The sequence below is a fragment of the Zootoca vivipara genome, chromosome 14 (genome assembly GCF_963506605.1).
Source record: "Zootoca vivipara chromosome 14, rZooViv1.1, whole genome shotgun sequence".
Classification (NCBI taxonomy): domain Eukaryota; kingdom Metazoa; phylum Chordata; class Lepidosauria; order Squamata; family Lacertidae; genus Zootoca; species Zootoca vivipara.
The window spans coordinates 41912405-42056583 of NC_083289.1; the positions used below are offsets into that span (position 1 = coordinate 41912405).

The 144179-nt window shown below is 44.9% G+C and overlaps 1 protein-coding gene across 2 annotated transcripts; it reads left to right on the plus strand.

Moving 5' to 3' along the window:
• Nucleotides 1-838: 838 nt before the first annotated feature.
• On the plus strand, nucleotides 839-72416 carry PDGFA (platelet derived growth factor subunit A; the record flags this gene model as incomplete). 2 transcript variants are annotated; one of them, XM_060282839.1, is given in 6 exon segments in its annotated part: nucleotides 839-935; nucleotides 40924-41028; nucleotides 44478-44665; nucleotides 64836-64962; nucleotides 68223-68299; nucleotides 71023-72416. In XM_060282839.1, coding segments are annotated over 5 exon segments (573 nt in total), but the record flags the coding sequence as incomplete, so codon positions are not given.
• Nucleotides 72417-144179: the final 71763 nt, after the last annotated feature.

Here is a 144179-nt window from a genome sequence, read left to right on the forward strand (position 1 = left end):
GAGGAGGAGGAAAGTCCTTCCTGGTCTGATCCAATGCATGTTTGCAAAGCCCTGTCTGAGTTCAAGAGGACTTACTCCCCAGGGAGAGCTCATAGCTGGGTTACTGAACTCTGCTGCCTTTAAACTTGATCTATCTCATGCTGTGGGTTTTTTTTTTTAACGATGGTGCCCAGCGACACCCTCCTACCCGCCCCAACAGCCCAATCCTAAACAGGGTTACTCAGGAATCTGTTCTATTCATTTTGCAGGGGACTTAACTCCCAAGTAAGTGTGCGTGAAATGGCAGCTGAGCAGCCTATTACCTGTATACGGTTACTAAATCCCGCTGAATTCAATAGGATTTACTTCCAATGAAGCGTGCTTGGGATGTGATTCAAAAACCAACCAACCAGTGTGTGTGTCCGTCCGTCCCCCATTTTTTTTGCCTTTCAAACTTGCTGGGCTTCCTCCGAAATCAAGGAAACAAATTTCCCTGGGTGAGAAACACAGTCTTTCTGACACCCCTCCTCACAATCAGGTGGGGCTCCAAAACAATTTCCCAACCTCCTGGCGAATGCAGGCAAAATGTAGGCACCTGCCAGGTAGCAGCAGAGTTTCATCGCAAGGATTTGTACTGCTTGGTGCAATGCTGGATGCGGCTTCAAAATGATGGTGATTATTAATTAAATTGCCCTTTAGCAGTTTGAGGAAGGGGGGGGGGGAGTAGATTAGAAGCGAAGAGGCTTCCTCTGTGGCCACAAGATTCAACCCTACAGGCTGTACTCAGAAAGTGTTTATGGAGTGAGAGAAGAGAGAGCGATCAGCCTGTGTCTGTCTGTCTTTTCTCTTTTTTTTTAAGGAAGCAGAAATCCCTCAAGAGGTGATCGAAAGGCTGGCTCACAGCGAGATCCACAGCATCCGTGACCTGCAGCGCCTCCTGGAGATTGACTCCGTAGGTAAATTATTTCCATGCTTTCCCCCCCTTACTTTCTGCTTTTTTGAGACGATAAACGAATTGCAAATTATATATCCATGTCACCTTATGAAACGGTCAAAAAAGAGAGAGATACTGCTTTGGGGAGTGATGCGCTTTCCTTAAAAAAAAAAAAACCTCTGTGGGGAGTTCACCGGCGGCTCTGTACATGGGACCAATGCTGTCCAGATGTCTTCTGTCCACTCTTAAATTCGCTCCTGCTTTGGGCAGGCAGATGGAACCCAAAGGTCAGCTTTCAGGGATGCAGGCTGAGTCAGGCATTTTTCCCGAGCTGCGGGAACATTTCGGCCTCGGGACAGAGAGTCACTGCTTCCAGCCCGGCCCAGCGTTGTATTTTGAGTTCTTGCATGTCTGTGTGTATAGGGGATGCATCTTTTTTAAAAAAACATGGCCACCTTGCTAGATTGAAGAAAGAAGTGGTCTGGCTTGCTTTATTGTCTCTTCCTGGGTGCTTCTACAAGCAGGGTTTGAAGCAATCGCCTTTCCCGGAAGGTTGCCCCCTAGGCAACCTGAATTCTGCAGTACAGAGCCTTTGGAGCTTGCCCCCCCCCCTGTTTTGCCATTATGGCTAGCGGTGCTTGCGTGTCTGGCCAGATCAATTGTGCTCATGCTTTTGAATTGTTGGTTGTGTGGCTGTGATTGTGTTCGACATCCATTGACGGAACTCCTGCTTTCAGTGGTCTACATGAGCAGGGAACTTCTGCGTCTGCTGCTGTTTTTTATTTTTTGACATTTATGCCTTTCCTTTCTGCAAAGCATGAATTGCGAAATTCTGCTATGACTTTTCATTTATATGGCACAAAATGTGGAAAATATACATTATATAGTTCATTGGGTTCACGTGTGTAATCTTAGTTTGTGTTGTGCGAGTTTTTTTTTGTTTTGTTAATATTCCAGCGAACTGAGGATGACAGCTAAGGCCTAACTAAGTTGGACTTTGAACTCACAGGGGTTGCACCCAATGTTTGTCCTACTCAGAGTAGACCTGTTAAAATGAATGAACACAGTCCTCGTTGGCCCACTGATTTCAGTGGTGCAACTCAGAGGAGGACTTAGTTGGATGCAAGCATTCTGCCCGTCTATAAATTCAAAATGTTCCCCTACTTTTTTGACTGGACAGATTTAGCGTTGGTTCACCCATGCTATTACCATCACGTGGTTTTCCTCTATTCAGCTGGCAATCCTTTCATGGGAGCAAGCCCCATTGCACTCGGGGAGGCTTACCTGTGAGTAGGCAACCTAAGCGCTGCATGTGTGAAGTTCCACCCAAAAGTATTGTGTTTGGATTGAGTCAATACAGAAATTCTGTCTGCAGTGTTAGCTGGTGTGGCAGTCATCAAGCGATGAATGTCTCTGGGTGAACCATGGAATTTCAGGTGCCAAACTTTGATAGGGGATCCTGTGCACATGGTGGATCTTTCCTAATGTAAAAAATTGGATATTTATTTGTCTGTAGGGTTCCTAACTGGCCTTCTCTTGCAAGATATTATACCTGTGTGTCAGAACTCTACACTTTGCACGATCAGCAATGCAGCTTCAATATAGCCTCATAATTTAAACCTCCCCACAACCCAGCAGTGTTCTAGGTGGCTGTGACTTTTATATGTTCAAGATAATTTCTCTAGCCAGGAAGAACTCCCATCACATTGCTTCTAATTCATGCCACTGTGTTGTTATCTTCAAGATCTATTGCCTTGGGTTCATTTATAAAAAAAATATATTCCAAGTCGTGTTTATGAATGAAGTCATGTCTCTACAAGATGGTGGTGGCTGCTTTTTTTCTTCTTCTCCAATGAAAGGAAAAATAAACTCCTTCCTTTTGACTTTAAACAGAAAGCCTGCTCCATTGAGCTTCCAAACAATCAGCATTCACATTTTTTATTTTTTTATTAAATAGCCCAAGGTTATTTTCTGCATCATTAGATCGACAAATGCTTCGAAGGGCAAACGTGCAATTTGCTAATATTTCTGTACTGCAACAGACCCATCCTACTATTAAATCTGATCTCTCACAGTTGTCATTGTCGAGTCCAAGCAGATTTCACGATTATGTAGTATGCCAGGAGTGATTGCTTTGTTTATTTTGCAAAAATAAAATAAAAGGGGAGGGGGGGAAATGCATATTTATTTATTTATTCTTTTAAAGGCAAGGGAAGTCTCTACCAATCTTGTATCCTGAGTCAGGAATCTGGCATGTCGCTGCTTGTGTTGTTAATAGTGGAGCTGTTCCATTTAAACAAAGACTGCATAGTTGCTATGCTTTTTTTTCTTCCAAAATAAAATAAAATTGCAGGGGCCCTTTGAAAGTTCCTCCTGAGTTACTACTGCACAGATACATTCCCCGCCCCCCCTCAGGAGGAGCGCTCTAATTTCAGTGGGCCTACTCTAGGGGACATAGCATCAAAAGGCAGGATCTACTGGGAAAGTTTTATTTGGCAAGTCTTACTTCCATAGAGCTGCAGAAGTTGCAACCAAAATGACCGTGTCTTTCCCTGCAAGAGCAGTTCAGGGCATTTGGGGGAGTGTGTGTGTGGGGGGAGACCACTAACAGCACAGACCTGTTGCAATATCTGCTCTGAGGTCAGCCCTGCTGAGTTCAATGGGAGTTTGTCCCAGGTAAGTGTGAAGCCCAGCAAAAGAGTATGATAGAGCGGGCCCACCTGTGGTCTTCAGGATGTTGTTGGATTGCAGCTCCCATCAGCCAAAGTCAGCATGGCCAGTTGTCAAGGATGATGGGAGATGTAGTCCCGGCAACATAAAGGGGGTTTCCTTCCTTGCTGTAATACCTGCTCCACGCTGGTTGTGATAGGGAAAACTTAATCTGATTGTTAGGAAGTTTGGGACAGGTAAAGCAAAGCAAGTCTTCACCCAACATCTAATGAACATAGCTGCCAAGTTATCCCTTATTTTAAGGGAAATTCCCTTATGCTTAATAGGCTTCCTCCTGAGAAAAGGGAAAACTTGGCAGCTATGCTAATGAATGTATCTAAACCACCATCTTCAGGTCTTTAACAGGAGATCAGACAAATTGGGGGGGGGGGAAGGTCTGTGGCTAGGGTTGCCAGACTCAATAGAGGACAGGACTTCTGTGCCTTTAATTGCCCTGCTCTCTTTTGAGTCTGGAAACCTTAAAGAGAAACCAGCAGACCCTTTGCTTGGAAATTGAACAAAGGGTCTGCTGGTTTCTCTTTAAGGTTTCCAGACTCAAAAGAGAGCAGGGCAATTAAAGGCACAGAAGTCCTGTCCTCTATTGAGTCTGGCAACCCTATGACTGGCTGCTAGCCATGATAACTGCATAGCAGATGTAGGGAACCTTTGGGGTCTCTAGATGTAGCTGAACTACAATTCCCATCAACCTCGGCAAGCGTGGTTGTTTTGTTGGCCGAGGATGATGGGAGTTGTAGTTCCACGACACTTGGAAGGGCTAAAAGTCCCCCAGATATAGGGTTGTATTCCAATGTTAGTCATACTCAAGAGTAGACCCATTGAAATGAATGGGCCCAAGCAAGTTAAGGTCATTAATTTTAATGGGTCTGCTTGGAGCGTGACTAACGTTGGATCTAATCCAAGGAACGGTAATAGCTACATAGAACCTCCATGTTCAAGGGCAGTATACCACCGGGAAGTGAGAGATGGGCAACAGTCTTCATTGCCTTCATAGCCTCCTCTGGATTTCCTAGACGTGCCTGGTTAGGAAGCAGGATTAGGTGGGCCTTTAGAATCCTACGCTAAGACCCTCAGAGATCCTTCTATCCCACCAACCTGCTTCTTAGAATTGTCATAAGAATTTAATAACAGAAGAAGCGCCTGGCTGGCTCACTCCAGAGGTCATCTTGTCCAGTGATCCTGTTCTTAAAGTGACCAGTCAGATGCTGATGTGGGCAGTCTGCAAGCAAGGCGTGAACACTGTTCCCACTCGGGTTCCTGATGATTCTATGGTTTTGAGAGACATATTCTACCTGGTAGTGAAGGTAGGGCAATCTGTTGTTAATACCAGGAGCTGAGACCCAGAGCAGGTGAAGCTGACGCTAAGCCAATGTGCAAAGTTCCCTCCCCACACCCTTAAGTAACGGCAGCATTTCCTCACTTCAGTTAGGATTAAGGAGCAGGTGTAACATAGCGGCTGAAGGAACTGAGCAGAGAGCATCTCTGCTTGAACACCACAGTGTTATGTATGTTGGTGTGTTGTCCTTGTCTGCTCATGTTCCCAAGCATCTGATATTAGGGACTTACTGTCTCTGATCCTGAAGGTATTGTCTGAAGGAACATGAAGCCACCACCTTGCCGAAGCTAAGCAGGTCTGGGTCTGGTCAGTGTCTGGATGGGTGACAGCCTAAGAACTACATGTACACCGCTTTGGGTTGGTATGTAGGATGCAAATGTAAGAACAAAATACAAATACAAAGAACAAAACCCCTCTTGGGCTTGCTAATCAGATGGTTGGTGGTTCGAATCTGTGTGACGGGGTGAGCTCCTGTTGCTCCATCCCAGCTTCTGCCAACCTAGCAGTTCAAAAGCACACTAGTGTGAGTAGATAAATAGCTACCACAGCAGTGGGAAGGTAAACGGCATTTCCGTGTGCTCTGGTTTCCATCATGGTGTTCCATTGCGCCAGAAGCGGTTTAGTCATGGTGGCCACATGACTTGGAAAAGCTGTCTGTGGACAAACGCTGGTTCCCTTTGCCTGAAAATGCCGCAACCCCGTGGCCACCTTTGACTAGACTTCACCGTCCAGAGGTCCTTTAACTTTTTCCTTTGTGGTTAGAGTGATGGATTAGGACCTGGGAGGCCAGGATTCAAATCTCCACTCAGCCATGAGGCAAACTGAGTGATCTCCACTCGCTTCATGCATATTTTTATCTGCCCCCATCATGTCCCAAATAGCTCCGTTACAGCTGATAAGACCAAGGTTGCAGGTTTAAGACAGCTGCACGTTCCTGCATTGCAGGGGGTTGGACTAGATGACCCTCAGGGTCCCTTCCAGCTCTATGATTCCATGATTCTATGTCCTCTCCTATTTGCCTGTTTTATTTTGTAATTAACCAAGAAGCCCGAAATGTTGCAAACTTTCCTCATGGGGGGGCTGGCCTCAGCCGCTTGACCACTGCATCTGACAAAATATTTTCAGAAGTCTACAAGCAGAGTGTGACGGTAACAGCCCTCTACTTTTGCATGCATAAGAACATAAAGAGAACTTGCTGGATCTGGCCAGTGGCCCATCAAGTCCAGCATCCTGTTCTCACAGTGGCCAACCAGATGTCTGCGGGAAACCCGCAAGCGGGTCCTGAGCACAAGAGCACTCTCCCCTCCTGTAGTTTTCAGCAACTGGCATTTGAGAGCATTGCTGCCTGCAGCTGGAAGCAGAACATAGCCTTTGTGACTAGTAGCCATTGATATTCTTCTCCACAAATTTGCCCAATACTGTTTTAAGCCATCCAAGTTGATAGCCATCACTCCTTCCCATGGGAGCGAGTTCCATAGTACACCGTGCTCTGTGCGAAGGAAGTATTTTCGTTCACCTGCTTCCATACGTACTCAAGTCGAGTCGTTCACGTCTTTGTCGAGCCTTCCTGATCTGACAAGGCTGTGATATCATCATGCTTGTGGAGCCTTAGCCTGACAATGCTATCCTGTGACACCATCCTACTGTCAGGATTGGTAGGAGTTGGCTCTGAAAATATTGTTGTGGGCTGCTTTGAAGGAATTCTTGTGTAGGTTCCGCGTGTTTATGGAAGGCATAAGGCATTCCTTGGACTGGGGTGGTACTTTGGAACAAAGGAAGGTTTGCAAGCGGACAGCTTTGATTCATAATTTGTGAGAAGCCAGGAGTATTTTATTGTGCAGCTGTAGATCAGCACGAGAAGGTTGCCAAGATCTCTTTCTGCCCCCTGTGACATTTCTGTAGTTTTTGCTTGCAATCTGAGGAGCAAGCTCAGAAGCTTGGGAATATCCAGAGAGTTTTTACTTCTCCCTTTTAAAACAGCACATCACAAATTATCCACGCAGACTCAAGTGCGTGTACATTTTTTTTAAAAAAAACCCACCCCCCACTTAAATGGCAAAGAACCCAGTCTTGTCAATTATGTTTTGTTCTGTTGGGTTTGGGCTACTTAACCTAGTGGTAGTCTCAGATTCTATAGGCTCCAGACCCTGATGTGCCAGCCAAGTTGGGATGAATGACCATCCCCACCACAATTTCCTTCATTGAATTTCCAGCATGACTAGACTCTTGCCAACGGAATGGTCTCTTTCATTTATTGGAGGTACTCATGCGAGGAAACATTGGTTTCTTGAGGAAGGATTTCATATTGTGTTTTAATTGTTGTTACCCGCCCCTGGGACCCTAGCAGGAAGGATGGGTAATAAAGGGTGGTGGTGGTGGTCCTGAATGGGGTAACTCTGCCCCTGAAAAACCAGGTGCGCAGCCTGGGAGTCATTTTGGACTCACAGCTGTGCAAAATGCAGGTCAATTCTATGTCCAGGGCAGCTGTCTACCAGCACCATCTGGTACGCAGCTGAGACCCTACCTGCCCGCAGACTGTCTCGCCAGAGTGGTGCATGCTCTAGTTATCTCCTGCAATGCGCTCTACGTGGGGCTACCTTTGAAGATGACCTGGAAACTGCAACTAATCCAAAATGCGACAGCTAGATTGGTGACTGGGAGTGGCTGCTGAGACCACATAACACCGGTCCTGAAAGACCTACATTGGCTCCCAGTACGTTTCCAAACACAATTGTGCTGACCTTTAAAGCCCTAAACAGCCTCGGCCCAGTATACCTGAAGGTGCGTCTCCACCCCCACCATTCAGCCCAGACACTGAGGTCCAGCTCCGAGGGCCTTCTGACGGTTCCCTCCCTGTGAGAACTGAAGCTACAGGGAACCAGGCAGAGGGCCTTCTTGGTAGTGGCGCCTGCCCTGTGGAACGCCCTCCCATTAGATGTCAAGGAAATAAACAACTATCTGACTTTTAGAAGACATCTGAAGGCAGCCCTGTATAGGAAATTTTTAATGTTTGACATTTTATTCTGTTTTTAGTCCTCTGTTGGGAGCTGCCCAGAGTGGCTGGGGAAACCCAGCCAGATGGGCAGGGTATAAATAATAAAATTATTATTATTATTATTATTGATTTGTTGGTGCCCTCTCACTCCCCGAACGTCCCAAGGAGTCTCCTGCTCTTCAAAGTGTCTTTCTAAAAGGAATTCAGGAGGGAGAATTATGATTAAAAACAGCCCTTTTCTCTTTTGGGTTTCGTTGGGTGAAAGAGTTTTCTCTTGCTTTGCAACACATTCTGATGCTGCATTTTAGTGGATGAACGGCTGATACTGCCTTCTCATAAAATTAGAAACCGCACCCCCAGATCATCTGCCATCATGTTAGGAATAATCAGCATTCAGCAACACAGCGCTTTAATCAATCTCTCTGACTTTTTTAATTGCAAAAAGGCCAGACTGTTCTTTTACGGTCTGGTCTTATAAAACAATGGAAACTCTCGCTGGAGTTTTAACAGGAAGATTTGGCTTTTGGGCGTACATCATCAGGGCAGACCCGGGCGGTGAGTTAGCTACTGTCTGATCCAGCAGAACATTATGTGAATAGTGTTCTGTTTGCTTAGAATGATTATTGTATACTTGCAATCATTTTTTCAGGGTTCTGTTCATTGCCGTAGCTTCTGGTTGGCCGCTGTGCGAAGCAGGATCCTGGATTTCTTGGGCATATAGCCTGATTCAGCAGTTTTTTCCTGAAATCCCATCATGTTTAGGGAATTAAGAGTTCAAATTCAACAAGTGTTCTTCCCAACTTCCAAGCACGCCACTGCCCAACGCTGGGTTGCCTTTCACCACCTCCTTTCTGTGACATAAGAGCAGCTAAGCCAATGGCACCTGCCCAGGCTCACTGTGACATAAGAGCTGATTAGCCAGTCACATCATCAAGAGAGGCAGGACGATAAGAGAACTAAGAGGTCAAGGAGGAGTTTGGCAGAGTGAAGAGGTGAGAAGTGGAGGTGGGGAGGGGGTAGCTGGAGAAAGTAAATATATCTCTTTACAGGAAGCTGTTTCATATGGTGACCGCAACCTGGGCATTCACAATAGCAATGGCCAGAGGAAGAGAAGGGAAGAGGCAAGAAAGTTGTACAGAAAGTAGCATTACAGAATCACTGCTTGATGGGTTATACTAGCTTTCCAAAGTGCTGGTGGATAAGAAAAACTTGTTGCGCAGGATTCACCTGCATTTCAGGGGTGGGCAAACCCTTCAGCTCTGATGGCCACTATGAATCCTTGCCAACTCTCCTTACTCATTCAAACTATTCAGCCTTTCATGTGTGACCATTGCAAGGCTGCATACAGAGATTGCATTACAGCTCCCTTGCAGGATAGCAAGTAGAATCAAATAAGTAGCAAGAAATTAATGCAACAGCTCTACCAGTGTGGTGTAGTGGTTAAGAGCGGTGGACTCGTAATCTGGTGAACCGGGTTCGCTTCCCCTCTCCTCCGCATGCAGCTGCTGGGTGACCTTGGGCTAGTCACACTTCTTTGAAGTCTCTCAGCCCCACTCACCTCCCAGAGTGTTTGTTGTGGGGGAGGAAGGGAAAGGAGATTGTTAGCCACTTTGAGACTCCTTAGGGTAGTGATAAAGTGGGATATCAAATCCAAACTCTTCTTCTTCTATGCATCTGGGACTCTTGTTGCCAGACAGCAACCAGTGGACCTACTGCATTGATCACTGTGGTGCACAAAGTTATGTACAGATTATGGACTTGTTTACGTCCATTGTGTGAGCCAATTCTTCAGAGAAATCATTGAGAATGAATTCAAAAGAAGAATATGAAAATGCCATGAATTCATAGCTGTCAACTTTCGGATTTGAAAATAAGGGATCAGCAGCCTCACCTGTCGCGGGGACAGTCTACGGCAGGCATAGGCAGCCTTGGCTCTCCAGATGTTTTGGAACTGCAACTTCCATGATCCCTGACCACTGGCCCTGTTAGCTAGGGATCATGGGAGCTGTAGTTCCAAAACATCTGGAGAGCCAAGGTTGCCTATGCCTGGTCTACGGTATATCTAACAATCCAGGATAGCAGTGGGAAACGGCGCTGGAATAAGTGAATTTCCAGCAAAAAAAGGGAAGGTTGACAGCTGTGGCTTGGAATAAGGGAGTTTCCCGCAAAAAAGGGAGGGTTGACAGCTATGCATGAATTGGACAGTCTTTCTTGCCGCCTCCTTGTTTTTCACTTTTTGCATTTCCTGCATTGCAGAGGGTTGGACTAGAGCAGGCACCACCAAACTTGGGCCCTCCAGATGTTTTGGACTACAGTTCCCATCTTCCCCGACCACTGGTCCTGTTAGCTAGGGATCATGGGAGCTGTAGGCCAAAACATCTGGAGGGCCGCAGTTTGGGGATGCCTGGACTAGAGGGTCCCTTCCCTCAGATATTTCTCTGTTGTCACCTGAAGGCCACCAGCCTTGTGTGAAGGGATATTTGCACGATAAAGGCAGAGCTGTTGCACTGCAAATGTTCCCTGGGTACTTGCAGGCATGTGTGGTGGTTCTGTATGGCCTACTTTTCATGTGGGCAGTTAATAACAAACACACCTCTCGCCCACCAAAACGGAAGATCGCTTGCCATTACTATGAGCACTTTTAATCTTCAAAAACAGTGTGCCTACTGCTCAGAGGATAGCGGACAGTATTCCCAAGCTTCCCTCAGCCGGGCACAATCCTGATCTGACCCTGAAGCTACAGCAGCACCCTCCCCTTGGGTGGAGTAGTTTCTGCTGTTTCTGCTAGCCTTGTTTATTTATTTAATTAAAAGAAAGGGAAGAGAAAAGATTTGTCAAGGTGACTTATGGAGGCAGTCCAGAATTCCATCCTCCTGGCTGTTTGCCGCCGCAGGAGATGTAAAAGCACAATTAATCAGTTTGCTTGGCATTCTCAGTAGTTCCCTATTTTCTGGGGAAATAATAATAAAAAATAATAATAAAATTTTATTCATACCCCACCCTCCCCAGTGAGAACGGGGCTCAGGGCGGCTGACATCAATAAAACATAAAAGAAAGAAAAACAATGGATTAAAATGCGGATTAAAATACAATTTTGATTTAATTTTTTAAAAAAATGCAGCCTCATTTTAAAATGGCCCAAATCAAAACCATAAGGGAGGAAAAAACATAGTGGTCAGACTAAGTCCAGCCCAAAGGCCAGGCGGAACAGCTCCGTCTTGCAGGCCCTGCGGAAAGATGTCAAATCCCTCTCCTGTGGGAGAGCGTTCCACCAAGTTGGGGCCAATACTGAAAAAAGAAACAGTTGTTTTAAAAATAATGACAACTTGATTGTACTCCCAATAGTGGAGGCTTAACCCTCCAATGAAAACAGAAACCCAACAATTTTGGCTGCTTTCCTAGGGGGCACTCTGTACATGGCTTGTGGAAATAATAATAATAGGTTTTTGGAAAGAAAAGTTTGCAATTCTAATTTGGAACCTGGCTTTCTTGGACCCCAGCTGCTTCATTATTTCTCTCACAAGAGAATTTCATGAGCAGCATGTGTGCATGTTGTTAAGAGGGAGCCCCCCCCCCCCGAGAGGTTTGAAACATTTTGTGTTCTGCCCTCTGTCTTAAACTTGTTCATTCTTCATTGCCACTCTTGGGCATCTTGCTCACCCACAAAAATCAAAAGAGTGTGCCTAGTATTTTGGAAATCTAATCCATTGTAGCCCTTTGCTGATTTAAACCTGGGTAGAGGGGTAGTAGATTGGATAATTCCTCAAAGAGGTAATGTGTAAGAACGGTATGATAGCATCTTCTCGTGAGCCACCTGGAAACTCAAGTTTTTAGAGCAAACCTCTGTATTTTTACTCCCCGCCTCCAGGCATAATTAGGAATGCTTACATGCTATCATGGTATTCTTTCTGGTTAAGTCATAACACTCGATAGATGCGGCGTACTTTTGCTATTGTGATGATATTATCATTATTATTGATTAGATTATAGATTCAATGTAGTGGATCACTGAGTTAGGGGTGAGTTGGGTGCATTTCTTTAAAAATCTACAACACCAACTCAAGAGTGATGTTTGGATAAAACAGACTCCTCTTAGCCAAGGCTTTGTTGAGGGTATTCGTGGGAAATCCACTGGGCTCTGTTTGGAAGGCAAAAGTCAAGAATTTCATAACATGAGCATGACATCAAAGACTCTTGAGGCTTTGTTTTTGCACACAAGCCCTCTCTACCTTGCAAGCCTTCCAGTTGTTTGCTTTGAGTAGGTACAGCAGCTATTGTCTCTTGTCTGCTGAATTTCTGCCTAAATAATGAAGCTTCCTTGGCAGTTGGGTTGATTCCAGATGTTAGCAGCACCCCTTTTGCTGTTCGGCTTCAAGCAGCATGGGTGAAGTGGGATTGTTTGGAAACTGTAGTTCTGGGAGGGAAATAAAGGTAAAGGTAAAGGGACCCCTGACCATTAGGTCCAGTCGTGACCAACTCATAGAATCACAAGGGCCATCCAGTCCAACCCCATGCCAAGCAGGAAACACCATCAAAGCATTCTTGACATATGCCTGTCAAGCCTCTGCTTAAAGACCTCCAAAGAAGGAGACTCCACCACACTCCTTGGCAGCAAATTCCACTGCCGAACAGCTCTTACTGTCAGGAAGTTCTTCCTAATGTTTAGGTGGAATCTTCTTTCTTGAAGTTTGAATCCATTGCTCCGTGTCCGCTTCTCTGGAGCAGCGGAAAACAACCTTTCACCCTCTTCTATATGACATCCTTTTATATATTTGAACACGGCTATCATATCACCCCTTAACCTTCTCTTCTCCAGGCTAAACATACCCAGTTCCCTAAGCCGTTCCTCATAAGGCATCGTTTCCAGGCCTTTGACCATTTTGGTTGCCCTCTTCTGGACACGTTCCAGACTCTGGGGTTGCGGCGCTCATCTCGTGTTATTGGCCGAGGGAGCCGGCATACAGCTTCCAGGTCATGTGGCCAGCATGACAAAGCCGCTTCTGGCGAACCAGAGCAGCACACGGGAATGCCGTTTACCTTCCCACTTGGAGCGGCTCCTATTTATCTACTTGCACTTTGATGTGCTTTCAAACTGCTAGGTTGGCAGTAGGGGAATAGGGGTCTGCTAACAACTGTCAGCTCCCTAAAACAACAGCTCCCAGAATTCTTTGGGGGAAGCTGAAAGTGGTACCATTGTGCATGCATTAAGGATTTGTTGACCAAGAAATTGATGAGTGACTGAACTAGTTGGATAGTTTCTGGCCTTTGTGTTTGGGGCTATGCCCACTGCCCCTGTTGTAAGCCTAGTTATAAAGGCTAGGCCTAAGTACAGATCTCAAGTACTGTTATTATTCTTACTAATAAATTTGTTACCTGCCTTTAACCAATCCAACATGGCAAAAATGACAATCACGGAAATGTATAATCAGTACAAAAACAAAACTAAGCCGTGGTAAATCCCAAAATTGGGAAATTTAAATCCATTATATTTCTTTGAGTAATCATTAGTTGAGTTTTAGTATTATTCACCTTATCAATACCTCGTTTCAGGGATTTTTCACGGCTTAGTTTTGTTTTTGTTTTTGTACTGATTATACCTGCCTTTAACCAGCAGGTCCTGGGGTATTCAAAAAGTTAAAACAAATTACAGGCTCGGGAATAGGCTGGGTTCTCAAAACACACATGTCATATGTCAAAGAACCAGGATAAAGAGGTGTGTTTTCAGTATTCGCCACGAATTTGTATCGTGAAGGTGCCAGATGCAGAATCAAGAGAATTAGGTGCAGGTGAGGTGCCCGGATCACGGCTGCGGGCATCACTTGGCAATATTTTGCCACGGGTTAAGACCCTAGCTGCCTGGCAGTGCCCATTACTGCTGCCTGCCCTACAGCCCCTCCTAAACTTTTTTTAAAAAAAATCAATGACAGGAGACTAGGTCTAGCTGCCATTATAATTTCCCATAGCAGCACTTCATTATGGCATCTTCCTAATGGGAGTTTCTCTGAACCACTTTTGTATCTGAGGAGTGAAGAGACAGTTCCGTTGCCCATGAAAATATACACACCCGTGACATCTTGAGTGTAAACGTTTATTTAGTGTCTGTTTTGAACGCTGCACTTAAAACGTTTTTTGGATTAGTCATCAGCCTTCGCGGAAGTGGATGACCTGCTTAGCTTTGGAGAATAATATGAAGGAGCTGTCTTGCAGTGAGACGTAGGAATCTGGGGTATATCGAAAGCCGTTGATCTGTCCAGCTCAGTAAAACTGGCAGTAGCATACCCTCCAACATTTCTCCAATGAAAATAGGGATGCCCTATGCAATAATAATAATAATAATAATGATGATGATGATGATGATGATAATAATAATAATACCCCACCCATCTGACTTTATTGCCACAGTCACTCTGAGCAGTTTCATAATAAAACATGAATTATTATTATTTTTAACTACCCTGTACAGGGCTGTCTTCAGATGTCTTCTAAAGGTTTTATCTCCTTGGCCCAGGGGTCATCCAAGCTTGCCAGGATTTTGGGCGGCTGCCTTTCCCAGCCCTGCCTAGAGATGCTGGGGCTCAAACATGAGATGTTCTGCGTTCGAAGCATTACAATTGAGCTACCACCCTCTCTTCCCCTCCCTGAGCCAAACCATTGGTCTATATGGTCCAATACAGTTGACTCTGAAGCTGCGAAAGTGTATGATGATGCGTTTGGCTTGTTCTGTTTAAAAAAAGCTGCAGGCAGAGATTTTCCCCATTACTGTTTATAGGAGATCCTGCAGGAGGTTCTAATACAAAACTCAGTGAATACTGTAGAATCTGTCCATGCAGCTGCTAGAGAAGGATTTTGGGGATCAATAGAAGAATAACCTGCTCTGCAGTTGCCCCCCCCCCATTTGTGGAACTGGGGTTTAGCTGTGTTGTGTCTGAACCTGGCAGATGATGAAAGCCATAGGTGGGGGAACAGTTGCCCTCCATAGATTATTTGACTCTCAAACTCCTACTAGTAGAAGAAGAAGAGTTTGGATTTGATATCCCGCTTTATCACTACCCGAGGGAGTCTCAAAGCAGCTAACATTCTCCTTTCCCTTCCTCTCCCACAACAAACACTCTGTGAGGTGTGTGAGGCTGAGAGACTTCAGAGAAGTGTGACTAGCCCAAGGTCACCCAGCAGCTGCATGTGGAGGAGCGGAGACTCGAACCCGGTTCCCCAGATTACGAGTCTACCACTCTTAACCACTACAGCACACTGGCTAGCAAGGCCAGCAGTCAAGGGCGATGGGAATTGTAGTCCGACAGTGTTTGTAGAGCCACAGCTTCCCCATCCTTGCATTAATTAGATGGCCCCTGTCCTCCTTGCTATCTGGCCACCCTAGAGAGAGAAGGGGAAGGTTGGTACAAAATAACGGGGGCCTGTTTTTCCTGGTTGGAGTTAACAGTGGGTCTTTTGTCTGCCTTTTGTGGCCCTTAGCCCTGTGCATTGTCATAATTCAAATGCCTCTTGCTCACTTGTCATACAGCCAGTCCGTCTCATTTTCCTGTGTCAAATTGCCGGAGAGAGAGAGAAATAGAGAGGTAATGATGGCGCACTGACGCAAATTGACCTGTTTATTCAACGCGAGGCCTGCTCCCTGGGCCCTTTCCATTAGACCGAGGAGCAATTTCTCATTGGCACTGTATCCGAGAAAGCCTCTTCATCTATTTATGTATTAGCGAGTCAATGACATGATGGAGGAGCAGCAACAACAACAGCAGCGGCCCCAGCCTGGCAGAAGAAGAAAGCAAAACGGAAAACAAATTTAGCTACATTAATGGACAAAGTAGGACAAATTGCTTGAGATCTTTCATAACAAAAATGTCAGTAAAGCAAAGCCTAAGAGATGAAAAAGAAAACTTGTTTTGTTAGCTAGCTGTTGGGGAAAATCCATTAAAAAAAAGAAAAGAAAAGAAAGGCAATTTATTATTTATATGTTATATCTGTGAGCCACCTTGTAAAATAAATTCTCTAGGCATTGTACTATATCTATCTATCTATCTATCTATCTATCTATCTATCTATCTATCTATCTATCTAATCTATCTATCTAAAACTACATTATAGTGAAGCCACAATAAGATTAACAGGCTACCAACATAAAACTCCAAATACAAAACCATCACATTGAAAATATTATTTGCAGCCCAGAACTAAAACAGCCATAAAATACAAGCTTTTAAAAACACAGGGACTTAAAACCAGATCTTAAAAGGCCATGGAGAACTTAAAAGTCTCAACCTGGTGCCCCAAAAGGCAGCAGTTTGGGTACCAGGTGGGCTTCTCTGAGAAAAGCATCCCATAGCCAGGAGGTCCCACTTCTCTGCTTCCTCCCAGGATGTACCAGGTGGTCCACTTTAGGAAGATAGGGAGCTGCCTTCCAGCACAGTATTGTCTACACTGACTGGCAGCAGCTCTCCTATATGTGTTCTATTCACAAGTAAGTTCAATAGGATTTACCTCCCTGATAAGTGTGTTTAGGATTGGCAGCTGTTGAAAAGTGGTTGATTTACTTTAGAAGAAATAGTAAAGAAAGGAAAGCCACGTGCTTTGTCAGGTAGCAGTGGATTAGGAAACTCATAATTTTTTTAATGCAAATATTTATTTTAAAAAAATGGCAGATGGAAAGCATCATATTGGAAGAAGCATTCCCTTTTAAGACAGAATTTCTCCTTAAAGGGATTTGCTGCTCATCTGCAGAGGGCTAGCCTTCAAGTACAAGCGACTCTCCCTTTGCTGTGCATGGGGCTTACGTTCTGAGGCACTGCACATTTAAGTGAAACCACGTATATTGGGAACACCATGGAAAAAAACCTCCAAACATCTCAATACAGTGGTACCTCGCAAGACGAATGCCCCGCAAGACGAATGCCCCGCAAGACGAATGCGTCTTGTGATCTGATGGTGACTTGCAAGACGCATTCGTTTTGCGAAATATTCGTCTTGCGAATCGCGGTTTCCCGTAGGAATGCATTAAAATTTAATTAATGCGTTCCCATGGGCAAAAAAAGAAATTTCAATGCATTCCTATGGGAAACCGCGATTCGCAAGACGGATTTTTCGCAAAACGAATTGACTCGCAGAACGAATTAAATTCGTCTTGCGAGGCACCACTGTAACTCCCTCCAAACTTCTTCGCTCAAACTCCAACTCTCTACAAGCCTCAAAGGTTAGTGCAAGGGCTCCTGGGATTGCACTTGTGGAACTGCTAGATGCTGTTTATGTGCCATTTTTGCCGTTCACAAGTTCTTTTAGGGTTGTTTCCCCCCCCCTTCTCATGCCACTTCCGGGTTGGTGGCAGCATGTCCGTGCGCAGTTGCACATGCCCAGAATGTGTGTAAATGAGGAGTTGCCTGTATTTGATACATGCTTCTAAGAACCCGAATTCCCGCTTGCAAGATTCTTTTTTCGAAGTATTTCTCTCATTCTAAATCTAGTTCCTACTATATTAAACGTTCCTTGCTTGGAATTGCCCGACTGAAAATCTGACTCGCTAGACACCTCTCCTGCTTATTCCTCCCAAAACTGAAACTCTCCACCCCACCCGTGTCCCTTTCATAGCTTTGATAAGAACAGTGTACGCATGGGCTATTTGTTGGTTGGGCGCGATGATGCGGGCGATGACTTTGCTTAGATGCTGCAAGGGGTATTTTGCATCAGAAAGGAATGATGTGTGAGTAACAGAGCCTGAACCAGGGGTCAGCAAACTTTTTCAGCAGGGGGCCAGTCCGTTGTCCCTCAGACCTTGTGGGGGGCCGGACTATGTTTTGGGGAAAAAAAAGAATGAATTCCTATGCCCCACAAATAACCCAGAGATGCATTTTAAATAAAAGCACACATTCTACTCATGTAAAAACATGCTGATTCCCGGACCATCCGAGGGCTGGGTTTAGAAGGTGATTGGGCCGCATCTGGCCCCCAGGCCTTAGTTTGGGGACCCCTGGCCTGAACCTTCCCCACAGGTCTGACCTGTGGGGTGGGGAAAGGTATATGTGTGTGAGAGAAATTTTGTTTTGATGTGGGAATAATTCAGCAGCCCAGCAAATAAGTTGACACGTCGCTAATCCACAAACATGTTTATTTAATGCAGGCGGAGCGTCAAGTGATCACAGGAACATAGAAATTCGCTTTATAGTGATAGAGACCCTTGTTCCCTCTAGCTCTCAGCCAGTGTTCAAAACTCCCATTTCATTAGGGCAAGCAGTTTCTGAGCTCTGGGAGCAACACTGTGCCTAAGATTTCAGATTAAACTGCAGATTTGAATACTACTATTCAGCTACTATTTGAATACTAGAGAAGAGATCCTCTTAAGAATATTAGTGAGAGAAGTGAGGTTACAGGGAACCAGACAGAGGACCTTCTCGGTAGTGGCACCCGCCCTGTGGAACGCCCTCTCAGCAGATGTCAAGGCAATAAGCAACTATTTTACATTTAGAAGACAACTGAAGGCGGCCCTGTTTAGGGAAGTTTTTAATGTTTGATGCTGTACTGTATTTAATATTCGGTTGGAAGCCACCCAGAGTGGCTGGGGAAACCCAGCCAGATGGGTGGGGTATAAATAATAAATTATTCTTATTCTTATTATATTGGGGGGTGGTTGTTTGGTCAGGGGAAGGACTAGACCAGGCATCCCCAAACTTCGGCCATCCAGGTGTTTTGGACTACAATTCCCATCTTTCCCGACCACTGGTCCTGTTAGCTAGGGATCATGGGAGTTGTAGGCCAAAACATCTGGAGGGCCGCAGTTTGGGGATGCCTGGACTAGACCATGTGAAAAACGGACATGGTATTTCATCTGCAGTTCATTCATTTTCAGCTTTGTATTCTTGTTATTAAAAAAGCGCACCTAGACAGTCCGTTGTTGCGCCCGTAACCTAGGTATAAGGTGCCGTTTAGCTCCTAGCTTTCAGATCTCAGTTTCTAACACTGCTCTCAGCATTATCTTGATGGGCAGTGGCTCTCTAGGAATTTAGGCAGGTCTCTTAGTCATACCTAGAGGGGCCTGGGAATGAATGCAGGCGTTCTGGGTACAAGATATGCTACCCTTCCCCAAACGTGGGGATCACTTAATCCTCACATTAAAGATTTCTTGCCCTGGGAAAGTTAGTGCATATGGGAAGAACGATTTCTCCCTGCTTTGTTGCCAACTTCCTATGTGTGGGGTTGTTTTTTTTTCAAAGTGGGGGGTGTAATGTGATTTTCCCCCTTCTGAAGTGTCACAGCAATCCCAGAAAAGAGGAAGCAGCACAATGTTGTCTTGAAAGGGAGGAAGAAAGAAAGAGATACAGTGGTACTTTGGTTCTCAAATGCCTTGGTACTCAAACAACTTGGAACCCAAACACTGCAAACGCAGAAGCAAGTGTTCCAGTTTGCAAACCTTTTTCGGAAGCCAAACCTGTTCCGTTTTGAGTGTTACGCTTCCGATTTGAGTGTTACGCTGAGGTCTGTCTGTTTTTGTGTTTTTGTTTTTGCGGCTCTGTTTTTGTTTTTGTGACTGTGTGGAACCCAATTCAGCTACTGATTGGTTGATTGCCTTCAGTTTATGGATCAGTGGTCTCGTTAGATAGTAAAATTCATGTTAACTTGCTGTTTTAGGGGTTGTTTTTAAAAGTCTGGAACAACCATTTTGCATTACTCTCTATGGGAAAGTGCACCTTGGTTTTGGAACGCTGTGTGTGGTTTTGGAACAGTCTTCCGGAACGGATTAAGTTTGAGAACCAAGGTGCCACTTTACTTGCTCAGATCCCCCTGTTACAATGGAGATGGGGCGAAGAACCTCTGACCCAGAGGACAAATGTGCCACTCCTGGAACCGGCTTGTTGTTGTTGTTTTGCTTTCCCTGACTGCAATGTGCCATAGAATTGTAGAGTTGGAAAGGACCATGAGAATCATTTAGTCCAACCCCCTGCAATGCAGGAATATGCAACTGTCCCATGCAGGGATCGAACCTGCAACCTTGGCGTTATCACCATCTCATGCTAACCAACTGAGTTATCCAATTTTTGCATAACTCAAATCAACGCAATAAACAAGGGTTTCGTCACCTACCATCTCGGATTTTGATGAAACTTAACCAACCTTATGGTTGAAAGAAGCCCCCTTAAATTTCCCCCCGCTATCTCAAACGTTTTAAATTTTATACCACTTCAAAGTTTTGTGAACTCTGCGTTCCTGTCCCTCTTGAGATCCTCTGCCTTGTGTACATTTTATCCCCCCCCCTCCATAACCAATGATCAGATCTCGTTGAAATTTTACACATAGCTCAATAACATAATGAAGAATTCAGGGGGAAAATACACCAGCACTCAAAAAAATGAAAAACTTACAGGTGATGCTGAGGCTATGGTTCTCGAGAAAAAAAATGTCCGTCTCCCCCTGCGATAAGAGGCTGGATCAGTTTTGCCTCTTGTGCGTTTGCTCCCCTTGAGGCAGTTGCTAGTCACCCCAGGGAATCATATGTCGAGGAGGTTAGTTGTTTGTCCAGAGACCACATTCGATTTGTGCCGTGTTTAGAAACCATGGCTGTGTGCTGAGGATGGACAAACGTCAGCACTTTTTCAATTGCGCCCGGATTAAGTTGTGGAACCGGCTTGCAAGGGATGGAACGATGGCGTTAAAAAGGGATTATTCGGCTTTCTAATTCATGGAGGATGTTCATGGATCGGTCTGTCAAGGGTTGCTAATCATGACATTTGAATGGAACTTCCCCATACAGAGGCAGCATATCTTTCAGTTCCAGGTGCTGGGCATAAGCAGTAGAGGTGCCCTATTTTTGTGTGTGTCTGGGGATAATTGGGCAGCTGCTTTGGAGACTAGATTGCAGGTGGGAATGAACCCTTGTCTGGTTTAGCAAGGCAGTTCTTACATTCTTAATACTGGGGATCATGACCTGTGTTTAGACGTAACAGTAAGCCAAGAACCGTGGTTCAAGCAGGTAAACAAACTAGTTTAATATGACATCCAAACGGGAATGACATGAGATTTGTTCCCCTGACATGCCAGGATTGCTACCCAGATTCAAATCAAGGTTTGTTACTGGATTTTGGATTCTGACTTTCTGGATTTGGATGCCATGCTTGGTGATGTGAAGGCCTAGGGGAAAAAACTCCATCCCACCCCACTTCAAATTTTCTTGGGGGTTTTTCCCTATGAGAGATTGACTGTCAAAGATTGACTCTGGGAATTGTAGCTCTGAGAGGGTCTTTTAAGAACTCTCAGCACCCTTGGCAAACTACAGTTGCCAGGATTCCTTGGGCGAAGCCTTGGCTGTTGAAAGCTGCACGATACTGCTTTAAATGTGTGGTGTCGATGGGGCCAGAGTTGAACTCTTAAAAGCTCATATTGTCAACCTTCTGATGGTGTAGGAAATCATGTACTATAGCATCCTGTAGAAGTAGCAACCCAGCCTCAGGTTAAATTCTCTTAATGTGGGAGATTCCACCAGCTTCAGTCTTTCCTACTGTTGAACAGCTGTTGCTGTTGAGAAGATCTCACTAATATTAGATCAAAATCCTCCCTGTTGTAGTTTGAACTCATTTTGTTTGGGTCCCACAGAAAGCAAATCTGCTGAATCTGTGAGAGCCCTTCAAATACCATTTTTGTTTGAACTGTTAAAGGTCAAAAATGTAAATCTTTTAGTGTTTATTCCGGAATGTAAAGTTGGTTGCAAACTGGGTGGCACAACACAGCTCTCATGTTTGCAGACCTGACTCCAGAAAGATTATTCATGATTTTATGGTTGTAATCTCAGGAGCACAGTATAAACCTTTATTGATTTTAGCCAGACTCAATCCAGGCTTCAGCTGCTTAAAGGAATAAAACAACCGTCAAAGGCGATTGCTGTCTGCATCCATGCGTTTCTGCACATATAGATGACATCTCTGTTTTCATTGTTCTTATGAACAGCATCAACAAAAGATTGAGAGCATATTGGAGTTTTGGTGGAATTTCATTCGCTACGGCAAAGTTGAAGACACCCTGGTCTACTGCCGAGTGAAATGTTTCTTTTGTCAAGGCGGCAGTAGTTGGGACCTTTCTCTAGTGCAACGGGCAGGCGTCTCTGTGACTCCCCCCCCCGGTGTTGTACTCCATCAGCTGCAGCCAATATGGCCGGTGGTCAGGGTGATGATGAGAGTTGTTGTGCAACAACATCTGCAGAGCATAGCTTCTTGCTGTGGAGTAGCGACGGTGCCTTGCCCATGGGCTTCCTTGGAGGCATCTGACAGGCCATTGTGGGGGAACAGGATGCTGAAATAGGTGGACCTCTGGTCTTCGGTCTTCGGTATTAAGTCTGCGACGTTGATGTCAGCAGTTGATGTTGGAGTGATAAAGAACTACTGTATTTTTTCGCTCCATAAGACACACTTTTTCCCTCCCAAAAAGGAAGGGGGAAAGTCTGTGCGTCCTATGGAGCGAATGCGAGAGGCAGAGCCCTGCCAAAAGCCAGAGCCAGAACCTGCGCAAAAGCCAGAGCCAGAGCCGAAAGCAATTTTTTTCTTGTTTTCCTCCTCTAAAATCTAGGTGTGTCCTATGGCCAGGTGCGTCCTATGGAGCAAAAACTATGGTATATACACTTCATAGAGCGTAAGCCTGAAAGCCAGATGAGCGCCACAACCCCATAGTCGCCTTTGACTGGAAAATTCAGTTGTCGAGTCGTTCGTAAGTCGAGGTACCACTGTACACCCATTGACATAAATGGGACTTTAAAAGGTAAAGGTAAAGGGACCCCTGACCATTAGGTCCAGTCGTGACCGACTCTGGGGTTGCGCGCTCATCTCGCATTATTGGCCGAGGGAGCCGGCGTATAGCTTCCAGGTCATGTGGCCAGCATGACAAAGCCGCTTCTGGCAAACCAGAGCAGCACATGGAAACACCGTTTACCTTCCCGCTGTAGCGGTTCCTATTTATCTACTTGCATTTTGACGTGCTTTCGAACTGCTAGGTTGGCAGGAAAATGGGACTTTAAGTAAGACTAAATTGAAACCAGTCCTGCCCCATTCTTTGTTTACTATCCAACCTGATTAAGAGTTTCCCCCTCTCCAAATACCTTGATTCAGATGTTCAAAAAACGCAAATAACAAATAAAGCAAAATACAGATAACAGACAAAGCAGGTGTTAGCAGTGGTACCTTCCAATTTTAGATACGTGCATCATGGAGTCTACAGTTTTCAACCCAGCGAAGTCTTGTCGTCATGAACTGTGGGCTGCTGGGGCTGCTGTTGGAACAGCCTGCCTTACTAGCAGAAGATGTGAAGCAAAAACCAGTCCAGTCCAAAGCCTCCATCTCACAAAATATCTGGGCGATGTACCACAATATGTATGCATTTAAACATAAAACACTGTTAAAAACAGCACAAGGTAATCATTAAGATGGCTGGCTAGTTAACAAAAATGTTCTTCCAAGAGATTCTTGGAAAGTGAGGGTGCCTGCCGCATCTATGCGGGAAGAGCATTTGACAGCATGGAGTCAGTGACGCGAGATGCCTGACTTCCGGTGGAGGTTGGCTGGACCTCTAGTAGGACTCAATCTGCATAATCTTGGGGATTGAGCTGGGATTTTAGGATTGGGATATTGTATGTAGGAAACATTTAGAACAGGCATCCCCAAACTGCAGCCCTCCAGATGTTTTGGCCTACAACTCCCATGATCCCTAGATAAGAGGACCAGTGGTCAGGGATAATGGGAATTGTAGTCCCCAAACATCTGGAGGGCCGAAGTTTGGGGATGCCTGATTTAGAACCTATGGATGATACACATTTTGACCATTATTTGTTCCAGTTTAAAATACGAAGGTTGTTAAAATACAATGAGATTCAAGAATCAAGTGGTTCGTGTGGGTTTTCTTTTTTTTAAAAAAAACCAGATTGTTTTAAAGTTTATTTTTAAAACCCCAAGTAAGAAAGTTTCATGAGCTGAGCTAGGATCTTATGTGAGAAAAATCAATGCATCTTTCTTTGGAGAATGATTGAGTACGCTGAGGGCAAAGAAAGTAGCCACAAGTCCGGAGGAGAAAAACCCCCCATGTTGCAGTGGATCATTAAAGGCTATTTAAGATCAAAACCACTTTCTAGCCCCATTTACTTCAAAGGAGACTCCAGAACTGTAATTTAAAAACCACTGGGCTAGATTCCCAACTGAACATTAGTCGCTGGATCAGGCCCAAAGGCCCATCTTGCTCTGAGTTCTGGGGTTTGGGGAGAAAGAAAGAGTGAGTGCCAAGTGAGGATTGCACCGTATATTACTTTTGAAACTTAAAAAAAAATTAATTCTGCATATGAAACACATGCAGATGATATAGTTAACAGTGTGTGGATATCTGTTAATTAGGGCTGTGAGCGTTAATCACTAGACAAGTTCATTAAAGCTCTAGTTAGTTAACTGATAGGACCCAGTTGTAATTGGTGGGGCTGACGATATGGGCATGTGATTCTTTTTGAGGCTTGCTTGATATGGATTGTAAGCTCATTGGGGCAGCGTCTGTGTTTTTGGTTTTGTTTTGGCTGTTCTTCTCCATTCTGCCATACCTTATTGAAGTTACTATGTAGTAATACCACAGCTGGAATACTGTGTCCAGTTCTGGGCACCACAATTTAAGAAGGAGGGCAACCAAGATGATCAAGAGTCTGGAAACCAAACGGTTGAGGGAATTGGGGATGTTCAGCCTAGAGAAGAGAGGACGGAGAGGAGATATGATAGCTATCTTGAAATATCTCAATGGCTGTCACAGGGAAGACAGAACAAGCTTGTTTTCACCTGCTCTAGAGAATAGGACTTGAACCAATGGATTCAAGTTAAAAGACAGGAGATTGTGGCCAAACATCAGGAAGAACTTTCTCCCTGTAAGAGCTGTTTGACTGTGGAATGGTCTCCCTCAGAAGGTGGTAGACTCCCCTTCCTTGGAGGTTTTAAAGCAGAGGTTTGATGGACACCTGTCATGTACAATCTAGTTGAGATTCTTGCATTGCAGGGAGTTGGAGTAGATCAGGCATAGGCAACCTTGGATCTCCGGATGTTTTGGAACTACAACTCCCATGATTCCTAGCTAACAGGGCCAGTGGTCAGGGATCATGGGAGTTGTAGTTCCAAAACATCTGGAGAGCCAAGGTTGCCTATGCCTGGACTAAGGTAAAGGGGGCCCTGACCATCAGGTCCAGTCGTGCCCGACTCTGGGGTTGCGGCGCTCATCTCGCTCTATAGGCCGAGGGTGCCGGCGTTTGTCCACAGACAGATTCCAGGTCATGAGGCCAGCATGACAAAGCTGCTTCTGGCGAACCAGAGCAGCACACGGAAATGCCGTTTACCTTCCCGCCAGAGCGGTACCTATTTATCTACCGTGTTTCTCATATTATAAGACACGTCTTATATTTATTTTTCCCTCAAAAAAACACACTATGGCTTATTTTCAAGGGATGTCTTATTTTTTTCCTCCTCCTCCTGCCGCGGCCAGTATTGCTGCTGCGCCTATCACTATGTCTTATTTTCGGGGTATGGCTTATATTCCTTGAATGCTTAAAAATCCTGCTATGGATTATTTTATGAGTATGTCTTAAAATATGAGAAACAGGGTACTTGCACTTTGATGTGCTTTGGAACTGCTAGGTGGGCAGGAGCTGGGACTGAGCAACGGGAGCTCACCCCGTTGCAGGGATTTGAACCGCCAACCTTCTGATCAGCAAGCCCTAGACTCTATGGTTTAACCCACAGCGCCACCTGGGTCCCTATGCCTGGACTAGATGAGCTACAATTTTATGCTTCTGTGGAATGTTAAAAATGTCCCTCTGAGAAGGTGTTTATTATTAAGCTGTATGTTTAAGTCATGTTTCCTTTAGCATCTCAAAAAAGGCATTTATTTATATTGACTTAGTTTAAAACCAGTAACCCTTTTTTATAAATCTAACTGTTGTTTTAAATTGCTCCTGTAAGATGTTGTAAATTCAAATCCACATGGTGCTAGCTTTTGAAGTATTTTAACTTTTATTGTTTTGATAGTGCTTGCAACTACCACCACCACCGATTCAAGGTTTTTTTTTGTTCCTTTCCTGGTCAAGTCCACTCCAAACCACAGATGTGATGGCACATATTTTCCCCCTTCCATCTTTCAGATCCTACCTTGGAGTCCAGTTCAAAGTCCAGCTCCCTCAGCCCCAGTTAGCAATGATAAGAGACGCTGTCCAAAAGATCTGCATTTTTTAGTATAAAAAAAGTGTTCATCAAGTTTTGTACAGTCTAAATCTTACAATAGAGTACATTAACAATAACAGCAAAACAAATACAGATCTTTTGCTACAGAAACGAGCAAAAGAAACAAAGATGGCATCACCTTAGTTTATCGAATTGCTCCGGAAATCTACCTGTATGGCTACAGGTGAGGAATTAATAAATGTGAGAAATGGAAACCATGCATTTGTAAACACATCAGGTTTATGGGAGCTACATGAGGTCAGTGCTATCACGCTGGTGTTTTTTTTTAAATGTTTAAATGCAGATGAGCAGTCAACTAAAAAGCAAACATTCAATTAGGTAAAGTCTTAAAATAATGACTTGCTCAGAAAAAAGTGTATAAAGTCATGGCTTACTAAGGACTGGAGGGGCAGTTAGCTTTGCCTGCATGTTGACAGCAAAACCACAACTTGTTTTGAAACGAGGACGACAACACGATGCCTTCCACCCCAGGAGAGTCACGTGGTTCGTTTTTAAAGGTACTGGAGGCACCTGGCTTGCGTCTATTCATCTTACTGTACACCTGAGGCATGAAATGATTTCATGACCGCAGGCTTTGGTTGGGTGTGATTCCTCGAGAAAGTAAAAGGAAAGGGGTTGGTTTGTTTACCGAGCTGTTGGGTGTGAGCTTTGCTGTTAACATAAGTCAGACGCCCAACAGGGCATGACCTAATACAAAAGGCCTTGTGAAATCTGTTGCATGCGGATGGGTTGAAAGTAAGAAGGGCTGGAGGGGCAAAGTTTTAGGAGGCACAAAAGGTGCAGAAACAGGGAGATCATTGCATGCTCTCTCTCTCTCTCTCTCTCTCTCTCTCTCTCTCTCTCTCTCTCTCTCTCTCTGCTTTCAAACATTACATATCATATAAACGCAAACAGAAAAAAGAGATTTAAATAAAACAGATACAAATCATATACAGTGGTACCTCTACTTACAAAATTAATGCATTCCGAGCACACATTTGTAAGTCGAAAAAAAATTGTAAGTCGAATCCCATAGGAATGCATTGGGAGAAAAATTTCGTAAGTAGAAGCAACCCTATCTAAAAATTCGTAAGTAGAAAAAATCCTATCTAAACCGCATCCAAGATGGCGGACGGAGCTCCATTCGTAAGTAGAAATATTCGTAAGTAGAGGTACCACTGTAAATGCTAACAAAAGAGATAAGGATAAACAAAACAAAACATAATAACAATTTTTCAATTATAATTGCAATAACTATTCACACACACAAAAAGAAAATAAAGAAAAAAGAATATATATATATATATATATATATATATATGAAATAAAATCTCCTCTGATAGCATCAGATCATATATTTCCAATATCCCACCACCCTTCCCTCCACCCACCCTGAGTGATTTGGTACTTCCAGCCATATTTTGTGCTGCGCCTCTCATTCTCTATCATACATCTGTATACCTGATTTCCTATTTTTGATCAAATAACCTTTTATTTCCGAGTCCTCATATGCCTTCTGCAAGTGAGGGATTTCCCACCATTTGCAGAAGCTCTAAAATGGGTCAGCAAACCTTTTCAGCAGGGGGCCGGTCCACTGTCCCTCAGACCTTGTGGGGGGGACAGACTATATTTTGGGGAAAAAATGAATGAATTCCTACAGGTATGCCCCACAAATTACCCAGAGATGCATTTTAAATAAAAGGACATTCTACTCATGTAAAAACACACTGATTCCCGGACTGTCCGTGGGCCAGATTGAGAAGGAGATTGGGCCGGATCTGGCCCCTGGGCCTTGCCTACTACCCATGCTCTAAAAGAATGGGAATGTAGGGTAGCTGCAGCCGACTCTCCTATCTGTTCATCACGAATAAAAATAAGGCAGGCAAACGTCCATCCACCTACTCAGATGGGCAGGGCAGGAAGCCGTGGGTTTTTGTCTATCGGGAGACGGGTGGAGGCTAAACACTGGGAGGAACTTGGTGATTGTAAGAGCAGTTCAACAATGAAAGATGCCGCTTTAGCAGGTGTGGCACAAGTCTACCCCTCTTTTAAAAGAGCTGCATTGGTTGTTCTAGGCCCAGTTCAAGATGCTCACATTAGTGTTTAAAGCCCCAGATATTGGAAACAACACTTCCTTCCCTACAGACCCTCTTGGGTGTTAAGATCAGCAAAGGGGACTCTCTTGGTATTTCCAGTGCCCTCAGAAATTTGCGTGTTGGCGGCCGAGATGCCATTCTCTCAGTCATGAAATTCCCTCAGTACAGAGTTGGGTCTGGCAACTTCACAGTACAGTTTTCGGTGAATGTTGTTTATTTTGGCCTCTGATACCTGAATTGTATACAGTGGTTCCTCGCAAGACGAATGCCCCGCAAGACGAATTTTTCGCAAGGTGAATGCATCTTGCGATCTGATGGTGACTCATAAGACGAATTCGTTTTGCGAAAAATTTGTCTTGCGAATCGTGGTTTCCCATAGGAGTGCATTGAAATTTAATTAATGCGTTCCTATGGGCAAAAAAAATAATAATTTCAATGCATTCCTATGGGAAACCGCGATCCGCAAGACGAATTTTTCGCAAAACAAATTGACTCGCGGAATGAATTAAATTCATCTTGCGAGGCACCGCTGTATTTTTAGGACCCGCCCTTCTTCTGTGACCCATTCCTTTTCATCTGTTTTCAACGTTGAGTTTTACATTGTTGTCACCTGCCCTGGGGCCTCAGGGTGGACGATAAATTAAATGACTAATAACGGCAATACCCCCATGGGCATCACAGTTGCCCTGCTTTAACTGAAACCTGATCTTCAGATGTCATGAAATGAGGTGGTAGAATCCTGAGGTATTCAAACTGAATTCATTTTTTTAATTAAAAAAAATGCTACTTCACATTATCATTTTTTTTTTAAAAAAATCCCTTCAAGAAGCCAGCTAGGGAGAGATTTTCAATTTTAGTCTCAAATATCAACTGGTGTTCCAGATATGATTCTGAACTATCACAGCACATTCTGCTACCTGGTTCCCATCAAATTCTGCTGCACATGGCTTGAGCATAATAGCCTAGAGGATTTGGCGTGCTGGCATGCAGCTGTGGTAAAGATCGGTTAGTTGTGGGTCTTTCAGGGAAGCTTATCTCCCCTGTTAAGTCGGAGGTCATAGCTCTGTGGTAGAATAAACTGTTTTTCATTCTGTAAGTCTCAATCCCCAGCTTCTCCAAACTGGGGAAGAAACTGGCTGAAATTTTGGAGAGCTCCTGCCTGTTAGTGTAGACCAGGGGTCAGCAAACTTTTTCAGCAGGTGGGCCAGTCCACTGTCCCTCAGACCTTGTGGGGGGCGGACGGCGGACTATATTTTGAAGAAGAAAAAATGAACGAATTCCTATGCCCCACAAATAACCCAGAGATGCATTTTTAAATAAAAGGACATATTCTACTCATGTAAAAAACATGCTGATTCCTGGACTGTCCGCGGGCCGGATTGAAAACATGATTGGGCCGCATCCGCCCCCCGGGCCTTTGTTTGGGAACCCCTGGTGTAGACAGTAGTGAGATGAACCTAAGGGTCTTACTCGGTGTAAGGCACCGTCCTAGCCTATGTGTGTTACTAACGGGTGGATTTAGATTTCAGAAGTGGGGCCTATTTGCCCCTGTTATCTGCATTCGTCCCAGCAGTTCTAGGACAGGCTTAGGTGCAGTCTGAAACCTGCTTAGTGGCACCTAATAAAAATAGATCTGTCTCCCCACCCTGTTCCCATCTTAGTAAGACTGTGACTCTGTGGCTACAGCACCCAGCCTGTCTTTTTCTCCCCTTCCGTTCAGCTTTGTTCAGCATCTGGCCTGGTGAGGAATTCTGGAGAACTTTAAAGCCTTTGGGTTGCTCCTAAAAGGTGTTGGCTGCCTGTGGATTTTTGGATGGCGCTGTGGGTTAAACCACAGAGCCTAGGGCTTGCCGATCAGAAGGTTGGCGGTTCAAATCCCGTTGCTCGCTCCCAGCTCCTGCCAACCTAGCAGTTCGAAAGCACGTCAAAATGCAAGTAGATAAATAGGAACCGCTACAGCGGGAAGGTAAACGGTGTTTCCATGTGCTGCTCTGGTTTGCCAGAAGCGGCTTTGTCATGCTGGCCACATGACCTGGAAGCTATAGGCCGGCTCCCTCGGCCAATAACGCGAGATGAGCGCCGCAACCCCAGAGTCAGTCACGACTGGACCTAATGGTCAGGGGTCCCTTTACCTTGACCTTGACCCAGCATGGCTTCTTTTGTGTTTTTGCTCTAGTTATTGTGTCTCTTTTCGTAGACTTGTAGAGCCGGAAGGGACCCTTTTAATATTGCTTTTCATGCAGAACACTCCCAATTCTGCTGTCTCCAGATGGGGAATAGTTCAGGTAGCAGGTTTGGAGAAAGACCGTGGAGAACTACTGTCAGAATAAACTAAACCTAAACCGACAGTATCAGGAAGCAATTCTGCCCTCTGCAATTCTAATTACGTGCAAGTGATTTGTTGAGAGCTGGCGGTGTATAGTGGTTAGCTTGTTAGATTAGGACCTGGGAGGCAAGCAGGGGTTGGGGAAGGAAATATAGATGGGGCGGCGGCGAATTTAATTCACTTTGCATTTAGAATCATAGAGTTGGAAGAGACCACAAGGGCCATCCAGTCCAACCCCCTGCCAAGCAGGAAACACCATCAAAACATTCCTGACAGATGGGTGTTAAGCCTCCGCTTAAAGACCTCCAAAGAAGGAGACTCCACCACACTCCTTGGCAGCAAATTCCACTGTCGAACAGCTCTTACTGCCAGGAAGTTCTTCCTAATGTTTAGGTGGAATCTTCTTTCTTGTAGCTTGAATCCATTGCTCCATGTCCGCTTCTCTGCAGTAGCAGAAAACAACCTTCCACCCTCTTCTATATGACATCCTTTTATATATTTGAACATGGCTATCCTATTACCCCTTAACCTTCTCTTCTCCAGCAGGCTAAACATACCCAGCTCCCTAAGCCTTTCCTCATAAGGCATCGTTTCCTGGCCTTTGACCATTTTGGTTGCCCTCCCCTGGACACGTTCCAGCTCGTCAGTATCCTTCTTGAACTGTGGTGCCCAGAACTGGACATAGTACTCCAGGTGATGTCTGACCAGAGCAGAATACTATTACTTCCCTTGATCTCTAGATGCTATACTCCTATTGATGCAGCCCAGAATTGCATTGGCTTTTTTAGCTGCTGCATCACACTGTTGACTCAGGTCAAGTTTGTGGTCTACCAAGACTCCTAGATTGGGCTTGAGTCCTCACTTGGCCATGAAACTCATTGAGTGACCTTGGCCTCGTCACTGCCTCTCAGTCTAACCTACCTCACAGTAAGAAAATTCCTTCAGTAGCACCTTAAAGACCAACTAAGTTTATATTTTCAGATCGTATCTGAAGAAGTGTGCATGCACACGAAAGCTCATACCAAAATATAAACTTAGTTGGTCTTTAAGGTGCTACTGAAGGAATTTTCTTATTTTGCTTCGACTCAGACCAACACGGCTACCTACCTGTAACTAGAACTACCTCACAGTGTTGTTGTTGAGATTAAATTAGGAGGGAGGGGAAGCGATCAGGTCAATGTTTTTTGTTTTAATGTCCGTCTGTATTTATTTGTTTAAAATACTATAATGGCAGGCCGCGTTGAGGTGCCGTTGCAAAAAAAGGAACCATATAAGTAAATTATGCAGCTAGTAGCTTCATGGTTGAGCAGAGATTCGAACACAAGCTTATTCCAGCCCTAATCTTACTCTCTAACCACATACCAGCTTTCTCAATTGTTCAATAGTCCATCCAGATTCACACCCTTTGATCCTTTTAAATTATGCTTCAGTGCAACTGTGCTTTAATCCATACTATTTTTAGCTGCGTTTTAATGATTTTTAGAAGGCTTTTTTTTTGCTGTTGATGCTGTTTTACGTGGATATTCGTATCAGCATTATTGCCTTATTCTGTTTCATAATAAATTGCTCTTCCTTTTTTTTTTTTTTTGGTGAAATGCCCAGAGGATATTTGTGGTTAATGGCCAGCATGCAAATGACAATAGTAATTTTTTTGGTCTCTCCACTGGCTCCTGCTTCACTTCTCAATATATATATATATATATATATATATATATATATATATATATATATATATATATATATATTGCTGCATCATGCATGCTTTTTATTCTGGCTGCTTTATTGCACCAGATATAAATGATCCCGTTATCATGTTATAAACATATCGCATGATGAGTCAGCCTTCCACCCACTTGAGGGTGATCAGGTGTTGAATCAGGTGAATCAGCTCCCCAAAATCACAAGATACGTTTGAGAAATCACAAGGGTTTGGTTCCCCCCCCCACAAGATATATACATTCAGGCTTCTTGTTAGTTTCTCATTTTACTTATGAACTGCTACCAAGTTGTCTCAACTTTCCCTATGAACCTTCTGTGCATCAAGATAATCGGATTTGAGCCCACAGCCAGCTGCATTGCCTGCCTGAGCATTGTTATATTGAAATTCCCCATTTTGTTGCAAATGGCATTTTTGCAAACCGCAACATTGATAATAAGAGCTCTTAATGCGCTGGCAACTTGCTAATTTCACTCCCATCTGTTCCCCGCATTTTAGCTTTCGGTTGCCTGCCCAATCTCCTCAACTGTTTCATTGTCTTCCGATAAGCAAAATGCCAAGTTTTCTATCTTTACTTTTTCTCATGGCCCTTGAACCATGTGGTTGGATTATTTAAGGAACAGGACATGTCTGGATGCCGTCCCAGAGTCTGCAGTTGTTTCAGATTGCCACTCTGAAAGGTTAAGGCTCTCTGTAAAAGATTCGTTCTGCAACAGAGAGGCTGAAAAAGAAAAGTCATCGAGTTGCTTCTTGTCCTCAAATTATTTGAGTGTTTTTTTTAATTAAAAAAAAGTCAGAAGAGTTTATAGTTTATAGAGGCAGCATTGTTAGTGTGCAGAGGGGGAGCTGCAATCATCAAATTTATGCTAGGTGCTGTGCAATGATAATTAAACATCCCAAGGCACTGCCCTCCAGGCTTTCGTTCTCAAAATCTGCCAGATTTTACTTAAAAGTCCATCTTCTTATATTTCTCACATTTATATCCCTTTCCCCCCTTCTTCTTCCAAGGATCTGAAGGCCATGTAAATAGTTATTCCTCCTCCCAAGAATTCTCTGAGGTGGATTAGGCTGAGAGATCATAGTGGGACCGTGGTACTCCAATGAGTTTTATGAGGATTTGAAACCGGATCTCACCTGTTCATTATACCATACTGGCTTTTGTCCTGTTCGACAACTGAGGTCCTGTTTACTCCACTCCACCCACGATTGTATGCAATCCCCCCCCCTCCAAAAAATTGCTTTTCAGGGCTGTGATCTTGCACAGTGCCCCAAATGCATATTCTAATGCATTTCTAAAGATAGTTTTCTATTTACGTTACGTTATAGTCCAAAGGCTATTCATCATGAAAAAAGGATTGTTTTAAGTTTTTCGTGTGTGCTAAAATTCAGTTTTTTTTAATAAAAAAATTGTTTAACCACATCAGTTAACAAACATGGATACACACATGCTATAATGTTGTTTTAGTTAAACAAATTGTTTGAATTGTTATTAAGGAAATGATTATTTTTATCCTTCCATTAAAGTTCAGCAGTAAAGTTTTCCAAATATAAACAGTTAACTTACTAAACCTCACAATAATTTCATAATTATCAGTCTATGTATTTCTAGTAGTATAACCAAATCAGTAATTTTTGATATAACGTAAAAACTACTCTGAAAATGTATAATTGAATGAGTCTTTCTGTAAAAAAATGATTTAAATCAAATCTTACTGACTAGTGATTTTTAAAAATAGTTTTAAAGTGGTTTAGAAATGCAAATATATAAATAAATTTCAATTTATAATAAGCAAATCTATTAAAACAGTGTAACGGTTTAAATAGCAATTAAAACCAGAAGTTTGGGTCAGGACATGATTGCCCATACTGTTGTGTCTTCAGGGGCCAGTGGAATGCCAATACTGATGGGCCCTCTTGTGTTTCAGTAGGAAGCACATTCCACAGTACTGGGGCCACCAGTGAAAAAAACCAGCCTCTGCGTTACCACAAGCTGCTGTGTAAAAAATTGTGCCCCCTCCCACTAACATCCATTGAAATGCTACGCCATGCCATAGTATTGTTCCATTGCATTATGGGTAGTTATATATGGCGGCCAGAAGTACAGTGAAGTGGGGTGGAGTGCTGATGAGTTTAGCCAACTTGATCACTATTTTGTGGAAAGTCAGGATCCAAATTTAACAAATAAGCAATAAATAAATTGCACCCCTAAAATGCAAAACAACAGTCCTGCCTGCCAAAGATCAGGCCAAACGTTCAAATATCTAAAAGTTGAGCCCAGCATATACATGAAAGAACGCCTAGTGCCAACATACTTAAGCGCATTCTGTAAGGGAAGATGGCTACATTTCCTTGTGGGGTCTACATATAAGGAACAATTTTCATTCATTGTGTACTGAATATAATGAAACTATCCAGTTTTAAGCAAACATAGTTCAGTAAAAGGACTATGGAATGGTTGTTGTTGTTTAGTCGTTTAGTCGTGTCCGACTCTTCGTGACCCCATGGACCAGAGCACGCCAGGCACTCCTGTCTTGCACTGCCTCCCGCAGTTTGGTCAAACTTATGTTCGTAGCTTCGAGAACACTGTCCAACCATCTCGTCCTCTGTCGTCCCCTTCTCCTAGTGCCCTCCATCTTTCCCAACATCAAGGTCTTTTCCAGGGAGTCTTCTCTTCTCATGAGGTGGCCGAAGTATTGGAGCCTCAGCTTCAGGATCTGTCCTTCCAGTGAGTACTCAGGGTTGATTTCCTTCAGAATGAATAGGTTTGATCTTCTTGCAGTCCATGGGACTCTCAAGAGTCTCCTCCAGCACCATAATTCAAAAGCATCCATTCTTTGGCAATCAGCCTTCTTTATGGTCCAGCTCTCACTTCCATACTTCACTACTGGGAAAACCATAGCTTTAACTATACGGACCTTTGTCGGCAAGGTGTTGTCTCTGACTAGAATGGTACAGGACCATTTTTTTAAAACAACAACAACATGATTTATAGAAGACAACCTTCGCAGATCTATACTACTGTACAGCAAGGATCCTTTTATTGCAAATATCCTCTTCTATGCTTAACTGAATTGTGCTAAAAGTGTCTGCTGTCTTCCAGTCCTTCATTGTATTCTTCTGAGCCTAGAAGGCTTAACAATTTGCTCAATATTGGAGGCTGAAATGTGGGACAACCTGGATGGTTCTACGGAACCATTTTTATTAAGCACAGCCTGTCAAAGACCAGCATTGCAGTATCAAACACTGAGGCGTGCCTGGATTTCAGTTCAGTGATATGGACCAGTGGAAAGATGCATGGCTACTGAGACTTTTATCTGTTTGAACTGGGTTCGATGAGCTTTGGTGGGGATCCGAACTGCCCTCTATGATTGCTAAATATACTTTTGTGCCTCTTGGAACTAATGAACACCACTCGTTAGGGTGGTAGGACAAATGTGGGTGCGATGTTATTCATGGGAGTGAAGAAAGTCATCATCTTATGGGGATCAAATACATTGCCCACTTTCAAGGATATACAGTGGAACCTCGGTTTATGAACACCTCGGTTTACGAATTTTCGGTTTACGAATGCCGCGGACCCATCTGGAACGGATTAATTCACTTTCCATTACTTTCAATGGGAAAGTTCGCTTCAGTTTATCAACGCTTCAGTTTATGAACAGACTTCCGGAACCAATTACACCCATGCTTCGGGTTAAGTACGCTTCAGGTTGAGTACTCCACAGACCCGTCTGGAACGGATTAATCCACTTTCCATTACTTTCAATGGGAAAGTTCGCTTCAGTTTATGAACGCTTCAGTTTAAGTACTCTGTGGACCGCCTGGAACAGATTAATCCACTTTCCATTACTTTCAATGGGAAAGTTCGCTTCAGTTTAGGAACACTTCAGTTTATGAACAGACTTCCGGAACCAATTGTGTTCATAAACCGAGGTACCACTGTATTGCAAGCAAACACACCAGTGGATTTTGGTGATTGTGTTTCATGTATCATAAAAACTAAGGCAATGTTGTTAACACAAAGCAACTATTTCTCTCTCTCTCTCTCTCTCTCTCTCTCTCTCTCTCTCTCTCACACACACTCTCTCTCTCTCTCTCTCTCTCTCTCTCTCTCTCTCTCTCTCTCACACACACACACACACACACACACACAGTGTATGTCTTTAGGTTACACACCTCAGAACCCATTTAATTGTATATAAGAAATCCTGGATGTGTAGAGAGAGTGAGTTGGCCACGAATATTTTAGCTCCTGAAACAAGAAGGTCTGCCCCACTCGTTCCTAAAAGGGTGTTTCTGCCTATGGAGTCTGCCTCGAGTGACCCCGGATGTGTGTTGATAAGAGTTTGTTTGTTCAACACTCTCCTTGATAACTGTACATTGGATAAATGCACACTTCTGCACTGCTTTTAACTGTTTGTTTTGGAGAGGGCCCATAACTCAGAGGTAGAACACATGCTGTGCATGTAGAAGGTCCATAGTTTAATCCCCAACCCCTCCAGTTAAAAAAAAAATTCTCACTGGCTGGAAAAGCAGGAACTTTCAAATGCATACACACCATCTCCTTAACAAACTACATTGCCCAGAATTCTTGGTGGTGGGGATGTGCTTTCAAGGTATAGTGTCCCATCTTCATATATTTATGCACTTCCAGGAGTAGCATTGCAGGGTTAAGTTGTCTTTTGGATGAGAAGGACTTAAAGTGGCCTTGGGGACAGATGTAGGGCAGATGAAAGGAAGCATTTCTTTGCGGAACACATAGTTCAGCTATGGAATTTGCTCCCGCCGGTCACTGCCTTGGATGACTTTAAAAGCGGGTGAGTCATGAAAGCACACCAGTGCCAAGTAGATAACTAGGTACTGCTGCGGCGGGAAGGTAAACGGCGTTTCATTGCGCTCTGGTTTCCGTCACGGTGCCCTGTTGCGCCAGAAGCGGTTTAGTCATGCTGGCAACAGAAAGCTGTCTGTGGACAAACGCCGGCTCCCTCGGCCTGAAAATGAGATGAGCACTGCAACCCCAGAGTCGCCTTTGACTGGACATAACTGTCCAGGGGTCCTTTACCTTTTTACCTTTACCAGTGGCCATTAGTCATTAAAGTTACTAAACATGATGGCTTGTGTATTATTTCCCCAGGGTACCAGTCGCTGGGGGGCACTGCTTCACGGGCTTCCCATGGGCCTCTGGTTAGCCTCTGTGAGAACAGAATGTCAGGCTAGATATAGACGAGCCTTCCCTATAAGAAAGACAGTCTTACACATCCAATCTACATTAAAGATACGATAAAAAAGTTCACACACTTGTGTTTAAAGCAGTATTTCTGATTTGCCCTTCCAAAAGGGAGACCAAAGTGGTTTGTGCCGCTCACAGAACAATAAAACAATACGAATCCCATGTAAAACAGCGTAACATGCTGTAATTGTGCCACTAAGTTCCATAAAACCCAGCTTTTATGGAGAGTTGTATGCAAATACCTGTCTAAACAAGTAGATTTTTAAACAAGTAAATTTGCAGGATGGCATCTCTTGGGAGGGATTGCCACGAACACCCTGTTCTTCCGTGGAGTTTACCTTATGCTGCTGGTGGAAGCAGGAACAAGGCCAAATCTGTAGGCTTTCATGGGCTCTGTGTGCTTTCATGTGGAAGCTGGCCTTTCCTACGTTATGGGCAGGTTGCGTAAGAGCCTTGCAAATAAGCCTGCAAAAGTTAGCTGCCCATAGAAATGTTTACTAGCCCAGCCTGTCTTAGCATATCTCTGTGGCACACCTGTGACCTGGTAGTCCAAAACATCTCCTTCAGAGGAGGTTTTTAAGCAGAGGTTGGATGGTCAACTGTTACAGATGCTTTAGCTGAGATTCCTGAATTGCAGGGCGTTGGTTGTCTGCCTTAAACCTAAATTTATTGCGACATAAATAAATGGGGTATCTTCAGGAGCGTAAAGTATTCTGATCAGTTGACTGGTGTAAATGATCACAAGTGTGCATAGGGGTGGGAGAGTAAATTGTGCAGGCAAAAGGCCATACAATAACAGATAGACAAGCTTTTTCACACATTCCCGTTCAGAGGGCCTTTTCGGTAGTGGCACCTGCCCTATAGAACGCCCTCCCATCAGATGTCAAGGAAATAAACAACTATCTGACTTTTAGAAGACATCTGAAGGCAACCCTGTTTAGGGAAGTTTTTAATGTTTTTAAAGTTTTGTTTTTAATATTCTGTTGGGAGCTGTCCAGAGTGGCTGGGGAAACCCAGCCAGATGGGCGGGGTCTAAATAATAATAATAATAATATTCTTATTCTTATTTGTATGATTGCGACTGTGTGGAGAGGGAGAAGAAGTTGTGCTTCCTGGCCTCACCTTCTTTGTCCGTATATTCGGGGAAGTGTCTATATAAATTAGACCCTGTTGCATGTTCATAGGCTCATTCTATGATTTTCTCTTTTTTCTCCAGGGGTGGGAATGTTGTGGATAGCAGGAGAGGATATATTGATTAAGTTTTATCCTTCCTCACTCAACGCCAGTGAGCTTGTAGCAGAGTACATTCCCTTGTATATTGCAGGAAGCTAGTTGGTAGATTCGTTTGAATCTCTTGAGTTAAGGAATCCAGACTAGCTTGTCCAGACTGGATTTGTTCCTGGTAAATTCCCCTTAAAAAGAATAAAGAAACAACAGTCTTCTCTTAAAAGTAATGAGAAGTTTACTTACATTCAGTTCACAGTAGGTTTCCTGAAGGCAGGCTTTAGTTTGTAGCTACAGAAGAAAGTGTGGGTTAATCCCATGTGGAGATTGAGCCCATGTGCTGCTGGCTGAGAGCCAGCAGACAGCAAAAGCAGCAAGAGAGGAAGATGACTGTGTGACCAGCCTTTTTATGGGGCTTCACAGGGTTACACCCATCTACCTGGTCACACAGACGGGGAGGATACTCCGGACCAGTGTCACAGGAAGTCCTCCTGGCTGGAGTAACATCTCCCTGTGTGTCCACTTTTTGACTGCTTTCTGTGATGTTGCATCCTACAAGATAAAGGAAAATGTTTAGAGCAGGGGTCTGCAAACTACAGTCTGCAGGCCAGATACGGCCCAAGGGGGTCGTTAAACCGCCCCCCTTGCCGCCCACTCAGTCAGTCCCTGCGTGGAGTGCCAGTTTAGCTCTGCGCGGGGTAATTGGCAAGGCAAGGCAAGGAGTGATGTTCTGCTATGGTGAGACAGTGCGCAGGTTCCTGGAGAGCACTTTGCAAATGCTTTGCTCCTCGCTGGTCCGCTAAGACAAGGTTTGGCATTGCATGCTGTAGGAATCCAGGCCTGTGGTTTAGGTCTCTCTCCAGACTAACCGCAAGCTGGAAAACAGGAAATAGATAGGCACGGCAGCAAAGAAGACCTGGGGAGGATCAAAGCAGCTGCAAGCACATTTCTGGGAGCTCACACATTTCCGCTAAGGCCATGGCTTGTCTTAGTGTGACATATGGCCCAGGCCTTTCCTCCCGTTGCTAGTGGAATGGTCACCCCGGGGAGCCTTGCCTGGTGCCTTCCTTATACACCTTTAGGTGCCAGGTGAAAACGGTCCTCTTCAACCAGGCCTTTGGCTGATTAATATCCTATTTTATTCAAAATGTGATTTTGGGAAGGAGGGATATTGTTTTGTTTTTGTTTTTATTCTGCATTTTGTGTTTTTATATTGTATTTTTTCTGCTGTGGACCTCCCTGAGATCTGGGGGTGAAGGGCGGTATGCAAATTTAATGAATAATAGTAAGAATTAATAATAATAATAATAATAATAATAATAATAATAATAATAAATGCTTCTTTCCATTGTAGCACCTTTTCAGTGGTAGCATCCCAGCTAGCCGGTTAAGATATGACTGTTTCAGAGGGTACTTGAGCCCCCCCCCCCCAAATTGCTTGCCCTGTGGTCTTGTTTATGTTTCCATGCTGTCATGTTTGACTTTCATGTTTTAATTTTTATTGTTTTTAATGAAACTTAGCATACTACAGGTGAGTATGAATCCTTCTCGTAGCAAAACAGATACAGCGCCCAATATCCAACCATTCTAGAAAGAAAAAAAAGATGATTCTGATTGGAGCTTGAGAGTTTATTCATTATGGAAATTGCCTCTGGCCTCCGGGCCTGAATTGCATCCTGACGTTTTGTGGTTAGAGCAGTTAATTTTGCTTTCCTTAGTTTGGAATTAAACTCCCAAGTACTTTGCAAATAATCTGTTTCTTGCCTGTAGACATTTCTTGGTAAGGTATGTGTTAGATTTTTTTATTTTTTTAAAAAAAATATACATAATGGAGTTTATTGCTGCTAAGCCACTTCCCGAATAGTAGAGCTGGAAGGGAGAGGTATAAATGATTTATATAAAACAAATAATTTCAAGGATGATTTCCTAGGAAAGTGGTTCTTGTTTCTGGCATAGAATGACTCTTTTAAAGTGTGTGTGTGTAAAAGACTTAATGAAGGCTTTAATCTAATGTTGGTTCATGTATTGCTCCTTTGTAATTGGGAAAAAATATATTCAGATGAAGTAGGTTCTTTTAAATAAATCAATAATAACCAAATAAACAATAACAAACAGGGCTGACTGTATTGTTGTCTCGTTTTTAGGATATGATGATCCGTCAGAGACAAACTTGATATCGCATAGCATCCACTCTGTCAAACACGGGCAAGAAAATCGTCCCAGACCTATTCGCAGGAAAAGAAGCGTTGGTAAGGAATGGGGAAACAAAACATATTTTTTTTAAAAAAAAATGCCATGAGGCAGGGATGGAAGGACTGGTCCTGAAAAATGAGTCTTTTTTAAGGGCAGAAAGAAAAAAGACCTTATAAACCAGGCATTGGCAAACTCGGCCCTCCACATGTTTTGAAACTACAATTCCAATCATCCCTGACCACTGGTCCTCTTAGCTAGGGATTGTGGGAGTTGTAGGCCAAAACATCTGGAGGGCTAAGTTTGCCTATGCCTGTTATAAACCCAAGAAGGACACTCCCCCATACACCTTTTTTAAATTATTATTTTCTGCTCTTTTGCACAAGTCAGTTAACTTCTAGTGGGGTAGCTCATCCAGAAAATTCATTCTTTTGCTGCAGCATGCTCACGTGGAAATGTGAGTTAGGAAATGCAGTGCAGTGTCTATTCCCTTCAGTCGTTTTCAGATGAGGCGCTGGCCACAGACCGGTACAACCCTGAGATCACGTTGGGAAGAGCTAATTAAATAACGGAAAGCCTACGGGAGCCCAGATCACCCTTCCAGAGAAGAGTCTGCTTGCTGGATCTCTGTGTGACCCACTTCTGGCTTCATTCTCAACCATCAGCCTCTGAGGGGGAAAAGGAGGCTGGACCGGCATCTCTGTGTTGGGTGTGATAGGTCTTTTTACAAAGCAAATAACATACCAAGCAGCTCAACCTTAGAGGAGTCTGCCCGTTGCATCGCTGCACGAGTTGCTGTTCTGAGAATGCCGGTACAGTGGTACCTCTACTTACAAATTTAATGCGTTCCGAATGCACATTCGTAAGTCGAAAAAATCCCATAGGAATGCATTGGGAGAAAAAATTTGTAAGTCAAAGCAACCCTATCTAAAAATTCGTAAGTAGAAAAAATCCTATCTAAACGGCATTCAAGATGGCAGACGGAGCTCCATTCGTAAGTAGAAACATTCGTAAGTAGAGTTATTCGTAAGTAGAGGTATCACTGTAGTAGGAATAGTTGTTAGGCTGGAGTCACGGGCGGGCTGAGCGCCAGATGTCACTCCCATCAGTGAGGGTACCTGGGGCGGTTTGCCCTCACCACGCCCCCCTCCTGCCCCCCTGATTGCTGCAAGGGTACTAGTGTCAGGGAGAGAACAGTAGTTGTGTAATATGGAACCCAGTGCAACAGTTATATTTGTGGATGTTTGTGCAACGGCAAGTATTGGGGCTACAGCAAATTGTTGCACATCCATCCATAGGAACCTTCTCTTGCACAAGACATCCCGCTACCGTAGCTAATACACCACTAAGGAACCCTCACTTAGGCTGTTTCGCATTACAGTTTATTCCATATTTGCAACGGTTCCCTAATTATTAATATCAATGTTGCATTTGAGCCACTTCCAGAACCATAGTGGAACGTACTGGGACTATAGTGAAAGCGTACTTCAAGTTTAGCACTCATTTCCGTATTATCTGCAAATGTGTGTTGTTGTTTTTTTAAGTAAATAACACAGAAATGAGCGCTAAACTTCCACCATATTCCACTATCATTTCAGAAGTGGCGTTTGGGTTGTGTAAAAAGCTCAAACAGAATGCAAAAGCATGTGAATGGCGCTGTAGCACTATATTGAATTCCTCTCAGCGTTTATAAAGGTATGGGGCTGTTTTGGAGGGATAAAACCATTGCCCCAAAAATACCATTTGCTTTCCACAGTCAGGCACCAGACAGAAGTACCGAAAACAGTTCAGTGAGTTTGCAGCAAAAGTCATCTCTGAATATCCTTGATTGGCTAGTTTCCTAGTTATCATCAAATACCTCCCCCTAATTCCTGAAACACGGCTGCAACTGTTTTTTAAAACGTTTCCTTTCAGAAAAAAAGAACGAAAAGAAGATAATGGGTTATTATTTAAACTGATATATGGGACTAAATGCATTCAAAAAGACAAACCGTTTACCCAGCACATTCAACTTCACGAACTGTGCCTTATATCATACAAACTGCGGAGCTGGGAGGAAGTCGCTGCAATTTATTTTAAAATATTACATCAATATTCACCCTAATAAACAGTACTGTTAACAGCAGCGTTCTGGCAGAAGCAAGGGTGTTTAGAATTAAATGGCTACTAATTGACCTTAAACAGCGGTGTTTTATGAACGTGCATTGTTACAACTGGTTCAGCAACCTGCTTGCTCAGAAGATACTCTCTGCCAGATCAAATATGAAATCTGAACTATCAGAACAGAAGGCTGCTTTTAAAACAGAGCAGAATTGCTGTTGTCTAGAGCCTGTTTTGCTATCAGGTAGACCTAGATTGTGAGGGATCCAGGTGGCGCTGTGGGTTAAACCACAGAGTCTAGGGCTTGCTGATCAGAAGGTCGGTGGTTCGAATCCCTGCAATGGGGTGAGCTCCCGTTGCTCGGTCCCAGCTCCTGCCCACCTAGCAGTTCGAAAGCACATCAAAGTGCAAGTAGATAAATAGGGACCGCTCCGGCAGGAAGGTAAATGGCGTTTCCGTGCGCTGCTCTGGTTCGCCAGAAGTGGCTTAGTCATGCTGGCCACATGACCCGGAAGCTGTCTGCGGACAAACGCTGGCTCCCTCGGCCTATGGAGCGAGATGAGCGCCGCAACCCCAGAGTCGGACACGACTGGACCTGATGGTCAGGGGCCCCTTTACCCTTTACCTTTTTTTAGACCTAGATTGCTACCTAGGAAAGCCCTCTGAAAGCTGCACTGCTTTTGCTCCTGGTGCATTTATTGTTCCTGAGTCATTGTGGACTCTGTGCTGCTTATTTATTTTTTTAAAAAAATCACATTTTTTCCATATATTTTTTAGAAAAGCCAAAACGCAGAGCTTCATCACAGCTAGGTTGGTCTGTTATTTCAGGTGTGATCAGAAGGCACAAATATGGTGGCAATTGTTTATCTCTCACACAGGACAGGAAGAATAGACTCCCCTACAGTAGCCCCATGGTGGACTTGGGAGAGATCTCCTTGGTTATAGGATATTCTTGCATGCTATCTGCACAGTGTGACAATATATCATTTCGTCCATGATGTCCTGAATGCCCTTATGGGTGAATAATGCAAGGACAGCCCAATACGCTCGCAACAGTTCTTGTTTATTATACAGTGGTACCTCGACTTACGAAGGCGATCCCTTCCGCGGCGCTCTTCGTAAGTCGAAGCGTCCATTTTGCGCATACACAAAGTGCGATTTTGCGCTTTGTGCATGCGCAGACCGTGCGTGCGGCGAAAATACTTCCGGGTTTGCCGACTTCGGAAGTCGAAACCTTCGGAAGTTGAGGCATTCGTAAGTCGAGATACCACTGTATATTGCAAGAACAGGGATGGGCCTTCCCCCTAGCAATGCCACACGCAGACTGGGGGTCCGGCACACAGCTGGCGGACTTTATTTTGAAGCAGAGGCCATCGCTTATCTGGGTACACCATTTCTCCCTCTGCAGAGGAAGCCATTCCTGCCGTCTGCAAAACGCGAACCGTTATATACGAGATACCTCGGAGTCAGATCGACCCGACGTCTGCTAACTTTCTGATATGGCCGCCGTGCGTGGAGGTGAAGCGTTGCACGGGCTGTTGCAACACCAGCAGTGTGAAATGCCAGCCGTCGCGGATACACCACAGAAGCGTCAAGGTGAGGAGAAATGGAACTCAGGTGCAGCGGGGTGGGTGGGTGGGTTTTGAGCAAAGAGGTAGTTCAGCATTTTGTTCGCATATCGTTCACCTTGGCAGCCAAGGGAGGTTATTCAGTTGTTTCTGTTTTGATTTTGGTTATGTATTCTGTGTTTTTATATTGTGATTTTCTCCCGTGGAACCCCCCCCCCCCCCGCCCCCGAGACCTGCCGGTATAGGGCAGTATACACATTTATTTATTTTATTTTATTTTAAAAAATCCTCCTCCTCCTCCTCATCCCTCAGTGTGAATTCCTATTGGTTCTCACTTGGTTACACCTTTGCCCAGCCTTTTTCTCAACCTGGGTACAGTCATACCTTGGTTCTTGAACGTAATCTGTTCCGGAAGTCCATTCAACTTCTGAAAACATTCGAAAACCAAGGCATGGCTTCCGATTGACCGCAGGAGCTTTCTGCACTCAATCGGAAGTCATGTCGGACGTTCAGCTTCCAAAAAACGTTCACAAACCAGAACACACACTTCCGGGTTTGCGGTGCTCGTGATCCAAAATGTTCGAGTATCAAGGTGATCGAGAACCAAGGTACGACTGTACTTGCAGCTGATTTCAGACTACAAGTCTCATCACCCAGTTGGTATTGCCAGTGATGGTAAGTAAGTAAGTAATACCTTTATTGGCATCAAACAAACTCACAGACAAAATAATAACAGATTAAAACTGTCACTGTGGCAAACGCTGTGTTAAGAGAGAGAAGGGAATAATCCGCTATCCGCTTTCACGACAATGGGGCTTCTAATAATTCAGACGACTGCAGAGTACAACGACGAGAAAATAGCAAATTAAGATATTGAGCCACCATCTTGGTGAGGACCTGGTCCTTCCCCAGCAAAAGGAATTGTAAAATTTCCCGCTCTGGTCTCCTTCTGGGGATGCCGAGCCGGTCCAGGAATTGTTGACGAAGGTCGACGTAAAGATTACAATGAAAAACCATATGTAGAAGGCTTTCCACCTGAGGGTCATGACACAGACAGAACCTCTTGTCCTTCGCCCTGCCCGAGAATGATTTACCTATCATTCTAACTGGAGACTTTAATGCTCACCTGGGCCAAGGGTGGGAAGTGTACACAAAAGCCTGGGAGCTCCTGGATATTTCTGCCCTCCCAGATTTCTGTCTTTGGGAACGCAGATCCCTGGATCCAGTAATAAACCAGGCGGGTCTGCATCTCGCCAGTGATGGTACAAAATGGCTGAATGACACCTAAGTTGGGGAAAGCTGCCTTTTAGTTAAACTTTTCTTCTTCTTCTGGAAGTGCACCACAAGAAGCAGTGCTGATGGTAAACACTTTAAAGAATAGCTAAGCGAATTAGCTGTTGTGCACATAAATGAGGGCTCTCCCACACTTCCACTAGACATTTGCCCCGATTCAGTGTTAAAAGAGTGGAATTTCCAGACTAAAGTGATGGAGCGAATGGAAAACCACTTAGAAACTTGCCTAGAAAGTACGGAAACGAGGAGGTAACCCCTCGAGCCCATGCTTCCTAGGCGGGGGACAAACAAAGTGTGACGTTCAGTGTGCAGTGTTTTTTGTTTCTCTCCTGTTATAAGCAAGGGCAAACTGGCCCATTTAGCTGTTTAGCACCTAGGATGCTGCTTTATGTTGAGGGCTCATCTGCATTTGAGTTGGGATAGCTCAGTCAGTAGAGCATCAGAATCTTACCGTAATCTGGATGGCCCTCGCGGTCCCTTCCAACTCTATAATTCTGTGTTTGTCCTGCCATTTGCCCCCAGGAAAATACACTGCTTACCGCTGAATCGGAGCAAACATCTATTGGTTTTTCTGTCTGATGGACATTGGTTCCAGTTCATGGCCAACGGCGGGGTTTTTTTTCAGAGAAAGCGGTGGGAGAAACAAAACCAAAAAACCCTTTCGGACCCAGCTTTCTAGACACGGGACTTGTTGTTGTTTAGTCGTTTAGTCGTGTCCGACTCTTCGTGACCCCATGGACCATAGCACGCCAGGCACTCCTGTCTTCCACTGCCTCCCGCAGTTTGGTCAAACTCATGTTCGTAGCTTCGAGAACACTGTCCAACCATCTTGTCCTCTGTCGTCCCCTTCTCCTAGTGCCCTCAATCTTTCCCAACATCAGGGTCTTTTCCAGGGAGTCTTCTCTTCTCATGAGGTGGCCAAAGTATTGGAGCCTCAGCTTCACGATCTGTCCTTCCAGTGAGCACTCGGGGCTGATTTCCTTCAGAATGGATAGGTTTGCAGTCCATGGGACTCTCAAGAGTCCTCCAGCACCATAATTCAAAAGCATCAGTTCTTTGGCGATCAGCCTTCTTTATGGCCTTCTCACTTCCATACATCACTACGGACCTTTGTAGGCAAGGTGATGTCTCTGCTTTTTAAGATGCTGTCTAGGTTTGTCATTGCTTTTCTCCCAAGAAGCAGGCGTCTTTTAATTTCGTGACTGCTGTCACCATCTGCAGTGATCAAGGAGCCCAAGAAAGTAAAATCTCTCTCACTGCCTCCATTTCATCTCCTTCTATTTGCCAGGAGGTGATGGGACCAGTGGCCATGATCTTGGTTTTTTTGATGTTGAACTTCAGACACGGGACAAGTTATCAGGCCATTTGTCTTTCTGGCTTAGTGGTTCTCCACGTTTTCAGACAAAGGTCTCCCAGCTCTTACTGAGGACATTGTTCTACCCGAAGTTACTACCTTTTAGAGAAACCCTGGAAATTAAAAACATCCATGCTCACACACACTGGTAGTGTGGCCTGGAACACACTAAACAATCCCCCCCTTTTGCAGGAAAGTATGTAAAGAATGAAGTGGCACAAATTAGGGGTGATGTTTTGTTTAAGAAATAAAATAATTTTTGGTTTTGTTTTACCCCCCCTCTGGGGTCAGTTATGACCCCAAATGTGTAGGAATGCTAAACAGCATTAACAAGCAAACAAGCCTGATTATGCTTTTCCCACAAACTCCCACAGCCTTGTTCTTGATTTTAAAATGATAAAATGACTCAGGGGACATTTTGAATGTAAAAACCCTTGTACAGTCATGTTTCCTTAATTAAATATTATGTAGGCTAAATTGGGCTTTTATTTGTGGAAATACAGTGCTTTTGATCTGCTGGTGGGAGGGAAATGTGTTTCATATATTCTCGTCTCCTGGGATTTGAGATTCCTTATGGCTCGATTCCACATTTACTCATTAGGCAAAATCCATTTTTTCTGCTTGCCACAATCTATCAAACAGACATTTTGGAAAATGCATGGTATTTGTTCATTAGGTTCGGCTTGGTCCCCCGGTTAACTGTATGCTGGTTCAAATCAGCAGCACCCATTTGCCAATGCATCTGCGACGTATCCCTTCCAACTCTACAATTCTATGATTCTATGAAAAGTAAAAAACGTAAACAACAAATTCAGGAGACTCCTCCCAAGACCTGGTCAAATAGATAAAAGCTATGAAAAGAAAGTATTCATTCAAATATATTTTGAATACCGATGTTGCTTTGTATGAAAGAGAATAGGAAGAGGTTTGTATCAACTTTAATTAATTTAATCTGCACATTTTAAGTATCAGCACATGTATACTTAGTGCACCTCATTGAGTCACCAACAAGGCTCGGGTCTTTGGGTTTATGAATGAGGAAAACTGGTCATTGATGGGAGCTATTATGTACATGTTTTGTGCAGACGTATAGCTGAAGAAGCGAATAATGCGAAATAGATAAGTAGCGGAAATCTGTATTATATATCAGAGAAGCAAATGTTGTATAATAGTAAGTTTCTGTGAAAGACTTTTATCAGTGGGGAAGGAAGTTTTTTAACACGAAAAGCTCCTGTAAAAATATCAAGATGAGATTTCATTGGAGCAAATGTTATTGTAGTAATTGATAAGATATTGCCTGCCTGGGTTGTATTCTTTTTTTGCTGTGCAAATAGGTAGGTAGACTTTCAGCTGGCACTGATAACTCCTTTATTTAAAATTGGTGCCAAGATTTCCATTTGATGGAATTGCACCTCCGCACAATAACGTTCCCTGCACATTGAAAGCCATTATGTCAGGAAGGAGACCACCAGTTTGCTGTGTTTTCTCATTGGAAGTGTGAACTGCCTTGTACAGAGTCACACCACTGGCCCATCTACACGAGCATCTAAACCTCTGGCTAGCAGCAGCTGTCCATGGTCCTGGGCACTTGCTCCCCGAGATCATTTTTTTTTTAGCTGGAGATGCCTGTGATTGCCCTGGTTAATAACTCATAAAATATGGCTATCTCACCTGCCCACATGTACTTGTGCTTCCTTTCCTAACATCCTGGAGATCGCTATCATCTGATTACTTTCTTTTATCTTCTACTTGCTTTTCTTACATTTGTATAAGTTCTTTGGGCGATTTCCATTAAAAAAATAACTACCCAAATACAAATTGTGATAACAACACCAAAACAAAGCAAATACAGTGGTGCCTCGCAAGACGAATTTAATTCTTTCTGTGAGTCAATTTGTTTTGCGAAAAAATCGTCTTGCGAATCCCATAGGAATGCATTGAATTTTTTTATTTTTTATTTGCCCATAGGAACACATTAATTGAATTTCAATGCATTCCTATGGGAAACAGCAATTTGCTAGATGAATTTTTCACAAAATGAATTCATCTTGTGAGGCAACCTCCGATCGCAAAACCCATTCGTCTAGCGAAAAATTCATCTAGCAGGGCATTCGTCTAGCGAGGTACCACTGTAAATCTATTAAAACCATAACATTCAAATTAAAATTCTGGACGAAGCAAGCAATCAGTTAAACATTAAGAAGTAACAATCCGAATTTGTTGTTAAGTCATCATATAAATACTGCAGGGGTTCTCTTAATAACCCTGTCCTAAATCTTCACTAAAAGGGACGCGGGGGGCGCTGTGGGTTAAACCGCAGAGCCTAGGGCTTGCTGATCAGATGGTCGGTGGTTCAAATCCCTGCGACGGGGTGAGCTCCCGTTGCTCGGTCCCTGCTCCTGCCAACCTAGCAGTTCAAAAGCACGTCAAAGTGCAAGTAGATAAATAGGTACCACTACAGCGGGAAGGTAAACGGCGTTTCCGTGTGCTGCTCTGGTTCGCTAGAAGCAGCTTAGTTATGCTGGCCACATGACCTGGAAGCTGTACGCCGGCTCCGTCGGCCAATAACGCGAGATGAGCGCCGCAACTCCAGAGTCGGTCACGACTGGACCTAATGGTCAGGGGTCCCTTTACCTTTACCTTTAAATCTTCACTTCTCTCTGAAAGTCTAGGTGAAAAGATATGTATTTACTTGCCTTTGCTGAAGAGGCCATATACATCTCCTGCAGGACGAAATTCCATAGGCCGGGGAGGGTGTTGTACTCAGGAGACCCTATCCTGCCCTGCCCTGTAACTTGTGTTGATAAGCAACATTGGCAGTTAAGTAAGTGGAAGAACCTATAGAAGGGTTTCTGGAGAAGATCCGAAATACCTGGGCAGGTGTGTCTGGGAGAAACCAATGCTACTTTGCAACTAAGGCATCACAGCACCCCACTGATCCAACTCCAATTCTGCAATTCTCACCCACTTGTGTTCACCTTAAATTGAAAACAATCCACTTTGGGATAGGGCGCAGTACAGTTTTGATATTCAGATGTTGTTGCCACACACAAGCTTCATCAGGCTTCCCGGAACCAATTCTATTTTCAAGTGAGTCCTTAAATACACACACATATATATAGCTCCTCAATACGCTTGGCAAACATTAATTTTAAAAGCAAAGGAGGACCGGAGACAATCTAATTAACCTGCAGCCTCAAGAACAAACACAGCTGTTTAGCTGCCTGCTGCTGCAGTATTTAGAGTGGATGGAGATTGCGTTGCTCCTTTTGATGGAGAGAGATGATTGGGGTCCTCAAAGGTAACTGCACTTCAGATAAGCCTGTAAGCAGTTTTGACTTGCCAGAGTTGGCTGGTTAGCTCTGAGCATCATTTAACTTGGGCCTCCTTGAGGCATTTGGGGGCAGTTGCTCGGGGTGGCGGAGGCCGGAGGCTGAAGTTGCGGTGTGCTTAGAGCAGGGGTCGCCAGCTAGGAGTCAGCGGGCGCCATGATGCTTGGGAGAGCTTCACTGATGCCCTGGACTCTGAGCGTTCTTTCTTTCTTTCTTTCTTTCTTTCTTTCTTTCTTTCTTTCTTTCTTTCTTTCTTTCTTTCTTTCTTTCTTTCTTTCTTTCTTCTTAAAAAGTAAGCCTCTAGCTGTCCTAGAAAGAAAGTTATGGGGTGAATTGTGGTGGTGCCTTCAAAGCAATTTCTGTGAAAGGAGAGTGTGTTGCAGCCACCTTGTATATTTTTCCAGGTACAGTCCTACCTCGTTTTAAGTATGCCTCGGTTTGAGTATTTTCAGTTTAAGTACTCCGCGGACCCATCTGGAACGGATTAATCCACTTTCCATTACTTTCAATGGGAAAGTTCACTGCAGGTTAAGTATGCTTCAGGTTAAGTACAGACTTCCAGAACCTATTACACTCATACTTTGGGTTAAGTACGCTTCAGGTTGAGTACTCCGTGGGCCCATCTGGAACGGATTAATCCACTTTCCATTACTTTCAATGGAAAGTTCGTTTCAGGTTAAGTATGCTTCAGGTTAAGTACAGACTTCCGGAACCAATTGTGTACTTAAACCAAGGTACCACTGTACTGAGGAATGCTCCCTGTTGCTATTAGACAGCAACTTTCTCTCTCTCTCTCTCTCTCTCTGTGTGTGTGTGTGTGTGTAGGTGTCAGTGCCGAATTTACGTACTGTACAAGCTAAACAAGCTGTAGCTAAGGGCCCCACTCTCTTGGGGGCCCCCAAAAATTAAAAGGAAAAAAACCCAGGTACATTTCCAAAATATAAGATAAAAACAAATAAAATAAAACCTACAAACAGCAACAGTATTCTGTGTTGTGTAGGCTCCTATGGTGTAATTAGGTCCATAAATTACCATATAGCATATATTCAACACAAAAAAACTGCGACAATTTGTTGTTGGCATAGGACAGCTGGACATATAAAGGGCCCCATTACCTTCAGTAGCTTAGGGCCTCATCAAACCTAAATCCGGCCCTGGTGTGTGTGTGTGTGTGTGTGTGTGTGTGTAAGTGTAATCAATAAAGTGTGGTCTCCACAATCAGGACCAGCAGGGCAAACCTGATTTCCCATGGTAAGGTTTGTGTTCTGCCACACCCATCTGTTTTTTGCAGCTTATTTTTAGACTGGCACCTCCAACACACTCTCAAAAATTGAAATGTGCCCATTGGGCCATAAAGGTTGGTGACCCCTGGGCTTGAGAACGGAAACGCAGGCACTTGGAACCAGATCACTCGAGTGCTATAGCCAATAATTTCCTGGGCCCTGGGAAATCATGTGGTTCTGGGAAGCAATAGCAGCTTTGCTTCGAAGCATCTTCCCAGTTAGTCATAGGTGAGCATTTGTTACATGACGCATGGGTGAGCATCAATGCACAACTTGATGGGCACAACATGAGTTTCCCCAACAGTAGAAAAAGGGCAGGGGAACATGCAAAAAGCTGGTCCTAAAAGGTCTACATTGGCTCTTGGCAGATCAGATCAAATTTATTGCAGCTATAAGCTCATACAGCTCTTGGCACAATTCAAAGTGTTGGTGCTGTCCTTTAAAACCCTAAATGGCTTCAGCCCTCTGTAGCTGAAGGAGTGTCTGGAAACCCCATGTCCCCGTGTCTGGAAAGGTCCAACTCTGGAAACGCTCCTTGGAAAAACCCTTTCAAAAACCACCAGCACTTACCAGACTCCCTCCAAACTCCAACTCTCCACAGGCCTCAAAGGTTGGTGGGATTGCAATGGAAAAGGCTCATGGGGTTGCTTGAATCTGTTTTCATACTGTTTACGGGCCACTTCGGGGGTTTGATTTATTTTGTGGCAATGCGCATGTGCGTGGTCGCCCATGACTTGGAACACACGCGCATGGCGAGTTGCCTGTAAAATCTTAAAGCCCCCTTTTGTTTGTACGGTTCTCTTTGGAGTGGGGTCATCGCTGCTCTTGAGAAGCTGGATAATTCTTATCTGCTGGTGTTAGCCGCTTAGATTAACAAGTGACATCACGTTGTGACCCATGCCCACTGTTTTTTTAAATGTTGTGCTCCAGAGGTCTTGAGAAAATCCTCCCCCATCAAAACGTTAATTAAAAACGAGGAGTCACTTCGTAGCAGTGTGTTCTTTGTAGAGAGGGGCTGCCTGACCCCCCCCCCCACCACTAATAGTCTCCAAACGAGAAAATCCATATTTATTTCCTCCTGCGTCAGATGTACTCCCTTTTTCTCTCTTTGATATAATTAATTGTTTCTCAAGCTCTTGGGAATTCCCATGTCGCGGAGATGAATGGCTTGAGTGTATCATAATCCAGAAGATCCTCTTTTGGGGTCACATGGAAGGTGGCGAGGGCTGGAGGATGGGATCTGTTTTGCTTATTCCCAGAAGGGAGTTGAGAGGCTCCCTTGTTCTGTTTCGATGATGTCAGGGCCCCCTTTTGGGGCTGACACTGGAAAAGACCTCCATTTCTCACCCGTGCTTTATTGACAAGATGGTGAGATCATCGCGCCTTCCTTAATAAGCCCCCTCTGACTGCAAGTTTACCCAGTTAGTGGAGAGGTCACTGTGTAGGATGCAAGGACAGCAAAGGCCAAGAGACTGACGAGAGCAAGTGCACTGCCTGTCTTGAGCCACGGACGGACGCGGTGCCATAAAGCTAGCCTCTCCTCCCTAGAATGCTGGCAAATGAGCAGGATCAACTGCCCTAGAAAGCTGGATTGTGTTGCTTCAGTACCATAATGTTCATCTCAGATGGTACATGCATGGTGAATGGGCCAGGCCATGCAGCTGGAGCTAGTGGAGCACAGTTCAAAGTGTTGGTGCTGACCTTTAAAGCCCTAAATGGCCTTGGTCCAGTATACCTGAAGGAGCGTCTCCACCCCCATCGTTCTGCCCGGACACTGAGGTCCAGTGCCGAGGGCCTTCTGGCGGTTCCCTCTTTGCGAGAAGCCAAGTTGCAGGGAACCAGGCGGAGGGCCTTCTCGGTGGTGGTGCCCGCTCTGTGGAACGCCCTCCCATCAGATGTCAAAGAGAAAAACAGCTACCAGATTTTTAGAAGACATCTGAAGGCAGCTTTATTTTTCTGTTGGAAGCCGCCCAGAGTGGCTGGGGAAACCCAGCCAGATGGGTGGGGGTATAAGCAATAACAATAACAATATTTTTTTAAATTATTATTATTTACATTCCTTACTTAATACCCCATTTGTGAACGTTGCATCATCACCATCGCCATTATTATTATTATTATTATTATTATTATTATTATTATTATTGGTGTCATGGTGGCCCCATGTTGATGTCACAGCGTTCCACTGATGGTGATGTTCTGATTGGCCTTTTCTGTGTAGCAGTCAAAAATCGCAGCTGTCCATTCCATACCTTGCTTTGTTCCAGTCCTTTCTCAATGTTAGCATCAACAAAGTTGTTTTTTTTAAAGAGCGCCTGTACCCCGCTTTTCACAAGACACACCCGCTGCCTACAGGCTTACAGTCTTCAGAAGAAGAAAAGGGAAAGCATGGCACGCAAGGAAAGAGGGACGGGGAGGGAAGAGGAAAATCAAACAGTTGTTTCTATAAAGACCAGCTGGCACACTTTCAGGGGCAGACGGGGCCTGTTGGAGCTGGGTTTCCAGCAAAGCTGGCGAAATGAGCCCTGCTTTCTGTCTCTCCCACTGAGGCAGCCTGATGCTCTCACAGCACAGTCGATAGAGTGAGTGGTAATAATTAGACATTTCTTTTTAAATCAACTATTCTTAAGGTTCATCATGCCACGTCAGGAAGCGCAATTAGCTTTAGCCAAATCTATATTGATTTCCTGGTTCCTTATATAGTCTGCCTGGGTGATTGCCTGTTCTGGAGTGTTACCTTTTCTGGAGTGTTAATCTGGCTTCGCGCCGTTGTACTCGTCGTTGCATTTTTTTTAAAAAAAATAATATTTGAAACAAAACAGTATAGCCTAATCCTAAAAAGTCAGTCACATTGATTCCCACCTTGACTTCCCATATTTCAGAATGATTCTAATGTCACGGAATTCTACTCAATATTGATCCAGTGCAGAACTCCAGTGTAGAGTTAGCAGAGTAAAAGCTTAAACACGTTGCAGGATCCCCCCCCAAAAAAAAATAGACCAGAGGCAATTGTATTTCATCCTGCAGAGCTTTATTGCTACTGAAGGCAAATAAGCATAATGGTCACAAATCCAATACAGTCAGGATTGACACGTTCCATAAGAAATCCAGTTGCAGCAGACTTAACCTAAACTTACAATAAGTAAGTTTGAGCATGTCTCTGAACAAAAAAAGAGAGATTCATTCAGAGGAACATTCAGTTTGCTTCCTGGACTTATGCCACACCAAGGAATCGCCAAACTGAAACATCTAAAACATGTACTTACAATTTGCACCTTTACTCATACATTCCAGCAATCTTCCCCTTTCCCCCCTTATTCGTATGGAGTCCAGTAGCCTTTAAATCGGGCAACCCCAAACTTCGGCCCTCCAGATGTTTTGGGCTACAATTCCCATCTTCCCCGACCACTGGTCCTGTTAGCTAGGGATCATGGGAGTTGTAGGCCAAAACATCTGGAGGGCCGCAGTTTGGGGATGCCTGCTTTAAATGTTAACTTCTACTGAATTAAGGGCATGGTGTAGCTGTTGTGTGAAGTGCAGTAGCATTAAACCCATCTTGGCAACAGGCTGCTGGTGACTAAACTAATGAATGCCTTCCATTTACCAAATTGCCCTTTCGTAATTTGATCTCCACATATCTTCTCTGTCCACCCGGACAGCCTTTCTCCCTTGTCATGTAGTTAAGAAGATGCTGTCTTCTGTTCCGCGTTTCCAGTAGGATGGATGAATGTTGTAAATCCACTTTGCCTTCCAAAAAAGCCTCATCCATTAATTCCTTTCCCCCGAAGCATAATCCAGCTATCGCTTCTTGAGCCACTTTGTGCAAACATTCTTGGTCTCTCAGCTGTCACTTTTCTGTCCTGCTGGCTTTTGTGTTGTCTATTTAAACCCCAGCAGAATGCCAGACCTGTATCCCAGCGCTCTAGCCTGACCCTTGCGGCCCTTTGGGGATATGGACCACTTCCATCGGCCGTCATTCCATCGCACTGTTGCTAATCCACTTGAGAGCTGCGGCAAATAAACGTCCTTTGAGAAACATGACTCCCTTTCCAAAAGGCATTCCATCATGTGGGAGCTCTTCAAGAATCTTTTTTTCTTTTCAATGACTAGTGAAAAGTTTATGCAGAAAGTTCTCCCCTCAATTAATTTTTGCATTATTAAACAAGATCTGCCAATATACAACATGGATTCTTTTTGACGGATTTGAAATGTTAAAAAAAAAATATGTCTAGAGATAAAAATAGAAAAGTCTTTGTGCAGAAAATAATAATAGGGGATCAACAGCATTTGAAATTTGCCAGGTGCAAATTTGGTCATTTGTAGGGATACGGGTGGCGCTGTGGGTTAAACCACAGAGCCTAGGGCTTGCCAATTAGAAGGTTGGTGGTTCGAATCCCCGTGACGGGGTGAGCGACCGTTGCTCGGTCCCAGCTCCTGCCCACCTAGCAGTTCGAAAGCATGTCAAAGTGCAAGTAGATAAATAGGTACCACTCCGGGAAGGTAAACAGCGTTTCCATGTGCTGCTCTGGTTCGCCAGAAGCAGATTTGTCATGCTGGCCATATGACCTGGAAGCTGTACGCCGGCTCCCTCGGCCAATAACGCGAGATGAACGCCGCAACCCTAGAGTCGGTCACAACTGGACCTAATGGTCAGGGTTCCCTTTAACTTTATTGGTCACTTGTAACCAAGGGAAGATGCCCGGGCGCCAGGATGGCGTCTGACGTCTCCACCATCTGGAGGTGCATGCCTGGGGATCCGTAGATCTTTTTACGCATTAGCAGCGAACCCTGTAGAATTGTATCCACGATTTTTTAAAAATCTGTGCAACCAGAACAAATTTCAGAAACCGAAAATTCGTATTGAAAAATACAATTTTTAAGCTGCTTGGCCCCCAAATGGCTACTGGATGTTCCGTTTTGGCAACTGTAACGCCGGTTGAAGGAGCCATTAGGCCCCCTAGCTTATATATCTGACTTTCTAACATCTATTGCAATCAGTGCAGGCTGCCCACCTTGTGGCTTGCAGCTAAGGAACATCTTAGGCTGCCACCTTGAGTGGAATACCTGAAAGCCGGGCATGTGTGTGTCGCTCAGTGTCAGAGCATCTGCTTTGCATGCAGAAGGTCCCCGGGTTCAACCCCTGTTATCTCCAGGTGGGGCTGGGAGAGATTCCTTGCATGAAATCCTGGAAAGCTGCTGCCAGCCAGTGTAGACAGTACTGAACTAGGTGGAAGAATGGACTGACTGCATGCAAGACAACTGTGTTCCTGTGCCCCTTTTTTGTTTGCTTTTAAAGTAATTTTTATTGAAGGTTTTCTTAGTTTACAAAAGCACATGCATTGTCTCCTTTTTCAGGTTGCGTTTTCTACAGATCAGTTACATTTGTGTTGAGACATTACTTGGGTCAGACATTTATAGAGTTGACTGTACCTGCTAATTGACTTAGTACTATAATTACGGAATCCCCAAACACTTGGTTATCATACGTGTATAGTATGCTTATCTTAAGGAGTATGTGCGCTCTTGGAAATATATATATATATTTTTTGATTACAGTTTATTTCTGACACATGTAATTTTCCCCATTGCTGATTCATTCCGAAGTCTGAAATAAGTGCAGCCAATATGAAAGTTGTTCCATTATTGCTGGCGTTCTTGTCTGTATCTTTGATTACAAAGGGTCTTAATCTGTGTTTTGTTGTTGTGAATGCGGCCGGCTTAGTCATCCTTTTGATGCCGGGTGACTCAGATTTGCCATACCGTTTTCCTTCAAACTTCGCACTTGGTTAGAATTTAGACCATGCTAGAGGAGGCTCGGAGCGTATTGCTTCAACCCATGGGTGACCTTTCGAGCAAAGCATTCTTACGAGTCGTAGCCTGCTGTAGATCTATCTTGGTGAGAAACTGTAAGCCTTGGAAAATGTTGCAAATGCGAACGTTTCAGACATGACGTCTGCCGACCAAAAAACGGTGGCCAGTGCTACGGTAACCCTAGAAAGTTCGGTGAATATCTCCTTCACCTCCCAAAGCATCTGCGATAACTTGCTTGAACCTCTAAGAAATAAGTTTAGGGAGCTTTCCTCCCTGTCCTTCAGATGCCTTGACATGGTAACTCTTACGTACTAATGAAAAAAAGTATTTTGGGTACTATAATAATAATAATAATAATAATAATAATAATAATAATAATAATAATTTTATTTATACCCCGCCCTTCCCAGTCAAGACCGGGCTCAGGGCGGCTAACAACAAGAATATCAAAGCAAGCATAAAAGAAACAATTCAATTAAAATGCAGATTAAATACAATGTAAAAATTCAATTTTAAAATTAGGAATCTACAAGTGCAACCTCATTTAAATATCTGTAGGATAAAGCCTTAAAGGGGGGGGGGGGTAACACCGGGGTCAGACTAAGTCAGTCCAAAGGCCAAGTGGAACAGCTCTGTCTTGCAGGCCCTACGAAAAGATGACAACTCCCGCTGGGCCCTAGTCTCCTGAGAGAGAGCGTTCCACCAGGTCGGGGCTAGTACTGAGAAGGCCCTGGTCCTGGTCGAGGCCAGTCTAACCACCCTGTGACTCGGGATCTCCAGTATGTTATTATTCGTGGACCTTAATGTCCTCTGCGGGGCATACCGGGAGAGGCGGCCCCGTAGGTACAAGGGTCCTAAGCTGCATAAGGCTTTGAAGCTCAAAACCAGCACCTTAAACCTGACCCTGTACTCCACCGGGAGCCAGTGCAGCTGGTAGAGCACTGGATGTATGTGATCTCGCAGTGAGGACCCCCGTAAGGAGTCTTGCCGCGGCATCCCATAGAGATTTTGGATTAGTGGAAATATCATGCTTTGGTACAGGAAGTAGAAGGGCTCTGAAGGGCTCATGCCTTGCATGTAGAACAGGGATATGGGATTTATGGCTTTCCAGATGCTGTTGGGCTTCAACACCAGTTAGACTCAGCCAACATTACCAATGGTTGGGGATGAGGGCAGTCGTAGTCCAGGAACACCTGCAGAGCCACAGGTTAACCACCCTTTACCCCAGGTTTAATCCCAACCACCCCCAGAGCACCAAAGGATTTCTGGTAGCCATGTGCTTCTCAGCTTGGATGAATAACATGTTCCAGCTGTTGAGCATGCGTGCAGCTGCACACTTCGTCAGACCCTTGCTCTTCCGGGTGCTCTGACAACCCCCTCCTTAAAAGACGGTCCTGTTTTCTGTTCCTTGGAAGAGTTTTCTGCCGTGTCAGTGCACCAAAATATAAACATAACATTCTGAATATTCAGAGCATAAATCACTTCCGCAACCTGCTTATTTACCTGTGGTTCGCTTTAAAATATGGAACAAATGGACTTCAAAAAAACCACCGATTGTAAGGTTGCACAGTTAATCCATGTAACCGAAGTCTCTTGACAGCCAAAGGACTTGATTTGGGTTGACGTTGCCCTCAGTCCTTGGGGCAAACATGAGAGTGCCTGAACGACCTACGAATTGTCTTGTGACTGTCTGATTACAAATCTTGATGGCTACGATGGATGGCAGCAGCGTGCCTCTTGAGTAGCAGTCGCTGGGGAAAAACAGCAGAGGAGTTCTGCCCTTGGGCTTCCCAGAGGTATCCGATTATCCACTGTGGGAAACAGGATGTTGGACTAGATAAAGTTTTGGTCTGATCCAGCAGGACTCTTGTTCTTCTTTTTGGTGCCTTGTAGTCCACAGATGACGCCAGGAATTAGCTTGATAGGCTCATAACTCACCCTGGGACTTTCTTGCCTTCCACTCTCAATGCACATCCCTTCTCCAAGCTCAGTTGGGAAGGGACTTTCTGGATGCTGACTGACTGAATGATATGTTTGAGGATCACACGGTTTACGATGGTTTTGTTGTTTTTATATTTTCCTCAGATGTGTGCCGCATAGCTTGTTTCCTTGAGTAATCTGATCATTTCTGCCTCTGCTTTGGATATGCCAGATTGGTTGATCTGTGGGCAGCTGCTGGCTTACAGGTTTGTGGGCGAGATGGCCTTTAAGGTCCTTCCAGTGTGGTGTAGTGGTTAAGAGTGGTAGACTCGTAATCTGGGGAACCGGGTTCACGTCTCCGCTCCTCCACATGCAGCTGCTGGGTGACCTTGGGCTAGTCACACTTCTCTGAAGTCTCTCAGCCCCGCTCACCTCACAGAGTGTTTGTTGTGGGAGAGGAAGGGAAAGGAGAACGTTAGCCGCTTTGAGACTCCTTTGGGTAGTGATAAAGCAAGATATCAAATCCAAACTACTACTCTTCTTCTTCTTCTTCTTCTTCTTCTTCTTCTTCTTCTTCTTCCTCTTCCTCTTCCTCTTCCTCTTCCTCTTCCTCTTCCTCTTCCTCTTCCTCTTCTTTTCTCCCAGCTCTTGTGGGGAAGCCCTGTTAACATGGCAGGCTGTATTTTCGTCCTTTCGTAAAATGTTCTTTGCTGGTTTCTCTTCGCCCCACTTCTTTGGGTGCTGCTGGATACTCTTGAGGCCACAGCGAGGCTTTGCAGGCAAAAGCAATGCCACTTTGTGCCATTGGTTTGCCTGCTCTGATGTCACAGCAAGCCTAGGATTAGATAGTCCAGTGCTAAGTGGAGAGAATTTGAATCCAGAGGCGTAGAGGCAACGTTTTTTTTAAATTAACCGCCCTCTCTGCCAGTTATCAGAGGGTTGCAGGACTGCAGGGAGACACACACTGGCCTCTGCCATCAGTCAGGGTGCCAAGACTGCACCCCAGAGCAAAATATCATGAGAAAGGGGAGGCCAACTTGGCCATGAAGGAGCAGGTGTGCTAGTGTTGGCTGTCTTCTCTCCCCACCCCCATTCCTTTTCCATTGCATCTGTTTAGTGATCCTGCGGGCTGTCTTTTCTTTTAATACCACAGTGCTTTAAAAAAATAACTAAATCAGGTGCTTTATCAGTGTTAAATATTAATAATTGTGGTAGTAGCTTCAGTCGATGATGACAATGTAATAATAATAATAATAATGATAGCTGCCCGAGACACAGAGATCTTTCAAACCGAAACGGTTTTTTTGGAGACATTTGTTGCTTTGTAATACGGGCTGGCAGAAATGATCAAAGCGGGTTTGCATACCAGCAGGGCTTTTGTTGGCAAAGGAAGGGGAACAAGCCAGAGGGGAAGGGCTCTCGAGCTCTAATAGCTAGAGGAGGAGCCCCTGCCTGCGTGAGAGCAATAGACTCCGGCTTCCCTCCTGCCAAGGGAGTAGGTGAAATTCTTCTCGAAAAGAAAAGCAGCATCTTTCAGCAGCCGGAAGTTATCCAAGATAGTCGGACAAGCATTTATAATATGAGTGGCTCCTGGCCAAATACTACTCAAGAGCTGGGTTCCCAGCATAGCATGGCTTCCCTTGTGGGCTTGCTTGTTTTAAAATGTCCTGCTTTTGCATCGGGGGGGGGGGTATTTTGGCAGGCGTGCCTGCTTGATTGTGTTTTATACTTTTTTTTGGAAAACAAACGAAGAAGGCACCACACCGGTCCTTATAACGAAAGGTCCCAAAATGTAGACTCGCTTGAAACTTGGTAGATGGGAAGCCAGCAATATTTTATTCTTACCTCTTGGAAAAGATAGCAGAAATGTAAACCACTGAGGGCCAGAGAATAAGACCTCTAGCAATTCTTTCTTTTCTTTTTTAACCTTAAGCAATAAAATAGGAATGTAAATACTGTTGGGTGTTTACGATCTGATTACTGTGAATGAGACTATTGCCATGGTTTCATCTGAACCGTTCAATGCTCTTGAGACCCTTCAGGATGAAAGATGGTCTAAACGTGCAAAATAAATCAATGAATAAAGTGACTCTGGATTGGAGTCTGGGATGTTGGGGGGGAGGACAGGAACGCCCACTCCTTAATATTTATTCAATATCTGTGGATGTTTCCTGACTGCGGAGGAGCCATCTCAAGGCCTTTTTGCTGCCTGAGACAAAGGCCCCACCTGCACTATGCTTTTAAAGCACTGTGGTGCCACTTTAAAGAGCAATGGCTTCCCCCAAAGAATCCTGGGAAATGGAGTTTGTTAAGGATGCTGAGAGTTGCTAGGATACCCCTATTCCCCTCGAAATTTTCAGAGCTGTGTAACAATCAACTCCTTTCCCCGTGGAATTCTGGGAACTGTACCTCTGTGAGGGAAATTCCTAGCAACTCTCAGCACCCTTAACAAACTCCATTTCCCAGGATTCTTTGGGGGAAGCCATTGCTCTTTAAAGTGGTATCATAGTGCTTTGATAGTGCAGATGGGGCCAGAGATGGGGACCCCCACTTCCATGTTCAGTGGTACCTTGGTTCTCAAACTTAATCCGTTCCAGAGGTCCGTTCCAAAATCCAAAGCGCGCTTTCCCATAGAAAGTAATGCAAAATGGATTAATCTGTTCCAGACTTTTAAAAACAACCCCTAAAACAGCAATTTAACATGAATTTTACTACCCAATGAGGCTATTGATCCATAAAATAAAAGCAATAAACAATGTACTGCAGAACTTTACACAATCATTCAATCAATCAATCAGTAGCTGAACAGGGTTCCACACGGTCACAGAAACAAAACAAAAAAAGTCGCAAAAACACAAACACAAAATAAATAGCAAAAGCAGACAGACCTCAGCGTAACACTCAAAACGGAAGTGTGGCACTCAAATCAGAAGCGCAACACTCAAAACGGAGCACGTTCAGCTTCCGCAAAGGGTTTGCAAACTGGAGCACTTGGTTCTGGGTTTGCAGTGTTTGGGTTCCAAGTTGTTTGAGTACCAAGGCGTTTGAGAACCAAGGTATCACTGTACAGAAGTTAACTGGCCTGGAAGTCAAACCTTACTTTATGCCTGGCTACAGGGAAGGAGCTTCTACTGTAGGACGCTAAACTAGGGCAAAGGGTGCAGGATAGGCCCCACATGGCACAAAACGCAGCATCCCAACCCATCACCTCTCTTTGCTGCCCCAAATGGTGTAGCCACCCCCCAATCTTCCTGATGATGATGCTGGGTCTGTTTAAATGGACAGTTCACCTGTAGGAATGGCACAGGCAGACAGATTTGGATTTGAGGAACAGCAGCTTTTAGGAGACAAAATCAGAAGGTTTCCAGCTGGAGTTGCCGGTGAGAGGTGCCCAGTAACCTCTTGGGGCCCTTACGCTCCTTGCAGTAGGAAAGTCTGTCTGTCTGTACTCATGCTTGGCTTGTATATACAGCCATATCTCAGCTTAAGTACGCCTCGGTTTGAGTATTTTCAGTTTAATTACTCTGTGGACCTGTATGGAATGGATTAATCCACTTTCCATTACTTTCAATGGAAAAGTTCGCTTCAGGTTAAGTACGCTTCAGGTTAAGTACAGACTTCCGGAACCAATTACACTCATACCTTGGGTTAAGTATGCTTCAGTTTAATTACTCTGTGGACCTGTCTGGAACGGATTAATCCACTTTACATTACTTTCAATGGGAAAGTTCGCTTCAGGTTAAGTACGGACTTCCAGAACCAATTACACTCATACTTTGGGTTAAGTACGCTTCAGTTTAAGTACTCCGTGGACCGTCTGGAACGGATTAATCCACTTTCCATTACTTTCAATGGGAAAGTTTGCTTCAGGTTAAGTACGCTTCAGGTTAAGTACAAACTTCCGGAACCAATTGTGTTTGTAAACCGAGGTACCACTGTATTTGTAAAGAAAGTAGCTATTACAAGACCCCCATAAGCTTTTGGCCCCTTTTCAAAGGAAGCGAAACCCATTTGGCAGCACTACACCTCAAACTTCTCACCTCTTGGAAGCAACAATGCTTTTCTGCTGCAGAACGGGATACACAAAAACACCCACAAGCCTCAGTCCAGCTGCGTACACACCCTGTCAGAAAATAGGCCGCAGTGCCAATTTGGCAGGGAGAGCCGAGTGACGATGGGGCCCGGATCCGGTTCCTGAACAGCTCTCCTGTACCTTTGCCAATTTTATTTAATAAATTTACATCCGGCCTGCCTTCTATAATTTGAGCCCAAGGCAGTATTTGTAGGGTTCCCAGGTGGTCGCTTTAGCAGGCAACGATCGCATCCGGACTTCCTGAGCTTCAGGAAGGTTGCTGAGCCATGTGCCTTTAAGCCAGGTGTGTGCAGACGCCAGGCTTGCAAGATCTTCATGGGTTTGCGCTAGAACACCCAAGGCTCACCAGCAGGAGCCAGAGGCAAAACAGTGGTTCAAGGAGCCAGATCTAACATGCTGGCTTATGGGGAAGAGCCAGTTGCCTCTCCCAGGCACAGAACTTGCTTGCCCATGCAAACCTACATCTGAGATGCTGCAGAACAGAGATTCTAATAGCCCAATATTTTTCTTGGTGTGTCTGTGGGGAGAGGTATTTTAGTTGCCACTAATTGTTTAAAAGTTAGCTAGAAATCCTTACTGGTCTTCTACAAACCCTCTAGCAAACCAATATACCCCGATTTGCATTTTGCTTGCGCCTGCTTTTTTAAACCTTACCCTGGAAGCTCTGCAATAGCTCTCAACTCGAGCAGAGGAGTCACTGCTGTTGAAGTTTGTGCTATTCGTCATCCATAGGGTTGCCAGACTCAATAGAGGACAGGACTTCTGTGCCTTTAATTGCCCTGCTCTCTTTTGAGTCTGGAAACCTTAAAGAGAAACCAGCAGACCCTTTGCTTGGAAATTAAACAAAGGGTCTGCTGGTTTCTCTTTAAGGTTTCCAGACGCAGGGCAGTTAAAGGCACAGAGGTCCTGTCCTCTATTGAGTCTGGCAACCCTACTCATCCAGCTAAAAGGATGTCTATACAAGACACTTGCTTCTGTGTGTGTGTGCATGCAAATGACCCCCTCCTCTAGCAGGATTGGAACGGTCTTGCGTAACTGGACACTTGAAACTTTGTTCTTTGCTGACCCTAATGCATTAACAAGCCTTTAACGCCTGTATGTTTCCAATGCAGGTGGCAAAAGTGGAATATGTTAGAAAAAAGCCAAAATTAAAAGAAGTCCTGGTGAAGCTAGAAGAGCACATGGAATGCACCTGTACGTCGTCAAATTCTAATTCAGATTTTCGAGAAGAGGAAACGGGTATGTTGACATTCGGTTGGGGATGGGCTTTAATTTAAGCTGAAGCGACTGGGTACGAAGTTCTCTGGGGAGAGGGGAGGGGTCTCAAGCACTTAAAACCAGGAGGAGGAGAACAGGTGGTGGCGAGAAGTTCCAATCACAGCATTTGGACCTGTGCTTTACTCGTTTACTTAAATATTCTTATATCGCTCCTTTCTGATAAAATGTTCAAAGCGGCTTGCAACACAGTATTGGGATACAATACAGTAAAACCCAAATTCAGCGATAAAAAGCAGCAATAGGTGGCAGATTGTGGGTTGTGGCCAATTAAATCTTACTTAGAGTAGACCCACTGAAATCAATGGATTTAAATTAATCTCCATTGACTTTAAGGCTGCAACGCTGTAACTTAAAACCGAGGATTCACATGCTAGGAGAGCTAAAATTATCATCTAGGCAGACCAAATGGCTAAGCTCCTCGTAAAGTGACGAAAGAGGGAGTGTGGCGAGTCTCTTAGTTAACTTTGAAGTCCTCCCCTTCCTCTAGGCAACTCAGAGCAGCGCATAAGGGATTCCCCTGGTGGCATCTCAGCCAGGTGTAATGGCCAGGAATCCATGCCTTGCTGGCTTTATATCAGGAGATTGAGTCAGTCGGATTTGCATTGTTTATAGCTAATGGCCACTACAATTTAATTCACAAAACACCTGGAGGAAGGTAACACACAAGTGTTCAGAAATGTGGGTTGTTAGGTTTTTTTTGTTTTTGTTTTTTTACCTTGTTGAGTTCCTCTTATCAATTAAACAAATTAAAAATTCCCTGGGCAGTCAGTGCTGTTTCAGACCAAAAGGGAAATCTGTAGATTTCTCACTGCTGGCACATGGAAAGCTACCCTATTACAGGTAACAAACTTGTTGACATCGGCCAACGACAATCTATTTTTTAAATAGCTCCCTTGTAGGATTTTAAAGGTTTTTTCAGGGAAGGGATAAGTCACTAGGTGAGTTGTACTGTATAAAGGGCAAAACAGAGTACTGTCGTACCTCAGAATTTGAACACGCCGTGAGACAAACGTTTTGGCTCCCAAATGCCACAAACCTGGAAGTGATTGTTCCGGTTTGTGAATGTTTTTTGGAACCCGAACGTCTGAGAAGGCTTCCAATTGGCTGCAGGAGCTTCCTGCAGCCAATCAGAAGCTGCGCCTTGGTTTCCGAACGTTTTGGAAGTCGAACAGACTTGCGGAACGGATTCCGTTCGACTTCCGAGATACGACTGTATAGCATAAGCAGAGGTGAAAGGGCAACAGGCAGATGATGAAAGAACTCTAAAAATCAAGCACTGTTTCAGATTTGGCTCACGCTTGTTGCTGTTGTTTTGCTGTCAAATTTGTGTAATGGTAAGGGACGCGGGTGGCGCTGTGGGTTAAACCACAGAGCCTAGGGCAGGGGTCCCCAGACTTACCGGCGTTTGGGCCGGTTCCCACGGCGACGATTGCGCGGCGGGCCGGCGGGCGGGGGAGTGCGCGCCCGTGCGCATGCGCACGGCCGCTTACTGGCGCGGCGGCGCGCTTCCAGGGTGGGAAAAGCGCCGAAAATCCGTTGTGCGCATGCGCGTGGGCCTCCCCCGACCCGGAAGTGCAGCAGAAAGGACTTCTTCCGGGTCGGGAGAGGCCCATACGCATGCGCAGAAAGGAATTTCGGCGCTTTTTTCCCAACCCGGAAGAGCGCTGCCGCGCCGTAACAGCGGGCGGTGGCGGGCGGCGGGGGTCGTCGCGGGCCGGATTGGCAGGCTAACTGGGCCGCATCCGGCCCCCGGGCCGTAGTCTGGGGACCCCTGGCCTAGGGCTTGCCGATCAGAAGGTCGGCGGTTCGACTCCCGTTGCTCGGTCCCTGCTCCTGCCTACCTAGCAGTTCGAAAGCACGTCAAAGTGCAAGTAGATAAATAGGGACCGCTCCGGCGGGAAGGTAAACGGCGTTTCCGTGCGCTGCTCTGCTTCACCAGAAGCGGCTCAGTCATGCTGGCCACATGACCCGGAAGCTGTACGCCGGCTCCCTCAGCCAGTAAAGCGAGGTGAGCGCCGCAACCCCAGAGTCATCCGCGACTGGACCTAACGGTCAGGGGTCCCTTTACCTTTAAGGATTAATGGGAAAGGGCCATTTGTTCAGTCATGGAGCACATGCATCCTTTTCATTCCATTCCCAGCATCTCCAGGTAGGTTTGGGAATCACCCCCTTCCAGATACCATGAAGAGCACCTGCCTGTCAATGTAGACAGCTATTGAACTAAACAGACCCAGTGGCCTGACTCATACAATTTAAGGTAGCTTCCAGTGTTCCTTTAGCCATTCAGTTATAATTCTGAACACACTTAGAGAGGAGGGAGTGGGGCTGTGGTATGTGCCCTACTCTCCTGAGCAAGATAAGCATAGAGCTTGAAAGAACCTGTACCCCTAGGATACCCAGTTGTGGTTGCAGAGCCTGTACCCCAGGGTAACCCATGTTGTGTCCAGTTATGGTACCTTCTCCCCCCCCACCAGGTTCGTACATAAATGTTATGGGGGCAAAACTTTTTACATAAGTTTCATGTGATAACTCGAATGGTCCTGTCCCAAATGCTATGCAATTTCTGCACCCGGCACATGCCGAGACCACATAACACCGGTCTTGAAAGATCTACATTGGCTCCCAGTACGTTTCCGAGCACAATTCCAAGTGTTGGTGCTGACCTTTAAAGCCCTAAATGGCCTCGGTCCAGTATACCTGAAGGAGCGTCTCCACCTCCATCATTCTGCCCGGACACTGAGGTCCAGCACCGAGGGCCTTCGGGCGGTTCCCTCCTTGCGAGAAGCCAAGTTGCAGGGAACTAGGCAGAGGACCTTCTCGGTGGTGGCGCCTGCCCTGTGGAACGCCCTCCCAAGAAATGTCAAAAAGGAAAACAACTACCAGACTTTTAGAAGACATCTGAAGGCAGCCCTGTTCGGGGAGGCTTTTAATGTTTAATAGATTGTTGTGTTTTATTCTTCTGTTGGAAGCCGCCCAGAATGGCTGGGGAGACCCGGCCAGATGGGCGGGGTATAAATAATAAATTATTATTATTATTATTATCTTGGAGAGGTATAACTAAACACCTTAAGCAGGTGGAGCAAATTGCTGTTCTTTTATTTATTTTTTGGAGAAGGACCAATGGAAACGATTGAAAAAAAATTTAAATCAATAAATGCATTGCCTTTGGGTGTTTGCTTCTTCTTCTTCTTTTTACACCATGCCTGCCCTTGTGTCAACAGGAAGGCCTGGGGGGAAAGGTAAAAAACGGAAAAGAAAAAAGTTAAAACCCTCATAAAAAAATACTGCCGATGACCAGGTAGGACCTGCCTGCTGAAACTACCCTTAATACCACAAGCAACTGAAAATATAATCAGCTCTTCTCACTCCACCTAATCACTGTTCAGAAATCTTTACACGTGGCTCTTTTGCAGCAGCCAAGAAATCAGAAATGATTGGCTCAGATAATTCCTTTCACGAGTTTCTTTTCCCCTTGACAGCTATGCTTGTTGCTGCAAGCACCCCACACCCCTTCTTTCCTTTCCTTTCCATAATTTAATTTTGGAGGGATTAATATGAAACTCTTGCAATCTGCAGCTCCCTGCTATTTTTGAATTGCTGTTGATTTCCAAGGGTGGCTCAGGTGTTCTGTGATAATACTGAAATGCTATTGAACAAGGAATAATATTTGCTTGATGTTTGTTGCATTTATATACCACCCTTCTGTCCGAGGAGCTTGAGGGGGTGGGGACACAGTTCTCCCTCTCCTCACTTAATCCCCACAACAACCCTGTGAGGTAGGTTAGGCTGAGAGGCAATGAATGGCCCAAGGTGGGGATTTGAACCCTGGTCTCCCAGGTTGAAGTCTGGCACTCTAATCACCACACCACGCTGGCCCTCAAACATGCACCATCAATAAAATATGGCCTGCCACTTCTATTCCTATTCCAGCAGGCTTGTACCAGATTTGAATGTGGCCTTAGTCTTCAGGGATATATTAGGAGCCAAGGGTGTAGAGTTTTGCTGTAAGAAGATCTGCTTCATCAGGCACGCCCCATAGAAGAAATCTCCCTTAGCGTAGTAGAGATGAAGGGAAAGGTTCCTGAGTGTTGCACTGAAAAAGCTGAATTATTTAACAGCACTGTGCAAATGATATGTGTAAAGGAACTTAATGTATTTTCTGTCAACTGGATAGTCTTTATGAACTACTGGGGGGGGGGAGAGAACTGTTAAGGATAGTACTCTGGTCTGTTGCAAGTCCTGTCTTCCAGGTGAGCCCAGAACTTATGGGAACTGTATTATACAGGTGAAACTCGGAAAATTAGAATATCGTCGAAAAGTGCATTTATTTCAGTAATGCAACTTTTTATTTTTTTTATTTTAATTTTTACAAATGCTTTCTTTTGGAAATTCCGCAGTAATAAAACAAACAGTTACAATAAAAAAAATAAACATCACTATTACATTTCATTAATTACATTCCATTTATAATTGACCCGCCTAACAGCAAATAATTACAATTACAACAAATAAAGGCTCGACATAACTTGCTTTGCATGTCATGCATCTATCTCATATATTGGTTTCACCTTTTAAGTTGCGTTACTGAAATAAATGCACTTTTCGACGATATTCTAATTTTCCAAGTTTCACCTGTGTAAGCAAAGGTTTTGGCAGGTTAAATCTAAGCATGCAACACAGTCAAAAGATAACGACAATGAGTAGTTTATTGGCTGCCATTAGGAACCCTGCACATTTTGTGTTTTTATCCTGTATTTTTATGTTGTGAACAGCCCTGAGATCCTCGGATGAAGGGCAGTATATAAACCTGATGATGATGATGAAGATGATCATCATCACCCAGAAGGGGTGTGGGCACCACTTTTTATGTGATCACTGGACAGCTCAGTTGGTTAGAGTGTGGTGCTGGTACAGTCAAGGTTACGGGACTCCATGATTCTACGTAAATATAATTCATCTCATGGCACTGCCGAGATGTTGAAAGGTTCAGCTCCATTTGTGATGGGGCCAGTCCCATGAGTCCTTCCCGTATCCATTCAGGGAATGGAGTGTGGAAAACTCATGCGGTGCTAGCACTCTAATGCCTAATTTTTTTAAAAAAGCAACGGTGGTAAGTTGCTTCCTCCTGCCCCCTGCTCCCCCCAGTTTGCCTCCATCTTGCACCACTGGCCATGCTGGCTTGCGGTTGGAGGCTGACCACCTCTGTAAGGTAGAGTTATCTCTCACTTGGACTACTGCAGTGCGCTCTACATGAGGCTACCTTTGAAGGTGACCCGGAAACTATAATTAATCCAGAATGCGGCAGCTAGACTGGTGACTGGGAGCAGCTGCTGAGACCTGAGACCACATAACACCAGTCTTGAAAGACCTGCATTGGCTCCCAGTACGTTTCCGGGCACAATTCAAAGTGTTGGTGCTGACCTTTAAAGCCCTAAACGGCCTCGGTCCAGTATACCTGAAGGAGCGTCTCCACCTCCATCACTCTGCCCGGACACTGAGGTCCAGTGCCGAGGGCCTTCTGGCAGTTCCCTCGCTGCGAGAAGCCAAGTTACAGGGAACCAGGCAGAGGGCCTTCTGGGTAGTGGCACCCGCCCTGTGGAACGCCCTCCCACCAGATGTCAAAAAGAAAAATAACTACCAGACTTTTAGAGGACATCTGAAGGCAGCCCTGTTTAGGGAAGCTTTTAATCTTTAAGAAATTAGTGTATTTTAATATTTCTGTTGGAAGCCGCCCAGAGTGGCTGGGGAAACCCATCCAGATGGGCGGGGTATAAATTTATTATTATTATTATTATTATTATTATTATTATTATTATTATTATTAGGCCGCAGGTTAGCAACCCCTGAACTAAAGTGTGAGAAAGCCACTCCCAGTACCCCTGTTATATCATGTAAAGGCCACGTAAGTAACTCTTCAGTCAGGAATGAGGAGGGGGGGCCCCCAAAAATGATCTTAAGAGGGAAGTTCAATCTTCTAATTGCCTTGTGCCCCCCCATCCCTTTTCTCTTTCTCTTTTGCAGATGTAAGGTGAAAATAAGCTAGAAAACATTTCTCTCTGGGACATGGATGTACATTGTTTGTTACATTCCTGAACCTACTGTGTATGGTGCTTTAATGACTGTATACTTCATTCATTCTCCTGCGTTGGGGAGGGAAATTGTCTTAGAGAAAGAGAGAGAGAAAGAGAGAGAGAGAGAGAGACTTCACAAGAACAAGAGAGACAATGTACATTTGTTTAATACGACATCAAAGCAAGTATTGTAGCACTCTACGAAACAATGCGAAGTTTCCCTGTCCAAAACAACAACAACAAACAACCCAAGAAAGACAACTTGAGAAAAAATAATAATGGCATTGGTAGAGGAATACCAAGAGTACCCTGGCAACACGACAAAAGACAATGCTAAATTAAGTGAAGAACAGATTTCCTCTGAGAAGCACGGTCAGTGGTGCTTTCTCTTCCGTTTGTTTTTGTCGAGAAATGTGCCTACATTCTTGATGAAGATGGATGGACATGGATGGATGGACACTGATGGAGTTTAGGCACACATACAAAAATAATAAAAAAAGGAGGAATGTATCAAACGCCACAGCAGACACTTATAGAAGCAGTGCGATTTTGCTTGACGGTATTTTAACGTCTATACAAAAAAAAAAAATCCTTCTGGGGCGCCTTAAGTGGATGTTTTGGTTTTGTTTTTTGTTTTTTTTACACCATAAAGTTATTATTAAGCTTTCTTTTTACTCTTTGCCTAGCTTTTTATTATCCTTTTTGGACTACATTTACCAATAACCCATATAGAAGACTGCTGTAGCGATGGCGGAATGGGACACACAGACAAGTATGGAATTTCTCCTAGCGGGATGCAAACTAATGAGATGTATTAAAATAAAAATGGTATACCTATGCATAATTTTCTAAATGTTTCTTGGTTTATGTCCCATTTCCTCTCTCCTCCCCGCCCCCCACCTCTCCCATTCCCACACACATTATTTAAAACAGTGGCTTTTCAAAAGTCTTGCCAGGGTTTGTTTGGTTTTTTGTCGGCGAAAAGGATTGTAATAATGGAAGGTTGGGTGCCGCTGATCTTCCTCTGCCAAGTACAGCCACAGAGCAGAGATCAGGTGGAGGTGGGGTGGATTCGTCAAGGCATTTTTGTTAACGAGGCAACAGCAAGGCCCAGTAGTATTGGCCCTTGTGTGTGTTAAAGGATGCCCGAGAATATACCCAGAATCCTCGGCAACGTGCAAGAGTTTTGTGGCTGATGCCCAAGAGTTTCCTCGACAAGACAGGTCAACAGATCTTCCTGAGGGGAAGAAGTTTGAAAGTCACTGCTTTATTTTTTAGAGACAAAAAAAAAAAACCCCAGCGCCACAACTCCCTGATGTGCATAAGCAACCTTTGGCTATATGCGAGCAGTTTGTGTGTGTGTGTGTGTGTTGGGGTGTGGGGAGACACCAGTTGCTGATCAGTGATGTTGTGGTAGCAACTGCCATGCCTCTCCGTAGACAAATCCCTTCTACTATTTCACATGTTTAATCTATGTGAGATGTACAAACTCTTCTTGTTGTCCGTATTGTATGATGTCACTGTGGCACGGGGGTGACCCTGCCGAAAAGCCTAAATTTCTTTATTTTTGGTATTAAAAAAAAGTTATGCTTTAAGTGTATTTAACAAAATAAGTGGTTTATTTTGTAAAGGTGAAGTTTGTATTTTTTAAAATCTAAAATTAATGGTTTTACATACCCGAGAAAGCCTGCTATGTTTTCTTGAAGAAGGGGAAAAGGGGGTGGGGGTGGGGGGTGGGGGGTCAGGGAATGCATATTATGGGAGTGTTTTTCTAGCCGCCATTAATAGCCCATATAATTTAAAATATTATTTTCATTGTAGCAGGGTATGTGAAAAGACTTAGGCCTTGCCCCTTGCAGCATCCACCCCCAACCTGGCATATCCTCTGGACCTTGTGGGACTTCCAACTCCCATCAGCCACAACCAGCATGGCCAATAGTCAGGGATGATGGGAGTTGTAGTCCAACAACATCTGGAGGGCACCAGACTCTGGGTCGTGCTGCTGTCCTGTATGCTCAAAGGACAACATTTTATGTTCAACATTCTCTCAATAATTCCATAGGCACTGTGCAATTCCAGAGGGCACTTCAAGCTTGTAAAATCTAATTTATCTCCCCGCTCTGAACCCCAACGTCCACCAAGTGAAAAACTGTGTTTTAGAAGAGTGAGCATACATTTACAATCAAGGCGTGGTTAAGTGTACGCCCAGGATTTTGCTTTTGGTACTAGATCTGAGCTTTTAGTCTAATAGTACAAAAATCAGTTCCTGGTCTCCCCCTGCTCCCCCGCGAGCTTTCTTCTTTCCATCATCCTGCTTCTGGAAAAAATGACAACTCAGGGTCAGAAATCTACTCCAAATCCCCCAGAGATCCACTGGTAATCTGATCTATTCTCTACCCACCCTCGCCATAGGACACAGGCAATAACTGCTGCCCTTCCATGCACTCATTTCTGTGAGATGCACAGAGTTCCTTCCCGTCTTTGATGGGAACAGGATTGGCCCATGTCTAGGTACTTCCAGAACTGGACCACCTTCAATGTTGCCTCAGACCACCTGATTTGACCCTTTGAGAATATAGGACTATGCAAGCTGTTTTATGGTAGCCCAGTTGGCCAACTTGCCTTACTAAGTTCCCTTTCATGCCTTAGCTTATGGTACGGCACCTTCTCTTCCCCAGGCCGTTCAAGTTCAAGTGTTTGTTGTCAGGTCAGACTGTGTCCAAGTGCTTCTTACACTGACTCGGTTGAGGACCCAGAGGTCCCTTTCACACATTATGAATTTATATCAAAGGAGTAATCCTACACACTGGTCCTCACCTTGTCTTCAAAGGCTGTGAACCATCAGTTTGGATCAGACTATGTTGGCTGTGCAAGAGCAAACAGCTCAATGTCCACATAGATCATTCTTTCCAAGCACTGGTCACGGGGACCCTCGATACATAAGGGGCTCCCGATTATGGATTTGGTCACTGTGAGGTGTGTCGGAATTTAAACTGAAAGCACATTGTATTCACTCTTCCCCTGTTATGTTTCCAGGCAACTAGTGTTTTGTGCACATTCAACCCAAAATGCAAATTCTGGACCAGGATCACCCATACACCGGGACAGACCACATTCTGAAATGGGAATAAAACCTTGCTTCTTTTAGAAACCATATTCTTGTTTGACATCATTTTTAGTCTGTTCCTGCTGAATGTAGAGGAACAGCACTTGCTATGCCAAACACTTAGTCCTATACCCTGAATGCAAGAAGCCCTTGCTTAACTTGTCCGTTTTTCTGGTCGTCTCCCCGTAAGAATTGCAAACTTGCTTCGAAGAAGAAGAGTTTAGGTTTTTTTCATTTGGCAGCATGTGTGCCAAGACCCCAAGCTCTGTAGCTTCACACTTGCAGAATACTCGTAGCCTTACACAAGAGCACTTGGGAGTACATAAATTGTGGCAAGTGGACTACATAAATTGATGATGTGGTTAGTGGTCCACAGTGAATCTGGGTAACAAGGAGCTTGGGAGAAGTACAGTTCTCCCCGAAATGATTATTTCCCTCCCTCCTGCGCCCCACTTTGTTATACTGATCGTGTAAAATAAAACTGGAATTATTTACAAAACAAGTCTCCAAAGAAATAGCCTTTTCCTCACATAGGTACGGACCATGAGGTACGGCGAAGATAATGTTATTGTCTTTAATCTGCATTCAAATGTGGATGTGCTTTTGTGTGCGCAGTGTTGACTGATCTGTCTCATTTTCAGAAGTAAAAACTACATCTAAGAAAAGGGAAAGGAAGGACTTTTCTCGTTGATGTCAATAGGGGTGATTTGTTGTGTGGCGATGACCCTCCTTCCCATGAAATAAGACACAAGACACACTGTATAGATTTTAATTGGGCGAAAAGGCCACAACTTTATTGGTTACGGATGTTGAGCAGTATTGGCTTAGGCATTGGAACCTAACCACTAAATCTGACTGCAACCCGTGTGTTGCAGTCTGTGAGACGTTAACCACTAGCAAGGTGCCCAGTGATGTACATCTACCGGAACCGCCTTCTGTGGCTGCCGTTGGGGCATGCATTATGGCCCTGACCTCCGCAGGCTCAGGACAAGCTCTGCCCCCAATACCTTATCAGAATATTTCACTACTGTCTGGGCAGATGATGACATCATTTATGCTAATTTCCAATGCCTAACCGCCACTGAACAGCTGAGGGGGAAGCGGGCAAAGAGGCAGAGTTCCCGCCTCTGCTCTGTTTAAAGGGGGGGGTGAGGCCCCGCCCCCTAGCCGACCTTATTGGTCAGCCCGGGCGTGACGTAGGCGGGAACTCCCTGCATGCGAGGGCCTGGGCCCCATCGCGAGAGTGCAGAAGGGTCCTGCCCACAACACCACCTCCGTTGGGATGCGGAAGTGGTTCTCTTGATTTCATTGTAGCCAGAATCTGCTTATGGTTCCTGCTTTGCTTTCCGGCAGTTATTTGGTTTTCCTCCTTTTGCTCCATCCCTCTCGTGCAACATGACCGAAGCCAAGGCATTTGAATGAAAAAAAAATATGGAAGAGGTATTCCTGGCTTTGGGGTGTTCAGACTTTAAAGCCACAGTCCTTTTGGCTGAAAAGCATCCACCCCAGTGGTGTGGATAGGAAGAATTGTACTTTAAAGTGTCCATGCTTGTCTACCACTGAGTGTAACAGTCTCACAGTGTTATGCACATGAATGTGTCTACATGAAAAAAGAAAAAATATGTAGAAAGTGTAATTTATTTTATATATTTAAGTCTGAGTAGGATGTGGCAGTAATGTTGCTTCAATCTTGATTCCCTTCACCACCCCCCAACTAAAAAAGAAAATACAGTGGTACCTCGGTTTTCAAACATCTCGGAGGTCAAACGTTTCAGTTTTCGAACGCTGAAAACCCGGAAGTAAATGCTGCTGTTTCCGAACGCGCCTCGGAAGTCAAACAGCTTCTGCTGAGTGTTTCTCGGTTAAATTTTTAGGCCACCCTTTGTGCCTCGGGTTTCAAATGTTTCAGAAGTCAAACAGTCTTCCAGAACGGATTACATTTGAAAACCGAGGCACCACTATATTTTATATTTCATATACTGTATATTTCATATACTGGTGACAGTTGTAGATTTCGCTGGTTTGGAGAGATCCCATTGCCGCTTGTGGGCTTGCAGATTTCTGAGATTGTCCGCGATTCTGTTGCATTATGTGGGCAAGATAGAAACCCAACCGGAAAGGAAGACACCTTTCTTTTAACCAGGCAGAGTGAAAACTGCTGGTGTTTGTCAGCACTGTTAATCACTGGGAAAACCAGCGTTAACTGGACCACCCCATACACCTTGATTTTGGGGAGATAAACTGTGTGGTAACAGAACTCAACAGCAGATAGCAGAAGTATCTGGAATTCCTGTCGGAGTTCGGTAGGATATATTCCAGTGGAAGAAGTTCCCAAAATGTGTCCCCAGTCACTGAGAGCTGTGGATGCTAGCCGATTTGCAGCACACTCCCATACATGCCTACTCAAAAGTAAATCCCATTGAGTTCAGTAGGACTTACCCCCAAGAAATTGGATGTCGGAACGCAGCTTTACGCAGAAGGAGCTTCCCCTCCCTTCCCAGCACACACAAGCAAGTAGAGACATGCATATTATCAGCACTAGTCCAAATTTTTGCCTTCAAAGGATGGGAAATTGAAGACTGGATGAAGAGCTTTTCAGTAATTATGCGTCTGAGACTTGCAGCCTGGAGGCAATTTCAGTACCAGTATATCTTAAAGAGAAGCCTAAAGCCCTCTGGAGAGCTTGGAAGTCCACAGCAAAGCTTCCAGCAGGTTCCTTTCAAGTCAACCACTGGTTTGCCGATAAGCAAAGCAATTGTCTCAACCCAGAAATATTGCAGGCTGGTCATCCATGGAGCTGTGTGGCGGCCCATAATGTGGCCCCTTGACATTGAGGGCAATTGTTGTGCCTGAGCAACATCCCAGAATGGCCTAATTTGCCCTTTTGAGGCCACCATCAAAAGTCTTGGCAGAGCTCTCTACTTGCATTCCATGGTTTGTATACAGAGTTGCATTAAATCTGTTGTTCTGTTAGCGCAAGGGTGAACCCTCGCGAGACAAAGCTTTCCTTCCCCTCTGCATGTCCCCTAAATCTGTTCTCAGGGTCCCCCACAACCCTCCAGAGCAGATTGGAGGAGGCTGCAGGGAGAGTTCTGTTGCACAAGCGTAGCTCCTTATGCTAATAGAACCATACCTGCCAAGTTCCTCTCTGAAAAATAAGGGACCGGACCGAAAGTAGCATACCGGAAGTAGCGTGGCGGCCATTTTGGAACTGGGCGGAGCATGCTGAGAAGTGACTTTTGATGCTGCTGTGCCCAGTTCCAAAATGGCTGCCACACCAGAAGTTGTGCTGCAGCCATTTTGGAACTGGGCAGAGCAGCATCAAAAGTCGCTTCTGAGCATGCTCCGCCCAGTTCCAAAATGGCCGCCGCGCCAGAATAAACCAGGAAAAAACAAATCCATTTTTTCGGCTGGGGACAGCTGAAAAAACGGGGGTTTCCCGGGGAAAACGGGAGACTTGGCAGCTATGAATAGAACGAGGGTGTTGGGTGCCACCTTAAAGCTTTTAAATAGGAAGCATGGCTGCGGAAGGGTAGAAAAATGGGACTGTTAATAAGTACTAGTCTTACCCATGCAATAGAATGAGGTGTTACAAGCATCTTCTTCCCAGTGTTCGGGTAGGGCTGAGGTTGCTCATGGATCCAAAATCGCGCCATCAGCGCACAAGAGCTGGGATTCCTGCCTGCTTTTGTAGGGAGTTGGACTAGGTGGCACTTGGGATCCTTTCCAAGTCTGTGATTCTGTGTTATGTATGCTTGGAGGAACTCTTGAGGTCTGTAGAAGTAGGGAAATGATCTTTTGGGGGAGGGAACCCCCCCCAAAACCCAGCCCAGTGAGGCTTGAGCATCATCCGTGGCTGCCAAATGCTGGCTGACAGGTGCTGAAGAAAGAGAAATGACAATGACTGGAAGGGGAGGAATGGAATGGAGTAAGCTGGGGGAGGGCGTGGCTGGTGGACTGGAGCACTGCAGAGGAGTGCCGTGCAGCAGTTAGGGTTGTATCCAAATGCTACTCCAACTCTTGAGTATACTCATCGGAATTGGTGGAAGTGACTTCCTTAGGTCCATTCATTCCAACGAGTCTACTCTTGAACAGCACTTAATTGGATACAACCCTTTGATGCAGGTCCCTCTTGTGTTTTCTGTTTCTGGCGCATTCGTATTATATGAGAGTTAGTCTTTGATATAAAACGTTTCCTACGTTACAAGCTTAAGAGTTTGCACGCGATATTCTGAAGGTGGACTCTTTGTATACTAGGGAATGGAAATGTGGTTTCCCTCTCAGCAGACCTACTGAAATTAGTGGACCTATCTTAGCTGTGTGCCTTAATTCCAGTGGTTCTGTTCTTAGTAAGACTTATTTGAATAGCACCCAAAACTGGTGTGGGGAAACCTTTGGCCCTCCAGATGTTGCTGAATTACAATTCCCATCAGCCCCAGAAAGCATGGCCAAAGGCCAGGGACCTGTAGTTCAGCAATATCCAGGGGGTTATAGAATTGTAGCCTTGGAAGGGACACTGAGGTTCATCTAGTCCAACCCCCTGCAATGCAGGAATCTTAGCACCTGACCCAAAGGGTCTACTATTCCTACTCCGTTTGTATTTTCAGAGTTGGTAGAATGGATAGCACCACTTTAAATGAAGGCTGCTCAGCAGCAAAGCTTGCAACCATTCGAGCTGGACCCTTGCTCCCTGTGCTGCTCGTTTTCTATGACTGGTGGTTTTGTTTGTGTTTTAGATATTTGGGACCATTCAGCAGCAGCAGCACCACCCCACCCCCGTTGTAGTTTGAAGTGACCCGGTCCGTTCTACTGCGACATCCTACTGCCTGTGTGGAGCCAACCAAATTCCAGGGGCTTGGGGGTGCATCAATGACTGCAGTCCAGAGTGCTTTATGTTGGAAGGAAACTTAGCAACAGCTGTGGCTTCTAACCCTGCAGCACCAACTGGAAAAAGCACAACTTTGATGCACCTCTTCAAAAACTGTGAAACCCTTTGGGTGCCTCTGTGAAGAGAGGCTGGCTTGGAGATGGGGACTGCTCAGATTTGTAGGTAGAATGTCAGTGAATCCCAGCTATTTGGGGGAAGTCAACAGGGAAGGGCTATTTCCTTCATGCCTCAAACGTGTGAGCTTCGTGGAGGCATGCAGTTGGGCCATTGCAGGGCACAGCATGCTAGACCTCATCTCTTCCTCCTCCCCTGATCCTGCAAGCTTTCCTCTCTTGCTCTGATTCTGCAAATCACCTGCTACTGATTATTATTATTTTCTTTATGAATCACTTCCTGTAGGGCTTCTAGAAGTGATGTTTTTACAGTGGTACCTTGGTTCTCAATCCGTTCCAGAAGTCCGTTCCAAAACCAAAGTGTTTGGAAACCAAGGTGCGCTTTCCCATAGAAAGTAACGCAAAATGGATTAATCCGTTCCAGACTTTTAAAAACAACCCCTAAAACAGCAATTTAACATGAATTTTACTATCTAGCGAGACCATTGATCTGTAAAATGAAAGCAATAAACAATGTACTGCAGTCACACAGTCAGTCAATCAGGAGCTGAACTGGGTTTCACACAGTCATAAAAACAAAACAAAAAAAAGAGCCAAAAAAACCAAAACGCAAAATAAATAACAAAACCAAGACAGACCTCAGCGTAACACTCAAATCGGAAGCGTAACACTCAAAACAGAGCATGTTCGGCTTCTGTAAAAAGTTCACAAACAGGAACACTTCTGGGTTTGCAGTGTTTGTTCCAAGTTGTTTGAGTTCCAAGGCATTTGAGAACCAAGGTACCACTGTATTGGATTTATTAGTTGCTTCCCGCCCGCCCCCCCTTTTTTTTTTACCAAATGTAACTCAAATAGACTTACGAAGCAGTACAAAGTTTAAAACCAGTTTAAAGCTAAACCAGAAAAGTAACCCCTCCATAGCCACGTATGAAAGGCAGGTCTAACACATCCCTCTTCTGCAAAGAGGCCATAAATATTGAAGCACTCCCAAAACCTGTTAAAAAGAAACATTTTTGCCTGGTGCCTAAATGTAGAAATATGTGCACTGGACTTAGCAGATATAAAAACAGGTATCTTTCCAGATATTTAAAACAATTTTGCATAGATTGAAACAATAAACTGCCACAGGACATGCATAAAACCAGCGTATCCCCACCACAGAAACCAGCTGGTATCTTAACATTCCTACGAATCACCCTGATGGTGAAAATGCAGAGTTTGCCCCATTTCTCAAATAAATAGCGCCGGGGAGAAACAGGTCTGTGATGCTATCATCAGATAGTCATTTCCTGCACATCAAAATACCCAGTCTCCCGTGACTCCCATGGCAGTGGAGTTTGCAAAGGCAGCACCGATTCAGCAGATTCAGACTCGCGCTTCTCTTGGAAATTGCCAGCAACTCATCAGAGACAGTATTGAACACACTGAGAGAGCCACACACACGGCCCCTGAGCGATTCTTCATTGCCTCCTGTCAACTTCATGCTTGAGAAACAGAACGCAAAGATAGTGGTGATATTTGGATTAGCAAGAAATTAATCTCTGCATGGTTCATCCAAACGGGTGTCCCTTGCAAAGAGCCCATCACTGGGTGCATTATGCCAACCTTCCTCAAACTGATGCATACCTTGGTCTTTTGAACTATAACTCCCACGAGCCCCGGTCAGCGAAGCCACAAGGAGCAGTGTGGCGTAGTGGTACTATGAATCTTATCTATATAACTGTTTTGATTCTTTGTGTTGTAGGGAGATGTGATGTATTGACATACACAGTTTATTTATTATGTTCCGTGTTGTCAATCCGTCATGGGCCCAATGAAGACGAAGCAGCAAAGTCAAATTAGGCACAATATAATCTCAGCAATAAACTACTGAATGCCTGTAAAACAGAGTCTCGTAGGCCACAGTCACAACACACATTGAAAGCACTATGATACCACTGTATCTGTTTGGATACCAAAATTCTGTTTGGATTTGCAGAAATCAGTTTCCTTAAGAAATAGGAGTGTCAAACGATATGTAAAACAGAGATAGCATGGATTGAATATACACTCGGCGACAAAAAGAGGAGAGTATGCGGATGGAGATAACAGGAAGTCCAGAGATAAAATTTATTTTCCTTTTTTCCTTCCCCCCCCCTCCTTTTCCTTTTTTTCTCTGGGAAAGGAGGATTAGAAATACGATACGAAAAATTGTAACAAACAAACATAAATGTATATGTATATGTATGTATATGTATACAAGCATGAAGAACAATGTTCAGGTTTGGTGATGGGAAAAAATGAATAAATATCATTCAAAAAAAAAAATGAAAGCACTATGATACCACTGTATATCGACTGCCTTCTCTTTGAAGGTGTTGTCTGTTAGAAGGGATGTGAAGACATAAGAAAAAGCCTGCTGGATTAGGCCCATGGCCCATCTTGTCCAGCACCCCGTTCTCACAGTGGCCACCCAGACGATTGTGGAAAAAAACAACCCCTAAGAATTCTGGGAGCTGTAGTTTGTTAAGGGTAATGAGAAGTTGCTAGGAGACCCGCCATTCCCTTCCCAGAGCTACAGTTTTCAGAATTCCCCTTGAAGAGAAATGGATTGTTGAACAATTCTGTAAATTGTAGGCCTGTGAGGGGATCCTAACAACTCTCTTCTCACAACTAATTTAATTGTTTTTTTATGTTCCAAAGCTGACCTGATCTGTACCACTGGAAGCCGGTGTGAGAAACGGCTTAAAAAGCAACTTTGCTTTTTTTATGTAGTGCAGGATTAGGGAAACTGTGGCTCTCTGGATATTTGCTGAACTGCATCTCCCATTGGCCATGCTGACCAGGACTGATGGAGTTCAACAACATCTAGAAAACACCAGGTTGACTACCCCAGATGTGCAGAACATTGTTCAGGTCCCTGCTTTCCCATGTAGTCTACTTGCTGGCCTTGGGCCATTTATTATCACTCACCCTAACCAGCTTCACAGGGTTGTTGTGAGAAGAAAATGGGATATCCCCATGTATATATACCTCCCTGATCTTTTTACAGGAAGGATAGAATGCAAATATCACATTTCTTTAGGAATGCAGTCTGCACTATAAAACCTCAAGCCTTTAATTCTTTTTTCGGCATCTGCTTAAAAACAATCCCCTCTTTTTATTATTGTGATATTATTAGTGCTATAAAAATAGATTTATTTCCTGGACCCGTTCAAACAGCAATGCGTAATTCTTCCAAAAAGACAGCTTCCCACAAAGGCTTTCTTGAAACTGAATTGCCCTGGTAAATATAATGGCATGAGACCAACATGGAGGGGGAAATTGTGGCTTTTTTACTCAACGAATAAACAAACAAACATGAAAAGCTCATCCACTTTGGGTCAGGACGTATTTTGCTTTGTAAAAGATGTTAAGTATTTCTTATCAGACATTTGTCCCAATTAGCGAGTAGAATAACTCGTGAAAATTGGTTTGTTTTGCTTCCAAGGGCAGAATGAATATAAATACATTCCGCGTATCCCGTGTGAAATAAGAAATTATTTCCACAGAGACAGGCTCAAGTTACAGGGCTCCCTGTTACGTCCCCTCAATATTCAGGCTGGCCAGCTGAATTCTCCTTCACAGCCCCAATCATCCACTGAGGAACTACAGATTCACGCACAACCTCCCACATATCACAGATGAAAGCGGGAACGTGCTTTTAACTCTCACATTTCCCACACCAAGGATTGCTCCCCACGATCTACGTTGCTTGCTATATGTTGCGTTCAACTGCCCTCTCCTCTGTGGGTTTAAAAGCCAACTTTATTTGGTTAAAGATAACGTATGGAAAAGCAACAGCCATGTAACTGTGCTGCAGTCTGCTGTCAACAGAACAAAATACGCATTGCCTCACCAGCAGCTCCACTTGTAGCGAAGGGCTGTAGCTGAGAACATCTGCCTCGCATGTAGAAGGGCCCCGGTTCAATCCCAGGAATCTCCCGGGAGGGCTGGGAGACCCTCCCTGTCTGAGAGCCTGGAGAGCCAAACGGTGTAGATAAATGGTGGACCAACTGAATCAGTATAAGGCAGCTTCCAGGGTCCCTCCGTTTGCTGCCTTCAGTGGCATAGTGCCTTGGCACCTGTGTGGAACTGTCACCCACAGGAGGCAGTGATTTCCACCAACCTATTTGGCTTGAAAGAGCCAGTGTGGTGTAGTGGTGAAGAGCGGTGGGCTCGTAATCTGGTGAACCGGGTTCGCTTCCCCGCTCCTACACATGTAGCTGCTGGGTGACCTTGGGATAGTCCAGGCACCCCCAAACTTTGGTCCTCCAGATGTTTTTGGACTACAATTCCCATCTTCTCCAATCACTGGTCCTGTTAGCTAGGGTTCATGGGAGTTGTAGGCCAAAACATCTGGAGGGCCGCAGTTTGGGGATGCCTGGGCTAGTCACACTTCTCTGAAGTCTCTCAGCCCCATTCACCTCACAGAGTGTTTGTTGTGGGGGAGAAAGGGAAAGGAGAATGTTAGCCGCTTTGAGACTCCTTAGGGTAGTGATAAAGCGGGATATCAAATCCAAACTCCTCCTCCTCTTCCTCCTCCTCTTCTGGATGATGGTTGTCGATGGCTATTGGCCATGATGTCTCTGCTCTGCTTCAAAGTTGGAGGCAGCAATACTTCTGAAAACCAGTTGCTGGGAATAATAATAAAGTAAAATAAAAACAGGAGAGGAGAGGGCTCTTACGCTCTGGTCCTGCTTGTGGGTTTTTCCACAGACACCTGGTTGGCCAATGTGAGGACAGGCTGATGGGCTTGAGGGGCCATTGGCCTGATCCAACAGGCTCTTTTCATGTCCTCTGTTTGAAGGAGTCCTCTGTCCAAAGGGCTGCCCAACCCATGTACAGTTTAAAGATAAAGAAGCCTAAGGAGAGAGAGCAGGCACCTTGGAAATTGTCCCTCAGCCATTAGGACCTGGGCAGTAGAGTGATGAAGGCAGACAGCACAGCAGGTCACCCTACTATGTTGAGATGCATCTCTACTGAAATGATCTTAATTCTTTCTAAATTTGCACAGGTGATTTTTCTGTCTTCTTTTTGGGCGATGAGTAGGGATGGGGGAAGAGTTCTGATTCAGTTCACATTTAAGGCTGAAACTATCCAACGCACACTTTCAAAACCAAAACATAGTCACCCTTCAAAATCTGCATTTACTTCAAATTTGGCAGTTCTCCAGCCCAGGTTTACCTAAATGCCTATATCAGGGGAAATTGTGCAGAAAAATGAATATATTGGGGAAAATAATATAAAAGAGTATTACTTTACGAGAAGTTGCTTGCAAAAACGTGTACGTTAGCCAAAACTGCACATACATGTGTATATTAGAAGACATTCGCACTAAAATGCTGAAGAATTTTTATGATGGATTTATTTTATTTTTAAATCACAAGTTGCTGCAGAAATGTGGAGAATTTAAGATTGGAACATTGAGAAACAGAGTTGCAAAATTGACAGATTCATCCATCCCTACTGATGAGGAAGAGGCTACCCTACAGAGCACTGAAGCTGCCCCCTTCTACCTGGTACTGGAAATCAGGTAATTTGAGTCCACCTCCTGAATCTTAAGCACTAGAAATTTGCCTAGAAACAAACTCAGGCTTTTGCACTAAGCCGCTGAATTTTGTGCCCAGTACCCATTGAATATCCATGCAGCGCACAGCTCAGATGGATGTATAGTTGTCCAAAAGGAAGATGGTTGCAAGCAGCAGTCTAAGAGAAGTTTGCTCAGATCCTGGCCAGTTGCCTTCAGCAGAGCTCATTAACACCAGCCACCAGCGAGCGGTTTCTCTGTGTGACAGTGGCTCCCCTGAAGTATCAGCAGATGTTAATGAGGTAGCAAGGAGTTCGCCTGCAGCTCAGAAAGCTTCGCCTCGTGCACCTTCCGCGTGCAAAGAGGCATGCCTTTCGAGCAATGCTAGTTAACCACCATCGCCAGCCTAAAAAAAACAAGCAAACCAGAAAACCCACAAGAGTGCAAGGACATAATATAGTTTTGAACCTCTGGGAGAAACTGTAGAAGAGTGATTTGAAGTTCACAGCTTGCTATTCTTTGAAGGAGAACCACCTGAAAATGATTTGCAGATGGTATTGAACTCCGAGTAGACTGCTAAAATGTAGAAGTCTGAATCAGATATGTGTTGGAGATGTAAAGAGGTTGAGGGTACGTTTTATCCTATGTGGTGGAATTGTAAAAGGGTAAAAGAGTATTGTTGTTGTTTAGTCGTGTCCAACTCTTCGTGACCCCATGGACCAGAGCACACCAGGCACTCCTGTCTTCCACTGCCTCCCGCAGTTTGGTCAGACTCAGGTTCGTAGCTTTGAGAACACTGTCTAACCATCTCGTCCTCTGATGTCCCCTTCTCCTAGTGCCCTCCATCTTTCCCAACATCAGGGTCTTTTCCAAGGATTCTTCTCTTCTCATGAGGTGGCCAAAGTATTGGAGCCTCAGCTTCACGATCTGTCCTTCCAGGGAGCACTCAGGGCTGATTTCCTTAAGAATGGATAGGTTTGATCTTGCAGTCCATGGGACTCTCAAGAGTCTCCTCCAGCACCATAATTCAAAAGCATCGATTCTTCGGCGATCAGCCTTCTTTATGGTCCAGCTCTCACTTCCATACATCACTACTGGGAAAACCATAGCTTTAACTATACGGACCTTTGTTGGCAAGGTGATGTCTCTACTTTTTAAGATACTGTCTAGGTTTGTCATCACTTTTCTCCCAAGAAGCAGGCGTCTTTTAATTTCATGACTGCTGTCACCATCTGCAGTGATCATGGAACCCAAGAAAGTAAAATCTCTCACTGCCTCCATTTCTCCCCCTTCTATTTGCCAGGAGGTGATGGGACCAGTGGCCATGATCTTACGTTTTTTTTTATGTTGAGCTTCAAACCATATTTTGCGCTCTCCTCTTTCACCCTCATTAAAAGGTTCTTTAATTCCTCCTCACTTTCTGTCATCAAGGTTGTGTCATCAGCATATCTGAGGTTGTTGATATTTATTGGGATGTGATATATAATGAATTGGGGAAAAATGTTTAAAAGTACATTTCCAAAAAACCAGAGTCCTTTTCGTTGGGGATAGTTCAGAGGGAAAATCCCAGGTGTCAAAAAAGGCTATTTATGTATACTACTAACACAGCCCATGTTTTATTAGCCCAAAAATGCAAAACGAGTGAGGTCCCAACTAAAGAAGAATGGCAACTGATGGAACTGAAGGAATACACGCAGTTTGCAGACTTATAGAATAAGAAAACAAGAAGAATGCGCGTTTAAAGAAGACTGGAAAATGTTTACTGAATATATCGGTGAAAATTGTGTTTATTTAAAAAACGCTGGTAGCATTAAGATAAATTCAACAGTGTAAATACCTGTATTTTTCTGTCTACCGTGTTTCTCCAAAAATAAGACACCGTCTTATATTTATTTTTCCTCAAAAAAACACACAGTGGCTTATTTTCAGGGGATGTCTATGTCTTATTTTTGGGGTATGGCTTATTTTTGGGGTATAGCTTATTTTCGGGGAAACACAGTATAAGACACCCCCATGTATAAGACGCCCCTATTTTTTTTTCAGAATTCTGATTTATTAAAATGGGGGAGATGGCCCACAGTTTTTGAGCTTTTGATGGGGGGACTGCCAAAAACCACTCAACCACTTCCAAAATAATTATGGGAACTGTAGCTTGTTAAGGGTGCTCAGAGTCCTCCGAAAGCCCTTACTACCTTTGCAGAGCTACAGTTCTGAGAGTTCCCTGTGAAGAGGGATTGATTGTTAAACCACTCTGAAAATTGTAGCTAATGTATACATTTTAGTAGACACAGTGGGGAGGAAGAACCACATTGCAAAATTCGTAAAAGTGTAAATTTCAAAGGTTGACTGTGTTTTTCGGCTCTCGTATTGGAAAGTGAGAATTTGAAAGATTCGGCTTCAAATATGAACTGAATTGAATTTCTCTGCCTTCCCTAAACACAGGGAAGCTGTGACCAATTGGGTAGCACAAGGGAAGCACAGAGGTGGGGAACACATAGCTCCTTGCCAGTGACTCAGGCTGCATAGTCACTGGCCAGGGATAATGGGAGTTGTAGTCCAACAATATCTGGAAAGCTGGAGAAATCCACCAGGGATTGTCAGATCCGCTAGTCTACTAATTAGTTACACATTACTTCCTACTTCTTCCAGTGTAGGAAAAGCATAGTGTGTGAAGCCGCCCCAAGAGGATTGCAATGATCATTGACTTCTCGTAGAAGAAAAAATCTGAAGGTCCCAGAGAGGGAGAGGCTTGCCGTAACTTGTTACCGTGTCACCATTGCTGCGATTGCCATTTGCTTTCAGGGCTACAATGTGAAGACTACCCACTTGGTGTAATTTCATATCTCATAGAAGCATTTTACACTTGTGAACTTTTCCTGACCTTTGCCTAATAACTTTTTTTTTGGGGGGGGGAGAGAATGCCCCTTGCAGGATACCTCTGATTCCTGTTTCCTCCAGTATTTGTTTGCCTTTCATGGAACAATCTATCTAAATGTGGCGTTAAGCGTTTGCTGGTGCTACGGGCAAAATTCACAGGGTCATAGCAGACACTTGCAAACTTTGCAAGGTGGAGCTCGCTTAATTGAGCAGCAGCATTACACAATATTGGCATCAACCGTGAGCGTGTATCTTGGTTTTTATGGCATGTTAAAGGGACCCTGAGGGATGCGGGTGGCGCTGTGGTCTAAACCACAGAGCCTAGGGCTTGTCAATCAGAAGGTCGGCGGTTCGAATTCCCACTACGGGGTGAGCACCCGTTGCTCGGTCCCTGCTCCTGACAACTTAGCAGTTCAAAAGCACGTCAAAGAGCAAGTAGATAAATAGGTACCGCTCCGGCGGGAAGGTAAACGGCATTTCTGTGCGCTGGCTTTGCCAGAAATGTCTCAGTCATGGTGGCCACATGACCTGGAAAAACTGTCTGCGGACAAATGCCGGCTCTCTCAGCCAGTAAAGCAAGATGAGTGCCGCAACCCCAGAGTCGTTCATGACAGGACTTAACTGCCAGGGGTCCTTTACCTTTACCTTAAAGGACCCTGAGATGCTAACTAATCCAGAGCAATTTCCACTTTACCCCAAGATTCTTTGTAGTAAGTTGTATGCTTTAAATATAAGGTGTATACTTTGTGATAATGACTACGATCCCTTAGAAGATGGTGTGGGTGTGGGTGGGGGAGGGGAGGGATCAAGAATTGTGGAACTGATGTGACATTTGCGGAGCAAGGAGGGATTGCTGGGTTGCCCCTTCCACTTTCCAATTTCCAAGCTGTCAGGCTTCTCTCTGTCCTCGTTACTCATGTCTTTATTTGTCCACATGACAAATGGGAAACTCTCCTCAAGCTGATTGCCAAAACTCCCTTGTGGAAAACAGAGAGAGAAAGCGGCTGAGCAAATTGGCCGCCTGAGACCTTTGACAGCCACAGACAGAATGGCCTTTTCATCCTTTCCTCAAATTAATAGTTTTGGGATTATAGCACACTTAAAGCACATTCACAGTTTATCCCTCACCCTCCGAGAATTCTGGGCATTGTAGTTTGTTAAGAGTTGCTGGGGCCTTAAGGGTAAACTACAGGGTCAATATTCTTTGAGGGAAAGAATGTGCGTTGAAGGTATTTTGTGAAAGGGGTTGTGTTCATCCTTACTTCAGGCAACATTTTATTTCATTTCTCTCCGTTTCCTTCTGAATAGATAAGTAAATTGAAGTTTCTACACACATTCACACAGCCTTCTCTAGCCTTCATCTAGGCAAGCAAGATGCATTGTCAGAGTTCAAGGACACATTCCAGCTAGGCAAAACATTCTGGATACTTGAGGAAAAGCTATGTGACTGGATAGATAAGTAAACAAAAAAATACTATTAGGCAGAAAGAGGCAGCTGCCCCAGATTTTATGAATGGACAGCAAATGATTTGCTCTTTCTTCCTATATAAATAAAAATGTAAGGCTGTCATCTTGCAGTTCCTACAACCACCTATAGGTGGCCACACCAACTCCAGCATAACGAGAGAATGGCAGGCAAGTGAGCAAGCCAAAGCTCCCAGTTTCAATCTCCAGTATCCCTGGGTAGGACCAGGAATGTTCCTTGCCTGGAATCCTAGACAACAGCTGCCAGTCAGTGCAGACAACACTGAGCCAGAGGAATCAAAGTTCTGACTTAGTATAAGCAGGTTCCCGTGTTGCAAAGCTAGCCTATGGCAAGGTATCCAGCACTTATGAAAACTGAGTTAATTTCCTCCAAGTTATTCTTCTATGACAGTTTTTTCTTTTGTCTAATGCGACTTGCCAAATTATTGTTGTGCTTGCTGCCAATAAAAGAAATTATATTCTTTTGCACACAGAGACAACATGAAAGCAAATGAGGAGGAGGAAATCCCCATAAAGGCCTGTTTTATCAGAACATGCAGCTGTCTGCTCTTTATGTAATAAGAATTTCATGCCTTTGGTGTTGACTATGTTCCATTAGTATGCTAAGGTTTTGTCTCTGGAAACAAAACAAAAAAATCCCTTGGGAAATAAAAGTGTGCATTGCTTCCTTTTTCCCCAGTCACCATTCTGAATGTGCACAGAAGCCAGAGGTCTCAACAAAAGAGCCAAGTGCTTTGCTACATCAAACCTCCGTGTTTGGAGCAGCCAGCAGTAATTTTTATTTCTGTAAAAGCAGCTTTGGACAGTCCTGATTGGGGCGGATCTGGGCCACAGTATAGATAAAAGAGGTCAAGGACCCCTGGACGGTTAAGTCCAGTCAAAGGCAACTATGGGGTTGCGGAGCTCACAGGGCCGTCTTAAGCATACCGGGCGCCCTGGCACCATGGTGCGATGATCGCTCCGGCGGCCCCCGCCCTGTTTCTCACTGTGGCGGGCGGGCGCAGCCGTGCGGCTCCCCCCTGACGGCTCGGCACCCGGGCTTGCCTTAGAGCCGGCCCTGGGTGCTCATCTCGCTTTCAGGCCGAGGGAGCCGACGTTTGTTCACAGACAGTTTTCTGGGTCCTGTGGCCAGCATGACTAAACCGCTTCTGGTGCAACAGAACACCGTGGCATGCCAGAGCACACAGAAACACTGTTTACCTTCCCGTTTACGGTACCTATTTATCTACTTGCACTGGTGTGCTTTTGAACTGCTAGGTTGGCAGGAGCTGGGACAGAGCAATGGGAGCTCACTCCGTCGCTGGGATTCGAGTCACGGACCTTCTGATCGGCAATCCCAAGGGGCTCAGTGGTTTAGACCACAGCACCACCCGTGTCACCCACAGTATGGGGGAAGGTTGAATGGAGTTTTGTTCGCCTTGCACCACCACCCAATCCAGATCACACAGCAGAATGGCAATTATTTTATTTGTTTATTAATGACATTTATATACCACCCTTTTTGCCAAAGGAGCTCAAGCTGGTGTTCGTGGTTCACCTCTCCCTATTTTATCTTCCCAACAACCATGTGAGGTAGGTTCAGCTGAGATACAGTGACTGGCTCAAGGTCACCCAGTAAGCTTTGTGAGCACGTGGGGATTCGAACCCCAGTCTCCCAGGTCATAGTCCAGCACTTTGACCCTTATACCACATGGGTGTCATAAACTGGTAGGATGACAGGGAGTAGGAAGAGGATCCTGGTGAGGGGTGTGGCTGGAACTGGGACACACTGAGGCAAGCAGAGGTTGGGGAAGGAAATATAGATGTAGCAGCGGCGGCGAATTTAATTCACTTTGCATTTAGAATCATAGAATCATAGAGTTGGAAGAGACCACAAGGGCCATCCAGTCCAACCCCATGCCAAGCACGAAACACCATCAAAGCATTCTTGACATATGCCTGTCAAGCCTCTGCTTAAAGACCTCCAAAGAAGGAGACTCCGCCACACTCCTTGACAGCAAATTCCACTGCCAAACAGCTCTTACTGTCAGGAAGTTCTTCCTAATGTTTAGGTGGAATCTTCTTTCTTGTAGTTTGAATCCATTGCTCCGTGTCCGCTTTTCTGGAGCAGCAGAAAACAACCTTTCTCCCTCCTCTATATGACATCCTTTTATATATTTGAACATGGCTATCATATCACCCCTTAACCTTCTCCAGGCTAAACATACCCAGATCCCTAAGCCGTTCCTCATAAGGCATCATTTCCATGCCTTTGACCATTTTGGTTGCCCTCTTCTGGACACGTTCCAGCTTATCAGTATCCTTCTTGAACTGTGGTGCCCAGAACTGGACACAGTACTCCAAGTGAGGTCTGACCAGAGCAGAATACAGTGGTACAATTACTTCCCTTGATCTAGATGCTATACTCCTATTGGTGCAGCCCAGAATTGCATTGGCTTTTTTAGCTGCTGCATCACACTGTTGACTCATGTCAAGTTTGTGGTCTACCAAGACTCCTAGACCCTTTTCACATGTACTGCTCTCAAGGCAGGTGTCACCCATCCTGTATTTGTGCCTTTCATTTTTTTTTTTTGCCCAAGTGTAGTACTTTACATTTCTCCCTGTTAAAATTCATCTTGTTTGCTTTGGCCCAGTTGTCTAATCTGTTAAGGTCATTTTGAAGTGTGATCCTGTCCTCTGGGGTATTAGCCACCCCTCCCAATTTGGTGTCGTATGCAAACTTGCTCAGGATGCCCTCAAGCCCATCATCCAAGTAATTGATAAAGATGTTGAATAAGACTGGGCCCAAGACAGAACCCTGTGGCACCCCACTAGTCACTTCTCTCCAGGATGAGGAGGAACCTACCCAATTCTCACTTTCTTAAACAATGCATGAACCAAAACACAGCTATCCTTTAAAATTCACAGTCATTTAAATTTTGCAATGCCATTCTCCAGCCAAGTAACATGTACAACAAGGTTGTACGATAAGAATGCAGATATTGGTGAAAATAGCCTACCAAAATGTATTATTTGAGGGGAAATTGCTTTGCACAATGTTTAGGCAAAATTGCATTATGAAATATGCATGTTAGGATAAATTCACACTAAAATGTTGGTGAAATCTCATGAGTTTTTTCTCCTTTTAATTGCAAACTTAACGTGGAGAACTGCAGACTGGGAAAATGAAAAAGACTGGGAAACGTGGAGAACTGAAGACTGGGGAAATGAAATAAAAACTGACAGTTTCACCCATCCGTAGCAGTGACAGGAACTTACCCTTCTGCACTTGTTTTGATTTTTCAAAAAGTTTAATAAAGTGTTGTTGTTTTAAAAAAGAAATTATTATGGGATCTATTTCCAAGTGTTTTAAGATGGGAAACCTTAGAATCAGATGTTAATACATAAATCAGGCATCCCCAAACTGCGGCCCTCCAGATGTTTTGGCCTACAACTCCCATGATCCCTAGCTAACAGGACCAGTGGTCGGGGAAGATGGGAATTGTAGTCCAAAACATCTGGAGGGCCGAAGTTTGGAGATGCCTGACATAAATCAATTCTAGTGTATACATGATTTCTCCTACTCCCTGACTAGAAAGAGCTACATGCCACACATCAGTTATAACCAAACCACTGGGGCATAATTTTTAGTCTCTTCCCTTGTCATTGCATACATTTTGGTGCAGGCTCTGTCCTGTCAAGTTTGGAATCTATTATTAGGTTTAGGATGGCATCCAAAATTATTTCACCAACGGGAAAGTCTTCCAAAAGCCATTAACGTCTTTTCTACAAATGGCAATAGATCTATGTGTGGACAAAATGTATTTCCCAACTCAATTCCTTTCTCTCCAACCACCCCTTTTAAAAATGTCTATTTCCATCAGGGTCTTTCTTAACCTCTTTCTCCACAGATTTCGAACTATTTCTAATCCACACCACAACCCCATGTGATTTGGAAGTCCCAAAGGCAGTGTAGCATTTCATGGGCATGTTGTCATCAGAGAGCAGATCTAGCTGTCATGGCTCCATATCCCCCCCTATTATAAAAAGACTGGTTAAAACAAAAATATATTCAACTGAAGCCAGAATGGCACAAGATTCAGCTCAGCCTCATCTGGAGATTCTGGGGATTTAACCTGGGATCTTCCGGATAATAATAATAATAATAATAATAATAATAATAATAATTTATTATTTATACCCCGCCCTTCTGGCTGGGTTTCCCCAGCCACTCTGGGCGGCTTCCAACAGAATATTAAAATACAACAATCTATTAAACATTAAAAGCTTCCCTAAACAGGGCTGCCTTCAGATGTCTTCTAAAACAGTGTTTCTCAACCTTTTTTGGGCCACGGCACACTTGTTCAGTGAAAATAATCACGAGGCACACCACCATTAAAAAAGTTAAAAAAATTAACTCTGTGCCGCCCTATATTATAGTTATGACTGTAAGAAACACTTGCCAAATATTGCTTTCTGGCGGGTCAGCGCTGTGTATTGGCGGCCACCAGGCTCGTTTGCATTGAGCTTTGGGAAAGAGGAGGAGAAATATTGCTTTCCGGCGTGTTAGTGATGTGCATTGGCGGCCGCCAGGCACGTGACAATGCAAATCGCCCTTCTCGTCGCCGCACGTCACGGCACACCAGCCAGCGTCTCGCGGTACACTAGTGTGCCGCGGAACAGTGGTTGAGAAACGCTGTCCTAAAAGTCTGGTACATGTAGTTGTTTTTCTCTTTGACATCTGGTGGGAGTGCGTTCCACAGGGCGGGAGCCACTACTGAGAAGGCCCTCGGCACTGGAGTTCAGTGTCCGGGCAGAATGATGGGGGTGGAGACGCTCCTTCAGGCATGCAAAGCAGATACTCTCATGGCCCTCCCTATAACTTGGCTGGCTGATGGAACGCACCCAGTTGGGGAGAGCTGGTCTAGTCTCAGAGGGTGAGTGGTCGGGACAAGGACTTCAAAGGACACACTTAACATCTGGGCAAGTTCAAGTGAGAGTACTGTTCTGTGAGTGTGTGATTCTGCTTGGATTGGTAGAAATATCTTTACTAGTGAATTGATAGGAACTGCAATTAGCATGGTGGTGGAAGAGAGAGCTAATAGCGTGCTTTAAACACATCTCATTATCTTTATTATATCCTTTTATGGCAAAAATGTTTATGTATGGATGGAAAAATCAAACAGTTTGCTGCCAATTGGCAGAACTCCTAGGAATTGTGCTGGAGAAACTTAGTTCATATTCTTCTTGATCACAGTCAGCAATAATAATTTAAGCAGCTCATTTTAAGAAGCTTTCAGCTTTTCTTCTTCTCAGTACTAGGGCTGATATGAACCATCTTGCACGACTGGTGGACATTCTCAAGGTTTACGACTTAATATATAAAAAAATGTGTCTAAGCAGTGTACAAAAAACTGAAGCAACAACAGACAACTTAAACAAAATACAGTGGTACCTCGGTTTACAAACACAATTGGTTCCAGAAGTCTGTACTTAACCTGAAGCGTACTTAACCTGAAGCGAACTTTCCCATTGAAAGTAATGGAAAGTGGATTAATCCGTTCCAGACATGTCTGTCGAGTACTTAAACTGAAAATACTCAAACCGAGGCGTACATAAACCGAGGTATGACTGTATTACAAAAGTACAGTTACATATTAAAATGTTACCTGGATACAAAGTTACTAATACCAATTCATTTTCCTTCTCTGTATAATAATTTTTATTAAAATTTTCAAACATTTTCACAATAATCTTCCTATCAAATAGTTACATTGTTTCATAAATTGACCTCCCACCCCCACTTCCGCAGGGTTTTCTACTGCATTATACCTTTATTACAAAAAGTTTCTCAATTATTCAATTTGTTTTCCTTCTGACACACCCTCCCTCTCAGCCCCCGGGTTCTCATCCAGGGTTCCAACAAATTCCCTTCCATCATAGTTTCCTGCATATTTTACTACAACCATTCAAATCAATTTTCCACTTTTACATCGATCAAATATTATTTACTCTGTTGAATTTATCTTAATGCTGCCAGCGTTTTCAGCTGAGTACAATTATTTCCCATATATTCAATAAATATTTTCCACCCTTCTTTAAATATATGTTCTTCTTGCTCTCTTATTCTGTGGGCTAAACCTGCAAGTTCTGCACATTCTAACATCTTAAGTCGCCAATCCTCTTCACAAGGGACCTTGCCATAGCTGCCAAGTCTCCCGTATTCCCTGGGAAATCCCCGATTTCCAGCTGTTACTAGCTGAAAAAATGGATTTTTTTGTTTTTCCCCGGTTTATTCTGGCGCGGTGGCCATTTTGGAATTGGGCAGAGCATGCTCAGAAGTGACTTTTGATGCTGCTCTGCCCAGTTCCAAAATGGCTGCAGTGCGACTTCTGGCGCGGTGGCCATTTTGGAACTGGGCAAAGCAGCATCAAAAGTCACTTCTGAGCATGCTCCGCCCAGTTCCAAAATGGCGGCAGCGCTACTTCCGGTCTGCTACTTCTGCCCGGTCCCTAATTTCTCCGACAGTAACTTGGCAGGTATGGACCTTGCTCACTTTCCATTTTGGGGCTAGCAGAACATGGGCTGCTGTCGTTGCATACATAAATACGTAAACGTTTCTGGCACCTGGGAATTTCTGTCTAGGTTATTCCCAACAAAAAGGACTCTGGTTTTTTGGGGAAGGTAAATTTAAACATTTTTTTTCAACTCATTATAAATCATTTCCCAATATTCTTTCATCTTTTGGCAGGTAGAAATCGGAACAGCAAGTGGCAGAAGAGGCGTAGCAGGGGCTCAAGGATGCTGTGGAGCCCTTCAACCGCCCAGAGACAGAGGAAGCAGAAGAGCGGGTGGAGATTAGCCACGAGGAGGAAGGGCTCAGGGATGCTGCAGAGCCCTTCAACCGCCCAGAGGTCCAGGAAGGGAGCTCAGACTCTGGAAGGGAGGGGGCTTTCAAATCAGCACAGACAAGGAGGGAAATGAAACATAAGGGTCAAAGGCGTCTCGCACGATTCCCCCACCTACTCTGTTGGCGCGTTAATCGAAGGAAGGCACTCACTGAATCTGACTGAATGGGTTCGGATGCATAATCCTGAACTGTAGCTGTTTCTTGTACATCTATATAAATAAAAATGTAAATGTCTGTTTGTACAAAATCAAAAATCTCCGAAAATTCTTGACCGATTGCTTTGAAATTTTGACACAACGTTCCAATCAAATACAAGAGTGTTTGCATATAATTAGAGTATATAGATGTAACACCTGTGACAGGTAAAAATATGTTTTTTTTCTATTGGGAGTCAAAGCAACACACAGTAATTTTTTTACTCCCAGGACGCCTTGGGGTACGCGGTGGTGTCCTTCCGGCGCGAGCGCACAAAGGGTAGTGGGAGCGAGTGGCCAGTGGCTCCTTGTGGGAGAGCGGGGGCGGATCCTGTCCCTTCGCCACCAGCACCTCGGCTCTCCCCGCCACCCTCGGCATGTCCGCCTTCAATAAGGACCTGCAGCTGGGCCGCCTGCCCCCTCGCCCACCGGAATCCACTGGGGGAATCGGTCAGTCCCTTCCCAAAATGTACATACGGTAGGCGACTCCTTCTGGGAGACCAGGAGCCAAATCCTGTCCCTTCTCCGCCACTGCCTCTCCTCTCACCCTCACCCTCAGCATGTCTGCCTTTGATAAGGGACTGCACCTAAACCGCCTGCCCCCTCGCCCACCGGGATCCGCCGGGAAAACCACCTAGGCCCTTCCCCAAAATGTGCATACAATATACGAGGTGGAGAGAGAGGGGGGTCGGGGTGGAGGGTGACGTAATGTGGGGGGAAGATGATGTCATGCACAGGGGGGGCAACAGAGAGGGGTGTCGTTACGTCATGCGCCTCTCCTGGGAAATGAACTGAGCCACAACAACACGTGGCCGGGTACAGCTAGTCTGTAATAAACTCTGTAAATATCAAGCTGATTGTGCCGGGGTGTTAATGCGAAGGGGAGACACCACCTTTACACCTTTCTACGTGTCCAGGGTTCAAACAAATTCTTAGCTCACCTACAAATATCTCACAATGAAAAGAGAGCCTGGAGACAGTGGACATCACTCTAGTCTCTCACTCTAGACTTGCTTTTTATGGCCAGGGCCAAAATGGATGGTACTTCCTCAGGTAGCCCACAGCTCTGTCTCATTCAGGTAACTTTCCAGGCCCAGTTCCACGTGCAGCATGTTTGTTGAGTTTCCTGGGAGGTCCAGAGGATGGGAAAAGGCCCCCCCTCTCACAGCCATTTCTTCCTCCCCTCCCCTCCTCCTCCTCCTCCTCCTCCTCCTCCTCCTCCTGAAGAAGAAAACTGGGCAGTTCTTAGGAGGTCAATAATCCGGATTCTCAATTTGCTCTGTAATGTTTATTAAATGTTTTGAAGGGCAAAAGCAGTTCTGCTGCAGACCAACGTTCTATTATTATAATCCATGAAATGTTTTTAATCTTTCATGTTTTCTCGCTGTCGGGGGCGGGCGGGGGGGGGGAGAACTATGAGCTAAGCAAAGATTGCTTTCACAAAGCTGCCACCTCATCTTGTCAGAATAATGAACTCATCTGCAGACTTTTTTTTCTTTTTAATGCAAAAAAAGCCTCCCTTTCAAGTAGCAAACGATATTAATTGCTTCATTTGAGTGAAAGGGATTCATTTACATGATTGTCAAACAAACACGAATCTTATGGCAGCCAAGTTGGCAGGAGAGGATGTTGAAGCAGAGAGCAGTTATTAATACATACAAGGAGAGCATTTCAAATGCACTATGCCAGGAAATGCTTGGTGCTGGATAATTGTAGCATAGGTATAATAGTCTGCAAGATGGGGTGGTGGGTGGTGGGGATACAGTGCCTTGGTGCTTTGAGAAATTAATCAAGGACAGAGGAGGTTGGAGCCTATTAGTAGATTCATAATTTTTATCCTGGGATAGTCCACCTTTTTTGTCTGTGAGTGGGGAAGAAGCCAGAAGTGGGTGTGGCAATTGGATGTCACATAGGCCACGTGATATCAAAGGGTGGGAAATAAGCCAGTGATTGGTGAGGACAGAGCCAAAAAGAGTTTCCTCCTCCCCTTCTTCTCTCTTACACCCTTCCTCCCCTTTTACCTGAAGGAGGACAGACAAGTCCCTTTTATCAGAGGTCCAAACTGATCAAAGCTCCAAACTGGCTCCAGTCCCCTGTGCGAATAAGCGACAAGCAAACCTGCCAGTTTCAGGTTTTCCTCGCTTTCTCATTTATCCAGTCGAAAGGTAACAGTTCTTTACACTTTGATATTCGGTTTCCCATTTCTTTTCCTGAAATAAAAGTCCTCTTAAAACTTTATCCGCATTGCAGTACACACAATTTTACATACAGTCCTTCCTAATACACACATATAATTGACTTCAGATCTGCTTCTCATCCCAGTTCAAAGTGCTGGATATGAAAACCCTAAAAGGCTTAGGAACGGAAGAATGTAAGAGAAGCCTGCTGGATCAGGCCAATGGCCCATCTAGTCCAGCAGCCTGTTCTCACAGTGGCCAACCAGATGTCTATGGGATGTCCTGACAGTAAGAGCTGTTCGACAGTGGAATTTGCTACCAAGGAGTATGGTGGAGTCTCCTTCTTTGGAGGTCTTTAAGCAGAGGCTTGACAGGCATATGTCAAGAATGCTTTGATGGTGTTTCCTGCTTGGCAGGGGGTTGGACTGGATGGCCCTTGTGGTCTCTTCCAACTCTATGATTCTATGATTCTAGGACCCACTCCTATAGCTTCCCTCAAGTGGGTTTCAGAAGCACAATGCCTCTGACTGCCATGTAGCTGGAAGCCATTAGTAATAATATATGTAATAATAATAATTTATTATTTATACCCCGCCCATCTGGCTGGGTTTCCCCAGCCACTCTGGGCGGCTTCCAACCGAATATTAAAAACAATACAGCATCAAACATTAAAAACTTCCCTAAACAGGGCTGCCTTCAGTTGTCTTCTAAAAGTAAAATAATTGCTTATTGCCTTGAAATCTGCTGGGAGGGTGTTCCACAGGGCGGGTGCCACTACCGAGAAGGCCCTCTGCTTGGTTCCCTGTAACCTCACTTCTCGCAATGAGGGAACCGCCAGAAGGCCCACGGTGCTGGATCTCAGTGTCCGGGCTGAATGGTGGGGGTGGAGGCGCTCCTTCAGGTATACAGGAGATCATCGACCAGCGCGACCAAGGCAGTTTCAGTCCCATGATGAGGCCTGAATCCCGATTGGAAGGGATCCAAATGGTCCGCTTCTTCCAGGCGTGCTTGGAGTTGTTCAGCAACCACCTGCTCAATCACCTTGCCCAAGAATGGTAGATTAGCAGCTTTCTTCAAGGGCTGATGGGAGTTGGAGTCCAGCAATATCAAGAGGCCACAGATTCCCCACTCCCCAGAGCAGGGGAACTTCTGAATACAAAGCATGCACTCTCTACCAACAGGTATGGTCAATAGCACTCTTTGAAGCAAGTGGTATTCAGTAGCATACTGCCTCTGGCAGCAGAGAGAGACCACAGTCATTAGTGCTAGCAGCCACTGATTCTCCATGAATTTGCCTAAAGGTAAAGGTAAAGGGACCCCTGACCATTAGGTCCAGTCGTGACCGACTCTGGGGTTGCGCGCTCATCTCGCATTATTGGCCGAGGGAGCCGGCGTATAGCTTCCAGGTTATGTGGCCAGCATGACAAAGCTGCTTCTGGCAAACCAGAGCAGCACATGGAAACGCCGTTTACCTTCCCGCTGTAGCGGTTCCTATTTATCTACTTGCATTTTGCCGTGCTTTCGAACTGCTAGGTTGGCAGGAGCTGGGACCGAGCAACGGGAGCTCACCCCGTTGCAGGGATTCGAACTGCCGACCTTCTGATCAGCAAGCCCTAGGCTCAGTGGTTTAACCACAGCGCCACCTGGGTCCCATGAATTTGCCTTGTCCTCTTTTAAAGCCATCCAATTTGACAGCCAATTCTTCCCAGATGAACCTGTCCAGACAAAGTTGAAGGACCACCCCTTCCCAGATGAACCCGCTTCACCATACTCTGCCACCATTCCCTGCCACTGTTGGGTGATCATTGAGCCGAAATACAGGACAGGGCCTTATGTGTGGCTGCCCCCAGGTTTGGAACCTTCGTCTTGAAAGAGGCCCACCTTGCTCCTTCACTGATGGCTTCTTGCAGCTCTGTTAAGGTATTCCTCTTCCGGCAAGTATTTGATCTGTTATTATTTTACATCCTGCTGCTTTTCTACACTCCCTTCCACCCACAAGCAATGCCTTTAAATTGATTTTAAACCATTATTCGTAATTGCTATCATGCCATTCTAGTATTAGCACTGCTTTTGGGGTCAGCTACGTCAGGAAACTTCAGCAGAAATGCTTCCCATTTTAAAAAATGCAAACATGAATCAATGCAGGGGCTCCTCTGTTCACAGCGATGCTGTCTTCTCTCTCTCTCCGTCTTTCGTATTGGTCAGCTTTGGTAAAGGCAGAGGAGTGCTCACCTAAATGTAAGATGCCTTGCGGTTCCTTAGCAACAGGCTAAAATCCTTGCATAGGTTGTTTAAACCCACAGAGGTCTGTTTGCCCTTCCAAGAGCCAAATAAGAGCATTTCCTTCTTCTCGATAGTTGCACAACTCCTGTTCCCCTTCCCTTCCCTCCCCCTCTCATGCACGAGGGTGCTTTTGTAAACACATCTGAGCATCTGATTCATTTCTCATTCACAGCTTCTCAAATGGCATCTCGTAGGCACACACCTTTCTCGTGAATGAGAATCGAAAGCCCTGCTCGTGAGAACTTTGACCTGCTGCAATGACAGACCAGGAGCGAGCAGCTTCCTAATGTTAAGGGTCCACTTATAGCACCAGCTAGAGAAGGTCTGAAAGGGAGCAGAATCAGGGTGGTCACTAAATGCTCCTTTGAGATCCGAGATGCCCGTCTGTCAGGGCAGTTGCTTCAGCATCCGACCAGCTAATGGGTTGCAGGAGAGGCAACTTCCTAAATAACATTTCTTTGGTTTTGATTGGGATGATTTATATACTAGGTATTTTTGGCAACGGACTGTAAGCTTGTGGCTTCCCTTGTCCATCTCTGCCTAACTAAGGAAGTCAGGAAATGTCCCACAATATCTATCATTTGGGTTAGGATAACCTTTGAAGCTTTGTTTTTCCATCCTTTCGCTCACAATCAAGGCCCCAAGGTGATGGCACCAACTGACCCAACTATAAACTTTATGTACTCTCTGCTCAAAAACATTGCAGAGACTTTAATGGTAAAGGGTAAAGGTACCCCTGACCATTAGGTCCAGTTGTGACCGACTCTGGGGTTGCGGCGCTCATCTCGCGTTTCTGGCCGAGGGAGCCGGTGTACAGCTTCCAGGTCATGTGGCCAGCATTCTGGCAAACCAGAGCAGCACACGGAAACGCCGTTGACCTTCCCGCTGTAGCGGTACCTATTTATCTACTTGCACTTTGATGTGCTTTCGAACTACTAGGTTGGTAGGAGCTGGGACTGAGCAACAGGAGCTCACCCCATCGCAGGGATTCGAACCGCCGACCTTCTGATCGGCAAGCCCTGGGCTCTGTGGTTTAACCCACAGCACCAGCCTCGTCCCATTGCAGAGACTTTACTCTGGCACATTTAAATATTATCCCATCAGCAGTTCTGGACGAGAGGTTTCAAAAAATCTTCCATGGTCAACAGAAATGCCCATGTGAATCTGGAAAGGTAAAATTGATAACTTGTGTTCTTGCTCTTTTTATTGTGAAATATAGACATCCCCAAGATGATTAGATGCATTTTATACCTTTTAACCCTTTCAGATCAGAAAACGCCCATATCTTCCAAGGAAGCAAAATCCTGTGTAGCTGCATGTAAAATTAGAATCATAAAATTGTAGAGTTGGAAGGGACCACGAGGGTCAATTCTCCACAGTCTAATTTTAGTAAAGTTATCATTTTGTTTTTTTCTGCCTGGTGTTATATGGTACAATACAGTTATTTGCAATTTTACTGGTATGGTTCTCTCGATATGTTGCATATTATTTTATGTATTTGTACAAAGTTTCTTTGAAATACTGGTCACTAACTGTAATACAGAGATTGATTGATTGATTGACACCAACTGACACTCCAGGCAGCAGGGCGGGAAACATGGACGTACCTCCTTCCCTCAAAAGCGGCATTGCAAGTGTATCAGGGATGCTAAAGTCTAAACGAGTGACTAGTGCCAGTTCCAGGTCTGAGAGGCTGTCTGGGCAATTTGTGCTTGCCTCCTTCATTTTCATGAAGACTTTCTTTTTTTAATAATAAAAAAAAGCTGATTGGAAATGTGGAGCACTGAATTCAAGATTGGAATAATCAGAAACTGAGAGAAACTAAAATCGACAGATTTGCCTGTCCGCAGGCTACAGTGGCTTAAATCCAGCTACTCTGGCTTAAGTATCTGAAGCAATGATATTGTTGTTAGCACAGGCAGGGCATCATTTCTTGCAATCTATCTCATCATTGCTAAGAGGAAATACTTTTTAAAAATGTGTTCACATTTTTTTTTAAAAAAAAGAGGGGTTGTTTTTGCTCTGCACCCAGATCCAATGCTCTCTTTACATTCAGTGGACCCTGATGATAACTTATAAAAAAACCCACGCGGAAACACACATTGGGTTTATCTTTCAGCATATCCTGGCTGTTCCAAGATTTCCATGTATCATACCCACATCCTGCTGCCAGCACCGAATCTCTCTCCTTGTTTACTCTTCAGTCCTAATGATCCCGCAATACTTTTTTTTTTAAGTTACACCAGCATAATCATCATTCCCATGGCAACATGTTTTGAAGCCTGAAGATTGGGGATTGCAGTTCCCCAAACAAAAGGGAGAATAGACAGCAGCGTAGAGCATTTGCCGTTTAATAGCTGTATTTATATATTTGCTTATCGGCGAGCAGCAAATCTGAAACGAAAGGAAGATAGACCAGCCCAGACGAATCATGTGCTTGTGATGGTAGAACCGAGGCAATTAACACACACACACACACACACACACACACACACACACACACACACACAAAACCACCACAGTGCTGGTGGTTCTAAAAATACAAGTGGTTAAATAAGTCCACCCGATGCAGCGGAAAGATGTGCTCATTTCATGGTGCTCCCAACGCCACTTCACAAAATTGCTTTTTTTGCTGTGCACTTATTTAGCAGCAAAGCAGGCAACTTCGATGGAGTAGAATGTTGTTTATCGAAAGGCGACTGTTGATCCCTGCACAGACCAACCGTTCTGTGCGTCTTAAGTCTAAGGTGTCCTTTGCAGTAGGAAGGAGACTGAGATCTACTGATAGATCTTTGCGTGATCTGAAGTTGCTCAGGAAAGATTTCTGATTTGCAATAGTTTAAGAAGACCAAGAAAAACAATCCCCTCCTCCCCCCAACGGAAGGGGTGGTGGTGTTTACTAGGAGCTTTGAATGTGCTTACGTTTGTGCTGTGGAAAGACTGTGAGCTCCAATCAGTTCTGGTGCTCAGAACAAATTCCTAGACACTTTAATCTTACAAGTGTATGTTTTGCCCCAGGCTATGGTTGTTGGATCTTAAGGCTGTGCTAAAATCATTGGAGGTCTCCAAGCTTGAGACCCCTGCTTTATAGCACTAGATTGGAAATCACTTTGCTATTGGTTCAATCAAATGTATTAGTATAACTCTTAAAGTTGCACAACCATGTGGGCTGGAGAGATGGTGTGTGTGTGTGTGTGTGTGTGTGTGTGTGTTAGACATGTATTTTTCTGTGTATGAACCCTATTTTTTTAACCCAAAATTAAGAGGGGTGAGATAGCCCTGAGTTGTTGAGCATTTTTTGTGGAGGTTGCCCTTGACCAAAATCTGGGATTTTTTTTTTGGGGGGGGGGAAGTAACATTGTTTAAATGTACAATGTACGGACTCCACTAACCCGGAAGTAGCTGCTCCTGGTTGCGAACTTTGCCCCAGGATGCAAATGGAAATCGCACGCCGCGGGAGGCCCCATTACTAAAAGCGTGCCTCGGGATAAGAACGGTTTCAGCTTAAGGATGGACCTCCGAAACGAATTAAGTTCGTAACCAGAGGTACACAGCTCAAGCGACAGACTGAGGCCAGAGTTGAAGTCTTCCGAATCGATTGGTCCATGCAGATGAAGAGGTGCGCTTGGATTTGTCCCAATGCCACGAGACAGCCAAAACAAAACAATCCAAATCTCCAGACCCAAACTAAAAATAAAATAAAATGAAATAATGGTTACCATGGTGAAATTGCAGACTTCTCAGGCTGCCAAGGCAAACAGGGTGTATCCCAACATGGCAAAGGTTATGTTCATGGAAAAATGGAGCCATCCCTGAGGACTAGCTGGCAACATACTTTATTTATTACTGTTGTTTGAAGGGAGCTCGAAGGGGCCCATGAATTTCTCAGTTTGATTTGAATCCGATATAGAAGTTTTGCAAGTTATCTCAGGGCCTTCTTAACATGGAACTATGTCAATATGCCTAATGCGCTAACAGTGTATGCCGCTTTACGAAAAGATCCCATCATCTCAGAGATGGATCAAGGGATGGCGAGATTCTGTGTGTGTAGAAATGTGTGAGGAACTTAGCCTTTGCCGAGTCCTATATGAAACGATGATTTACCTGCCCTTCAACTCTGAGGTCCCAGGGTCCCAACAATTTAAAATAAAATCTTTAAATTGATTTAAAGTACAGTGGTACCTCGGTTTACAAACACAATCGGTTCCGGCAGTCTGTACTTAACCTGAAGCGTACTTAACCTGAAGCAAACTTTCCCATTGAAAGTAATGGAAAGTGAATCAATCTGTTCCAGATGGGTCTGCGGAGTACTCAACCTGAAGCGTACTTAACCTGAAGCAAACTTTCCCATTGAAAGTACAGTGGTGCCTTGCTTAATGAATGCCCTGCTTAACGAAATTTCCGCTTAACGAAAGGATTTTTCGAGCGGAGGTTGCCTCGCTAGACGAATTCGTTTTTCAGAAAATTCATCTAGCGAATCGCAGTTTCCCATAGGAATGCATTGAAATTCAATTAATACGTTCCTATGGGCAAAAATAAATTTAAAAAAAATTCAATGCATTCCTATGGGATTCGCTAGATGAATTTATAAGAAAAGACCCGTGGAACGAATTAAATTCGTCTAGCGAGGCACCACTGTAATGGAAAGTGGATTAATCCGTTCCAGACGGGTCCGCGGAGTACTTAAACTGAAAGTACTCAAACCGAAGCGTACTTAAACTGAGGTATGACTGTAAATCACCTTCAGAAGAACCAGGTGGGTCCAAAAATATTAAAGTTGTCAAAAAAATGTCAAAAGCCAGGGTAAAGAGCTACATCTTCAGCATTTGACAGAAGCACCGTAATTAACGTGCCAGATCAGGGGTGTAGTGTGTGTTGGGGGGCGTGGCCCCGGGTGCAAAATCAGGGGGGGGCATGAACCAGGTGCAGTGAGGTTGGGTGTGTGTATGTGTGTGTGTGTGTGTGTGGAGGGGATCACCCTCTGTGCCCACAAGCGCCTGCCAAGTAGTGGTGATGGGCAAGCGCTTGCACCGGAAGGATGTGGGGCATGGAGGGCGAAAGGCAAAGTTAAAGCATGAGTCAAGAGAGGGAGATGGCTGCGTGACTGGCCCATTTTGTGGTGTCTGCAAGGGTCACGCCCACCTACCTGGTGACATGCAAAGGAAGGATGCTCCAGACCAGGTGTAACTGGGAGTTCAGCTGGCTGGACCAACATCCCCCTGCATGTCCACTCTAGGCAAACAGGAAATGTTGTATTTGACTGCTTATGTTACATCCCACATTACTCCCCCATATTTCACCTTGGCTAATTTCTCACAAAAAATGAGAATAAAACTGCCTGCACATTTTACCTTACTTTTCAGGTTTTACAAATGCTGGAAATGTACTTAAACCAAAAGCAAGCTGGAAATCTGAGGGTTGTGCTTAATTTGGGAGTGGGGGAGCCCCTTTCCTCTTGCCCCCCCCCGGATTACAATGCATTGGGTTCCACTATTTCATATCTAGCAGGGCTGTTTACCCAAACATCCATTGGGGGACCCATTGCCCCCCCATCCATTTGTATGCTGCTGCTACCGTGTTTCCCCTTTTTAAAGACACCGTCTTATTCTTTTTTTTACTCAAAAAACACACGGTGTCTTATTTTCAGGGGATGTCTTGTACCTTAAGGCCTCCTCGGAGGGGCCAGGCAGCTGGCTTGGGGTGCTGCTGGGCGCTCTGTGCGGCGCTGCAGCAGCAGCCGGTTCCAGGCACCAAGGTAGCAGGCTGCTGGCTCAGCGCTCCGCCCGGCGCTGCTGGGCGCTCCTCTCTGCAGCTGCCTGCTCCAGTGGCGGGGTGGCAGGCAAAAAAGAAAAAAAAAGAGGCCAGGCTGCTGCAGGGTGTTCCGAGCGCTCGGCGCTGCGGAGCGCTCTGCTCTGCAGTTGTGGGTGGCGGGGCGGCAGGCAAAAAAAATAAAAATAAAGAGGCCAGGCCGCTGTGCTCCACCCAGCACTGCAGGGCGTTCCAAGCGCTCCGCGCTGCGGAGCGCTTCGCTCTGTAGCTGCCGGTTCCAGTGGCGGGACGGCAGGCAAAAAAGAAAAGAGGCCAGGCCGCTGCGCTCCGCCCGGCGCTGCGGAGCGCTCCGCTCTGCAGCCGCCGGTTCCGGTGGTGGGGCGGCAGGTCGCCTCGGGCAGGCAAAAAAAAAAGAGGCCAGGCTGCTGGCTCGGGCGCTCCATGCGCTTGCTGCTGCAGCAGCAGCCGGTTCCAGGCCCCTCTGGCTGGCTGGGTCCCGCTGGCTGGCTGGGGCGCTCGGCGGTCTCATTCTACACGGCATGGAGGTATGCCTTATTTTCGGGGGGGTGTCTTGTATTTCACTAAAGCTAAAAAATGCTGCCATGGCTTACTTTCTGACTACGTATTAAAAAGGGGGAAACACGGTATTATGACCCAACTTAAATCAGATCATGAGCCAGTTGTGTTCCCAACCACCAGTTAAAAGGCCAGTGCCATAGCCTGTTTTGAAAAGGTCCAGGGAATTTGATTTGTACTGGGTCATTGGTGAGGCTATGTTCCCTTTCCTGTCTGTTAATCCAGCTGGAAATGTGTGCTTTATATATAGAGAAAGAGAGAAAGAGAGAAAGAGAGAAGAGAGAAGAGAGAGAGAGAGAGAGAGAGAGAGAGAGAGAGAGAGAGAGAGAGAGAGAGACTGCAACACACTGACACCAAAAATGCCTCCATGAGTTATTCTTGGGTTGAAAAATAATCACTGGGCTCTCACCTTAACACACAGCTGCGGTGGGGAAAAGAAAACAGGACGCAGGAACCGTAATGCCAAGAGGAACAGTGTAAATCAGGAATGACAAGGATGTTGCCATATATTGTGCTGCACCTTGGCTTCTTGCTTGTTCACAGCCCTTCCAATAAAAGATGTTTGTGTGTGTGTGTGTGTGTGTGTGTGTGTGTGTGTGTGTCTCGATATTCTGACTCATTCCACATTTAAAAAGTGAACCTACAGAATCCACCTTTTCCAAGACAATGCATGAACCAAAACACAGCCAACATTCAAAACCAGCAATTCTCTGAACTTTGCAGTACAATTCCCCAGTACAGTACAAAAATGTATACAGTATATTGGGGGTAATGCCCATAAAAGGGCAAACATTAGTGAAAATAACATAGAAAGGCATTGTTTTCAGCGGAACTGCTTTCTCAGCTCTGTTGAGAGATGTCAGGAACTGAACCTGGAATCTTCTGTGTGCAAAGCTACAGTCGGCACCCAGGTGGTTGGTTGCTGGTATAAACATCTCAGAGTTTCCTACTTACTGGGGTAATGAATTCAAAGCACTCTAGACTCTCAAAACAAGCTATATATAAGTTAGGGCTGATGAGAGTCAACTGCATCTGGAGGGCAGCATGCTGGCAATCCTTGTGGCCCTCCAGATGTGGCCGGACTCCAACTCCCATCATGCCTGATCATTGCCTGTGGGAGTTGGGGCTGGTGGGAGTTGGGAGCCCGAGAACATCTGGAAGCCCAAAACACCTTGAATTGTGCCTTAACACCGCATAGATGTATTTCCACCTTGCCCTTTCTGACAATGAAAAAAACTAGGCTGAGTAGAAACTCTATGGAGAATACATTTCCCTCGCCCTACAGAGCTATTTTCTCATGAAGCAGAAAGTCACTGACATTTGGAAAGGGTAACTGGGGGGCGGTTTCTGGAACCTTCTGAGACCATGCCCTCAAAGTCGGCTTGGATAAATCTCTTGCTATTAAAGAAAAGGTCACTGGTTTCTATTCAAGTAAATATGATGAGGGTTTTAAAAAATATAAACTATAAACCCCACGAAAGTCCCCCACCCCCTAAAAATAAAGTTTGTTTCTGAAACTTGATTTCACGAAAAGGCTGTAAAAAACAGGTGCAGGGGGACCCCTCAGGTCCAGCACTAGCCGACAGCTGAATTATTTTAATCTCCTTTGAAACTGATGGTGGGGGCTCTGAAAACTCATTAACCCCCCCCCCCTTTTCAAATTCAGGTTAGGCAGGAAACCCTGGTTGGCATTTGGAACATAAGAAGATAGGAAGCTGCCTTATACTTAATGAGACCAATGGTTCATTTCGTTCAATAGTGTCTATACTGACTGCTAGTGTCTCTCCAGGATTTTGGACTGGGATTTTCTGGATGCAAAGCAGATGTTCTACTGCTGAGCTATGGTCTTCCCCTAACCATGGTTTGCATCAGAGCAGTTGTGTTGCTAAAGCATGTTTGAGAGTCCCCTCCTGATTTGCAAACCATGGTTTACAGGGAACCAGTATTATGTCTATATGGAACCAAGAATCCTTTGCAAAACGTGTCCCTATCTAGGCTCTCTTGCGAGAAAAGAAGGAAGCATAAAATTTGAAAAGCATGCAAATAAATCATATTCCCTGCCTATCTATATAGCCTATGATTTGTACTTTTAAAGTATTCAGAGCCATGACCACAAACATTTGAATTACCACGGAGATGGCAATTCACCACGTTATGGGACTAAAGCGGCTGCTGTTTGAAGATTTCCATGTAATTCGTGATACTTCGGTTGAACTGCAAACATTCCAGCCTCCCCTCCAAAACCCAAAAAAGTGTGATATAAATAACTCCCCATTTTCTAACATTTTGCCATATAAGGAATCGGGAGAATTGGAAAAAGCTCAGTTTGCCTCTGGAGTTCAAATTAGATGAGCTACGAGCTTCATTATACCCATTGAGAAATATTCTCGGTACAATGGCATCTGCAGCCAATGGTTTCGAGTGCAATTTCCCCTTGAGGGCAAATGTATCCGTAGACTGGAAGACTGGGGCTGTATCTGAATTATAACGGGCATCTACAGGACCGCAACAGCAGTATGCTAGCAAGATGGAAAGCCGAGCAATAAATGAAACCCATACAAACAGCTACGAACTGGGAAACTTCACTGTTGGCAACAGACACAAGTCCCTTGGGAACTCGCATGTCTCCAAGCATACTAGTCTTGAAGGAAGAGAGAGTATTGCAAATGAACACACCTGTCTCACCTTTAAAAGCTGGCGGGTGTGGTTTGTGACTAGTTGTTGTGACATCTTGGAAGCTTTTGGCCTGTCTCAGGCCCCTGATGTCATTCTTGAACTCTACAGTTATGCCTTATTACATACCTGCCAAGTTTCTGCCCGAGAAATAAGGGACCGGACCAGAAGTAGCAGACTGGAAGTAGCGCTGCCCCTATTTTGGAACTGGGCGGAGCATGCTCAGAAGTGACTTTTGATGCTGCTGTGCCCAGTTCCAAAATGGCCGTCGCACCAGAAGTCGCGCTGCAGCCATTTTGGAACTGGGCAGAGCAGCATCAAAAGTCGCTTCTGAGCATGCTCCGCCCAGTTCCAAAATAGCCGCCGCGCCAGAATAAACCGGGAAAAAACAAAAAAATCCGTTTTTTCCGGCTGAGAACAGCTGGAAAAACGGGGGTTTCCCGGGGAATACAGGAGACTTGGCAGCTATGCCTTATTAATCTACACGTGTAGTCTGACCTGGAGTGTGGCAAGCTTTGAATAAAGCTCACTTACACACACATGAGCCTCTGTGGAAGCATTGGGATAGGAGCCAGGACAGTTGTTTTCTCCTCCACCTCCACCTCCCTATTCAGTTCTACAAAGGACTCTGTTAGCTCAGTTGGTTAGAGCATGGTGTTGATAGCACCAAGGTCACAGGTTCAATCCCCACATGAGCCACCTGCATATTCCTGCGTTGCAGGGGGTTGGACTAGATGGCCCTCAATGTCCCTTCCAACTCTACAATTCTATGATTTTAAGGCAAAACTTAGAGGAGGAAGCTGGCAGGCAGTGCCATCCCTTGGATTGGTTGGAAGGGAGAAGGCAGGCAGGTGGGGGCTGGCATAGGACAGACAGGCTGTGGTTGGCTGGGCAGTGCCCCCTCCCTTTCTTCTCCCTGGCCCCACACTTTCTAATAGACTATCATTACAGGAGCCCTATCTGAGACCACTTCCATACGCAAGCGGAAATATATTTACATTGGAGCTACTACAGAACAGAGATTCTGACAAACTAGGACGGGTGGGGGGTGAAAGCGACTTTGCTCTCGTTGCGGCTCTTGATAAACAATTGGGAGTCAGAGGAAGCCCTTGTTGATCTATTGCAAATCGTATAAACTGCCAGTAGATCCCGATCTCCTGCTTGCCCAACTCTATTGTACGGATATTGTTTATTCCCAGCTCATTTTAGCTTCTGATTTAAATAAAAACAATTCCCAGGATAAATCTGAATGCTGAGTCTTCTAGGAAGTGTTATGCAACCGCTCCCATTTGCCAAATGGGCAGCCAAAGGCACCATTTATTTCCAAATCTGACCTGCCTTCTGGAGCCTGTGTAATATACTCAGCATCCTGCATTCAAAACTCTGGTTTAAACACAATGGGCCAAGGTCTGTGAGTGTTTTTGTGGGGGGGGGGGGGAATCTTACCAACATTCACTGGCCTTCAAAGCTCTCACTATTGTTCTCCTCTGTGTTTTCCTTTTCTGCCAAAGATGGTAAACGTAGCTTCTGAGCTGAGTTTCGTGTTTTCAAATGCTTGGTAACCTTTATTCCTTAAATTTGTATCCCACTCTTCCTTCTCTCCCCCCCCCCCCCCGGGAGCGCAGGGTGACAAACAGCAAACTATTAAAACAGTGCAATTTAAAATCATTGAAAAAAATACATTAAAACATTTTTTAAAACTGTCTAAAAACATTTTTAGAACATCTAAAAACAGTTAAAAGAAACCACACATCCCCACAGGTGTTCATTTCATGGTTGCCATGGGCAGTATCTTTCAGGCATTAAATGCCTGAATAAACAGGAATGTTTTTTATTTCTTTGAAAGTCGTTAATGAGGGAGGCAGGTGAAAAGATGGGAAACAGCATTTTAAATTTTTCCCCCAGACCATGCACATTTTTGTAGGCAATTTTCCCCAGTACGCACCTTTTTGCAAAGCAAATATTCCAAAGACAATGCATCTATGTATTTTATTTTCACTAATATGTTTCACTAATGTGTTTTTATACACATTGTTTAGATGAAGAACTTCACTGCAAAATCCAGAAAAATGAGGATTTGAACGGATGGCTCTGCTCTGCCTGCCATTTAGGTATATTTGCCCTTAAATGGGAACAGAATAAAATGTCTCATCCATTCCTAGCCGCTACTGGGTAATATGTAGAGGTTGTAAGCAACTTTTTAGTGCAAATTCTTTCTAATATACACATTTTTAATGTAATTTTGCTTAATATGGAGATTTTTGCAAGGAAGTGCTCTGTAATGTAATGCATTTTTCTGCATTACTTTCAGTAATATATGCATGCATTCCCCTAATATTTGCATTTTTGTACACATTACTGGGCTCGAGAACTGCATTGTAACATTTGTAGAAATATGATTTTAAAGTATTGCTTTAAGGAAAAAAATAGATATGAAAAGGAGAATTCCCTGGATGCCAAGAACTAGGCTGGGACAAGTGGTCTTTTGTGAGAATACCCCAGCAGAGATCTAAAATCACAAAACATGCAACAAAGTGAAGCATGGAAACATAGACCATTAGACCTTTAAAATATGCCCTTAAGAGTTCCAAAACCCTCCTCTTTCCCCAGCATAGGAAAAGACCACACATTTGGTAAGTTTAAAAATGGTTTACTTACACACCCTTCAAAGGTCAGGTTCATGTGCTCTTCCAATCATCAGTCAGAACAGTTTCACAGACAGTAAAACTTGGCTTCATTGCAAAGTGGTGAAATTTGCCATAGCTGCCAAGTTATCCCTTTTTTAAAGGGATTTTCCCTTATGCTGAATAGGCTTCCTCGCGAGAAAAGGGAAAACTTGGCAGCTATGAATTTGCAAATTATTGGTATAGGAACTCAAGAGTGGCTTGTGAGAGCCATGTGGCAAAGCTGGACCAACTAGCTTAGTTTCTTCACACACTGAGCTTCTCAGGTAGACTGGCGTGGAGGACAAAGGCTTGATTACTTAGTTCCCCCCAAGGTGAGCTAAGCCTGGCTGGACAGTTTACTCTATGGTCTTAACCCCTTCATGCATTAATTAGACTTAAGCATGTTGGCTATATGAGGCTGGTTACCCCACACAAAGCTGGGCTGCATTTCAGTTCTTGTACTGTTTCAGATTGTGCAAATTAGGAAGACTCATGTTAAAATCAAATTTCTCCTCCATCCATAGCTGGATATGTAATGCAGTGGAAAATGCCTATAAGAAGGAATACATCTTAGTGGTCTGGAAAAAAGGCAGCTGTTCCATGAACTTTTTCAGTGACCCGAAGAATTAAAGGACTTAAGTTTTTAAGTGACACAAACACAATTTTCACTTCATTGTTAGATCCAAGCCTTTAATTTCCCTGGCAGAGGGGGCTGATGCCAGGGAGTTGTGAAAAGAAGGCCGGAGAAATTTGCAGGCTGCAGAAATACGTACACTGCTCCAGAACCAGAGTCCCTTGACAATTCAAGTTGGTGGTAATCTTAAAATCAATGGGCAGAACTTAATGATAGAGGACGCTGCTTTAATCTAGCTGTTCTGGACAGGTAAGTTTCATTCAGGGCCAAGAAATGGGTGTGTTCGATCAAAGCAACATGTGCTAATTACCACACACAGATGCTGAGCTACTATATAATGGAAAATGTGGCAGACCAGTAAGCTATAATATTGACAGCTAATTAGCTTGTCAAGAAGCTTAGGTACAGTAGGTAGTACAGCAATCTAGGAAGTTGTAAGACATTTTGTTTTTACATTGTGATTTTGGGTAGCTACCTTGTATTGGATGAGACCACTGGTGCAAACTAGCTCAGTATCATCCACATCGAGGGGCAGCAGGCAGCAGCTCTTCAGGATTTCAGACGGGGGTCCCTCTCAGCTAAACCTGGACATGCCTGGGAACCTTCTACATGCAAAACATCGCTGAATTTGCATCTTGCTCTCTTAGCTGCTATGCTACACCAGCTCTCATATGTCCCATGGAGCCTGCAGAGATTACAGCCATTAATGGCATTCAAGATGAGGGTTCATTCTTCCAGCAAACACAAGAAATGCCGTTCTGAGCCACATGGCAAGCTCTTTACCTTCTCTGATGCTTGGCTATGGAGCCAAGGAAACCCCACTTATTTCATGGCCTTTTCTATGGCTATTGATACCAACCAAATGCTTAACAAATCACTCCACACTTTTTACAGCTGCTGTGTGCCTGGCCTCCCTCCACCTCAGCTGAGAAACAATGAAACCTGATTTTTCTTAAGTTGCTGCTGTTGTATAATGGATGGAATGCTGTGGAGTGTGTGAGAAGACGGATTTGATCTATTTGGAAACCAAGATCATAGAATTGTAGGGTTGGAATAGACCTCCATGGGTTACCTAGTCTACTGAAATGCAAGACTCACAGGTAAAGAATCCCCGATAGATAGCCATTGAACCTCCATTAAAAAACCAGTAAAGGAGAGTCTACCACCTTCTGAGGGCCTCCGTACCACTGTCAAACAGCTCTTACCATCAGAAAGCTCTTCCCAATTGTTATTCAGAATCTCCTTTCTTGTAATTTGAATCTGTTGGTATGGATTCTACCCTCTGGAGCAGCAGAAAACAGGCTTACTCCATCTTCCATGCAACAGCCCTTCAGATATTTGAAGATGGCTATCATATCACCAACTCAAGTCTTCTCTTCTCCAAGCTAAATATACCCAGCTCCCTCAACTGTTCCTCATACGGCTTGGTTTCCAGACCCTTGATCATCTGGGTTGCCCTCCTCTGCACACGTTCCAACTTGACAATATCCTTTTAAAACAATGATGACATTCACTGTGGAACTAACTGTTTTGGAACATGGTTGACTCGTTGACATGACCCTGGAGTTGAATTCTTTATGTTCAGGTGGTGAGGGTGAGGACTCTGAAGCAGAAGGGGGAGGGCATGCGCTCTGAGATATACCTGTGGGGCCTGTGCCCAACCCACCCGAAGATGTTGGCACATTCCCAGAATGCACTGGGCACTTGAATCAAGATGGAAGACCAAGATGTGACTTTGGTGGGATGACACCCATTTTGGGGGCATCAGTTCAGCCACCATCAAGATACCATAGCCAAACTCTGGTCAAGGTTTGGACACCAGGTACCATTTTGAATCAAGATCAGGCACCCCCAAACTGCGCCCTCCAGATGTTTTGGCCTACAACTCCCATGATCCCTAGCTAACAGGACCAGTGGTCAGGGATGATGGGAATTGTAGTCCAAAACACCTGGAGGGCTGAAGTTTGGGGATGCCTGATCAAGATGGTGGGGTGGTTCAAAATATGACATTGGTGTGACCACCCAATTTTTGGCGTGACAAGCCCAAACTCACAAATAATACTTGTTGTTGGCATCTGTGTCTCTTGAGAGGCTCCTCTGGGTGTGAAGTCAAACTACTGTGTTACTGGTAGTAGCACCAGAGAGACCTTCCTGGGATGTGGGCTTCGGCAGTGTGTATGAAGGTCCTGGGCTGCCCAGACAACAAGACTTCGCTCATGTGGTCCAAAGGAAAGCAGAGCAATATGTTTGGCACCAACTTGGCTGCAGGAGTTGCCAGAAGGAGGCTTACAAGGCGCCATCCAACCGTCTTAGGGACAACACTCTGAATTTGTGTAGGAGTTACTCCTTAGCCCTTTCCCACAGAGGTTTAGGATCAGAATTTTCCTTCTCCTAGATAGGCTACCTTCCCAGGTTGATGAGCCCCTATCTGCCCCTTCGCAGTAGGTACCCCTTTAAATACAGGCTTCATTGTGGCTCTTATTATTAGTTTGCGCCCCCTCAGCTGGGTGCTCTGTGCGGGGCGAATCACAATATCCATTTAAAAATAGCAATATTTGGGGGTTTCTAAATATACCCAGGTAGAGCTGAGCATTCCCCACTTGCCCAGCTTGTTCTTATTGGGGCAACTTCCCAGGAACCAGTCCCACCTTGCCTTTGAGCCTCACATTTCACTGAGCAAAACATTTATCTTTGTTAGAAGTTGTAGCAGAGGAATTTCTGCATTAGCAGGGGGTAGGATCTGATGATCCCTGAAGTCCTTTTCCAGCCCTGTAATTCTAATATTCTAATCAGGGGCACATTATTATTTTTTTGCTCAGCCAAAAGGTTTTTAATTTTAATCTAACTATTAACTAACCATGGTTGCAGCTCTGTGCTCACATACCTGGGAGCAAGTCCAATTGAACACAGCAAGACTCATTTCTGAATAAATATGCATCGGCTGGCACTTTAAAACCTGCAGCCCTGGTAAATAATATTCATGGGAGAATTTCACCCCCTTCTGCTATCTTAACCACAGCAGGTGCCAGCTAGTTTTTGATGTTCTTTCCTTGAGCACAAAAATAAGATGTCCATTGCCATTAAATTGCTACCTGCAGATATAATATTTACCGCAGTGGAAAATGAGGTACAGATGTGATCCATTTTCATACTATTAAATTTTATCACACATCTCTCACGGCTCAGCAACCTAGATGACTTCTAATACATTTCGAAAAAGGTAGCTTGAACAATTCATCTCCCGTTTGCTCGGTTCTTCGGGATGTGGGGTAAATTGAGATGGCTTTGTGGAAATTATCTCCTATAGGCAAGAAAGACCAGTTCGGGGAAAAGCTATTAAATGAAATATCAGTGTTGGAGCTGGCTGAATTTATTTCTCCCCCGCTCTTTTCATAACAGCACACCTTCTTCCGTCTCAGAATCCGTTCCAGCGTGCTTTAAACATTTGCCAATTATAGAATAGTTAAATCCACCTGATTGACTTTCCTGCCATAGAGTTTAACTTTTGGAGGTGGTGAAAAGGGAGGCTTAGATCTTGGGCATTCTAGACTCCATCCTCTTGGGCTTGAGAGCAACCCTTGATACCTCAATTGGTAGAGCATGAAACTCTTAATCTCAGGGTCATGTTGGGCAAAAGTTTCTTGCATTGCAGGGGATTGGGCTAGAGGACCCTTGTGGTCCCTTCCAACTCTATAATTCTATGAAGAAACCCATCAGTTACTCATAAAGTAAGTGTGCTTTGCAAACAGACGGTCCCAGGGTCAGTCCCAGGTACGACTGGAGGAGAACCTTGTTTGAAGTCCTGGAGAGCCTCTGCCATTCATTGTAGACAATTCTGAGCTAGATGGTCCAGTGGTCTGAGTGAGTATAAGGAACTCCCTATGTTCTTCAGATAGTTGGATCACCATCAGTCACAGAGTAACTGGCATGGCTTTATTGGCCTCCTGGTATGAGACTGAGCTTGATATAACACCAACAAGTTAGGCTCAGCAGGAGCCATAGCTCAGTGTTTAGAGTACTGTATGCTTTGCATGTAAAAGGTCTCAGGTTCAATCTCTGACACTTCTAGCTAAAACAATAATAATAATAATAATAATAATAATAATAATAATAATAATAATATATTTATTTATACCCCACCCATCTGACTGGGTTTCCCCAGCCACCCTGGGTGGCTTCCAACAAAATATTAAAATACAATAGTTAATGATAATTGCCAGCTAACAGTAATGATCAGGGAACAGATTATATCAGGGATGGAGAAACTGTATCCTTCCAGATACAGTATCTGAAGAAGTGTGCATGCACACGAAAGCTCATACCAATGACAAACTTAATTGGTCTCTAAGGTGCTACTGGAAGGATTTTTTTTGTTTGTTTCGACTACGGCAGACCAACACAGCCACCTACCTGTAACCTTCCAGATATTGCTGAACTACAACTCCCATCATCCCTGATAAATGACCATGTTGTTTGGGGCTGATGGGAACTGAAGTCCAGCAATGTCTGGAATGTCCTAAGTTCCCCATCACTGGTTTACATGAAATACCTCTCTACCTGCTACCTTGGAGAGTCACTGCTAGTCAGAGTAGACAATACTGGGCCAGGTGGACCAATAGTCTTTCCTGATACAAGGCAGTTTCCTAGGCTGTAGATTCAGACTGGACCAAAAGAAAGTACAGTGGTACCTCTACTTACGAATTTAATGCGTTCTGAACGCACATTCATAAGTCGAAAAAATTTGTAAGTCGAATCCCATAGGAATGCATTGGGAGAAAAAAATCGTAAGTCGAAGCAACCCTATCTAAAAATTCATAAGTAGAAAAATGCCTTCAGATGGGATTGGAGAAATCTATCTGTGGGTATTGCCCATGATAACTACAGTACAGTGGTGCCTCGCTAGACGAATGTCGTGTAAGATGAATTTTCTCGCTTAACGAAGAGATTTTTCGAGCGGAGGTTGCCTTGCAAGACGAATTCGTTTTATGAAAAATTCATCTAGCGAATTGCGGTTTCCCGTAGGAATGCATTGAAATTCAATTAATGCGTTCCTATGGGCAAAAATAAATTTCAATGCATTCCTATGGGATTCGCTAGACGAATTTTTCATTATGCGAATTGACCCGGGGAACGAATTAAATTCGTCTAGCGAGGCACCACTGTATATGCCAGGGCCAGATTGAGCAGAGCAGCCAAAATGATTGAGGGGCTGAATCAACTCCTGCATGAGGAAAAGTTGCAGCGTTGGGGACTTTTTAGTTTAGAGACCAAGTGAGGAAAGGGTGACATCATAGAAGTTTGCAAAATTACGCACGTTGGCAAGACAATGGATAGTGACAAGTCCTGCTCCCCACAATAACTCTAGAATTTGTGGGCCTCCAATGAAGTTGAATGTTGGAAGATTCAGGACAGATAAAAGAAAATACTTCTGCCACACATAACATGAGCAGAAGTTCCACAGTTTCTCACAGGAGGCAGTGATGGCCACCAACTTGGATGGCTTTGAAAGGGGATTGGAGAAATTGGCAGAGGAGAGGGCTCTCTGTGGCTACTAGCCACTATGGTTATGTTCTGTCTCCACTGTCGGAGACATTGTCTGCAATCCTATCCGTCTTGTGGGCTTTCCACAGGCATCTGGTTGGTCCCCGTGAAAACAGGATGCGGGCCAATGACCCAACCCAACAGGCTGGCCTAGTGCTCTTATGTAAGAGGAATAACAGTGGCAGCAGGGAAGGGAGGTCCAGCTCTGCCGGTGGGCTCTGATTGGATGCTGTGGGAAACAGGATGGAGAGCAGGCCTCTTCTTGCATTTTAATCAAGTCTTCTTCTCCCTCATTAGGGAGCAAAAAGGGAAAGAGATGGAGCGAGGTGTGTTGCTGCTGATCACTCCTGGTCCAGGGTCTGCTCACAAACCCGTATTCCTTCCTGTGGCATCTTGATGTGTGAGGAGAAAAGAGGGAGACAGAGTAGGTGATAAAGGAAGTCGGTGTCAGAGAGAAGGAGATGGAAATGTGATGTTGGAGAGAGAGAGAGAGAGAGAGAGAGAGAGAGAGAGAGAGAGAGAGAGAGAGAGAGAGAGAGAGAGAAGAGGAGGCAGAAAAAGGAAAGAGAGAGGAGGAGGAGGAGGAGGAGGAGAAGGAGGAGGAGGAGGAGGAGGAGGAGGAGGAGGAGGAGGAGGAGGAGGAGGAGGAGAAGAAGAAGAAGAAGAAGAAGAAGAAGAAGAAGAAGAAGAAGAAGAAGAAGAAGAAGAAGAAGAAGAAGAAGAAGAAGAAGAAGAGGAGTAGTAGTAGTTTGGATTTGATATCCTGCTTTATCACTACCCGAAGGAGTCTCAAAACGGCTAACATTCTCCTTTCCCTTCCTCCCCCACAACAAACACTCTGTGAGGTGAGTGGGGCTGAGAGACTTCAGAGAAGTATGACTAGCCCAAGGTCACGCAGCACTTGCATGTGGAGGAGCGGAGACTCGAACCCAGTTCACCAGGTTACGAGTCTACCGCTCTTAACCACTACACCACGCTGGTGTAGCCCTGCCTACTTTTGGCTCTGCCCCAGCCCACCACTGGCTTCAGCCCCACCCACAGCCACCAAGCACTCCGAAACAGATTATGCCTAAAGGAATGCACCCTCAAGGTGTGTGTGTGGGAATCCTCCCACCATATAAAACAGCAGTTCTGTCAAGGGAACCTCCCTGGAAGAATTTAGGCAACCCCTCCCTCTCCCTTCTCCCTCAGTAAGCAGATATGCTGCCGTTGGGCCTGCTGACTGATGAGCAGGCTAATTTAGTCGCTGCGTAGCTATTTGTGAGCATGTTTATAGAAACTGGTATCCCCCTGACCGAACGGCGACCTCAGTGGGAAATGTGCCTCCTCACTCGTTGTCTGAGATGTGAAAGGAAGGCCCTCTGCCAGCACATATTCTTCTTTGCCAGCCGTATCTCTCTGCCCACCGCTCACATGAGCTGGATGCCAGTTGGCAAACCCCTACCAGTACACTCTTCTTCCCACCCCGCCCCTTCTGTGGGCCCGGACTTGGTCCAGAGGAAGATGTGGTTGTCCGTCAAGCTACAATATAGACCGAATATGGACCTTCTAATGGGGCTACTTCAGCTGGCGGGAAGATAACCCCGACACTCTGGATAATGCAGTTCAGGTTTCACACTGGTTCTTCAGCCTGCCTCTTAGATTTTGGCTGTATAAAACTGGGAAGGATTCAATCACGAAACAAAGTATCTTGAACCTTAAAGCACCACCAACCGCCAGCATATATCTGTCCAAAATTGTGTGTGTGTGTGTGTGTGTATGTCTGAAAAGCTCCCAGGAAGGGGATTCCACAACCTCCCTAGATAATAAATTTTTTTCAGTTGCCTTACAGCTGTTGGGCAGGGTCATTGTAAGGAAGACTGAAATTCTGTTGTTGGCATCTGTCTTGAGAGGGCATCTGTCTTGAGAGGGCATCTGTCTTGAGAGACACTGGAGCGTGCCTCCGGGTGTGAAGCCAAACCACTGGAGAATCACAGTGCCTGCTGTGGCTGCAGAGACCAGTAACTCGTAACTGCTGCCTCTCCTGTTTTTGCTGTGTTAGCACGCCAAAGAGACGTCTCTGGGACGCAAGCCAGGGCACTGTGCATGGAGGTCCTGGGCTGTTCACATGATAAAACCCGCTGCCTCACTGATGTGGTCCAAAGGAAAGGAGAGCAATAAAGGCAACCCTCGATTTGTGCCGAGGTTGTATTTTGGGTCATCGTATGCGACAGCTCGTCATTGTATGCTGGAGGAGACTCTTGAGGGTCCCATGGACTGCAAGAAGATCAAACCTATCAATTCTGAAGGAAATCAGCCCTGAGTGCTCACTGGAAGGACAGATCCTGAAGCTGAGGCTCCAATACTTGGGCCACCTCATGAGAAGAGAAGACTCCCTGGAAAAAACCCTGATGTTGGCAAAGATGGAGGGCACAAGGAGAAGGGGACGACAGAGGATGAGATGGTTGGACAGTGTTCTCGAAGCTACGAACATGAGTTTGACCAAACAGCGGGAGGCAGTGCAAGACAGGAGTGCCTGCTGTGCTCTGGTCCATGGGGTCACGAAGAGTCGGACACGACTAAAAGACTAAACAACAACAACAACATGTGACAGCAGAGTGCACGTAAGCCTGCCTTGTCCCTTTACACCCCATTACATCCCTGACCTGCCACGCCCTCTTTCCCGGCCACTTCTGGGTTGCCGCGATGCACGTTTGCATGGTCGCTTGTCAAATGGACATGCATAAATCGGTTGTTGCCTGTACATTTGGCACTAGCTTGACTGCAGCAATTGCTGGAAGGAGTTATACAAGACGCTATGCACTCTGGATTTCTATAGGGTTTACTCCTTAGCCTTTTCTTCTCCCAAAGGTGTCCTGCAAGCCAGCAGGTACAGGTCTTTCATCAGGGTTTACTCCTAAAACCTTTCTCACAAATGAGGTTTAGAAGCAGAGGTTTAGAATCAGAGTTTTACTTCTCCAGCATGATTGAAATAATACCTATAATATGGAAATGCTATCAAATGCTTAAGGGAAAAGCTAGGGATTAGCCGTAGAGCACATACTTTGCATTCAGAAGGTCATAAGTTCAGATACTGGCATCTCCATGTAGGGATGGGGAAAACCCTTGACTGAAGCCCCTTAGAGCTACCGCAATTCAACATAGACTAAGGGGCCTGTGTTGTTGAACTACAGCTCCCATAATCCCTTACCATTTGTCATACTGACTAGGATCAATGGGTGCTGTAGTCTAGGAACAACGGAATGGCCACAGTTCCCCCATCTCTGCTGCAGACAACCCTGAGCTACAGTAGATGGACCAATGTATTGTTGAGTATTGTTGCATCCAGCGAAGCTAAACCTTGGAAGATTCAGAACAGACAACGTGTTATAGTTAAACTATGGGATTTGCTCTCACAGGAGGCCGTGATGACCACCAACTTGGGTGACATTTAAAAGAGGGGTAAACAAATTCATGGAGGACAAGGCTACTAGCTATGTTGGCTGTGCTCTGCCTCTGCTGCCAGAGGTGGTGCTCTAGAAATGTCACTGGAAAATAGGGACACTTGGAGGGTCTGTCCTGATGGCTAAACTCGGCCGCCACAGTTGGTGCCAGTAATACTTCTGAGTTGCTGGAAACCACTGGAAGGGAGCATGCTCTTCTGCCTGAATCCTGCTTGTGAGATTCCCACAAGCATCTGGTGGCCGCTGTGAGAACAGGATGCTGGACAAGACTGTCTGACCCAGCAGGGCCTTTCTCTTGACTATGTGCATGTTCCCCACTTCCAAGTGGTGACAAATTCTAGGGTCAGTGTCATGGGGCAGTTAGCTTGCTTTGGATGAGAGTACACTGGAGTCTAAGGGACCCTGGTGGCGCTGTTGGTTAAACCACTTGGCCTAGGGCTTGCTGATCAGAAGGCTGGCAGTTCAAATCCCTGTGACGGGGTGAGCTCCCATTGCTTGGTCCCAGCTCCTGCCAACCTAGCAGTTCGAAAGCACGTCAAAATGCAAGTAGATAAATAGGAACCGCTACAGCGGGAAGGTAAACGGCGTTTCCATGTGTTGCTCTGGTTTGCCAGAAGCAGCTTTGTCATGCTGGCCACATGACCTGGAGGCTATACGCCGGCTCCCTCGGCCAATAATGCGAGATGAGCGCGCAATCCCAGAGTCGGTCACGACTGGACCTAATGGTCAGGGGTCCCTTTACCTTTACCTTTTACACTGGAGTCTACTGGTGTATTTGGCCCATTTGCTTTGTTTACAGTTTTTCAGGAGGCTGCGGTAGAAGAGCTAGCCTGAGGCGATCCTCCAGGGGGACCCTGTGCTAGACCACACTTGAAGGTTTCCATTGACAAAGTCTCCCTCACATGGGCACAAGAGTTGCCAGGTCTAGGATGGAGTTTCCCTCTTCAGTTGTATCTGAATAGGCTTTAGGTGCTAAAAATGGAAAAGGAAAACACAGCACACAGGTCAGGTGGAAAACTGCTCAAACAGGTTGTGGTTAGAAGCCTCCTTTTTCAGTGGAAAGGCTTCTCCTCCAAAAAGGGAGAAGCGAGGAATGAAAGCCAGAGACAGTTGGTGGAGTGAGAGAGCCTCCCTCAGAAGAGGAGGAAGGAAGAGAGCCTGTTAGCTGGCTTACGACTCCCAAATTCTCTTCTTCACCTCAAGTTTCATCACCAGCAAAGGCAGAAATGAACCCATGGAGATCAGCTGGAGATGTAGTTGCTGGACCTAGGCCTGGTTAGGACAACCTGGTAAGCCAAACTTTGGCATAGCAATACTGTGTGGTCACATTTGCACCATCCTCAAACTTGGGTCCCAAGCTGTTGTTGGACTACAACTCCCATCATCCCTACCTAGCAGGACCAGTGTTGAAACAAAATTAAAAAAAATCCTTCCAGTAGCACCTTAGAGACCAACTAAGTTTGTCATTGGTATGAGCTTTCGTGTGCATGCACACTTCTTCAGATACCAGTGGTCAGGGATGATAAATGTTATAGTCCTACAACAGCTGGGGACCCAAGTTTGAGAAACACTGCTATGGTACCACTTTAAACAGCCCCCCAAAGAAATCTGGGGGCTATAGCTTGTTAAAGATGCTAAGAGTTCTTAGGTGACCCCTATTCCCCTCACACAGCTTCAATTATAAATACCATAAATCCCACTTTATAGGCAACTCTGGGAATTGTAGCTTTGGGAGGGGAACAGGGGCCTCCTATCAATTCTCTATCACCTTAACTACACCTCCCAGGGGAAACCATTAGTTATCTGGTGGAAGCCGTAAACGGCTCAGGACCGCAGTACCTCAAGGACCACCTCTTTCCATATAAACCAACCTGGACTCTCCATTCATCCTCTGAGGCCCTTCTTCATGTGCCCCCTTCAAGTGAGGTCTGAAGGATGGCCATAAAGAACAGTTTTTTTCTGCAGTGGCTCCCCGTTTCTGGAATACTCTTCCCAGGAAGGTTCACCTGGCACCTTCATTATATATCTTTAGGCACCAGGCAAAAACGTTCCTCTTCAATCAGGCCTTTGGCTGATTAATATTCTACAGCCTTTTAAATGTGTTTGTAGGAGGGGAGGTTATTGTTTTGTTGTTTTAGTTTTAACTACTGTATTTACTTGTGTTTTTACTTGGTATTTTTACCCCGTGAACCTCCCTGAGATCTTGTGATAAAGGGAGGTACGGTATATTGTTGTTGTTGTTGTTGTTGTTGTTGTTGTTGTTGTTGTTGTTGTTGTTGTTGTTGTTGTTGTTGTTGTTGTTGTTGTTATTTATCATAGTGCTTTCAATGTATGGTATGAATGTGGCCTGTGTGGACATGTGGACTCCTAGAGAGGAGCTCGTGACTATTTTGTTCCTCCCTCTTCTCAGCAGTACTGAGAGCCAGTGTGGTGTAGTGGTTAAGAGCGGTAGACTCGTAATCTGGGGAACCGGGTTCGCGTCTCCGCTCCTCCACATACAGCTGCGGGGTGACCTTGGGCTAGTCACACTTCTCTGAAGTCTCTCAGCCCCACTCACCTCACAGAGTGTTTGCTGTGGGGGAGGAAGGGAAAGGAGAATGTTAGCCGCTTTGAGACTCCTTCGGGTAGTGATAAAGCGGGATATCAAATCCAAAACTCTTTTTCTTCTTCCTCTACTGTGCTGAGCTAGGCCAAAGGTGAAGCTGTAGTTTAGCTCTTCAGTTCTAGTTAAGAAAAAAGCAAGCTGGTGAGCAGAGAAGCTAACTAGAGTTCTGGTCCAGATGACACACTAAGGCAAACTCTGGCTCAGCTCAGTACGGCAGGATCTTACAAAGGTCCGAGGAGTGCCAGCTCCTCTGTGGGAGCTCTCACAGTTGTGTGGTCTCAGTGAGCCGTCGTTTGGCTTGCTGTCTCCTGTGAACCAGATCTGAAAACTGTCTCACTCCCGCCTTATTCATTGTAAGGCTGCAATCCTAGACTCTCCTGGGAGCCAGCCCCATAAAACTTAGTGGGCCTTAGTTCTGAGTAGACATGCATAGGAACTGTGCTTTGAACATATCATACCCTCCAACATTTCTCCGATGAAAATACGAGCATCCTAAGGAAAAGTGGGACATTCCGGAATCAAATCAGAAACCAGGATGGCTTCTGTAAATCCGAGACTGCCCCTGGAAAATAGGGACACTTGGAGGGTCGGACATATTACTAGGGTCTTGTTTATCTGCATGCAACAATGGCTCATTCTCCCATGACCCCCCCCCAATAGATCTCTAGAGATATTGTTGGCTTGTTTGGTGGCCCTTGAGATACAAAGAGGGTTTTTTTTATAAAAAAAAACCAAAATATGCTGCAATGGATTTGATAAGAGTTTTTGGAAGTGCCACATTTTCTGTTTCGGGGAGATTATGACCTTTCCCGACAACTTAAGTGCCTGGATCTGTCACATTGGATTCCTTGAAATATTCTGATGGTGGCGGATGAGGAACCTCACAAGAATAGGGAAGGTTAGCGAACTCTCCATCTTTTTTTTTTGCAACCTTCAAAAGGCTTTGACGAAAGGCTTGTTTCTATTTTGAAGAGCCAAACTTAAAGATAGGGCTGACCTATTAAGTCATCTTGGACACTCCCTGCTCACAGCATGCCGCTTCAGCATTCCGCAGATCGTAACACGGACAGATGTAAGGGGAGCTAAAGGAAATGCAGGAAAGAGATCTGGTTCAGCTCCAGGAATCAAATTAAGTGTGTACTTAAGAGGAATGACCTGTGCTAATTTGCAGGCTACTAAGGTGCTTCCAGACTGTCCATATTCTGCAGGAGGGAGACAAGCGCATAACGGAACTTTTAAGTTTGCGCATTGAAGCCCCAATCCTGGGCAGTGTAGTTTCTTAAGAGTGCTGAGGGTTGTTGGGAGATTCCCTGACTCCCCCCCCCCCCAGCTACAATTCCCAGAGTGGTATAGCAATCAATCCTTTTTCCCAGGGTTCTTTGCAGGAAGCCATGGCTGTTTGAATTGGTATGATACTGCTTTAATGTGCACAGTGCAGCTGGGGCCTATATCTCTGCAAGGCTCCCTATCTAAGCATGGCTCTGATCAGTGTGTCAGCCGCTCTGATGGGCAAAAGGGGTATTAGGGCATGGGGAGGAGGAGGGGTCTTGTCCAGCCATCTGAAGCCATAAAGAACAAGGCCCCATCTATAGGGTTGCCAGGAATTCCTGCTCAGCCACCAATATCATCTTACCTGGCACATGTTTAGCTCTTTTACTTTCCTAGAAGCACCTATCAAACGCAGCTGGAAGAGTCCAGCCCTGTGTAGGAGGGCCATTTAGGTATTGACAAAAGAGAGGAAATAATACCTTGCAACATCTTGCTGGTCAAAAGGCTCATTAATATTTTTTGGGGTCCTGAGCTCTTGTGGGAGGTAGCAAGACTAAAAAAGGAGTGTCTTTTGGCCAGGCACTTTGGTGAAAGCCAGCTAACTCGCATCAAAGCGCTGGACCAAAAACTGGGACATTCCGGGATTCAATCCAGGATGGCTTCTGTAATTTCCAGGGGTCCCACTCAAATGGGGACGGTTGGGCAGTATGCGAAATGCACCCCTCATGTCGCACACAGCAAAGGCAGAAGAGGACACAGATTTGCATGCAATCTGCATATGCCACTTTAAATAGAGAGATGCAGATTTAGATGTAATTATTATCATTTACTTGATTATAGATAATAACACTGAGCTCTCTTAGAATGGTAGAGTTGGAAGGGACCCCGAGGGCCACCTTGTCCAATTCTCTGCAATGCAGCAATATTTGCAATGGAAGAATCTTTTGCCCAACTTGAGGATGAACCCACGAATGCTAGAATTGTAGAATTGGAAGGTACCCCAAGGGTCATCTAGTCCAACCCCCTGCAACACAAGAATCTCAACTTGATCATACACGACAGATGGCCATTCAACCTTTGCTTAGAAACCTCCAAGGAAGGAGAGTCCCCAACCTTCGGATGGAGACTGCCCCACTGTCAAACAGCTCTTACTGTCAGAAAGCCTTTTCAGTATGTTGTAACTTGAATCCATTGGTTTGAGTCCTACCTTCTGGAGCAGGAGAAAACAAGCTTGCTCCATTTTCCATTTGACAGCCCTTTAGATATGTGAAGATGGCTATCGTATCTCCTGTCAGTCTCCTCTTTTCCAGGCTAGACATACCCAAGCTCCTTCAAGCCGTTCCTCATCAGGCTTGGTTCCCAGACCCTTGATCATCTTGGTCTCCTTCCTCTGCGCACATTTCAGCTTGTCAACATCCTTTTAAAATTGTGGTGCCCAGAATTGGGCACAGTATTCCAGACAAACAAGAAGTAGGGTCAGAGTACAAGGATGCATTCCAGCCTGGGGGAAAACACTCGAAAAGGATGCAAATCAGGACCAGGGAGGGCTGTGGCCTGGGGTTGCCCCTGTGGACCAGACAGAGAGCCTGAGGGGAGCCTCCATTTGGCTCTCAGGCTTGATGTTCCTCATCCCAGATCTACATGGAGGGTTGGATTACAGCCATGGCTTCCCCAAGTTCCAAGCCTTCCCTCTTTCTCTCTCTGTTTATAGAGACTTCGGGAAAGCTATTGCTTCAAGAACGCTGCCTTTTAAGCAAAGCTCCCCTTAAAAGAAATCACATAGACGTTACTTATCATTCATCTCCTTCATGCCTTTGTTGTCAGTAGTACAAACAGTGGTTGCTTTGTTACACCCCCCCCCCCTCCCCACACCAAAAGAAGACATCTAAGCAGTCTTTCTGATTTCCCAATTAAACAATTTACAGTAGCAGGCATCTCGCCCCCTGTGTTCTGCGGCGTATGATCCTGTTAAGGGCTGATGGGCTTTCTGGAAAAGTTTTGTATCAGCCTGCCTGAGTGTTTAAATCCTTTAACGGTGCTATTAATTCTAATCTGTCGTGATTTTTGCTGCTTAATTTATATGTCTGCTCAATGACTCATCCCTTCAGGAATGCCTCAGAAGCCCCATGTACCTGTTGCAAATGACAAAAGAGAGAGAGAGAGAAGCAAAAACTCTGTTTGTGATGGTTTTTAGCTTGGTCGTTGCTATAATGCAAGCATATCTGAATGCCTAGGTCTACCAGGGTGTATGGGTTGTTAGGGGAGGGGTAGTATCTCTGCTGGGGGACATGTCATGCCCCTTCTGGGGTAGTTTGTCCACCTTTGGTCCCTATCCTGCACTCAGCTCTCATTTGTGGCTCCTAGAAGCTGCCAATATGTGAAACAGCCACATCCTAGGAAACGGCTTCGACTGGCCGGCTAAACCAGGTGAGGTCAGCTGACGGGTCTCAAACGCTTAGTGAGTTAGGGACATCCCCTACATGCAGAAGCAAGCCCTGGCAGATTGAGTGAATGAGCCCAAAAGTGGATCCAATGATCAAGAAGGCTGTTTTTGTGCATGCTGTAGAGGGAAGTGAGGGGCAGATGGGGCTCGTATACCTGGGAAGGTAGCCCATCAAGGAGAAGGAAATATCAGATCCTAAACCTCCATTGCCTTGTGGGATATCTTTGGAAGAAGAAAAGTCTCATAGAATCATAGAATCATAGAGTTGGAAGAGACCACAAGGGCCATCCAGTCCAACCCCCTGCCAAGCAGGAAACACCATCAAAGCATTCTTGACATATGCCTGTCAAGCCTCTGCTTGACCTCCAAAGAAGGAGACTCCACCACACTCCTTGGCAGCAAATTCCACTGCCGAACAGCTCTTACTGTCAGGAAGTTCTTCCTAATGTTTAGGTGGAATCTTCTTTCTTGTAGTTTGAATCCATTGCTCCGTGTTCGCTTCTCTGGAGCAGCAGAAAGCAACCTTTCACCCTCCTCTATATGACATCCTTTTATATATTTGAACATGGCTATCATATCACCCCTTAAACTTCTCTTCTCCAGGCTAAACATACCCAGCTCCCTAAGCCGTTCCTCATAAGGCATTGTTTCCAGGCCTTTGACCATTTTGGTTGCCCTCCTCTGGACACGTTCCAGCTTGTCAGTATCCTTCTTGAACTGTGGTGCCCAGAACTGGACACAGTACTCCAGGTGAGGTCTGACCAGAGCAGAATACAGTGGTACTATTATTTCCCTTGATCTAGATGCTATACTCCTATTGGTGCAGGCCAGAATTGCATTGGCTTTTTAAGCTGCTGCATCACACTGTTGACTCATGTCAAGTTTGTGGTCTACCAAGACTCCTAGATCCTTTTCACATGTACTGCTCTCAAGCCAGGTGTCTCCCATCCTGTATTCAGAAGTAAACTCTACACAAATACAGAGTGGCATCCCCAAGATGGTTGGATGATGCCTTGTATGCCTCCTTTCGGCAACTCCTGCAGCCCAGCTGGCACCAAACGCCTTGCTCTGCTTTCCCTTGGACCACATCGGTCATGAAGGTTCACCGGGTGGCTTTGGGCCTGGCCTACCTCACAGGGTTGTTGTGAGGATAGAATGGGGGAGGAGATGTGTGCATGCCACCTTGAGCTCCTTGGAAGAAAGGCGGGATATAAATGTAATACATCCTAATCATAATAACAGGCTACAACCCAATGTATACAACTATTGGGGTAGAATAGCTGGTGCTTTGCAGAGCAGCATTTTAAATGAGAAAAGTTTCTGCCCAAGGAGGTAACAGTTGATAGAGGAGGAGGAGGAGTCACAGTGGAACAGGAGGCTCACTTTACTTGTGTATGGAAGCTCCTTGCAGGGTTGTGTGTGTTCACTCGGAGCGCCCCCCTCCCTGCTTACTGAAGAAAGCAGGGGTATTTGGGGTATTTGTGACCCTCTAGATCAGGCATCCCCAAACTGCGGCCCTCCAGATGTTTTGGCCTACAACTCCCATGATCCCTAGCTAACAGGACCAGTGGTCAGGGATGATGGGAATTGTAGTCCAAAACATCTGGAGGGCCGAAGTTTGGGGGTGCCTGCTCTAGATCTTGCTGGACTTCCAAACCCACACCAGCCCGGCCAGAATGGTCAATGACCAGGGATGTCAGAAGTTTTAGTCCAACAATATCCAGAGGGCCATGGGATTCCCCACAGCCCTGACTTGCAGCCTTACAATTCTCCGATTTTTCTAGAGGTGAGAGAAGACTGCTGCGATATTTATAGCTCCTCACTCAAATGCAAGTTAAAGAAATATTTGTTCTAAATGTAAATTGATCACTCTGGCTTGATGTTTCTATTTTGAGATGCAGGTGGTTGTATATATAGATATGGATATATGTGATATAAAAATAGACTACACTTGCCATTTCATTTCAATAAGGAGAAAAGGGATGTGGGAAGCCCTTTGCTGACAGCAGCCATATGGTGAAAGCTGACCACTTGTTAAGCGTTCATTTTAACACTGTGCAAGTATTTGAATGATTAGATATTCAAGCATGCATTATTTTTGTGTGATTGAGCTATGGGTGTATTTGAATGTTGCAGTTTGTTTTTAAAATAAAAATAAAATCCTTCCAGTAGCACCTTTGTTTTTAAAGCATGACATATAACAGAGATGAATCAAGCCCATGGAAATGTTTTCTGGTATAGTTGCAAATAACCCTGGATTTTAGCCAAGGGACCAAATGTATAAAACCCTCCTCCTACAACAGCTACTTATTTAAGGCAATCTCACACAACAAGGATGTGATTATTTAATAGCTGAAGACACATCTACGGGGCAAATGTTATACTTAACTTTGTCCTGGGGGAAGCAACTAGAGGACAATCCCGTGACCACCCAATGTGTTCTCTTGTTGCCATCGGAAATGCAACAGCAGGGAGCATTCAGTTTGCACTCCAAGGGTTAATTCTGTTATCAGTAACTCAACCAGCCAAAAGGGTGGGTGGGTAGAAGTGTTGCTTAGCAACCAGGTAGAATGACATGATCATCCACTGAGGCAGCACATGCTCTGATTGGCTGTGGAGTTCTGGCCCTTGGGGCTCTCTCCCCAGCCAAGCACCCCTCACTGACCTTGCCTTATGTCCTCCTTACATGTTTTTGTCTGGCAGGAGTATGTCCTTGAACTCTGGCAAATATGCTTTCTTGCTTGGATGGAGGATAGAGAGTGATGTGTGCATAGACGAACATGTCGCCCTGGGTTTGGGTCACACCCAAACCGTACATTTAGAGCACATTGGTTCCCCCTGAGAATCCTAGGAACTGTAGTTTGTTAAGAGTACTGGAAATCATAGGTTAAGAATAGGAGTCTCTTAACCACTCTCAGCACCCTTAACACCTTACAGGTTCCCATGATGCTTTGGGGGAAGCCATGACTGTTTAAACCAGGCATCCCCAAAATTCGGCCCTCCAGATGTTTTGGACTACAATTCCCATCTTCCCCAACCACTGGTCCTGTTAGCTAGGGATCATGGGAGTTGTAGGCCAAAACATCTGGAGGGCCGCAGTTTGGGGATGCCTGGTTTAAATGGTACAATGAGTTCTTTAAATGTATCATGGGGATGTGGCCTCAGACAGCCTGGCTTGAAACTATTTGAACTTTGCATAACTACCCTGGCACCTGTGGCTTCTGCCCCTCCACTGCTCGCTTCATCTCTTCCTCCGTGACCCTCAAGCCGTGTGCAGAAGTCCTTTCATATGTCACTTTTGGACATCAGTAGCGAAAACATGAAGAAGTGTTATTTGCTCGGGGTTTTCGTGGAACTGCCAGCTTGGTGGTTTCATATGAGCAGATAGAAGCTTCGCTGGGCCAATAGCCACATGAAAGGCATTTTGTGCCCTTAGGATAAGGAATAAAGGATTGGCTCAGATATCTCCCTACTTAACCTTCCCCCCCCTCCCCAGTTTCCAGCAACTTCAGTGGAAATGGCAAAGGAACCCCCCCTCCCAATTGGGAACTCTGCAGCCCACATTAAAAACGTTCTTTAAATCACATTGACATATTCCTTAAGTCATTTTCATGTATTTATTTTTTAAGTCTGAATTTATCTCCTTTTAAACCTCCTTTCCAATGAGCCTTTGAAAACACGCTGGTGTGTAATTACAGGGGGATTCCCCTCCCCTCTTTTTCTTTGGCCCTTGAAAGTTTTCCCCATAGAAAGTTTCTTAATCTTTTGGAGATTAATGTTCAGTTTCCAAAAGTTCCACACTTTCATGACAAATTAAATTAAGATTAGGGATAACTTGGAAGGAGTGGGGGAAAGAAACGAACCTCGCAAATCACACGCCAGCCATTAAGCCAGGGGAAATATAGGGAGCTGTGTCCCAGGGGTGTCCAATTCATGTGAATAGAAGCCACACTTGGCAACAAGGCCACATTTCTTTGCCTCTTTTTCCTTTGCAGAAATAGGATTTGTCTATTGGCTTTCTTTTTCAACAAAGCCCCGCAAACAACAGCCCAACCCAATCGTCTGTTCAGCAGCCTCAGCTTTTGTAGTTGGAGTCAGTCCGTGCTACACCATCCTAGGCCAGGTGGGAAACGGCCTGTGAGGCAGGGAGCTGGTCTTCCAAGACTCCCAGCCAAGTCACACATTGCCACCTAGGTGTGATCCGGAAGTGTAAGGAGCAGCAAGGATGTGCGAGTCACTGATTCTTCAAATTGACATTGGCCCAAAGAAGCATTTGAACAGGAAGTGTGAGTCATTTGAACTTCCTTCCTCCCCTGCTTCCATTAAGTACTGTTCAGTGGCACTCCGAGTCACCCTGGCAAAATAAATCCCCGCCTTCTTTCACTGAGCAAGGACCCAGTTGACATGGCTTGGCTAGGGACCAGCTCCAAGTAGTTTGTAGACACATCTGTACCTGCAAGAGAAGAAGTCGTAGGAGAAGGCAGGGTGACTAGGAGATAGCAGGGAGACAAGACACAAAGGGATAAGTGACTTGAAATGTGGATATTGTGTGTATATGTGTTTGTATAGGGGGCAGGCATCTGAGGGGAGAAGTTCTGGCATCACAAGAAGAGGACATTGGAAAGAGGGATGAATGCACTGTGGTGTCTTCCTTCTGGTTATAAATTATTGTCCTTGTTAACGTTAACGGTGTTCTGGGGGAATCTGTTGATAGTTGTGGATGTTCATCCACACTTAAATTATATCCTTGTCATGTGGAGACTAACACATGGGCCACAGAAGTGGACCTTGTGAGCACTCGTGGTGGCTGAGAGACTTGTCTGGAAGGACAAATGCCCACCATCTAGGACTCTGTGGTCAGAAGATCTCACTGCTCTTTCTACATTCCCAACACATGGCTTATAATAATCGCCAGTCATCATTTCCCAGAGGGATAGATTGTTAAACCACTTTGGAATTGTAACTCTGCGAGGGGAATAGGGGTATCCTAACATAAGGTTGCCATATTTCAAAAAGTAAAAACCAGGACACCCCAAAAGTTGTTCAGCTTTTTTTAGGAGGACCCTTACATTGTTGAGTTTTTTAAAGGAAAACCTCAACGTTGTTGGGCTTTTCTTTACAAAAACACCCAATTTTTTTAAAAAAATTAGACTTGCCTAAGATCCAGGACAAAGCAACGCCTTTCAGAAATCCTCTCTCCCCCACCCCACCCCCGGCATCAATTCCATCTTTGAAAGCCAAGCAACTCTCAGCAAACTACAGTTCCCAACATTCTTTGGGGGAACTGTGACTGTCTAAAGCAGCATGAGACTTCTTCAAATGTCTAGTTCAGGTGGGGCCTAGGTGCTCCCTTCAACTTGTCACAAGGGAGATGGAGATTTTTCTGCCATGAATGATTCTGGACACCATAAAAAGAAAGCAAATGACTATGGTTTCGTTTGCTATTCTTTTGTCTAGAGTAGGGACATATTTTCTGCATCTGGAGCCTCTTGGGATGGTCCTGATTTTAAACTTACTAATGTGTGGACACCCACTTCACGCATCTGAAATGGAAGCTTGTGGGGTGTTTGTACAGGTGAAAGAGTGTAACTCTTTGGAACTTGAAAAGCTTCAACAGACAGTTCCTGTTAGCCAAAGTGAGATGTGTACTTAGGTTTACTGTTTGAGAAGGAACTTACCATCAATCAAGGCGGTTATACCTATGGCAGGAGGTGTTTCCCCTCATATTTTGACTTTCTATCATAAAGTCAAAGGGCTGGAAATGACTTTTTAGGTTCACTTTGTGGGTAGGCCCATTGGCTTACCACCTCTAAAAGAGGCCCCTCCCATTTGGGCTTTTTTTAAAAAAAATGTCCCAGAACTGTTTTCCCACCAGTGAATCTGTATAATGATCTTCTACATCAGCCTAGGGGAGAAAAAGGGAAATTCATGGGGGAATGTATGTAGCACCTCCGGCCAGTAGGTGGTGCTAGACTATTCCAACGCAAATGCTTCTTGAATGCTTTTGCCCCCCCTTCTGCTGTGACAAGAGCAACATTGAGACTAAAGAGGAAGAGGAAGCAGACAGGCAGTACCATGCGCTGGAGAGGCTGCAAGTGAGAAGGAAGCCATGTGGAGGTTGGTTTAAGTCAGACAAGCTTGGAGAGGCTGTGGCCTAATGGACCACAAAGTAGTTGGCTGGGCCATGGCTTCTGAGTAGGACTGAGAGGCAAAGATGGGCAGAAACTGGCACATGTGGATCGAAGCCTATTTTTCCAGTAATGCTACTACCCCTAAAGGAAAACCATCAATTTCTATGTATTGCAGTGTTGACCGCTGGGATCTCTTATTGGAGGACACCAATTCCCACCATATGGCTTGCTTCATAATAGCTACTTAAATTTGGAATGTGCCAACCGCCAACCAATGGGTGGAGGTATAATAAAGTTGTTCTTTTTAATAATGTGGCTGAGCCAGTATCAAGTTTTTCTGCCATTTCTTCAGGAAAGCTTTTGGCTTTCCTCCCTTGCCGCTCAAAGTTCTCCCATCGCCACATCCCCATCAGCTTCATAAATCTCTCTGTTAGGAAACAATGTTTGATACTCTGCTGAATTGTTTTGCTTTTACACTGTCTCTTCCTGCTTTGCTGCCTGTAGTCACCCCCCTGGAGCCATTCAGAGAGGATCCTGTCCCTACAGACGCATGTCAAATCATGTTGCCTGATGTTCTTGCTGCATTTGGAAGCACCAAAAGATGGTGTGGGGAGGGAGAGGGAAGGGAAGAGAAAAACCCTAACCCCTTAATTTAATTTTTTTTAAAAAAAACATATCAGGTTGTTTCATAATTATGGTAATATATAATCTTGAGCACTTAACAAGGCTCTCCCTGGAGTCATGGAGGACCTGAACAAGGCATTGTTTCGGAATGATAAATTAATGAATGTTTATACATTGCTTTGAACATGCAAAGGGGGAAAGGGTGCCAAATAAAAAGATTGACACCAGCTCTGTAAAAAAAAAAAGAATAAAAAGATTCAGCTCTTAAGTAAATCAAAGTATTAGCTTGCCTTTGGGGCACTCTGCTGCCCTAGAAGAGACCAGCCGGGCACTGAATGATTCAAAGTGTTGGTGTTGACCTTTAAAGTCCTAAACGGCCTCGGTCCAGTATACCTGAAGGAGCATCTCCACCCCCATCATTCAGCCCGGACACTGAGGTCCAGAGCTGAGGGCCTTCTGGCGGTTCCCTCACTGCGAGAAGTGAGGTTACAGGAACCAGGCAGAGGGCCTTCTTGGTAGTGGCACCCGCCCTGTGGAATGCCCTCCCATCAGATGTCAAGGAAATAAACAACTATCTGACTTTTAGAAGACATAGGCAGCCCTATTTAGGGAAGTTTTTAATGTTTGATGTTTTATCATGTTTTTAATATTCTGTTGGGAGCCACCCAGAGTGGCTGGGAAAACCCAGCCAGATGGACGGGGTATAAATGTTGTTGTTGTTGCTGCTGCTGCTGCTGCTGTTGTTGCTGTTGTCGTCGTCATCATTATCATCATCATCCTGGCTGCATTGACTGTGGTGATGGAGAAATTAAGGTTGGTTTGGATTTGAACACAGGTCCTGAAGCAGTAGTGCCTGAGCAGCTATTTGACAGCATTTGCACATCTCTGAATTTATCTATTTCATAAATTTTATTTACTGCTTGTTTACCAAAAGAATGAAAGAATGATATTTACAAAAATAACGAAACAAGAAAGTTACCAGTTTTTTTTTTTTAAAAAAAACCCTGTTAGGAACAACTATTCAAAACATTCAAAAATTAACTAAAATCAACCACAAGCTTAAAACCAGATTGCAGGACATATCAACGTTCTAGGTGTCTGTATAAGCTGTCCTAAACAAAAAAGCTTTTACTAGGCACAGACAAGCGTATAGTGACGGCACCTACCTGATGTCAATAAGCAGGGAGTTCCAGAGTTTACCTGTGAGATCGCCTTACCGGTAAAGTGTTCCCAAGCTCTTAGGGGCTTTATCTACTAATAGTGACAGTAATAATAGCTTAGTTCTCCAACCAGATGATTTGTGCACTAATTTGTATATCAGGGGGAAAGTCTGTACGTATAAAAATGCACATATCACCCAAATGCACTATATTAGGCAAAATCTGCCTTGCAAAAATATGCTTGTTAGGCAAAATCACATTTAAAAATGTGTATATTGGGAGAAGTTTGCACTAAAACGTTAGTGAATTTTCATGTTGCAGTTGGATGTTGAAATGTGGAGAATGAAATTCAAGACTGGGAAATGGAGAAAAAAATAAAATTGACAGATTTGTGCATCTTTACTGCTACTATAGTCCAGAATCTCTAGGGAGCAACTGGAATAGTCCAATATTACCAATTCAGGCACGGGTTGGTAACAAATTTGTTTAAGAGGGTTTGTATGTGTATATGTGTGTTTATCCTATATATACAAGCATCTATCATCTATCTATCTATCTATCTATCTATCTATCTATCTATCTATCTATCTATCTATCTATCTATCATCATCTATGCCACTGTTAAGACTCCTTTCAGGCCTGAAACATGTCTTCTCTTAGTCCAAGGGAGGAGGTGGTGGGGATTCTGGAGGTTGAATTGCACTTACTGGAAATGTGGGCAGTTAATTCACCACTCCTAGACCTAATACGTGAACTGAAATGTGGGGATCAAGAGGTGCATCATATTCTTCCTCATCCTCCTTAAATGGTACACCATGAGAGAGAGAGAGAGCCCTTCTAAAATCTGGCTATTTTGGGCACCAGAAAACATTGCAAAATTGCACTTTGAAGAACCAATCACACATTCCTTTTGATTGGAGCCTGTTAGAGAATTTGGTGTAAACTTTCATGGGATGGAGCATGCATTGCATGGATAGTGTTCTGTTCTGTGGCTGTTTATTACTTCTGCATGTGTGTGTGTGTTTTCCCCAAACGCTCTTCCTGATCCGCTCAGTTAATCTTCAGAACGAGGAAAGCTTTTGCCTAAAACAAATAAATCACTCTCCCCGATCAAAATCTTGCCCTTTCAGACCCCATGGTTCCCTTCTTTTCAACGACGAAATTTCTCAACGTTCAAGCCAGATTCCTGACAACAAATGGAGTGTGGTTCTTTTGTTCTGTATTCCTGGACTGCTGAAAAGTGCATTCGACGGGTTTTTGTAGTCATCCCCTTTAAAGCTGTTAAGACCTGCGGTGGTGCAGGATGAATGCCCCGGCGCTGGGCGCTTCTTTACAAGAGGGGGCTGGTTTAACTGATCATCTCAGTTGGGTGTGAGGTGGACCTCTGAGCCATCTCTGATTTCAAGGAGGAATTCCTGAAGAATGGGCCTTCTATTAGGACGGTCCAAAGCAAGGCGAAAATGTCACACCCGCTCCCAGCCCCCCCCCCGACTCCTTGGAATAAAGTCTTCAAAGACAAAGCAATAGATGCATCAGGGCATCAAGTTGACATCTCAATGGGAAGGGGGGGGAAGCAGGCAAACTTCTAAGTGTCTAATTCATTCACTTCCACCTCTTGCATCATCTGTGCGTTGCTTATATAACATCGTTAAAGTTTCTCTTTTAAATTAACATGCTGGAGGGATAACTCAGATTTTACAATCTGCAGCAACACCGGTTTCCTTTTTTTTCCTTTTTCTTTTTTGGTTATTAATCAGCAAAATTAAATTATTGCTCTACTCATGGAAAAGCTCCAGTCTGGTTCATTAATTGGATCATATATTTAACCTGTTCCAGACTGCTAAGACTTGTTCTTGATGAGACTGAAGGCGAAGATGAATGCTTTTCATCTCGGCGGCTCTCCACCGATAAAACGTGTTCTATTATCGCACCTGGAATTATTGAGCTCGGTTTATTGAGAGCAGGATTTACATCTGAAGTGAATCTAAACTGGTATGTCTTTCTAGCCTGCAACGCTTCCTTTGAGCCCTGCCTGAGAGAGAGAGAGAGAGAGAGAGAGAGATTGTGGAGGTTCGGACTTGGACTGTAACAAGAGCACTGCTGGATCGAGCCCAAAGGTCCACTTCCTGTTTCCCAGAGCGGCCAACCAGAAACCTCTGGGAAGCCCACAAGCAGATCCAGAATGAAGCAGCCCTCTCCTTGCCTCCAGCAGCTGATATTCAGTGGCATCCTGCTCTTGAACATGGAAGCTCTATAAAGCTGTCACTGATATAATTTTCATATTCCACGAACTTGCCCAATGTGCTTTTACAACCATATAAACTAGTGGCCTCAGCCTTTTGTGGTGGTGGTGGATTCATGATCTACTACAGCCAGGGATGGAGAGCATGTGGCTCTCCAGATGTTTTTGGGCTATCATATCTGACTATTGGGCCTTGCTGGCTTGGGTTGATGGATGCTGGAGCCAAAGAACATCTGGAGTACCACAAGCTCTCCATCTTTGCATTGTGTGACGCGGAGATGCCAAAGTGGGTGCAATTCTGAGATTAGGGCCATGCCTCACCATTCACAGGAAGTAGCTTGTTGAGCGGTTTAAAACATTTATGTACTCTTTTTTGTTGTTGTGAAGAAGTTTGACACCTCCAGGCAGGGCAGGGAAAGACCACTGCCCCCCCCCCCAAGGAAATCTGGTGAGGGGAGCATAGAACCCACCTGGAGAAGGTCCTCTCCAGTTGGAAGGAGTCAATTCCATGCGAGGAGAAAGAAGGAAGAGAGATAGCTCAATGGTAAATCATCTGCTTTGCATGCAGAAGGTGCTGATAATGCCAAGGTCGCAGGTTCGATCCCTGTATGCGACAGCTACATATTCCTGCATTGCAGTGGGTTGGAATAGATGATCCTCAGGGTCCCTTCCAACTACAGTTCAATGATTTCCATGAATCCCTGGCATTTCCAGGTAGGGCTGGGAGACAGACTCATGTCTGAAAGCTGCTGCCGGTCCGTGTAGACAATACTAAGCTTGTTAGACCCATGGTTTCACTCAATACAAGTCAGCTCCCAAGTCCCCTCTCCTCTCCAAGCTATACAAATGCAACCCTTTTCCCAAAGGTCAAATTCTCCAGGCCTTTTGTTTTTGGAGCTCTACTTTAGATTTGCAACCGTCCCCCATCCCCCCCCCCCCGTGGTTCTGTATCTTTCTTGAAGTGCTGCAAAAGAGAAATGGAAATTCTATTGACTCTTCAACAGCTGACATTTAGGTTGCTCTAACTACTTTGTGTACCCGTGGCATAATTTGGGTGCCCTTAAAAGAGTCTCTCTCTCTCTCTCTCTCTCTCTCTCTCTCTCTCTCTCTCTCTCTCTCTCTCTCTCTCTGTGTGTGTGTGTGTGTGTGTGTGTGTAACGCAGCCGTTTGGAATTTTAAAGCCACTAATTAGAGGGAATCGACTCTTGCCGCTTTCATCCCGGGAGCTGCAAAGCTGCTGGAAGGAATGAAAGGGAAAAGACAGTTTGCATTGAAGTGCTGCGACAGCTGGGCAACGGGGGCTGGCATCTAGGAGAGAAGAAGGGCAGTTTCTTCATGCAAATTTCTGTGGGAGCTGAGCACCCATAGAAAAGCTAGTCCCCGCATTTTACCTTAGCCAGAAAGCCCTGCAGGTACACAGCACCTTTGGTGGGACGATCTCTGCTCCTCACCGATGCTCTTTGAATTCCAAGGTTCGCAGAGCCTTTTGGGAGGACTGTCTCTTCTTTTCCTCTGCAAGTAATTGCGATGGGTAATTAACTGCAGTAATTGCCAGTGGGGCATGGCAATCTTTGAGCTGTGAACCAGCTTCTCAGCTGGTGGACCAATCTTCCCAAGGAAAGTGATTCACACTGAAAGAGGCAGCTGTCGGGACAGGTTGGAGGAGTCGTGCGATGCGACCGTCTCTGCCCAAAGTGTTTGCTTTGTACTCGGTCCATGCAACCTGGCAGAACGTGCAGGATCGCTACCCCGACTGAAGACAATGGGGAGACTGAAGTCAAGAGAAAGAGCCATTTTTGCCTTCAGTGGACTTTTCAGATCGTAAGGCCAGTGGTTTCGTGGGCAATGACCAGGACAGGAGCAGGCTTGTGGTGATAAATTCATGCATGGTGATAAATGCAAATGCATAAGAAGACCCCTGCTGGATCAGGCCAAAAACCTAACTAGTCCAACACTCTGTTTTTATAGTAGCCAACTTGATGCCTCGATGGGAAGCCCTTCCCTTCAACAAAAGGAGAGCTTTTTTGAAGTTCTTTTTTATGCTGCTCCTTGCTATATTATGAGGAGACTGGATATCATCTTAGGAGGTTCACTGTGTGGAAACTTGTACTAGAGCAGGCACCCCCAAAATCCGGCCCTCCAGATGTTTTGGACTACAATTCCCATCTTCCCTGACCACTGGTCCTGTTAGCTAGGGATCATGGGAGTTGTAGGCTAAAACATCTGGAGGGCCACAGTTTGGGGATGCCTGTACTAGAGCCTTCTGGGTAGTGCCATCATTTTTTGGAATTCCCTGCCCAGAGGAGCTCATCTGGTCAACTCTAGGGTTACCATATCTCCAAAAGTGGAAACCAGGACAGACTTCCTACTTATAAGCAGCACAGAGGCGGCGGCTGCCTGTATGTCAACTTCTCTTTCTTTAATCTCAGTTTTGGCCCTTGTAGAATCAAGCGGGGGGGGGGGGATGCATGGAGGTTGCTGGGTGGAGGAGAGAGGGCAGTAAAGAAATAAAAATACTTAACTAAAATGAGAAATAACCAGAATATTTGAAACTCGGCAAAGAGCACTCAAAAGATAAAGAATAAAATTCTCCAGTAGCACCTTATAGACCAACTAGGTTTGTTCCGGGTATAAGCTTTCGTGTGCACACACACTTCTTCAGATACACTGAAGAAGAAGTCACCAGACCCTTATATATAGTGGGAGGGTGGGGTGGGGTAGTAGGAGATGGGTGATTGGCTTAATGGGTATGGTAAATCTGTTGACGACTGTTAACGACTGCAATTAGTCCTGCAGGAAAAAGCAAGGGATAGTATGCAAATGACCAAAAATAGCTTTAGCATGTGTAATGAGACAAGAATCCAATATTTCTATTAAGACCAGGTCTCCCCATAGTTTTCAGTTTGATAATAATAATAATAATAATAATAATAATAATAATAATAATATATTATTTATACCCTGCCCATCTGGCTGTGTTTCCCCAGCCACTCTGGGCGGCTTCCAACAGAAAAATGAAATAAAATAATCTATTAAACATTAAAAGCCTCCCTAAACAGGGCTGCCTTCAGATGTCTTCTAAAAATCTGGTAGCTGTTTTTCTCTTTGACATCTGATGGGAGGGCGTTCCACAGGGCGGGCGCCACTACCGAGAAGGCCCTCTGCCTGGTTCCCTGCAACTTGGCTTCCTGCAACGAGGGAACCGCCAGAAGGCCCTTGGTACTGGACCTCAGTGTCCGGGGAGAACGATGGGGGTGGAGACAATTACAATAAGTTGTAATTCAGCAACTTCTCTTTCAAGTCTATTTCTGAAATTCATTTGTAATAAGACAGCTGCTTTGAGATCTTGTATTGAATGTCCTGGCAGATTGAACTGTTCTACTGGCTTCTCTGTCTTGTGATTCCTGATGTCAGATTTAAGTCCAATTATCCTTTGGCGTAGGGTTTGGCCTGTTGGTTCAATATACCGGTAGAGAGCTGAAGGGCACTGTTGGCATTTGATGGCATACACAATGTTAGAAGATCAGCAAAGAGCAGTTGTTATTGTTATTGGCCTTTATTGGCATAAGACAAAGAACAGTTAAAAGAGCTGAACATAGCAGACCTAGTAAAAGAGACGGAAATGTTTTACCCTTACACACAAAAAAAGGCTTTGCTCATCTCTCTCGCTCGCCACTTGTGCCATGGAGCAGTCATTTGGTACCTTGCAGAGGGAGAGTAAAGACCTGGCTAAGGTTGAAGGTGATAATTGGCTATGCTTGCTTACTGAGTGTGCACAGAAAAATTGCCTTGGAAAAAAGGAGGAATTTGGGAAGGAATTGCTGGAAAGGGTTTAAGCAAATCCAAGAAAACTTGCTGGAGTATCCTGGACTCAAGTTATTAAGGGCCTTGTAAAGGGCCAGGTGGCGCTGTGGGTTAAACCACTGAGCCTAGGGCTTGCTGATCAGAAGGTCGGCGGTTCGAATCCCTGCGACAGGGTGAGCTCCAGTTGCTCGGTCCCAGCTCCTGCCAACCTAGCAGTTTGAAAGCACATCAAAGTGCAAGTAGATAAACAGGGACCGCTCCGGCAGGAAGGTATAGTAAATGGCGTTTCCGTGTGCTGCTCTGGATCGCCAGAAGCAGCTTTGTCATGCTGGCCACATGACCCGGAAGCTGTCTGCAGACAAACGCTGGCTCCCTCGGCCTATAGTGCAAGATGAGCGCCGCAACCCCAGAGTTGGACACAATGGGGCCCCTTTACCTTTAAATTATTACAGGAACACTGAACCTCGCCGAGCAGCGTATGGGCAACCAGTGAAGGCTTTTGAGCATGGGAGCTATGTGTCAACAGTCTGGCCACAGCATTTTGCAGCATCTGGAGCCATTGGCTGAGGCCCAAGAGTAGCCCCACACAGAACTCATTGCAATACTCAGGTTCTGAAGTCGTGGAACAGAAATGCCCCATGTTAGTAATTTTCTGCGCAATTTTAAGAATCCACAGTGATAGCAAAAGATGGCCGTGTGTGTGTGTGTGGTTTGAGCAGGAACTCACGGGAACTGAGTTCTCTTACCTTTTTTAAAATTAAATAATTAATATTTTTTGGGGGGGGGATGGGACTGGAACAGTTATATACCCAATACCTGAGCCCCAAATCCACCTACTGTATATGTGTAATCAATAAAGTTGTGGCCACTTCTGTTCTAGATCATTGTCTGCTTGAGTTTATTAATCACATATTAACATTTATTCGCTGCCTGGTGGGCTGGGGTAAGGGTGGCACTGTGACTGGGCCCGCAACAAACAAACAAACAAACAAACAAACAAACAAACAAACAAACAGACTTCGTGGTGAGTTCCCCCACCTTTTTTCTAGAAAAAAAAAGCACTGGCAAAAGGTGTTGGTTATTTCACACCCTGCATTGTATAACTTTGGGATTTCTTATTTACAGAAATAGCTCTCTTAAATTGCAGTTGCCTAGAAGAGCATTCTGAAGGATTTTAAGAAACACAGAGACATACAGTGGGAAAAGCTCATATAAATCAGACAACGGGTGGTATTTCTTCCCTCTGAAATATGAGCAAGGACTTACAGGACCCACGAATGCTAATCCTATCCTAATACCTCTGGAATTTTTTTCCGTATATGATATGCAAATGTTGTCGGTTAAAAAAAGCCACGGTTCTTTGGACTAAATTTGGAGCAAACCTTTTCAGAGTCTTATATCCTGACCCAGAACCCAAATACTTGGATAGCAACAGATGCTGCCCTCTTGACTTTGCTGGGATTACATCAAGCGCTTGGTTCCCCCCCCACACCCTGGTTTGGTTCCTTTGGCATTTTCACCCTGTTCTCTCCACTTCAGGATTAAAGAAATGAGATATTTAATCCTTTATTTCTTCTTGAATTTATTTATTTATTTTAAAAATGGATTTAGCAAAGATCCTTGAGAGAAAACACTCTTGCCACCTGTGGCTTTGCAACTAGATTCATTCTGAATGTGAAATGACCACATCCCTTGGCCCAAAGTGAAGCTCATGAGGAGAGCCAAGCTAGATATTTTATTTATTCAATTTGTATCCCACCCTTCATCTGTAGATTTCAGGGCTTAAGTGCGTGAATTGATTAATTTTTGTTATGTAAATAGATTTCACGGGGATGCTTGCATAGTTTTGGGACTGGGAGGAGCGGACAGGAAGTTGTCTTGACTTCAGGGTCCAACTTCCTCTCTGTGGGGGATGAAACCATGGATTTGGAGCAAGATGGCATTGCTTGCAGTGTGGCCATGAAGCC